Genomic DNA, 144,179 nt, shown 5'->3' with positions numbered 1-144,179 from the left:
CCCCCACCCCGCCATCTACAATGTTGCCAAGACCTGTTGATTTCACCTTTGCAATATCTCTCAAGTACATCCCCTTTCTTCTTCTGACACTGCCACCATCATATCAGGCCCTCATCACCTCATGCTTGGATTACTGCAGTAATTGCTGGTGGGTCTATCTGCCTCAGGTCTCTCCCCACTCCAATCCAGCCTCCATTCAGCCACCCAAGTGATTTTCCTAAAGTACAGGACTGACAACGTTACCCCCTGTCAGACTCCAGTGGCTCCCTATCATTTCCAGAATCAAATACAAAATCCTCTGTTTGGCATTAGAAGCCCTTCATAACCTAGCCCCCTCCTATTGGTCCAGTCTACCCCTCACTCTCTGCTACCTACTCTTTGGTTTGGTGACACTGGCCTCCTGGCTGTTCCGCAAACAAGACATTCCATCCACTCTGGGCATTTCCTTTATATGTCCCCTATGTCTGGAACCCTTCACCTTTCCAGAGTACAATAGATGTGATGGGTTTTCGTTACATGTTTATGTGTGACTGGCTTTTGAAAAGGACCCTTGTGAATGAGGAGAAATATTCAGTCAGCACTGGAGGCTTCTAGTTGATGTAGACTGGGTCAGGCAGCCTTTTTCTTATCCTTCTAGAGGGACCTGAGACTCCCATAAGCTCTGAGCCAGACTGTGAGTGGGGAACTAAGCTGGGTGGTTTTTGAATCGAGAACTGTGGAAGCAGCCACAGCCCAAACCTCTGGTAACTACAGCCATAGGAGCAGCAATGGCATATCCAAGTGGATGAAGAGATTACAAGTCAGTTGGCAGGAGGTTAGAGCCCAAGGCAGCCTCACCACCCCTGCAGGACCACTGCTGACCATGTGGCCAGGATGGGACTGCCAGGTTGTGACATTCTGCATGAGGATACATAGCAGACTGTCAAATACAGTCTCCCTTTCCCTTGGTCTCCTCTCTGCTTAGCTTGGGCAGAAATTATTATGTAAATTTACTTTTATTCCTCATTTAAGTAGTTTGACTTTCTTTTGCAGCTTAGATAAAGCTAACTGCTATTGCTAGAGGTGTCGCCTTTTTTAAAAAAAACAGGGGATTCAACCAGGGCTAAAGGGCTATAAAACTGTGCATAATCTTTGACCCAGCAATACCACTTCTAGGGCTGTATCCCAAAGACATCATACAAGTGGGAAAAGGACCCACATGTACAAAAATATTTATAGCAGCTCTTTTTGTGGTGGCCAAGAATTGGAAATTTAGGGGATGCCCATCAATTGGGGAATGGCCGAATAAGTTGTGGTATATGAATATAATGGAATACTATTATGTGATAAGAAATGATGTAGGGGCAGCTAGGAGGATAGAGCACTGGCCCTGGAGTCAGGAGGACCTGAGTTCAAATTCAACCTAAGACGCTTGACACTTACTAGCTGTGTGACCTTAGGCAAGTCCCTTAACCCCAATTTCCTTGCCTACCCCCTCCAAAAAGAAATAAAGAAATGATGTGCAGGCAGACTTCAGAAAAATCTGGAAAGACTTATATGAACTGATGCTGAGTGAAGTGAGCAGAACCAGGAGAACATTGTACACAGTAACAGCCACAGTGTGTGATGACTGACTTTGATAGACTTAGCTCTTCTCCGCAACACAAGGTTCTAAGACAACTCCAAAAGACTTATGATGGAAAATGCTATCCTCATCCAGAGAAAGAATTACAGGGTCTGAATACAGATTGAAGCACATTATTTGCTCTATTTTTCTGTTTTATTAATTTTTTCTTTCTTGTGGTTCCTCCCATTTGTTCCAATTCTTCTTTACAACATGACTAATGTGAAAATATATTTAATAAGAATAAGAAAGCCCATATCCGATTGCACATCTTGGGAAACAGGGAGGGGAGAGAAGGGAAGAAAATTTAAAACTCAAAAGCTTATGGAAGTAAATGTTGAAAACTAAAAATTGATTATTTAATTTTAAAAAGCAAGGAGTTCAACAGGGAAAAATAGTGTTTGAGTACTGGCATACAGATGTGTTTCAACAAGTCAGCTAGCAGCTGCTGTGGGGGTGAAAAAGCAACACGATCCCAACAACGAGAATGCTGCAAGCCCAGGTTCTTTTGATCTGCTTTACTAAGGAAAGCAATGTTAAGGGTGAGCAATCTTACTTTAATCCAACATACAAATATTCACTCAGCTCAGAGGGAAAAGCCCGCACCCTGAGCTTCAGAGCAAATACGAACAAATTACAAACATGAACAGACAGACCTTGTCTCATTCAAATCTCGATGCTTAGTTACCAGGGTTTAACAAAGTCTGAACATCCAGGTTTACAAGTTGGGGGCCTCTTAACTACAGCTGCCCAGATTCTCCACATCAGCACACTGCCAAGAGTGAGAGCCCCCGGCAAACAGCTCTGTCCTCTCTTTTTATGTACTCTTTAGCCATCATCAAACCTCATCTGAGTGACCAGAGTTTAAGCTCCTACTATTGGCTCTGGTCTTAGCAACTCCCCTTAGGACACTGAGGGCTTCACACTCACATAGGCTTAGCATCTAATAGATAGGGGTTTGGGCCTGGGGCTTGCACTTAATAAGACTCAATCAAAGACACCAACTTAATTGATATTACAAGAGGTATGAGCAGCTAGGTGGTGAGATGGATACAGTGCCAGGCTTGGGGTCACGAAGAGCTGAGTTCAAATGTGGCCTCAGATACTTACTAGCTGTGTGACCTTGGGCAAATCACTTAACCCTGTTTGCCTCAGTTTCCTCACGTGTAAAATGAGCTGAAGAAGGCAATGGCAAACCACTCCAGTATCTTTGCCAAGAAAACCCCAAATGGGGTCATGAAGAGACAGACAAGACTAAAACAGCTTCATGTAAAGAGATCCCCAAAACACTAGTGTTGAAGCCCTGCTCCCAAAGTGTCAAGCTTTTTCCTAGCTGGAGCCAAATTGAGAGAGAGAATCTACTGGTTTGATTTATTAGTCATTTTTAAAAAATAAAACTTCCAAGAGGAAGAATTAATTTGAATCTGGGTTTTTTTTCTTCCTTTGACCTGGACTAAAAAGGAGTCAGAAGGCCAGTTTTTGCTGTCTGCACAAGGCTGGGTGCTGGGACACACACCCTCACTCACTTTTCTCCTCTTTTCCCCCACAAATGTGGAGAGAAAGCCCTGTTCTGGGCTAATCCAGGGCAGTAACAGGGAGCTGGTCAGCAAAGCTCACATTCCAAAGATAGGGGCCAGAAGAGGCAATGAGAGCATTTCACCTTTTTTCCTATCTCAAGACTATGCCCAAACATGCACAGAAGGCTACATATCTGTGGAATGGGGTCAGACACATGTGCAGAAACTATGTTTGCTGAGATGGCATCCATGTGGGAGATGTTAGAGACCTTCAGGAGAATCTAGAGAGGACTGGGACATTTGGGGACATCCTGTGTTGGCCTAAATTGTGTTTGAGAGCAGGTGTTTCCATTGGTTTCATAGCTGGAGTTGCTGGCATCTTGAAAACAGCCTGATTTGGCACCTGCTATGACTTGTTTCATCTGTGTCTAGGGGAAGAGGTGACTCCTTCACTCACACTGTGCAGTAAGCAGGGGCTCCATCTCCAGTCATCCTGATCTATGTCTCCCACTGGACCCAGATGACTCGGAGGAGAGAATGAGGCTGATGACTTTGCACAGCCCTGCCTCACTTAAATCCAATTCTCCGGTGAATCAAGACATCACCCTCCTGTTGTTCCTGGTCCTCTTCAAGAATGAAGAACAAACAATGATTAGCAGTAAGTAGGAAGGACCTTGAAGTCTTATTACAGATGCCCCTAAGGCTGTGTGCCCCCAAGAAATGGGTCTGATTCTGTGGCCTTTTTGTTCATTTTCCTTTCCAGGGGCAGGGCGTGGAGTTTTCTAACAAGTCTGGGATCTCAAGCCACAGGGATTCAGGAATCCTGGAGTTTAGAACCAGATGTTGCAGCCAGCCCAGTATCAAAGGCCCAAAGAACAATGATTCTAGAGCCTAGCCAGGGGAAACCAGCAGCATTGCTAGCTTTGGATGTGAACTTGGTGGGACAAATGCTATGGAAGAACCAAGCTAAGTTGTAAGCATAATTTCCCCTTCCCCTCAGCCTAAGGTGGTATAGGGAGATTGTGCCTCTGAAAATTCAGAGAAATCCTCATTTGGGGGGAAATGTTTGTATGTTGTTCTTGATATCTGTGAAGTAAATATTCCTTTGTAAAATCTACCTAATAGTAAATGGTTAAAAGAAAATGGGGGTGCTATGACCCTAAAACAGGTGAGACAACCAGAAGGAGCTCTAGCCAATGGATGAAAAGACTTTGCCACCACTTCAGAGAGGGGGGAAGAGGCAGTATAAAATGTAACAGTCCTGGCCATGAGACAGTGGGGACCAGAGTCAACCATGTTTTGAATATTTCTGAGTCTTTTAAACCTTTCTTTTGTGGTGGGAGAAATAAAAGAGTTGTCCTATTTCTAATATCTACTTTCTGTAGAAGGGATCCTGTTAGTTCTTTTAGGGACAGTTTTGTGACCCTAAAGACTCAGAAGTCTCTGGTGCTCACTCTCTTATGGCCAGGACTGTTTGTGGGAGGAACTTGAGTGGGATTTAAAGGGAAAGAAGGGGTAAGAACCTGTGTTAAAGAGTGTCAGGAAGCAAAGAGAGTTAAAAAGTATAAGAGAAGAAAATGGAGAGAAATACACAATTAACAATCATAACTAAGTATGTGAATGGAATGAACTCACCCATGAAATGAAAGAGGATAGCAGAATGTATTCAAAAGCGGACTACAACAGTATGTTATTCACAAGAAACACATTTGAAACAGAAAGAGATACACAATTAAAAGGTGTTGGAGCAAAATATATCATGCCGCTTCTGAACTCAAAAAAGTAATCATGATCTCAGACAAAGCAACAACAAGGGTAATCAATTAAATTAGAGAAAGAGGGAAATTACATTTTGTTGAAAGATGCCATAAATAGGAAAATAGTTTTAATATTTAACATATATGCACTGAATCACATAGCATATAAATTCTTAAAGAAAAAGCTAAATGAGTTATGGGGAAAATAGTGAAATTATAATGGTGAGTAACCTCAATCTCCCCTTTCAGAGCTAGATAAATTTAACCAAAAATAAACAAGAAAGAAATTAAGGACCTGGACAGAACTTTAGAAAAGTTATACATGATATCTCTTTCATTAGTGCTGATTGGGAATAAAAAGAAGGATATCTATTTCTCAGCTATGCTTGTCACTGTTACAAAAATTCACCACATATTAAAAAAATTAAAATCTCACCAAAAAAGAGAAAAAAATCTCATAAAAATGCAGGAAGTAGTCTTTGTTGCACACAATGCAATAAAATATATATTTAATAAAGGGCCATGGAAGAAAGGATTAAAAATTATCTGGAGACTATGTGACTTACTTCTAAAGAATTGATTAGTCAAATGACAAATTAAAGAAATTAGAATTTCATTGAAGGTAAGGACAATAATGGGACGACAGGCCAAAACTTTGGGGATGCAGCCAAAGCAGTTCTTAGGGGGAAAATGTATACCTCTAAGCACTTTAATCAACAAAAGAGAGAAAGAACCAATCAACAAGTTGAGAATCAAGCAAACAAAAGCTAGAAAACCAACAAAAAAATTAACTACTTAAATATCAAAAAATAAATCATAACAATCAAAGAAGAAATTAAAAATCTGTAATTAAAAGGTGAATTAATAAATAAACCTAGTTACTAGGTTTTGAAAAATAAATAATTTGATTTTAAAAAGAGGAAAACCAAATTACTAGTATCAAAATTTAAAAAAAAGAATTTACAACAAATGCAAAGATGAAGGATATCATTAGAAACTATTTTGTCCATAATGTAATAATAAAGCCATCAGCATAAATTAAATGGATACTTACAATCATTTAACAACTCAGAATAATAGAACAAGACATAGAGATACATAGGGAGAAAATGGCAGCCAGGACAGAGCCATGGGAGAGGAGGGGTCATCAAGAAGTACACAAGAGAGAAATGAGGAAATGGAGAGGATAATGCGTAGACCGCCTTTTGCTTTGTTTCTAGGTGACTGGACAAGCGACCACAGTAGCTGAGACTTCACAGACAGCTGTCCCATTGGCCCTACATGTTGTAGCGATCATTCCAGGGCTCTGGGTTTTGGAGGAATCCCATCTCTGCCACTTATTATGTTCCTGAACTCAGACAAGTAACTTGACTTCTCTGGGCCTCAGTTTCCCTCTCTGCAAAAGGAAGGGATTGGACTCAGTGACTTCTGAAGGCCCTGCTAGCTCTAGATCTATGAGCCTATGAATATTAGGAGAGGGAAGGAAGAGGATCCACAAGGTCACATATTTTAACCCTGTCTTATTTCACCATGTTATACAGAAAGGGCACAGATTTGGGGCTGAAAGGCACTTCAAAGGTCAGATTTTATTTTACAAAGGAAGAATTGAGGCTCACGGTTAAGAAGGGAAGTAATTTGTCTAAGGTCACATAAGTCACAAGTAGTAGCAGATCTAGGATTCAGACATTTATACAGTGCTCTATAAAGTGCTTTCCAAATGGTGTCTCAATTGACCCATGCATCAACTCTGGGAAGAAGCTGCTGCAGATCAAACCTCTAATATGCCAGAGGCAGGATTGGAACCCAGAACTCTCTTGCCTCCAGGGATGGCCTCAGATACTTTCTAGACTCGGTTTTCTCATCTGCAAAATGAACTGGAGGAGGAAATGGCAAGCCACTCCAGTATCTTTGCTGAGAAAACCCCAAGTGGGGTCACAGAGAGTCAGACGTGACTGAAAAGCAACATAGGGATAGAAATTGTGTCTCTTGTTGAGGTGGAGCTGAAATGGGGAGATCATAGCATCTCTGCCCTGCTTTTAGAGCTGGAATGGAGCCTGCATTTAGGGTTTGTCCATTTATTTAGTCCAACCCATCCATTTTAAAGATGAGGAGACTGAGACCCAGACAGGTTAAATGATTTACCCATTGTCACCTGGATGGTAGGTGGCTGAGTTGGGATTTCCTTTTACTTCTGTGCACTCACTTCTTTCTCTTTCGCTCATTTCCATTTTCCATCCAAAACCACTGTTCTCTTGAGCACGTCCTTCCATTTTAGGCCCTAGGTCTACATACCCTCAGAATGACAGAATCTCAGAGTCAGAAGGCACTCTAAGGCCATGTAACCAACCTCTACCTGGACAAGAATTCCCTCTAAAAATGTCTGCAAAGTGGTCATCAAGCTTTTGTAAAAGCCATGCAAGGAGAGGGAACTCACTGCCTCCCCAGGCAGCTGGCTCCTTATTCTTTTGGACAGTTCTCATGGCTAGGAGTTTTCCCAAAACCAGCTCAGCATCATAACTGCCCTCAACATCTCTCTGTTCTGCCCAGGGAATATCCCTGAATTGGGTTCTGCCCTGTTTGGGTTCCCATAATCTTGGTCAACTCTCCTGAATTACTTTTTTTTTAATTTAACTTTTTGCGGGGTTACATTTGAGTTCCAAGTGCTTCCTTCCTCCCAACCTTGCACTGGCGAAGGCCAACATATGATACAGATGTCTATGAGAAACTACAATATAGGGTGTTCCTAAAGTCTGGACACATAGGCAGAAATGCATATTTTCAAGAAATGAAATGAATGACATTTTCAACAATATTTTATTTAATTGGAATATTAACAAATAACAAATTCAATATGATTTCCATCATTTGTGACACAAAGGTTGATGCGCTTTGCAAGATTCACGTGAACTCGATGCAATAGCTCCACGTTGCCATCAATTTTAGCGAATTCACTCTTTATGCGTTCAATCAGGTGTGTTGCGTCTGTGGTTTTCATTGAGTACACCTTCTCCTTTAGCAGACCCCAGAAAAAGAAGCCAAGGGGGCTAAGGTCTGTTAATATTCCAGATATTTCCAAATATGCATTTTTGCCTCTGTGCCCATGCTTTACATAGTTCTACTTACCAGGTTTTTCTCTGGGGGCAGATAGCATCTTCCTTAGCAGGTTCCTTGGGATTTGACCTGAGTTACTTTTCAGTTGAAAGTCACAGCTTTTCTAAAAAGCCCTAAATTCCTTCCCAGTTCTGCCCTCCTCCTCTCCCCAGCCCCCTCCCCACTGCGGGCTAGCGGGAGCTCTGCACTAGCGTCCACCTTTCTCCGTGTTTCTTTGTTTTCCCAATCACAGGCCAGCACCTGCCATTAGCACATGTATAACCCAATTATATTTTGAATACTCTGGTCCCAGCCAGGCTGGGATTTACTCTTATTCCCTGGTAGTTTCTCCCAATGGAGGGAGGTGGGGGACCTACCAAAACAAGCAGTGCCCCTGATGTGAACGGAAGAGAATTGTGAGAAGCGAAGAGGAAAGGACTGGGTGGGGGATTGGGGAAGAGCCTTGAATTTTCATCTCAGCCCTGTTCTTAGTGTGTCCTTGAGAAAGTCACTTAATGCCTATGAGCCTCCTTATTTCTAAAGTGGGGAGGTCCTTTCCTTCCAGATAGATGGCCAAGGCACCTCAGAAATCAGCCAGCTACAAATCAGAGCTTGACTTACTGTCTTGTCAATTGTCTAATGAAAGTGACAAACCTGATCATGTAAATTAAATTGAAAAGTGTGTCCCGAGTACACGTATTCTTCCTTTGAGAGTCGATGGTTAAACGTTCACTGGTACACTACTGGATGAAGCATTTTATTAAGCGGCCACAATGTGCCAAGCACTGTGCTGAGGGCTGTGCGTCTCTGCCCTGGCGAGGTTTATGTTCTCGTGGAAGAAGAGGCGTCAGGAAGGGGACCCTGGGAGGCAGCCTTGCATAGAGGTGGCCAGGAAGTGTGTAGAGACCTGCTTCTGGGCCAGATAAAATAAAAGCATATCTGCCAGAGCAAGAAAGAGCTCTCCTTTTTCCCTTGGAGGTTCTCCCAAATTACAGAGGTGGATGCTGGGGAGTGGGGCAGGGGGTGGTGGGTCCCAGGGCAGAAATCAGATCATAGCCCCTGACCCGCCCCAGCTCCTCTGCATTGTCAGCCTTCCTATACAACTAATGGGAAGCAATGGGGAGTGTGTGTGTGTGTGTGTGTGTGTGTGTGTGTGTGTGTGTGTGAGTGCGTGCATGGTGTGTGTGGTGTATTTGTGGTATGTGGTGTGTGTGTGTGTGTGTGGTGTGTGAGTGTGTGCATGGTGTGTGTGTGGGGGGCGTGGGTGTGTGTGGGTGTGTGTCGGGGTGTGTGTGTGTCGGGGGTGTGTGTGTGTGAGTGTGTGGTATGTGTGGGTGTGTGTGAGTAAAAAGAATTCTGGCCCCAGGCTTCTCAGGGGCCTTAGCTCCTCTTGCCCAGCACCCTCCTACTAGATGAGGGGCCTGGGGACCAGAGGAGAGCTCTGAGGGTCACAGATCCCATGTTTGAAGCCAGGTTCTCCACTTTCAAAGGCATCTTTCCTGGCATTGCATCACCAGGTGAGAGACCTGGGTTGGAATTCCACTGTGCTGTGTCACCCTCCACCTGTGTGGTCTTGGGTGAGTTACTTATCTTTCCCGGCCTCGGTCTCCTCATCTGTAGGATGAGGAGATTGGACTTCCAAGGTGACTTCCAGATATAATAAAGCGTTTCTCCTAATTTCCTGCATGTCTCCAGTGAGAGCCGCAGGTGCCGCAGTCACACCAGGCTGGCTTTCAGGGGTCCTGGGCCTTCCCTGCTCCCTTCCCTTCCCTCCAACTTGAGCATCAGTGTTTCCCGGGTCCCCTGGAGTTCCTCCTTGGGGCGAGGATGTGATGTGACCCTTTCAGAAGGGCACATCTGTACTCCTGCCTCAGGCGGGGAGGCTGATGGAGCCGAAGCCTCAGGAGCCAAGAGGCATCTGGCAGGAGCGTGTCAGGTGTGAGCCGCCAGCCTGAGCCTCCCTTCGTGTGGGCCCCACGTGTTTGCTGAGCTCGAGGATGCTCTGAATACTGAATGTCTTCCCCAGGCAGGAGGCGTGTGGCGTTTTACTTTTCTCCTCAATGCTGAGCCTTGCTCACCTGAGGCCTGGCATCTACCGTGGTCTAGCCCCGGCTAAGTCTGTGTCTCTAATTGTGACTGTCTCTAGCTGGGGCTGGGGCTGTGGAGGGCAGGTGTGGGGTTGGGCATGCTGGTGCCCAGGCTATGATGCATCTCATACAGGTTGGTAGAATCCCAGAATCTTAGAACTGAAGATTGGAAGGGATGTTAGAGGCCCCCTGCTCAAACTCTCTTGTTCTACAGAAAAGGAGCCGGGGCCCAGAGAGGCTTAGCAACTCGTGTAAGGTGAAGCAGGTAGTAAATGGCAGACCTGAGGTTTGAACCAGAATCCCCTGGCCCAGGTCCAGGGTTCCCCACTGCCCCTCCTGAGAGGCCCCTTTTCAGAGGCCATTCAGTCCAGGCTCCATGACCCTCCCAACATCCTACATTATCTTATGTGCGTTCAGTCATGGCCAACTCCTCGTGACCCCATTTGAGGCTAGCCATCTCTGGGAGTCAGGAAGACTTGTCTTCCTGTGTGACCCTGGGCAAGTCACTTCACCCTGTTTGCCTCAGTTTCCTCATCTGTAAAATGAGCCTGAGAAGGAAATGGCAAACCCCTCCAACATCTCTGCCAAGAAAACCACACATGGGGTCACAAAGAGTTGGATGCGACTGAACAATAACCAGGTGATGCTACCAATGATCTTATATCATGCTCTTCTGTAATGTTTAGCAAATGAGTTTTTACTCTAAAAGTCTGTTGCTATTGGCAGCAAGGACCATAGGATCACAGATTTAAATCTGAAAGGAACGTCGGAGGGGACCTAATCCAACCTCCTCATTGTACATATCAGGGAAACAGAGGCACAGAGATGGAGTGGCTTGCTCAAGTATAAGAGGCAGTGATGGAAGCAGGCTAGATCAGGTATGTCCTGGTTCAGGCATGTTTTGATCCCTTGAAATCTCCTCAATGCAAAAACTATTTTCCTTTGATTAAATTACACCTAAGAAATGATGACAGGTAAGATTTTTTTATTTTCACGCAGATTCCTCAGACAAGCTGGACTGGAGCTTCTATAATGAGAACAGCATTTTCTCATGAGACAGACTTTTCCATTTGGCATTTAAAGCCCTTCACAATCTGGCTCCAACCTCTACTTTCAAATTCATTTCCCATTAATCACACACACACACACACACACACACACACACACACACACACACACACACATGCTCAACCATCTAGCCAAACTGTCCTGCTTGCCATTCTCCATGTAAGATGTAAAATCTCACACCTCCTGGCCTTTGTCCGGCGGGTTGCCCAAGCTCAGAATGCTTCCTAATTCCATTCAAAGTTCAGTTCAAGAGCAACATCCTGTGTGAGGCCTTTTTGAACCACTCCAATTGTTAGCACATCTCCCCATTCCCCACTGCCTCCCCGATTAGTGGGCATTTCCTCTATCTGTATTCCATACTGGTTTATCTGTGTTATCTCCTTCCAATAATGGTTAACTCCTTTTGCTTTTTGTCTCTGCCTCCTGTGCACCTAGCACATAGTAGGCACTTCATAAATAAACATTCATTGTTGTTTTTCTTTTAACCACCCGATGAGCTGACTGCCCAGGGACACTCGCTTTAGAAGCGACTGAATGGGAAATGGTGCGTGGGCACGTGGGACACCGAGAAGGCTGGTCTGGCCATGCTGGCTTTCAGAGCACAAGAAGGTCGGATCCAGTTCAGGTCCGAAAGCCAACCTGACCTTCATCAGTTTCTTCGTAGGATGACTGAACTCCTTCGTCCTTTGTGACGGACAAGTGACACATGATCAGTTTGTTGAGAAGGCATTTTTCATGTTTGGATGTCTATTTTACCATGGAGTGGTGGTGTCTTGTGGAGGTGGAGAAAGGGGCCTATCCCTGGCTGTCAGTCTTGGCCGTGCTCTTTCAAGCCTTTTGTTTTATGACAGTGATACAGTCTTTGTTTGCATCCTAACTTTGCCCAGTGGTCCATGATGATGAGATGCTGCTGCTGCTTCAGACAATTCAGTGGGAGGGAAATTGTCAGGTCAGCCCATATTTCTTAAGCACCTGCTACGTGCCAGGCACTGTGCTAAGCCCTGGGGATGAAAAGAAAGGCAAAAGACAGATCCTTCCCAGTTGGACAGGGAAGACAACATGCAAACAACTATGTACCAACAAAATACACACAGGGTAAATGGAAGGCAATGTCAGAAAAAGGACATTAGCAAAACAATTCCTAGACTTTTCCATGGAGTCACCCAGTCAAGGTTGGTGTGAGGCTCCAGGGAAGGAATACACACAGAAGTAGTTTGCAAACTTGAGAGCAACTGGAAACATGCTATTCTTGCTGTGGCTGCCGGACTGCTTCAGGAGGCCTCCCGTCCAATCGTGGAGCTCGTCACCTACCATCAGTTACTTGTCCTCATAATCCAGGGTAACAGGTGGCCCATCCTTGGCTCTTGGCCTCTCCCTGCTTGTCTGTTCGTTTGCTGCAGGGGATTCTAGCTGTCTTCAGAGCCTGTGGATGTATTTGCTGTCATTGCTGGTGGGAGGGGTTGGGGGAAACCATCTTTGATGGACACATTGGGACGGTCCCGGTAGAGCTCATTAAAGGGAACTTTGGGGTCTCCTGGGTCACCCTAGACCCCACTGTGAAGAACTTAGACCCCAAGACTTGGCTCAGACAGTATCTTGGCACAGATGCTGAGAAATAGGCCATGCCAGCCTTCCCCCTGGATGTGGGTAGTCAGGGATCACAGATGCTTTTGTAGCTAATGATGAGTCTCAGCTGGAGGCAGGAGGCCGCCAGGCCGCTCAGAGGTCCCTAGATTGTTCTGGATTATTCATGAACTCCTGATCTTTCCAACACCGGCTTTCCCTTGTTCTCCCCCAGCCTCCCGCCCCCCAGTTCAGGAGGAAGATGATAGAAGAGCAGAAAGCCTGGTGGGCCTTGACTTCTTATTCTTTTCCTGTTGCAGGAATGGCAACTGCGTTGGAGGGGAGCAGTTCAAGGCCAGGAGCCGGTCCAAGACAGTTCCCTTTCTTTTCTGTCTTGTCATCTGCCTCCCCACCACTTCCTTTCAGAGGATCCTCAATTTTAAGCTGGAAGGGGTGTTAGAGGTCACCGAGTCCAGGCTCGCATTTCACAGATGAGGAAAGTGAGGCCCAGAGAAGTTAAGTCACCTGCTACTAAGGAGCAGAGGATCACAAGCCAAGACTCCTAATTCCAAACCCAGGGCTCTTTCCCCTGCTTTATGCTGCCTCCCGCTCCTTCATCTATCCGTGATGTTACTGACTTCAATGATTCAATTCCAAAAACATTTCTTAAAGACCCTACTATATATACTGTGTGAGGCACGGGGCAGTGATGGTGGTGATGACAGCAGCACAAGTACCGGACAAATGTTTTCTACTCGGATCCTCACAACCCGGTGAAGTAGGGGTTGTTATTATCCCACTTTACACAAGGCCTGAGGCTGAACATTCAGGAGATTGGATCAGACTGTGTCTAATTTCTCGGTCCTAAAATCCTCGGATCTATGAATCGGGATCCAGGGGTTCTAGATTTGAGCTCATGTTGGCCCCAGAGATCCTAGGAGTATAGCAGAGTTAGCAAGGGGCCTCGGAAGTCATCAAAGCCAAGCTCTTCATTTTACAGATGAGGAAACAGAGGCAGAAAGCAGTCAAGTAATTAGTCCGAGGTCACAGAGGTAAAAAGTGGTGAAGTTAAGAGGTGAGCAGAGGCCCCCTGACCCCTGGTGCTCACAGCCACCTCATAAGGGTGGTGCCTGCTCAGTCATTCCCAGTTGTATCTCACTCTATGACCCCACTTGGGGATTTCTTGGCAAAGATACTGAAGTGGTGTGCCATTGCCTTCTCCACGTAAAGATTATAAGGAATATCAAAGATAGTTTTGCAAAGAAAAGAGGTCACGCAGTGGCCAGCAGGGAGCAGGTGCCAGTGGGGGCTGTGAAGGTTAGGAGTCTCAATCACCCCAATACTATGATGGTAGTTTTAGAGCAGTTTCAATGTCATGTTGACCTACTGCCCCCAAGTGGTCATCACCTGTCACTACTTGCTTATTTACAACTGCATCTTTGAGGTCCTCTCCAGTAGACAGAGGCACGGGCCAGTAGATGGAACAAATCAAAGAATTGGGTGGGGGGGGAGGGGTGCAGAGAACAAAACTGCATTAGGCAAGAAACTGAGGCACCGTGGCTTCTTGAATTGGAAAACCAGAACTCAAGGAGGTGGCCTCCACCTGAGGAGGCAGCTGCGATGTGGGGACTTGGAGGCAGGAAAACCTTGGGTTCAAAGCCTTACTTCTGACATTCACTGAGGGACTTGGGACTAAAGCCCTTTTTGAGTGTCTGGTTTTTTTTCTTTTCAAAAGCCTTAATGATCTAATAGATCTGCCTGGAAGCGAGGAAGTCCCATTTCTGATATAGGCGACTGGTCTGTCAATCAGTATTTATTAAACACCTACTAGGCAGCAGAGATACAATAAGGGGCAAAAGACAGTCCCTGCTCTCCAGGAACTTGCAGTCTAATGGGGGGACAATGAGCAAACACACATATACGAACACACTATATACACGATAAATAGGAAATAATCAACAGGGGGAACGCACTGGAATGAAGAGAGGCTGGGGAAAGCTTCCTGCAGGAGGTAGGATTTTAGTTGCAGCTTAAAGCAAGCCAGGGAGGTCAGTAGTCAGAGCAGAGGAGAGAGAGCATCCCAGGCTTGGTGTCGGCCAGAGAGAATGCCCAGAGCCAAGAGATGGAGGGCCTCATTCATGGAACAGCCAGGAGGCCAAGGAAACTGGATCAAAGAGTATGTGTAAGGTGTAAGAAGCCTGGAAAGGGAGGAAGGGGCTGGGTCAGGAAGGGCTTTGAACACCAGAGTATTTTGTACCTTGGTCCTGGGGGTGACAGGAAACCACTGGGGTTTATTGAGTCGGGGGAGGGGAGTGACAGTCCAATCTGCACTTCGGGACAACGATGTGAGTAATTTAGAAATTTAGTAATGAAGGATGGATTGGAGTAGGAGGAGACTTGAGGCAGGCAGCCCCAGCAGCAGCTATTGCAGTAGTCCAGGAGGGAGGTGATGATGGCATGGCCCAGGGCGGGGCAGTGGCAGAGGAGAGAACACACTGCCAAGATGAAATCAACAGGCTTTGGTGACAGATGGGACATGGAGAGGGGAGGTGAGAGATAAGGAGGAGTTGAGGATGACACCTAGATCTCAAGCCTGGGGCACTGGGAGAATGGTGTTGTACTTGACAGTGATGGGAAGTTAGAAGGGCTCAGGAGGGTTTAGGGGGAATGATAGCAGGTTCTCTTCTGGATGTATGGAGTTAAAGATACCTACTGGATATCCAGTTTGAGATATCTGAAGGGTAGTTGGAGATGTGTGAGATTGGAGGTCAGCAGAGAGGTTAGGGTGGGAAAGGTTTGAGAGTCATCAAGATGATCAATAAATCTGTAGGAGCTGAGGAGATCACCGAGTGAAGTGATCTAGTGGGAGAAGAAAGGAGAAGCCGGGATAGAAGCCTGGGGGACACCTGTGATTAGAGGGTGTGATCTGGAGGAGGATCCAGCCCGGGAGAGTTGAGAATGAGTGGTCAGACAGGGAGGAGGAGAACCAGGAGAGAGAGATGTTTCAGAAACCTAGAGAGAAGAGAGCATCAAGGAGAAGAGAGTGACCAGTAGTGTCGAAGGCTGCAGAAGGAGGATTGAGAAAAATATACTGGGCACAGTAATTAAATATCACTGGCGACTTTAGAGAGAGCAGTTTCATTAGAATGATGAAGGTGGAAGGTGGACTATAAGAAGTGAAGAAGAAAGAAAAAGTAAGGGTGGCTAGGTGTCACAGTGAATAGAGCACTGCTCCTGGAGTCAGGGAGACCCAAGTTTGAATCCAGCCTCAGACATTTACTAGATTGTGACCCTGGCCAAGTCACTTAGCCCTGTTTGCCTCAGTTTCCTCATCTGTAAAATGAGCTAGAGAAGCAAATGGCCAACCACTCCTATGTCTTTGCCAAGAAAAGCCCAAATGGGGTCACAAAGAGACATGACTGAACAACAATAATAAAAGAAGAGAAAAAGTAGAGGGACCTATTTAGATGACGTTCAAGTTTAGCCACAATAGGCAGAAGAGATATAGGAAAAAAGCTAATGGGGATGGACCAAGAGAGGGTTTTTTGAGATGGAGGAGATGTGGGTTTGTTTGTAGGGAAGGAGAGATCGGAAATAAGCGATAGAGTCGGGATGACAGAAGGTGATCTGTTGGCAGAGATGGGATGGATGGGATCGCTTGTGTAGGTAGAAGGGCTCATCTTAGTAAGGAATAAGGCCACTTTTTGGCATGAGATGAGGGAGAAGGAGACAGTGAAAGTGGGCATCTGAGTGAGATAAGAGATAAGAAGAAGGAGATAAGAGTTCACAGTGAATGTCCTCGATTTAAAGTTGAGACCTGTAAAATGAGGCAAGGTTCTCAGCTGAGAGAATAGAGGTCCAGGGAGTCATGGGTGGCTTGAGGAGGGATCAGAAGGCTTGGAAGAGCTGCTGCAAAGAGGTGCCAAAGAACTGGCAACAGTGAGGGTCCAGCCGAAGTTATGTGAGATAAACTCATACTGGACCCAGTTGGAGGCGTTGTGTTAGTTAGCACTGGCATGCGTAAAGGAGCAAAGGTGGTAGATGATGGCAGTGATACAAGACTGAAGCTTGGCAGGGCACAACCAGCAATTCAAAAGGGGATTTCAGAAATCTTGAATGTGGGGATAGTGTATTAGTGGTTGATGGCAAGATCAAAGGCATGCCCATCTTTGCATGTAGCTGATGTAGGGTTAAGGAGTACGTTGTGGGAAGTGGGTTGAGGAACTGAGTAATTGGAGTATTTGAGGGAAAGTCATGTATGTTGAAATGTCTTAGTATGAGGGCAGGAGTTGGGGAGGACAGACAGGTGGTGAGCCAGATACTGAGATACTGAATTCCCTGGGGAAGGAAGGGAGAGCAACCTGGTGATTTGTAGGCAACACCTACTAGTATTTTGATAGGGTGGTAGATACAGATTTCATGAACCTCAAAGTAAGAGAGGTCACTGAGTGAGGGAGGTAGAGGGAGAGTTTGCAAGGGGTCATGGGGAACAAAGAGTATTCCAACCCCCCTCCTTGAACAGTGAGTTAAGGGGAACAAAGGAAAATACAGCCAGGACTAAAAGGTTGGCCAGCAAGGCTATGTCCTCAGGAGGCAGTCAGGTTTCAATGACAGCTGGAAGACAGGAGTGGGAGGGGAAAAGATTGAGGATGAAGGAAAGATGGTCACCTATGGAACAAGCATTCTAGAGGGCATAGTGGGAGGGGTGGGTAGTGTTTGGTTGGGACCATGGATTGGGAGGGTTGAGGGGGATGGGGATAATGAATTGGGGGTTGAAAGATGAAGAATGGGTTTGAGCGATGGCCTACAGGGGCTCAGAAACACTGAGATATGTAGGTACGAGCAGATAGGCATTTGTTCATCATTGAGTGGAAGGTGTGAGCCATCTTTTCAGAGGCGGCTAGCAGTAGGAGATGGAAGACACATGATCAGATGGGGATGCGCTCTTTCACTGCAGAGACAGTGCAGAAGGAAGTTGAACCCTCCTATTTCGTACAGTCTTTCTTTTTCTCCAGGGATCAGGGCAGTAGCTGATGGAAGGCTGGAGGTCTGAGGGAAGGTTCCTCCTTTTAGTGCCAGAAGCCCTCCACACCTTGGGCTATGCAGCTAGGTAGTGCAGTGGGTAGAGAACTAGACTGGGAGATCTGAGTTCAAATCCTACCTCAGACTTAAGGTATATGTGACTAGTCACTTAACTTCTCAGCTTCCTCATCGGTAAAGTGAGTGGGGTTGAATTGATGGCTTCCTAGGTCCCTTCCAACTGGTCCCTTCCCGTTCTATTCTCTAGAACTAGAAGTCTGCACTGCTTCTGAAACTTAAACCAGCAATCCTTTCTCTATGCATGTTTCCTTGTTCCTCCAGCTTCTAGGACCCTCCCCCACTCTACCTGTACGGATTGTGTGTGTGTGTGTGTGTCTGCGTGTGTGGACCTGTCTCTATCACCTAGCACAATGTCTGATATAAATTGCTCACCACATGCCTGTTGATGGACTTGCTCAAATCTGAGGCCAGATTTGAACTCAGAAGATGAGTCTTCCTGATCCAATCCAAGCCCCATGTTCTATCTACGGAGCCACCTAGCCACCCTTCATCCCCTAGCACCAATCAATCACTTCCATCACCATAGATCTAGGATTTACTAAAGACCAGCCTAGGGAACTCTACAAACCTAAAAGTCCCTCCCCCCTCCCCCCACCACAGGTGAAAAAGATAAGGACAATTACTGGTTAATCCCCCCCTAACTATGCAGCCTTCTGCATCCATCACCTAAGGATGATTTGGGAAGGGTAGTAGTTAATGTCACTTGAAAGCGAACTCCAGTCTGAATCTGAACACCTACTCCAACCCCCAATTCAGCCCTGTCTGGATCTTTCGTTTTGCTCTTTCCAACCAAGTGATAGGCATTGTGATCTTGGCCAAGTCATCTTTAAAATACGGTTTGTTGGGATCTCTGAAGTCCCTTTAGTCTCCACTGCTCATAGGCCATGGAAGTGGTTAGCTCTCAGTTCATATTGCTAACCTCTGCCTATAATACTAATCCCTGGATTGGATTCCAAACTCCATTTTACTGGCTCCTATGTGTATGACTTGGGCATGTGATTTCCCCTTCTTTCTCTGTTTTCCTTATCTACACTATGAGGTGGTTGAAATAGATGACTTCTAAGCTTTAAAACCAGTGATTACAGAAGCCGTTCCAAGCTGGTCCCTCCCCCAAACTTTCTATCCTTCCCGTTACCCTAGTTTGCAACCCCAAAGTCATCCTTCTCTACTCTTCCCTCTTCCTTAACATCCTATCAGTTGCCAAGTTTTGCTCATTTCGATTTCATGTTTCTAGCGTTCATCTGCTTCTATCCAAATGGGTGCTCATTGCCTCTCACCAGGACCATGGTAATAGCCTCCGAACTGGGCTTCCTGCCTTTTAGTCTCTTCTCCCAACAGCTCCAAATGCAGATGTGACCATGTCAACTCTTCTTAAAAATGTCCAGCAGGTCCCTATCGCTTCTAGGATAAGTACAATCTCATCCTGGAGTATAAAGCCCTCCATAACATGGCTCCCACCTAACTTTCAAGTCTTATCTCATATTAATGCCCTCTCCTTCATGGACTCCTCACTCCATTCAAAGTAGCCTATACAGGACATTCCATCATCTGCCAACACAGAGTCTTTGCTTAGGTAGAATGGAAGCCACTGGGCTGAAGAACCTCTGTACCCCCAAGCTTCTAGACAAAGCCTGGCAATGGAGAAGGTGCTTACTTGGAAGACTCTCCTTCCTCCAGCTCAAAGAATCCCGGCTTTCCTTAAAGCACCCTCAGGCACCACCTCCTATAAAGCATTTCTTGAAACCCCCAATTATCACTGTCTTCCTTTTGAAATACTTTCTGCATTAATTTATACTTATTCCTACTTGTACTTACTTATGTGTGTGTTGTATCTGCCCAGTAGAATATAAGCAAGGGCAGGGCTGGGTTTCTTTTGAGTCTCCCCAGCACCTAGAAGAGTGTCTCGCACATAATAGGCACTTAATAAATGCTGAATTGAACCCACCATCTCATTAAATTGCAAGACTCTGAAGAATAACCCAAGGCCATTGCCCACTCTCTGAACACTGTGCAAGCTGCAGCTACACAGTCCACTCAGGAGCTTCATAAAAATGCACTTTAAAAGAAATGATCCCGAGAAGAGAGTGACTCACAGATCACAGAATCTCAGCGAAGTACCTGAATAGAGATTCTGGGTACAATATAGATGGCAAGTAGTCACCCTTTAAAGCAAACTTTGCTTGCAAAAGAAAATCATCATGACCAACATTTACATAGTACTTTTAGGTTTGCAGAATGCCTTATAGACGTTCTCTCACTTGAGTCAACGAGGTGAACATCTAGTAAAGGGAATTCCTCTCTATGGTATGCTCGACAAGAAACCATTGAGCTTTTGCATGAAGATAGACCTCTGATTCCAGAGAACTCATTGCCCACCAAAGGGGTCCACTTCACTTCTGGACAGGCCCAATTGAAATGTGTTTCCTTACACTAAGCCAAAAATCTGCTTTCCAGAGGCTTCTGCTTAGCCCTGGTTCTCCCTCCTAGGGTAAAGTCTTTGGCTGAAGAACCCTAGGTCTGGATGGTTTAGAAGCTCTTATGATTAATCATAGAAACAGATATTTAGTCATCATCATGATTACAAAAGAAAATACCTAGCCAAACGTTGGGTCTATAGGCAGAGTTTTGGGTTCCTTCCACCAACCTAGCAATGCACCCACAAGGAAGTGGCTTGCACGTAGGAGGAATATGAATGATAGAAAGTAATGCTACTTTCTTAACCAATTGGGGCTGATCGAGTCACTGTCTTGGTTTGGTCTCTGATTCTAAAATGAAAAGTACTTCTTCATCCCGATCCAATACAACAAGTATTTATTTAGTACTGGAGAAGTAAGTCCCAAATGAGACAGTCCCTGCCCTCATGGAGCTTCCATTCTACTGTGTACATACATCTGATAAGTATATACACATTAACTTAAGGAAGGAGGGAACACAATCAGAGAGAGCAGGAGAGATTTGGTTTGAGTTTCTCCAGCTTAGCTTTGAATGGTTTCTAAGTAGAGGTGAGGAGGAAGTACATTCCAGGCATGGGGAACAAGGGTAAGAGGGTGCACAAAAGGCAAGGGCAGTGGTGTGAATCTAGCCCAGAAAGGCAGGCTGGAGCCAGTAGGAAGGCTTTTGAATGCTAGGTCAAGCATACTGTATTTTATCCTAGAGGCGTTAGGGAGCCACCTAAGATTTATGAGCAGACAATGCTTTTGGAAGTTTATTTTGGCAGCCGTGTGGAGGATGATTTGGAGAGGGGAAGAGACTAGAAGCTGGGAGGCCAATTAGTCCAAAGTGATGCCAGAAGTCTGAAGTGAGAAGTAATCAGGTCATATGAGAGGTGGGAATCTATAATTCAGCAACTGATGAGATGTGGGGAGAATGGGAGGAGAACCATACCAATCTAGTGCACAGCTTTTATTTCAGAGTAGAGGAAACTGAAGTCTGTGGTGGGGGAGGGGGGAGTTTCTGGATTTGAGCATACAGTCTCTGCCTCTAGGTTCAATTCTTTTTCCATCAGCCAGCCCCAACCTCACTGCCCTCCAGAAGCACAGGTCCTGGGCTTATGTGCAGAGCGAAGCAACAAATGGGCCCCAGTTCCCTTCATTCATTCTTTGTGAAGAGGACCAAAAGTTCACCATGTTGGATGATTAGGGAGCTGCAAGGCAGGGCTGATTTCCCTGGACTCTATGAGCCATCACGAATGCCAGGTGACCTTAGGAGGCTTAAGCCCAGGGGGCAGGAGGTATGACTACTCCTAGCAGAACTGAACAGTGCCAAGCCTAATGAAGGAGGCAAGGAAGGAAGAGTGGGGTCAGCATAGAAAGCAAAGGACAACAAATGATGGCTTTTCCCAGTAAGGATTAAGGCACGACTACCAGTCGCCTCAGCTGCTGCTGAGGGATCCTGGCACCACGGGTTGTTGAGACTGATCCTGAACATAATTAATATGTTGGTAATAAATAGCAGACTGCCTAGGGAGAGGGGTCAAACATGGGCATCTGGCCCAGAATGCCCAAGCATAGGCAAAACTAGATTAAAATGTAACTGGGAAATATTTAACAAACTAAATAAAAATACAACAAAACATAGATGAGATTACACTTTCAAACTAAGTCAATACGGGGCCCTCAGGGATCCTTATGTATGACGTAGTCATTCCATTTCTAGTTGAGCTTGTTACCCAGAAGCCCTTAGCTTGAGACTTGGAGTCAGCTCTCAACTGCCCCCCAAACTGAAACCAACTGCGATGCGACTAATACAAAATCCCTTTATGCGCATATCCATGAAAGTCAGAACACAAGAAACAAAAACCTTGGGTTGACTCTGTCGTATAAAAAGCTTCTTCCATTTTATAATGAAACTAATTTATTTTGATGTGGTTAAAATTCTGCTCAGAGTTGTGGCCTGCATAAAATGCCTTCAGAAAACTATCTCCCAAAGAACCTTCCCATCGAAGGCAAGTGCGGCATTAGTGGGCATTGCCTGGCTGATTTCAGTGGCCCTAATTGGTTTTCCTGCTTCAACTCTCCCCTCTCCAAGCCATCCTTCACACAGCTGCCAAATGAAAATCCTGAAGCATTCCCCTGAGCAAGAAACTTCAACGGCTCCTGTCACCTCCATTTTGGTGTAAAACAGAGCCATCCACCCCTTCGGGATCTTGTTCCTTCTGGTCCGATTTCACTTACCACCTCCAAGCAGCTGTACTTCAGGCCTGAATTCTCTCCCTCCTCCTCCTCATACAATTCTGGTTCAAGACTTGGCTCAGATGCCACCTCCCGACAGGCCCTTTCTAATCACTCCAATGGTCAGCAGTACTAATGTCTTGGTTATGCTCATGGAGAGTTCTATTGGACATTTTAGGACTGTATAGAGAGGAACGAGACAAAGTTAGGGAAAAACCCAGAAAGGAGGAAATGTAACTGGAGGAAAAAAAGTTTTGATTTCTGGTTTGTGTTGGCTAGTGTAATTTGGAAACTTAGTAAACATCGTGGATACAAAAGTCTCCTAAAAATCCCAGCGGAATTTGTCATTTCTCCTTGTGTAGTATCTTTAAAATATCCTTGAAGGATATGCTCATCTATGAACTTGCTACTTTATCCCAGTAGAATGTAAGCTTTGGAAGGCAAGAAATAATGTTATCTTTGAATCTTCAACCGCTGTCACAGCAGTTACGTATTAAGTTGGTGTTGAATGGAACCACTTTTTTATTGAGGGATGGAGAGGAAGCACTTAAAAAGTCAATAGGCATCATGTCCAAAGATAATCACAGCGAACGTTTATATGGTGCCTACTATGTGTCTGGCACTTTGCTAAGTGCTTTACAATGATTATTTCTTCCTAATCAGAAAGAGAAGGGAAGGGGGGAATCTCCATATGGGGATGGTATTCGGAGGGGAAGCACCAATGCTTTAATAACTGGGTGTTACTCTCTCTTTTGCCTAGGAAAGAGAAAGGCTATCCAAATACAAGGTGATGAAAAGCAAAATTAAGGCAATCCCTTGTGGTGGTAAGTCCTTAGAGAGAACTATTTCAATAAAGCGAAGGCACAAGCATCAAGGAAGCAACTAGAGAGTGGCTTTTTAGACTCGGCTCTATGCATACATGGGTGTGTGTGTGTGTGTGTGTGTGTGTGTGTGTGTGTATGTGCATATGTGTGTGTAATTAGCTTGGAAAGATGAGGAAACCCGGAACCATTCTAATAAAGTTGTACACAGAAGAGGCTGCCAACAGTTAAAGATTAGTAAGAAAGTAATCAAATGGTACCTACTAACTTCTTTACAAACCTTGCTCAGCATTATCTATCCTGGCAACTTAAGTCCATCAGTTTAAAAGATCTGTGGCCTTCGAACAGTTTCCCTTCCAAATTCCAGGTCAAGCATCTACCTTGGGTCATACCAAGTGACCGGCTAACTGGCAGACCTCACTACCAGGGCTAGAGGCAGTATGCTCAAATGGGTACCTCAATTCCTCTTCCTATCCACCGTTCCTTGTCTCCCCCAGTTGAATCTGTAAGGTCAAGAAGCGACAGCAAATGTTACACCTTCATATAAGGGCTGCCACTGGGTTGCGGGAATGATGAGCTTCCCTGGTCTCTTTATAAATCACTTGTTAATTGACAGTGAAACCCTTGGAATCAGGTCCCAGAAGACCAATTAGAAAGGAAGTTAAGGCCAATTCGGAATTATAATGGAAGTCTTGGGAAAAGATGATAAAGTTTAGGGAGTCATCTAAAAAAAAAGACATATCACTAATTAGTTTTAGACTAGGGCCTCTTACAAACGCAGATGTGCCTAATTCTTCAGACCACATTGGTGGGAACAAGGAAACACGACTATGAAGAACTGATTCGAGAGGTAGACAAGTATTCCTCTCCTCTACCTGCACCCTCGCCCCTCACTCGTCTCTGGGCTCATTAGCTACAGCATTTAGTTCTCGATTAGTGCAAAGCACCCAGCGGAATGAGCCACAATTACATTTGAGGACAGGTAATTAAGTGGTTTGGCTCAAAAGGCTCCCAGGTAGGCTTCAGAAAAGGAAAAGTGAAAGTCAGAGACATTAAAAGGCCAGAGGAGACAGCCTGCCTAACGAAGACTTAGCAGACCCAACAACAGACTCTCGTTTGGATCCTCTTTAAAAGGTGAGAATTTTCCTACTTCCAGTCCTGTTCTTAAGGCAGATGATTAGACCACTGTTGCATGCTCCTTCAAGGATATTTTAAAGATACTACACAAGGAGAAATGACAAATTCCTCTGGGATTTTTAGGAGACTTTTGTATCCACGATGTTTACTAAGTTTCCAAATTACACTAGCCAACACAAACCAGAAATCAAAACTTTTTTCCTCCAGTTACATTTCCTCCTTTCTGGGTTTTTCCCTAACTTTGTCTCGTTCCTCTCTATACAGTCCTAAAATGTCCAATAGAACTCTCCATAGGTTGTGTGGGAAGTGGACGGTTTCCAGGGCTCTGCTTTTCTGCTGCTCTAGAAAGCCTTGAGAACAAATCTGGTTCCTGTCAGGAGCTTCTCGAAGATCCCCTCCCCCTTCTATGGGTCAATTTTGTCTCACAGCACAGGTAACGTATGACTTCTCAAGACTGGGTGGCTCTGGAGCTTCACTTATTCGTAGGAATAAGAAGGCAATTTCACTCACCAGGATGCTTTTTTGGGAGGGGGAGGGGAAGAAGAAGAAAAGTTGAGGTCATACAGACTTCAAGCTACAAGGGACCTTAGAGGTCATCTACTCCAACCCTCTCATTGAACAGATTAGGAATCTGAGAATGGGAGAGGGGACTCGTCCAAAGTCACTGGGCAGAAGGCTATGATTCATCCACAGGTCCAAACTCACGAGGTACAGCTGTGCTTTAGGATTTGTCTCGATTATTGCTTCCATTTCAGTATAAGATTTGGTAAGGAAATACTTGGAAGAAAAACAACCACCCCCAAAAGTTAAGTTTAAAAAAAATTACTCTGTTGGTAATTAAAAAAAAAATCTCAGCTCTAATTCTGCTGTTTCTTTAAATCAATCCAATGCAATGAAAATGCAATTTGGGATTTTATTGTTATTACTCATACAATTTCTATTTCAAGACCCTGCTGCTCCTTGGGGGAGCTTTGCTATTTTTGAAAAAATGAAATCCTCTGGTACTTCTTCAGATGCATTGAGTATAGTGGTATATCTGAAAAATCCCTGATATAATTATACTTTACTATTGGCTTTTGGGGATACCAGAACTCACTGTGTATACAATGAAACAGATTACAAAGGGGCAGAGACAGTCAAGGAAGGTTCATTCACCCTGAACAGTCAATCTCCGTTCCCACCTCAGTTTCACTGGGAAACATTGGGCGCTGAACTGCTTCCAGTGCAAATGGAACCAGATACCCCTTTACTGATATGCTAACAGAAAGCAAATGAAAAATGTCAGAAAATATCCCAAGATTATAGCTAAGACAGTCATCTCCCAAACCAAGTCAGGACTAGACCAGAGTGATATGAAAATGTGGCTAAAACACATGCCAAGGTATATCCAACTTGCTTGGTTTTTCCCATCAGTCTTTGCAGCGTATTTTCACTCAACAGTATGAGAGAAATGAGACAGTGTGACGATACTAATTTAAAAAACCAAAGCAAAAAGAAGTGAGGATGCAAGAGTCGGAAGAACGTGATGAAAAGAAAGCTACTTTTCTTTATATGTGCACCTAAATCCAGACACACACACATGCACGCATACAGACATGCACGCACACACACTGAGTTTTTCTATCTTAAACATATTCCATTTATCCTGGATAGACAGGGGATGAAATATTTGTAAAATCTTTCATCGTGTCACCTTTGGATATTCTGAAATGTTAAACCAGCATCGAGACTGTCCTCAACAGATCTGCGCATTGGCCTCCAATGTGCAAAAAGAATATTTTCCAAGAAATTCTGAGGAAAAGGAGCGAGTGTTACTCATTTCTCCTTTGCACCCCCCCCCCCCCCAAGGAGTGAATTCACACAAAACCAAGATTGCTCCGTTTAGGATGAAGGGGCTGAGAGTCCCAATTTGAAATCCTAGAGTGGAGCAGTCAGGATACTTCACCAACACCAAAGAAATCCAACTGAACAACAGTCTTGAAAATGCTTTATTGAACTGTGTGTCTTATCGTAATGTGCAGAAGATGTGTTTGAAAAGACTACAGCTTGAAAATTGGTTTTGAAAATCCTCAACAATCAATAAAAAAATCCCTACTGGGGTTAACTGCTCGGAGAACCAGAAGCCTAGTGTAAAATTTTTCCCTTAAAACATTTCTCAATGCAGAGACTAAAGAAAACAAACCTATTATTATGTGGAAACCATTGGAATCTGAAGCTTCTTTAGGAAGATGAAAAGGAAACCAATCTTTTTTTTTTTTGACACGTGGGATGACCTTTTTTTGGTTACGTTAGATTAACATACACGTCACAGTTCTCTTAAGAACACCAGTGGGTATTCAAGTCTGTAATTTAATTCTAAAATGTTTGAGTCATTACAGAAATGGAAGGACACAGAAAAAGAAGGCAAGTAAAGAACGCCGAGAGAAGGAGAGCAAGGGAGAGAGAAAAGGGCACTGAAAAGACATGATTGTGGGGAAGCCTAGTTGGAAATTTCTCAGAAGCTGTGCGAACTCTGTTTAATGTCCTAAAGTTACATCCAAAACAATTCCCTCCCCATCCCAGCCAAGCCCACCACCCCATCCCAGCTGCTGTCCCTGCCTCTGGTAAATTATGAAAGTCTATGAACAAAAAAATCCCAGCTGTACATTTTTCCTTTTTTTTTTTTTTTACATAGAGGATTAATAATATAGGCATGTAGGTGGCATGATTCAATTAAAAGGCTTTTACTTTTTATGCCAGAAAACCCCAATAAATAAAAGGTGCTAAAGTGAGCATTAAGAATTCAGTTGTAATATACTGACAAAGTCTGGGGAAGTCACATCCTCAAGCTCCCCTGGTACTGACAAGTCTTCGCAAACTAGAAGCAAATACATAAATAACTAAAAATATGATTGAGAAGGTGAGGCTGTTAAAAAACTAAGACAATATAATCCAGGTTAACTTTGTTGAACAGTGAATAAATGAATTCATCTACACCTGAATAAAACATGTTTAACAATTGAAAAATTTGAAACCACAAAAAAGTAAAAACTTTAAACAGATATGAACAGGATTTGATTTGGAGGGCACACAGACGCCCCTGCAGCAGATTTCGACAGTAGCTCTACTGTGGTGTCTTCTCGGATGCATTAAAGAGGCTGAACTCCACATGGGCAGCCAAGGAGCGCAGTCCCCCAGGGCAAGGGGCTTCGCCCTGCAAAGGGCCCACTCCGCTGCACAGCTGGCGTCACGTGCTCGAGGCACAGAAAGGAAGGGGGTGATTCAGTCAGATGTTAGGACATTATTCAAAAGCTACTTCATGGCTACAAACAGCTAGCGCACACTCACTCTTGGGTCATGTAACCTTTGAATAATGTTGGGGAAAGCTTTGGGTCTCATATAGTTTTACTCCTTGTATTTAAGTTTTTAAATGACAAGGTCACTAAAACTCATGCACGCTGCAAAAAACCTCATGCAGTAGTTAAGGTAAACCATCCAAGCAGTTTTTATTCATTAATATTCATAAATACACACAGCAGCTTCATTAGAGATTTCAATTTTCCTCTTCAGTTTGAATGTGGAGTATTAGGAGCCTTTTGCATGTCAAGGTACAGGAAGCAGGATCACCCCTGCACTGCTACCTACATTTACCTGCTAGAAGTCAAAATTAGTTAAGTGGAAATGATTATCATATATATTTTTTCTCTCTTCCTTTTGAATGTACACAATGTAACAAGAGTGACAGACCTGAAATTACAATCACCAAAACAAACCCAAGATAGTTGTTGTCCACTTTCATTGGCAAATACAGCACAGAGGACACTGTCTGCGAATTGGGGTGTCATCAAAGAGGAGGTGGTGGAGGCTCATTCCCTTTATTACTCTCTTTTAAATTTAGGTTTTCTAAAGCAACATCTAAAGGCATAATATCTACACAGCCCATAGCACCAAAATCGGCAATTTCCCCCCGTTCATCCTCATCTGAGGAGGAACTTTCTTCACGCATCAAAGTGGACAGTAGAAGCTCTTGGACAAACAGGCTACGGTCTGCCCGCTCACTTTCCATCGACTGACGCTCTGTTTCGGACATCTTAGGATCATTTAACCTGGAGGACAGCAAAGAAAACAGAATCAGTCAAAGTTGGCTGATGATGGGCTATGCACAAAGGCCCTAAGAGGGAGGCCAGGAGGCAGCGCTACGCCTGTGTCCCTCTGCCAAAAGCTGGTGATGTCGGTGCAGCTCAGGGGCATTTGTAAAAAGAAACGATTCTCTGCCAAATTTGTTCTGGCATGGGCAGATGGTTCTTTTCTTTGGTATGATGGAGATCTGTGCTATACTAAGGTAAAACTTGGTTTAAAAGCAGGGTTCACATGATAAAAGAATAGACAGCCTGAAGCTGAAACGTATGGCCTGTTCCGATTTCCAGCCATGAGAACCCCCCCATACCCCATGTGTTGGACAGGTCCTCAGAGGCCAGACTGAGGACAAGCTGCTCGAGCAGCTCCTCCCAAGCGCACAAGCTTCTTCCAGGAAGGCTGGACGCCTGCTGTCTGAGGACAAGACTAGAGAAGGTCAGAGGCCCCTCAGAAGGCTGACCACAGGTCGATGGTGTTCTTAACCACAGCAACTTTTAGAAACCACCCTCCTCCAACTGTGCCCTTGTCAGGAGTGCCCACACACTGAGAAACCTTAGGACTCATAAGTACTACAAAGAAACACTCCCTGGATCTTGCTTCTTCATTGTCAAACAGAAAGTATAAATTAACTTACTTCCCTCCTATGCTGAGAAAGACGTACATGTACTTAGCATGGCTCCATAAGAAATTAGGCCATGAAAAAGCAAACATGTTTTTATAGAAAGCTGGATTTGCAGGAATAGCACCTGGCGATTGAAAGGCTAGTGAGAAATATCCTCCATGAGACGTGATTTAAATGTAATTAAATATCTGGGGAAAAGAGGCTTAGTGGAGTCATATTCCCCACAAACATCTTTTTTCTGACCCGTTTGTTTCCTCAATCCGGCTAGCAGCTTCTGTGGGGGTGTAAGATCCACCCACAGCCAGCACCCAGAAAGCTGCTGGCATGCTGGGAAAGCACAGGTTCTTTTGATCTGCTTTAATAAGGAAAGCAAGGTTAAAGGGGTTGACAGGCTCACTTTAATTCAGAATACAAATATCAGTCACTTAGTACAGGGGAGAAGGCCAGCACCCTGAACTTCAGAGCAACATACAAACAAATTACAAATATCAACAGACAGACCCAATACAATTCATAGTTACCAACATCTAGGTTCAGCCTGGGAGCTCAGAACAACTGGCCCAGAGTCACGAGTGCCACCACTGCTGTGGGTAAGAGAGCTCCAAAGAACAAACAGCCAACCCCTGGTTTTTATATCTTTTTCAGCATCAGGGGTGAGTCACACATGCGACTCGCCCACGTGACCTAGAATCGTCACAGACTTAAACCCATGTGGTCTAAAAGCCTCTGCTCTCCCGGACATGTAAACTAGGCACTCCCTGGAGTTAGCCCCACCTTAGTTGCCAATCCACACCCACTAAGGTTTTACACCTAACAGGGGTTTGGACCTGGGGCTTAGCACCTAGTAAGGCTCAATAAATTACTCAAAGAGAATAAAAGCCAAACTATTCAAGGGCACTTGTTGAACTAAGTGCTAATGAGCCCATTTTGATTACCAACACACTCCAACACACCCGTTTCACCCATTTCTTTTCTCTGCCACTAAAAAACCAACTTTAAATATTTGAAGACGCCTCTTTCCTCACAGGTGGAGCGGGGCAAGCCAAAGGTTGCCTCTCCCAGGTTTCTTGCTAGGAGCTGAGAGCCGCCACCTCTTAGTCTGGGACCAGACTTCAGTTTTGGCTCCAAAGAAACAAAGGGAAAGATGTGGAATGGGGACTGGAAATGGGCCCAATGGGGAAAGTGCAGCGGGGAAACAGGGAGGAAGCGGCAGGACAGAGATTTTCCCACCAAACAATCCTGATGTATCCCCGGAAGAACAAAGAGCAGCTTTTGTTTCCAAGGTTCTTTTAGCAACTGAAAGCAATTGGTGCACAGACCCAGGAGAACAGAGCCGGGCAGCTGGGGCAGCAGGACACTGGGCTCCTGGAGTCAGAGCAGAGAAGAACTCCTCATCTTGTCTGGAATGAGAAAGCCAGGTAAGATAAGGCTCTAGAGAATGGACTTCAGGGGGCCCAGAGATTCTGCAGGTAATTTCTTTGTGATAAGAATGCAAATCAGAAGGAACTGATAGAAGTGATGAATCATATGATGGCAAGATGGTGCCTAGTGAGGTGAGCTGTAAATTTTCACTAAAAAACAAAAAAAGTGTCCAAAGCCTAAATAAAGCTGAGATCTTTAGCCTGAAGAAAAAGATTTTCCCTGTCCCTCTTGGGACAAGAGTGAAATGGCTAGTAGGGTAGGTGAAGGTGTACTAAATTTACTTTCTTAGTAAAAGGCCAATCTGAATTAACCGGGGTAGGCTGGCCTTTCTTCGGAAAACTGTCCAGGGTTTGCTGAATCTATGGACAAAGCTAGTGCCTGGAAAGGCTGTTCCTAGGAACAGGCCTGGGAAAGGGCTTGCCATAGTCCACAGCCATGCTACATTTGGAATGTGGAGCTAACTGCACGCTCCCTGACAGGATCAGCAAAACCCCTGCCCCTGTGAAGGCCAGGAGTGAAGAAGTGAGGTCAGAAAAACCACACTACATCTGAGGCCTGACCCACCAAATGGCCAGTGTCTATTCTGACGCCTGAAGACGTGCTTGCCCTGGCAGTTTTGGTTTCCCTTGTCCTCGTGGTGAAGGAGGTGAAGGAACAAATGTGGTATTATTTGTGGGCACCTGACTAAAAGGCCAAGCCCTATCTAAGCCTGAGGCCCATGTTCCCAATGTTGTTCTGGGTAATTTCTATCATCTCTCCTAGATAGTGGCAAAAGCCTGTGGTAAACCATATACTAAAGGTGATTAATAATGAGCCCAATTAAAAAACTTTTTAAGTAGTGGAAATCATAGTAGGAATACTATTAAGGCACACTGGATCTTAAGAATATGCGCTCACCTCCTTGGGCAAAGTAATTCCATATTTCAGAGGATACCAAATCTGCTGCTGGGCAGGAGAGTGAAGTCAAGGACCCTGGTGAAGAAGCTCCATCTTTAGACCAGAGCATCCCAGGTGAACACACACCTGAGGGAGGAACCCTGAGACAGGGTCCCAAAAGGCACAATGAGCTCTGTCTTGGGAGATAACAAGCCTACCATGTGAAGAAATGCAGCCATGTCTGAGGAGTGGCAGCTGTCACTTGGGACCCTCCATAAACTGAGGGTTTATCTGAGAAAAGAAATCTAAGCAGAGCTTCAGGTTTGGTGAATGAACCAAGGTCTACTGCTTCCCTTTAGAGGAGAACAGGACACATGGAATAAGCTGACACTATTACTGGGAAGATGACCCAAGCTTTAAGCTCATGACAGATGTTCTTACTTTCCCGATTCACTTTCCCAATTTATATTCTGCCTTTCTCCATTTTCTGAAGAGGCTCAGTTTTCTGTGGGTTTAAGCTCTGTTAAAACAAAATAAACCCACAGCTCATCATTTCATTTTCTTCCCTTTTCTGTATCCTTCTGAAAGTCACATACTCCAATGGTTGTGTGACTTGAGTCCAGAAGGGAGGCCATTCCCTAGCGGCCATGCAAAACTAGCTTCAGCTGCAGGTGAGACTGGCTGGGTTTTTGGCCAGCACTTGCACATACTGACCCTGTAGCCAGTTATTTAACCATGCTGACATGCTAAGGCCCAGCTGTGCAGGACCTACATTCTAAGTGTCTTTGATAGCAGAGAAGGTCTGTAACATCCATGTCCCTTTTAATAACTTCTTAGCAGTATGAAAGCGATTTGAATTCTGTCCACAACTTTGCCTAATATGACCTGTATATGTACTATCATGAAAGGCAAGCTTTTTGGACAATAAAATTACACCCAGATTAGATGAAGTGACACAGAAAAATGCTTTCAAAATAAGTACCTGGCCAACCCTACTTTAAGGGCGCAGCATGGAACGGTAAAAGGGACACTGGGTTGGTAAGGTAGAAGATCTCGATCAGTGAAATCTGCAACAACCCCTCAGAGCCTCGCCTCTAAAATGGGACCATAATACGCATACAATCTACTCGGGTATTTGAAGGAATCAGTGTGATCATTATAATAATGGTAATGACTACGGTGTACATGAAGGGCTTTGGAAACTCCGCAGCATTTCTGAAAGGGAAGTTCCATTCACCATCAGAGTGGTCCAATCCACAGGGAACGGGTCCTAACTGTCGAAGACAACTGAGCAAAACATCAGACATGGAACTCAGCCTTAGGAGCTGTGGGCTTCCCAACTGATATGAACATAAGGCTTTAACATTCAGATGGAGGGGGAAGGCAAAGTTGACTTAAGATGAATTCTCCAATACTCAATGTCTAAACCAAGCCCCAGGAGAACAGCAAAGAGCCAGCTACCTCGTAAGCAGGAACTGGGAGTTCTGCATGGTCTGCTGACTGTTCTCCGTGTTTGTCGTGTTGGTTGTTGCTGTCGACTGTGTGATTGTAGTGGTGACGCTGCTGGCGTTGGTGCGCCGGGTCGCGTTCCGGGCGGTCTCCAGCTGTTGCCGTGCTGCCTGTGCGTGCTGTCGTTCTAGCTGCAGCTGCATCTGCAGCTGCTGTAACTGAGAAGCTGAGGGGCCAGAAGAATTGAGCTGTCCTCCTGCAGAACGTCTCACTCCCGATAACTGAGATAAGAGCTCTGCCAACAGAAATGGAGAAAGGCTGTAATCCAGTCGGCCTAAATAGGCACAAAGTAAATGCACCATAACTGGGAGAAAAATCACCATAAAACATGTCAGCACCAAACCCAAAGATGCCTGAATAAAGGCCCCCTGGTAATTCGAAGCCAAGGATGCCCTGTGTCAATGACTCATCGCTCTGATTATTCAGGGCAGACATTACATTGAACAGAGGCTTCCTCTCATTACTCAGCACTTCTGGGCTGTTATCCCATACCTCTAAGTGATCTAGACTCAGGGGATATTTAAGAAGAATGGTTTAGAACAGCAGCTCTCAGTCTGTGGATCACAGTCCCACAGTTCCAGTCTGTGGAACACCTAATAGGGCATGGCTCTGGAGTTAGCACCTCCCCTTAGCCAGCCCCACCTTGGGCCCCACCCCAGTCACCAATCCACACCCACATAGGTTCCACACCTAATAGGGGTTTGGGCCTGGGGCTTAGCACCTAGTAAGGATTACTCAAAGAAAACAAAGGCCATTTTGCTTACCAACACACTCCACCCCTTGTTATAGGATACATAATCTAATCAGCCATGTATCCTAGAACATACATTGACCCATTGTACATTGTGATCCAATTACGCAGGAAACTAAAACATCATTCACAACAAACCAAAACATATCATTCAGTGACATTCCCAAATATTTGTTTACAACACAAACATGACCCACCCCTAGGTTCCAGCAAGACAATCTCTTCAATCGATCATCCCTAAAACACTTGTTTCACAATTCAAATGTCCACCCCTAGATCTTTGTATCCATTACATAGGAAAGGGGTGTCAATAATACCATAATAATAAAACAATACAGCAAGGATAATACAAAATAAGTACACAGAACAGTATCATCATTCACCCCCAACTCGAACGACTGGGGCGCAAAATCTTGGGGTAAGGGATGAAGATCTCATTTTCCATAGCTTCTTCTTGCTGAAATTGGACGTAGAGCTGTCCCTGCCCCAAGAGTCCCATTCCAGAGGTCAATTTTTTAGCAAGCTGGCAGGAATTCCAAGAATTCTACATGCTTAGGCAGTCACCTGAAAGAGTAGGGTGCTTAAGCCTAAAGGAGACAGAACTAGCAACAAGGTTGACCAAGACAAAGAACAAAAGAATAAGCAAGTGTGGGCTATTATACTTCAAATAAAATCACCCCCATTCTGGTTGAGATTCCAATTATTCAAAAATTTGATCCCATAGCCTAACTCAGGTAGGAAATGTTTCTTTTCCAAGGGTACACAATAAGGAAACTAAGCTAGAAGGGTCCCATCCTAGATGGAGACTAGGACTGCCCTCCAGGCCTTTTTCCCCAGGTACAAACTTTCACCTGTTAATCACAGAAGATCACCTTCCCTCTGAGTGGCTTGTGGCATTTATCAGCATCAGCCATACTTCTGGAGTCCATGAATCTATTATAGTCCTATTCATGGTAAAATATATGGTTCAGGGGTACGATTTGGTAATTATCTTCCCCTGAATAGACAACTGTTACAATGTTGTCCTTCCCATGGGCTATGACTTCTGCAGCCTTTGGAATATCATCTAGCTTCCGTTTTACCCATACTTTGGCTCCCCATTTTATTCTATCAATGGAGCAAGACCCTTTTGCTCCTCTAGTAGTTATTTTGGGAGGAGGGTCAGTTTTTACAAAGGGTATTTTTTCACAGGGGATAATAATCACTTGAACTATCCTATCATTTCTACAAAATTGTACAGGTTTTTCACCCAAATTCTGGAGTGTCACAACAATTTCTCTTTGATAATTAGAATCCATCACTCCAGCCAATACATGTACTCCTTGAGCTGCTAATCCTGGTTTAGGTAATATCCATCCAAAATGATTCTTGGGGATTCTCATACATACCCCAGTAGGGGTTTTTCTTATCTCTTTCCTATTCAACCTAAAATTCTCTATACAATGTAAATCATATCCTGCTGAACCAGGTGTTCCTGGACATGGTAGTGGGACATCTTCCCTCACAGTCCAAAATTCAATATTTTGGATCTCACGTGTTTGCTGTTCTCTGATCTGCAGATTTGGGGTCATCATTCTGGCTAGAGGTGTACTCCCTCCTAAGGGCCTATTATTCAAGTTACGTAAGGCAATAGACAAATTATTCTTCCAATGTCGATATGAATTATTAGAGCTTAATTTTTCTCAGCTGTTCTTTCAACAATCCATCCATTCTTTCAATTAGCCCAGATGCTTGTGGGTAATATGGAATATGATATACCCATTCTATATTATTCAACACACAATATCTTTTCACTTCTTTGCCCTTGAAATGTGACCCATTGTCACTCTGAATCTGCATTGGGGTTCCACAGTATAAACTTACAATATCTAGGGTTTTACAGGTGTTTTTATGAGTTGCGTCCTCATAAGGACAAGCCACTAGTACACCTGAATAGGTGTCCACACACGTACATACATATTTACATCCTTTATCCTGGAGTAGTGGGCCAATATAATCTATCTGCCAAATTTGGGCTGGAACTTTTCCCCTCGCTATTTCTCCAGTTACTAACCTAGGAAGAGTTCGTTCTTTTTCTAATTGGCATATACAACACTCCTCTGTTATTTTTTTTAACAATGCATGATACTGATACCTCGATCCTGTGCCCAATGATGGGTGGCCTGGACCCCTAGATGGCCGATGGTCTGGTGGACCAATCTTGCCAAGGCTGGGTCATCAGTTGGAGTCGGAGTAGGGACAATACATTCAGTAGCAATCTTTGCTAGTCGATCCGCATGTACATTGTACTCACATTCTGGTGTGGTCAGGGTCACGTGAGCATCAACATGAAAAACTGACAGATCTGTAACCAAAGACATATCCCATATATTTTCCCATAACTGTTTACCCCAAACTTGTTTGCCATGAATCTCCCAATTCTGATTCCTCCGTATAGGCATCCACGTAGCTAATACATTAGTTACCACCCATGAGTCAGTAAATACATGACACTGTCCTCCTTTCTCTGTTTTGATGGCCTGATGCACTGTCATCAGTTCAGCATATTGGCTAGTTCCACCTACCCCAGAACTTTCCAGAGTTTGCCTAGTACAGGGGTTATAGGCTACTGCTTTCCAATGTCTCTTCTGTACCAAATATTTTGCTGCCCCATCAGTAAACCAAGCATGTTTCTTCTGTTCTTCATTTAGTCCATCATATCCATTATTCCATTTCACTAAGGATGGTACCATCTGTTGCTTAGATTCAAGGGGTTTTTCGTTCCTCTCAGTGTCAATGTTCGCCACAGATTCACGTAGAGCAGAAACTCCACTTTTGCCTGCTCTGGACCTATTCTGAATATACCACTTCCATTTGATTATGCTCGCCTCTTGCGCATGTCCAATTCTGTGAGAAGCTGGGGTACTCATTACCCAAGTCATAATTGGAATTCCAGGCCTTAATACCACTTCATGACCCAGAATTAGTTGCTCAGTCTCTACTAAAGTCCAATATGCAGCTAACAGCTGCTTCTCAAAAGGTGTACATTGCATTCCAGATGAGGGCAGTTTCCTTGACCAAAAGCCTAAAGGTACACTTCGGCTCTGTTGTTTTTGCCACAGACTCCAATTCGCATAGTCATCTTGTACAGTCACTTGTAACTCCACTGGCCCATTTTGCATAGGCCATAAATCCAGAGCTAATTGTATAGCAGCCTTTGCTTCCTCAAAAGCTCTACTTTGTTCAAGTGCCCAATCGAATTCATATTTCTTTCTGGTGACTTTATACAAGGGTTTTAAAATCTGTCCCAAATGTGGGATGTGGTGTCTCCAATAACCAAACAGCCCTATGAACTTTTGGGCCTCTTTCTTATTAGTAGGGGTGGGAAAATCCTGGATTTTTTTGTCAAGCTTGTGGGAGAATTTCTCGCAGTCCTCTATTCCACTGTATCCCCAAGAATTTTACAGTTTGAGCTGGCCCTTGAACCTTTGCGGGGTTGATTTCCCATCCTTTGCTTTTCATATGGTCAATTAATAGTGCCAAACTCTCCTCTACTTCTTTTATATTCTTTTCCTGTATCATGATGTCATCTATGTAATGTGTAAGCTCTACACCAGGTAACTTTAATTCATCCAAATGCTCAGCTACAATCCTGTGGCAAATAGTTGGGCTATGAATATATCCTCGTGGCAGGCATGTAAATGTATACTGTCAGCCTTGCCAAGTAAAAGCAAACTGGTTCCATTGTTTGGGGTCTATTGGGATCGTAAAGAAGGCATTGGCCAAATCAATAACTGCATACCACGCCCCTTCACGTTTTTGTATTCTCGCTATTAAAGTAACCGTGTCTGGAACAGCGGTATACAAGGGAGGAGTCACTTTGTTCAGCTGTCTATAATCTACTGTCATCCTCCATATTCCATCTGACTTTCAGACTGGCCAGACAGGGTTGTTCCATTGAGTAGTCGTAGGGACTAACACTCCTGCTTCAACACATTCTCTTATAGTGTTGGCAATTTCATCTTGCCCACCTGGCACACGATATTGCCTCAAAGTAATTACTTCAGAAGGTTCAGGCAAAGTGATTGGATCCATCTTTATTTTTCCCACTAAGACTGCATTAATGCCTATTTTCCTCACAGCAACTTGGTATTTCCCTTCAGGTAAATTTAAGGTCATACCCTTCAATATGTCTATTCCAATGATGTATTCAGGAATAGGCACAATAACCACACTATATTCTTTCTTGGGCAACTGTCCAATTTTCATCATCAATTTAACTTGTCTGGCTGATATTTCAGCCCCTCCTAATCTTGTGATGGTAATAGGAGTTCCATGGCTGAACTTGTCTGGATTTCCATAGATAAGGGTGGCCTCCACCCCAGTATCTATTAATGCCTTAGATACCGTACTTGACCCATTTTTCCAATATATGGTCAAGTTAATGTGAGGTCTGCAATCCAGCCTGTGTATTTCCTTACTTTGGGCTGGAGCTTGGCCTGTTTCCTAGTATTCCCTAACACGTGACTCACTTGGGTTTGAAGGTTCAACGTCTGTAGTATCTGCAGGAGTTCTTATTTCCCTATTTCTTCTGTTATCGAGTCCTTTATCTTGGTACATTCTGTACAGTTCATTAGTTGGAATGCCATCTATCACTTCAAAGCCTACCCCTGCTCTCAATAGAGCAGTGAACATTTCTTTTCTTGTCACTCTATTTTGGCGCCAAATTTGCTGGCTGTTCACCCTTCTCTCTCAAGGAGATCTATCCCTTCCCCAGTCTCCTAAGTCATGTAACTGTAAAATCTTATCTATCACTACTGTAAGACAGCTCCCTACTTCCCCAAGTAACAGATTCAAAATTAGGTGTTTATAAGCAGGGAGAGCTGTCCTAATTACTTAATTCCTATGAGGGATTCCCATGGGATCATCGTAATATCTATCTGCAGTTCCTGTCATGACAGCAGTCTTCATTACCTCCTCCTTTAGTCTCATGATACAATCTCTAAGTGAATACCAGGGTCTATGTTCAGTGGGCCACGTAGAATCACCAGTATATCTCTTATTGCATCCCTCAGCGGCTAACGCCAACAGAGTAGTCCTGCTAGCACCATCTTCTTGCTGATGATATTCCCTAAAACCTTGCTTAACTAGAGGATTGTGGCTGATACCTACGAATCTCATACAATCCATCCTATCTACTAATATTCCACTGGCCCCTTCATCACTGAGTCTTACCATCCAAGATATTAATGGTTCTCCTATTCTTTGGCTGAATCTACTCAAAATGTCCGTGACCTCTTGCTGTGAAAAATCTTCCTGAATTTCCCTCGTAACTGAATTGTCATCTTGGGTTTCTATCTTCCTCCTTTGTATGGGACGAACGTCTGTCTGAGTATTTAACCATCTCATTCTCTATGTGAGGGACATCCTGAACCCTAGTAGCGTTTGTGCCTCAGCCCCTGACATTGTCTCATTTTCTCTCCGCTCCCTTCCCCTGCCACCATGGCAAGGACAAAACAGGCAGTCAGGCTCAGTCTGGGCTGAGTTGGAATGCACTCTTGGCTTATTTGGCCTCCCGTTGCTCCTAGCCACAATAGAAAAATTCTCATTTGAGTCAGTAGATTCTTGAGCAGCAGTTTGTTCTCCTGCTATCTGAGATTCCCCTTCTTGCTGTGGGGTAGGAGTGTCCCCATCTCTTTCACTTAATCTCAATCTTTCATATACTAGCCAGTAGGCTGATAACACTATCCAGCTTTGCCTAGATAGTGATGCCCCTGACTGAATTCCAACCTCTTGTAAACACCTTTCCAAATCCCTAGGATCTCCTCTCTGTAGCCTTGGTTCCCAGTTTTCACAGGGTCCAGCTCTTTTAGCCAATCCCTTTGCTAGGGAGGAATAAAATGGATCCTCCCACCCTGGGATATTCATCTCTTCCTCTGAAGTTGTTCTGCTTCTAAATAGAGATCTTATACCTAGCGATCCCATCCACGTCGTCATCAGATGTATTACGAAGGCAGAATTTATGATTTCAAAGAGAATCATATATATGTCTGAACGGTTCAGAACCGCAGGATATAAGGAATTCTCTAAGTAGAAGGAAGAAGAATTAAAGCATTTATTCAAGCTCCAAAGTAACAGACCCACGAACCAGTGTCCCCATTTTGATATTTTGATCAAAAGCTTCCAGGCCTCACAAGAGTAACCAGAAGGCCACAGAAAAACATGATGGTATTAAACCAAATCATATTCATGCTTCCCCTCTCTGGTAAGAAGATTACCCACTGGCCTCAAGTCCTTGCTCAGCACTCCTCGGTCCGCACGAGGGTCCAGTTGGCTCTGCTACCGACAGTTCCTGCTTTGGCTTTATCTTCAGCTTCGGCTGTAGCTATCTCTGGCTCCAACAAAACTCAATCTTCAAGCTGTCTTCTCTCCTTTTACAGAGTTTTTGACGTCATCAAGCATTTCTGAATGACTAGAGCTTAGGCTCTGGTGATTGGTTCTTGAGTTGGCCCCTCCCCTTAGGACCCTGGGAGGTTCACATCCACATAGATTAAGTTAACACCTAATAGGGCATGGCTCTGGAGTTAGCACCTCCCCTTAGCCAGCCCCACCTTGGGCCCCACCTTAGCCGCCAATCCACACCCACATAGGTTCCACACCTAATAGGGGTTTGGGCCTGGGGCTTAGCACCTAGTAAGGATTACTCAAAGAAAACAAAGGCCATTCTGCTTACCAACAACCAGTTACCCCAAGAGGTCCTCAAACCCACCTGCACACACCCTAGTCATTTTTCACTTTGTTTTTCAGCTTAAACAGAATCTCCGGTGTGACTTAAATATATTCAATAAGCTAACAGACTTTCTGTTGACTGTCTCATACAAATATCTACTGCTTCTTCAAATGTATATGCACACTACTGTTATCAACAGAAACAATTCATCTAAGAACATTTCTGAAATGACAGTAGTTTTTTTAATCAGCTATTCGATTCTCAATAAATGGATACTAAGAGTACAATTATTATTAAGCAGAGGTCCCAAAAAAATCTATTGATGTTAAAAAAAAAACCTTTTTTAGCTTGGAAACCTCTGAATTAAAGATTGCTTTGTTAAAGCAACAGACCCATCACAAATCTTTTTCTCATTCTCCACTATTTTGGTCTGTGGATGTTACTGATTTTCTCCTGCAGAGAAACAAATAAGTTCAGCACCTAAAAACAATGCTAGATTTTTTAAGAGTTTTAAAAAATGTACTGATATCTTTTGTCTTTACATCACTTACACCCAGAGCTCAGTACAGTGCCTGGCAAGTGACTCGACTTTCATTTCTGAGTATTTCTTGGTCTCCCTTCCTACCTGGTGAGTCATCCCCTTGCAAGGAAGAATAAAGAGGAGGAAAAAACCCCAGTTCAACAAAACTAATCAACATATCAAATGAATCTGAGAGTGCATGCATTGAGAAGCTCAGACTTGAAAGTCTAATCCCTGCTCTGCTGGGAAGCTCCATGTGACTGTGGGTAAGTCACTTCACAGCGCGGCTTCCAAGCTGAGCCCCGCTGGGCTCTCTGGTGGTGCAGGAGGCTCTGCTGGAGTACTGTCCTGAGGAACAGGCACCAGCCACAAAAAGGTGGCTACTACAAGGAAGAGGGACTTAGAAAGCCTGTCATGGGAGGACAGACTGAAGAAACTCCAACTATTCAAAACTAGAGAACAGAGATCAGAATGTACCCTAACGGTGCTCAGCTCTCAGCTGGACAAGCAATCAGCAAACTATACAAATCATGGCTTGAGGTAAACTTAAAGTGATGGAGGAAATGTTCATATTCCAAATTAACCATGAAAGTATGTTTTGCAGACATTTTGTTTTCTGGAGAGCTGGCTATTAACCTTCATTAGCTCACCACTGACTGTTCTTTTCAGTTATCCAGGACTCCAGGGAGACAAATTCTGGCTCAACATAAGCAGATTTTTCTTTTCTGGTTTTGTTTCTTCTTTCTCATGGTTCATTCCATTGGTTATAATTCTTCTTTACAATCTGACTATTGTGAAAATATGTTTAGTGTGAAGGTATATATAGAACCTATATCAGACTACATGCTGTCTTGGGCGGGAGGGAGAGAAAATTTGGAACTCAAAAGCTTGTGGAAGTGAGTATTGTAAATTAAAAATAAAAAAGAAATTTAAAAAGAAAAAAAAAGATAAATTGTTCTAACAACTAGAAGGGCTCCAAACTAAAACGGGCTGTCTAGGAGGAAGGAAACACCCCACAGGGGTTGGAGGTCATTGGAGGGCACTTGAGAGTGTGTCTAGTCTAACTCTTTCCTAAATAGAAGGTCGCCAGCTTGGTCAAGTCCCCCTGACTACCTGCCAGGTCCAGCTTCACATCTGCCTGGCCTTTTCAACCTGACAGATCCCAGATGTCCATACAGCCGCCTTGAATTCCTAGACGTGACCTTCCTGCTGGGACAGAGAAGACTCCTGCTTCCCTCCCTGAGCCCCTCACATTGACCCCATTCTTCACTCCTGCCCTGCTGCCTGATTTGTCTTGCCCACATCTTCCTGGTTTACACTTACTCTGACGCACATATGGACTTGCCATGTTGTTTGTCTGGCCTTGGCCTCAGGGCACATGTGGTACTCCAAGCTCCATGGAGTGACCAGCAAACCTCTAGACCACAGAACCCCAGAGTTAGAAAGAACCCTTCAGAAGGCCACCTAATGAAGCCTTGCCAAATAGCCTGGTCCTGAATTCACAGTCAGGTGGAAATGCTTCAAAATCAGGGCAAGAGAAATGTGTGCTGAACCATTCTTGTATTCCTAGGGCCATCCATCCCAGAGGGAGCTTCTTTACTTGAGAAGGGCCTCCTCTAACTATAACAGAATTCTGCAGGGAGAGGAGGGAATTTACTACCACCACATAATTCTGATAGGTAGCAACAAAAAATCATCTGCATCAGCTAATCCAACTCCTTTTTAAGTTTTCGAAGTGAAAGGAGACAGAAGTATTTATCAAATTTGCTGCTTGCCCAAGGCAAAAGAACCCAATACTGTGAGATCCAGGTAAAAGGGGGATCAGGCAGGTTTTGTTCCTCCCTAGGGGTCCCTGGGCACAACACGGTTAGTTTCCTCTTGGTTGTTCTCACTCCTCTTCCTTCATCGTGCCCAACGGGGTCTTTGTTCCCCAACACAGGACCAGTCCTGTGGTAACCCCCACTTCAGCCCTAGCCTGACAGGCTACTGCAAGTTCCAATAGGACTATGGATGGCCAGAGCTCTGTGGCCCTTAAAGTGATTCATGTCAGCTCTTTCATCAGAAGCCGCCTTGGCTGGGATGGTTCACCTCTCAGTCATCTGTTCGTCACTCAAGCAGACTAGGGAAGGAGAGTGTATTCGAGAGTCATTCACTGGGAAGCTAGATGAGTGGTGGAACTGGACCCAGCTGCTGCCTCGGACACATACTAGCTGTGAGACCCTGGACCTGTAAAATGGGGACAATAGTAACGGCACCTGTATCCCAGCCTGGATGTCTTGCTGTTGGCATCATAAATTAAATGGGTCCAAGATAGAGCTGACCTTGCTCTCAAACTCTATCCTCTCCTCCAAATGCCTCACTGTCCTCCTACTTAACCAATTCCTGCCTCTTCTTTCTCCCTCCCCTGCATTGCACCCTCTCTCCCGCTCACATTAATTCTACCTCTGGAATGCATTCTGTATCAAGGCCCTCATGTCCACTCACAGAGGGAGCCACATCCCATGGCTAGACACTCCAATATCCTCCCAATCATTCTCCTTTTAGCAATGTTTCCCTCCTTCAATTAATCAATCAATTACAAAGCCACCACATAACTTGCGTGAAAGGCAGGCCTTAGGATGTCCTTGCCCTGCTCAAAAATCCCCAGTGACTCCTGCTCTTTTCGGACCAAGTACAAGCTCCTTAGCCTCCCATCCAAGGCCTTCCACACTGTGGCTTCTCTCTACTCACACGCCTCTACTTTCCATACCTTACGTTCCAGTTAGATGGGGCCATCAGCTGCTGTGCCACCTCCAGTCTCGAACCCCACCTCTGCTCCCCCTCAGAGGACCCTCGGGTCCCTTCAAGTCTCCGTTTAGAGGTTCCACTGCTCCCAGCCGTTAAAGCTCTCCTTCCCCCTCAAATTATGTTGTACTGATGTACACATTTCTATTTACCTCTTTGTTGTCTAGTAGGACGGAAGCTCTTTGAGAGCAGGGGCTATGTTTTTAAAAATTAAAACATTTTTAATTGGCTTACAAAGGAGTCACAGACTACAAACGACATTAGCAGGGAAGAGGTCTGAGCATGCAGACATTTCCAGTGTGCTGAAACAAGCTTTCACTCTTACCCAAGCCTCCTGCTTCAACAGGACAGTCCCGTTTTAAACAAAAAGTATTTACGATCATTGCTAATTGCATTTGGAGTTCAGAGCAGGATTATAGGCTCCTGGTTTCTGCAGTGGTGAGCAAGGAGGATGAGTTAGGAACTTTGTGGCCCAATAGTTTTTCCATATATCTTCACAAGCTATTAGAAGATACATTTTCCAGGATCTTGCCTTTATATTCTTGTTTTCACAAGACCCTCCTGTGATTTTACACAAAGACAAACATGTTCTTGTTTGACTTTTGTATAAGAAAAGATTAATTTTTAAAGATTTTTTTCTTTAGGGCACAAAAACATAAGAGAAAATGTCACCAAAAGAGTTACTTATTTCTTCCATTATTTACTCAGTGCTTGGGAAAAAACCAAAAAACTACAGTAAAGCAAAATGATTCACGTTCTATATTACCACCATTTAACATTTTAAGGATTTTTTTCTTTTAGATGAAAATATAACCAAAACTGGTAGCTGTCTGATGGTCAGGGAACGAAAACATACATATCAGAATCAAAATTTAAAAGGGAAAAAGCCAAAGCAATTTTCTTTAAGAGGCAAATACAAAAAGGTCTTACCAGCGATAGGATCCATGGCTTCCCTATTGCTTGGAGAATATGAACTCTGCGAAGAGGAAAGCCCACCAGTAGAACTGCTAGTAAAGTGCATGTTTGATCTACGGGCCCGGGGACCTCCTAGCCCCCGGCCAGGGTGAAACATTCTACGTACATGTCGAACACCACTCGATTCATCGTAACCCATGAGTTAAGAAAATAAGCCAAATGGCTTGTGGAAATAAATACAAGCTTAACCTCTGCTAGGTAGGCAAACAGATTCTTCTAAAATGGCTTTTGGCACTTGAGAGAAATGTCTTGTTTTGTCTTTCAGTTACAATTCAAATAGAGAACAAGCCATGTGGTTGCATTCTGCTTGAAACCAATAAAGAATGAAATGTTGGCATTTCAATACAGGACCACTTCACTCATTCTGGACAGATTTCTAGCAGTCTCCCAGAAGGAAGACAAGAACGTGGCTGGCCAGCAGACAGTGGGCATCAGGTTCAGATACCTTCTTTCATAAGAAATGTCTAACTCTCACCTCTACTCCCAGCCAATGGCATGAAAAATAAAGCAGTGGATGGTAGCATCAGAATACACAGCCAGAAGTGAGGAATGAGAGCTGGGAGTAGAAGAGAACTCTGCTTACTAAAACCAGCTTCAAAGTTCCTTAGCCTGTTTTCTCATTCTTTGGTTGAGATGTAGGGGATACTTTTGTCCAGGAGCAGATAACCGCAGCCCCAGCTTGGCTTCCCGAGGGCATAATTGGTAAGAAAGATTGCCTGGCAAGTCAGAGTCTTCAAACTCTTCATGAATTTCTGCAAACCCCTAGACTTTCCTGGGCCCAAAGGCTTTCATCTATCGAAGGAGAGAGGTGGAATGCATCACCTCAAGGGTCCCTTTTCATGCTAAACTCCTATCGCTCATATTCATGATGATGACTCAAGACAGCAGAGGGCTTTTAGAAATATTTCAATCAAAAAATGTAAAAACTTAAAGCCAATAAAAATCACGCATTCACTCACAAGAAAGGCCTTCTCCCTAGACCCAGGGCCATGCCGAGGTGGATGGGCCCTTGTAATACCTGAGTTTACAAGCAAGGAAAACTAGATTTAATCAGTAAGCTTATGTATGGGAAGAATGGTTTTTTACATTTGAAAACTTTTATTTTAAAATGTAAAAAGCACTCTTAGCTCACAGGCTAAACAGACACAGGAGGCGTGACCAAATCAACCATGCACTTTGAATCTTTTTTTGTGCCATGGACCCCTTTGACAGCCCAGCAAAGCTCATGAACCCTTCTCAGAATAATGCTTTAAAATGCATAAAACAAAATACATAATATTAAGAAAGAAACCAATTACAAGGAAATACAATTATCAGGTTCAGAACTCCTGCCCTAGGCAATGCTGGTTAAATGCAATTGTGCTATAATTAAGACATATGGTTACAACTTGGTTTTTCAAAGGAAATGAATCATTTTGGGTAAATTAAGTTTTCTGGTAAAGTGTTAACCCTTTAAATTCCCCTCGGTTGTTTATATTTGGTCATCTGTTTCTTTCTCAAAATAGAAGCATCTCCTGAGCTTATTTCCCTACAAGATTAATGAATCAAAGTCTTAAAGTTTGTTCTGTCTACCCGAATCTTCGTGTTCATTGTTGCCATCAGATTCTTGGACTCATGAAAATCATTTAAAACACTACATCTGCCTGATGATCACAACAAACCATAGGGTACCTTCCCTCGTCGGCCTGCATCTACTTTTCTAATTTATGAGCACAAAATTCATTCACTGATTGTAATCTCATTATCGCATGAATTTGGGCTAGGAGGTTTTAGACAAGGCTTACAAATTCATTCTCATCCTCCAGTCACACTCTGTGGACATAAAACTGTGATCCAACTTTCTCTATTACTCCTTAAGTTAAGGGAAAACTCCAGGGGTGAGCAAAGTTAAAACTGTAACCTAACAGAACAGGACAAGATCACAGGATTACAGAGTTGGACCTGGACAAAGGATCCAGAAGCCAAGTATTCCAACTCTTACATTTTACAGATGAGGAAACTGAGGCACACTGAGGTCATGTGACTTTTTTAAGGTTGCTAAAGGTCACACAGGCATTAAGTGGCAAAGCCAAGGTTTATATTCAGCTCTGCTGAACCCCAAAGCGCTGCTGTTTGTTGAAGGAGCTGGATTTAGAACCTGAGGGCCTGGGTTCAAGTTTTAGCACTGCTGATCAGGAACTTAGTCTTACGAGGCCTCAGTCTCTTTACTTGTTAAAAGGAAGGTGAGAGAGTTGGAGGACATGATCTCTAAGGTCCTTTCCAGCTCTAAATCCACAGTGCCAAGATCAACTTTCCCATGACATTTTTTCTGTAATGACATCTCATATTCTGAACTGGTTCCCAGGTTTAGTGAGGTCTACTAGGTAGAAGAGAGGCAGTATAACAAGCTTATGGCACTTACTTCCTCCGGAGCGAGTTTTGTAACTACAGAAAAAACTTTTGCTGTATTCGTTTCAGAACTATGGGTTGTATTCCTGAGTAGAATGTATGCTCCTTGAGGGCAGGGACTCTTTTGCATTTTTTTTTGTATCTCCAGTGCCACCCACAAAGTAGGCACTTACTAAATCATTTTGGTTTCGGTTATCACTATAAGCTTATCTTTCAATGAACATAAAATTTAATCACAGAGCTAGTCAGAAAAAACACTTTTCTACCCATGAATTACCTAATGTTTGGAGGGGATGCTGAGCTGTTCTAGGAGTCTGAGGTTTGATTTGGGAGCACTACGAATCATTACTAGGAAATGACAAAACAGTTGACCTTTCTTTAACTGGGCTCAAACTCAGAGGGAGGAGTATTTGATTCACTAGGAGACATCACTAAAATAGACTGGCCCCACTGGCATCTTTTGGGACAGTTCTGCCCCGTCAGGTGCCCTTTTTTTACTACCTGTATCCAGTTTTCTAAAGTCTCGGCAGACTTTCAAACGAACACATGATGACCATGGTTCAATTCATTGCCTTTGCTCAGAAAAATCTTTTTTGCTTTCTGATTAACCTTGGGTTGGAGTTAGAGGGCACTCTCTGATTTTTTTTTTTTTTGCTAAGAAACAATTAAATAAAACCCAGTCCAGGTACTTTGAAGCTCCCCATTTCAAGTTGTGGATAGACTGCCATTTTCTAAGGTAAGCATAACTTTCTGACACTTGCATCTTTCACCAGTTAAGTTAGAATTCCTACCTATCGAGGGAGGGCTTCATATTCTAACTCTGTGTATATCCAGCACCCCATCTGTATCAGTTTTTTCTGCCTCATCTATATGCAAGTGCCAGATACTCACCCACCCTGTGGTTTGGTTTTCTCATTTCAAAATGGGAATAGTAATGTTTTGACTAAGCCCCTGGCAAACCTCAAGAGCTTCACCTTCCCCTCTCTCTCCCTTGATCTATGCCGTTCTTGTCATATGCATATCCACTGCAGGCACTCCTCTGCTTCTGGGTCAGGAACTGTTCTCTGCCACTGCTCCTTGGGTCTCCACTGCACTCCCACTTTTCTTCTTCCTGGTCTTATCTGTAACTGCTTTTTCACAGACATCATCAACATGAATTCTGAGTGCCTCTTCCCTCCTGCTCAAAGAGCTAAGCCCCAAGAGTGTGCTGGGTAATCCTTAGCTCCGCCATCTTCCTCGACAGTAGATTCTCAGCTTATGCTGCTTAGTCTCATTCCTCCCCACCCTATACTTACTTCCCTTCCCCCTTGCCATATTTAGGTTGGCCCCTTTCTGCATGCTTGGGATTCCTGAAAGTCTGGTTTCCAGGGCCACAGGCTAACTGAGGTGTTACTGCAGCACACTGGTCAGCTACAATCAGAGAGGAGACTTTGGTTTTAATAAAATGTACCGGCTATAACAGTTGTTCTTTATCATATAGAGAAGATCCATTTTCAAAGAGCTGAAATGTTCACAGTCTTGGTTCTATGCAAGGAGGTTATCCCAGGCATCCCATCACATACGCCATATAGAATGCCCGGGTGATTAAAAATCTACCTGTGTATGACACTCCACTGGGGTTTTGAATAATACTGAAAGTAAGAGAACCAATATGCACAAGAGGTCCATCTTTAAATGAATTTTGTTTTTTTCTTTCCATTGTGAATAAACAGTTTGAAAATCTGCTCTTCTCTCTGATTTGCTTTTTAGATAATCAAGCACATGTTAATAGCTAGAGCCCAGAGTGACCCATGCAATTTCTTCCTTTCTTTTTATTGCTGGTACATAAAAGGATATTAAATCTCTAGGGGCTCTGTGTTCAAGTGTGAGATGAGCTGCAAAGTCATCTGTGACATGATTAGGGTCTCCGCCAGGTAACGCTGCACAGATTGGACAAATCTGCAATGAAAGCCAGAACAACAGGTTTAGTAAACATCTATTTAACAACAGACACACGCACCAATGAGAACCAAAATGTGAATCTAAGAAAATACCAGTTAGTTGCCAATAATCACATTACAACTTAGCAAACACACATCCAACAAAGAGTCCAACAAACACATTCCAAGAAAGTGTCTGAGGTCTCTGCTGTCAGTGCTGGCTTCAGATGAGTGGGGATGAAGGCTTAAGTCCCTGTGCAGACCCATGAGAAAATGGCAAAAATGGACGAATGTTCCTTAGGTTGTCCTCAGTCTTAGAGAATTGGTGCTGGACGTACCTGCCTACATGGCCATTTGCAGATCCCGGAAAGTATCTGCTCAGATTTACCCATTCACATCTGATGGTTTCCATCCCAGCAAGGCCAGAGCTAGAACCAGAGCCCCCTTCCTACAGAGTAACTGTATAGGCCTGGACAAGAGGCCAGGCCAGTATTAAAATGTGAACATGGGGTCTGAAGTAATTTAAATGGAGGGAGGCAAAATAAGTAAGGTTTTCCCAAAGGAAAGGAACACAAATGTGCAAATACATACTGTAAACTCCTATAGGATAATTAATATGAACTGAACTGACATAAATGATAGCAGCTGTTAAGAAAATGGTCTTCAAAGAGGAAGACACATAGAGGGAGGTGAGAATAAAAATACAGGAGCTTAAGAGTCCAAATCTCTCTGACTCAGAGTGCAGGGAGCTGGCAGAAGAAGCTTCACATAAAGCCAAAGAATAAGGGTCTGAGGCGAAAGTCAGAGAAGCAAAAAGGGTCTAAAAGGCAGAGCCTGAGGGAATACACAGAGTTGGGAGGAGAGGGACTGAAGCAGAAAGGAGCTCACCCCTTCAGAAACCCAAAGGGGTGTTGAGGGTTTGGAGCAACAATACAGCCTTTAAAAAAGGTGGGAAAACCAGGATGACTAACTACAAAGAGCTTGGAGTCTTGCTGACTTTTCTATGGCTGGGCAGGGCCTTCAGGTGAGGATGGCTGGGGAGGGCCTTCAGGTGAGGCTCCTGATCATTACAACAAGCCCCAGAATATTACAATGCCTTCTCAATGAGAGCCACTCTCCAAAGAGTTCTGTTCAACAATCCAAACAGGAAAACCACGTGGGTGAAGAATTTCTATCATCCAGACACAGAGTGGGATGGACAGCCCATTGAGTACCATCAGTATGAAGCAAGAGGCAGAGAACTGGCTGGACTGTATTTGGGAAAATGAATGGCTATTTTAGCAACCTCAAGCTGCTTCCCTGAACAAAACCCCATCTTTTACACACCAATAGTCTTCTAGTGATGCTTGATTGCTCTGAATCACAGAACACCACAATCTCCAAAGAATTTAAATTGTAGGTGACACCAAGGACAATGGAAAGACATGATGGGCAGAGGCCCACGGAAATTATCAAAGATATCCTCCAGATCAGTCATGTATCTGCAGCCCCAGTGCCACAGTGGTGCCCACAAAGTAAGGTTTGTTGGGAAGATCCCCCAAGAAGAATTTTTGGAAGAACACAAATAAAAGTCCCAGATGATTCCCATGGATGACCTGCAAACAGGACTGCGACAGCTGACATTTTCAAAGGCCCGCCTTTCTCCCTTCCTACCAATCAGGTGACATTTTATAGCAGGCTGTCATCTTATTTGATCCTCAGAATCACCTTGTGAGAGAGGTACTTAGTAAAATAGTGCAGTGCAGTATGAAAGAGGTGTCAGATGCGCAACCCACAAGTACAGCTGAACCAGATGAAAATGTAATTGGGAAAGAGTTAACAAAATAAATAAAATAAAATAAAATGCGGATAAGACGACATTTCAAAACTAAGTCAACGGGTGGCCCACAGGGCTCCTTCCACATGGTTCGGTGGCCATGGTTCTATCAAAATTGCAGCTGTCCTATTTAGTACCTGGGGGACCATGGGCAAGTCACTTAACCCTTCTCTTGGCCTCAGATTCCTCTCAGGTAAATTGAGAGGGATGAGCCTCCTTCAGTTTTAAATCTCTAATCCTATGAGTTAATCCTATTTACAAATGAAGAAACTGAGGTTCCAAGAAGGTTAGGCAGAAGCTCTGAAGTACTGGAGGCAGGGTCAGAGGGATAACCGCTACTGATTTGATCAGGGCCAAGCAGAGTCAACAGGGAAGAGTCAGAGAGGACATTAAGGTTTGGGTTGATAGAAGGATAGAGGCATCTTCTCTGGTTGTGTCCCCTGTGTCTCCTTCCTTCCTCATCACCACCTCCCGACTAATATTATTATTATTTATTTAAATATTTCCTTCCTTCCTCATCACCACCTCCCGACTTCCCCAGCTTCAAGTACCAGATACCGACCTTCTACAAAAAGCCTTTCCCAATTTTTTGATAATTTGTACTGCCTTCCTTCTGCCGATTATTTAGCTATAAATAAACCCTGGCCATAGAGGGCATATTCTTAAAGGTATGGGATGGATCACAAGGCCACTGAGGTCTCTCAGGGCTTCAAAATTCTATGCTTTTGTGATATGGCCTTCAACTATCAAAATCACAGGATCACAGATTCAGCCCTGAAAGAGACTTGAGAGAATACGTCAGTCATTTTACAGATGGGGAAGCTCAGGGCTGGAGAGGTTAATAGTCTGCCCAAGTCCTCCCAGGTGGTTCAGTAGCAGGGTTGGGGCAGGAATTCTCACAGACTGTGAGAAGGTGGGTCTGACTGAAAGGGGCAGGGGAGAGCGGACACACACAGAAAGATACTACTGTGGTCCGTGCTCCTAAAGTGAGGAGAGAAGTGTGTGGTGGCAGTGAGAGGTTTGGAGATTCAGTATTCCAATCTACTGATTGGGGAATTTTTTGAAGTCGACCATGCAATTAGTTCAGAGCAACCCCTCAAAACTAAAAGTGGTGCCTTTAATGTCCTCTACTTGTCAAGAGGCACTCAAGTTCACCTCTTGGGGAAAGAGAGTTAGAAGAAGTCGTAGGCGTGTTTGCTCATTAATCAAAACACTTTAACACGTCCTGTGAAACTATCTCTCCATCGAGGAAAAATGCGCATGTGTAGCAATTATAAAAATGCTAAAACCTTTCCTCTGAACTCTGGGCTTATTGCCTTTGCTCTTCATTTGGGACCTAATCACATACTGCCTTGTGACTTACTGCTGTCCAGCATTAAGTGTCACCTCTTCAACTAGCCTGTAATAACAAGTTTCTTGAGGGCGGAGAAGAGTTCATACTTCTCTGTATCTTCCACAATGCTTAACACAGAGATAAGGACACGACAGGTGAGTAGGGTTTGTCAGGGAATAAAAAGTTAAGTGCCTGGAGTCTCAGCTTCCTTATAACTCTGATCTAAAAAACTTACATAACTTCTCAATTTCCACTAACTTTTTGATTGACAAAATCACTTTGGGAGGTCCATCCATTTTCAAAAACTGCTGTTATTCCTCTCCTTCTAAACTGCCCTCTGTGTTCTCCATCACCCCAGGTCAGCAGCAGAGGTCACACTTGGCATCTTCCTCCCACTCGTCTCATCCCTTCCCTGCCTTCCCCCTTTGGAAATGGTTTGTCATTGTACACAATTGCAGACTCATGGTATGTATCTGTGATGACTAACTTTGATAGACTCTCCAAAAGACTCATGAAGGAAAAGGCTATCCACACCCAGAGAAAAAATGACGGAGTCTGATGCAGACTGAAGCAAACCATTTCCTTTCTCTCTCTCTTTTTTTGTTTCTTCTTTCTCATGGTTCATTCCATTGGTTATAATTCTTCTTTACATGACTAATATGAAAATATGTTTAATATGAAGGTATATGTAGAGCCTATATTGGATTGCATGTCATCTTAGGGAGGAGGGGAGAGGAGAGGGAGGGGAAGAAAATTTGGATATCAAAAGCTTGTGGAACTGAATGTTGTAAACTACAAATAAATAAATTGAAATTTTCAAAAAAGGAAATTATTGTTCATGAGGTGTCTTAAGGAAGTACCTGATAATCCATGTTATGTTCTAAGAGCGGCAAATAGGGTTAAGTAACTTGCCCAGGGTCACACAGCTTTACTAGCTTACTTATTGTCTGAAGCCAGATTTGAAAAAAAGGAACCTTTGAGATCATCAGCTCAATGGGACAATGTAGAGTCACTGTAAGGGGTCCATCTCATTAAATGACTCTGTATAACAAATACGTGAATCTGCTTATTCCTTATCGCTATTGTGATTCATAAAAAATAAATTCATTGGCCATTGCGCACTTCCTCAATCAGCAGATATTAATAAAATAACTATCCTTTGACTTTATATACTGTGTCTGATGCCAGATTTGAATTCAAGTCTTCATGATTCCAAGCTCAGCTCTCTATCCATTATTCCACCTAGCCATGATATATGCAGACCAATAAATAATATTATACAATTACTACTGTGGAAAGTAGGGTATAATAAACATAAAAGAGGCGCAAAGTGTTAGCTAAGATCAGAGGAAGAAAAGATCATTTCTGAGGGGAAAGCCCTTTCATGAGAGCTGCATGGAGGAGATGGCATGTAAGTTGGGTCTTGAAGGATAAGCAAGATTTCCAAATCTGTAGACAGGGCATTCCAGGAATAGGGAAGTGTAAGCAAAAGCAGAGAGGTGAAAACTACTCAACATGCACAGCAGTCACGAGACACACAACGGGCAGTAGGCTGGGATCAAGGAGATCCCTAGAAAGAGGGATCATGGTAAGCTAAGGCTGGGAAGGTTTATTTCTACTACTAAGCTTAATCATTTGCTTGGTTTAAATTGCTTTGCCTTCATTAATGGCACAAATATATATTAGTACATGAAATTGTTTGAATCGGGAGATTCTTTGAGAGTCAAACTATGATAACACTTTCCTATCTGGTCACCTATAATCAAGAAACAGATTGCTGCAGTTCTGTTGGTTTCCACCTAACAAAGGAATGCCTTTCACAGAAGCAGAAGGCTGACAAATAAACCGCTGCCTCGGCTGGATTCTCGTAGGGCCTTTATAAATGCAGTGCCAAAACAGCTCTGGATTGGCACATGTACTGTGACCTCACTTTGGTGGCTGGCGTGCTGCCCCTCTGCTCATCCTTTGACGTTCCTGACAAAGGCCTAACTGTACTTCTTCACACTTCACTCACTCAGTTCAAAGTTCCTACTAAGAACCCCCTAAAACATGGTAATGGGCGCTGATGTCAGCATTTTGTTGTGTTGACACTCATGTGCCACAAATCAAATGAAACAACGTTCTTGCCTGGTGGATTCAAAAACACGCCAGAATGCGAGGGACAGACGCAGTTGCTTATCTATCAGAGGGTACTGCATTATAAGGGATGGAGCCATATACGTACAAGCTTTGCCTCTGGGGGTGGGAAGGTAAGCAGAAACGGCTAGGCCAAGTGCAGTGATCAGAGGAACACTATCAATAACAGATCATATTTGGTGGTGTTCTTTGTCTCCCCTCATCCCCAGAGAGGGGAGGTCAGCTGCCTACCACAACCCAGCCGCTAAGAGGGAGGGCCAGGACATGAAGGCAGCAGCTCCCTCCCCTCTGGGTTGAGGAGGTGATTCTCCACAATCGTGTGTTTGAGTCCACTCCTAAATCGGGAGAAGAGAGCATTTCTATAAAATCCAGCAACAATAGGGAGGAAAGGCAGGGTAGACTTCCCAGGGTTCTGATTGAGGACAGCAAAAAGAAGAATTTAGAATGATGGGGGTGAAGCAGGTTGCCAGTTGCTGCAGTGGAGAAGCCAGAGCTTCTGGGAAAGCCTGGCCTGCTACCAGAGGTAAGCACTCTATCAGGATCCTGTCTAGTGAATGTCAAAGAAAAAGCACAACTATGAGATCATGACAAAATACAAACCTATTTCAAAGATGAATACAGTTTAACTTCTAATGACAGTACATTTCTTTCACTATCTTACTTGTCCTTTGGATCTCTGCCAAAAAAAAAAAAACCAAGACAATAAAAGAGGAATGCTGTAATATGTTGTATAAGGACTGTTGCAGAACTTAAATTTAAGAAGATGAAAGCGATAAATTCTGTTGTTAAAATGATTGTGAAAGGGACAGGAAGAAAGATGGCCAGCGGTCACCAAGAGAGTGCTTCAACGATGGCAGCCACCACAATGCTATGAGGAGTGGTGGTCGGGAAGAGGATTTATTGCTTACTATCCTCATCAATGGAAAATAAAGCTCTCTATCCGTTGTAGCCATGGTTTGGTCTGCCATGACTCTACATCCTGGCAACAACGGCCTGTCTAATAATTTCTAAGGCTAGGGGACAATACTAAGAATCGCTGATTCTTCCCTGGTACAGAAGAGTGAGCTGGAACCCAACATATCTAAATTCTAATTCCAGAAATTTTCCCTTCTGCAAAATGAGTCACCTGTGGATTTTAATTTAAACCACAAGTGTTTGACTTTCACTGATCTCCTCATCCGTGAGGATGCTCTTCATAGCTCTACGTCCTCCTTGGTTAAACTGATCTCCCCCTAGAACTCTCCAATTTTATACAATTCAACACAAAGCCATGTAATGGTCTAATTTCACTGGCTCACCAAGGTACCATTCCCACTTTCATGCCTTTAGTCATTACCCTCATGACTCCTTTCCAATTAGTCAAAGCCTACCCATGCTTCAAGGCCCAGCCCAGGTCCCACCTTCCCATGCAAAGTCTCCTGACTACTCACGTCCATGAGGATATCACCATTCCACAGAATTCACTAATTGAATAGCCTTGTTTTGCTAGCTGGCTACCCCATCCATTTTAGTTTTGTCTCCACAGTACTCTAAATTCCTTGTGAGCAGAAAACTTATTAAATTTATTTTTACTTTCCTCCTTTAGCCCGTGGCACACTGCCATACAAAGGAGGCGCTCAGAAAATGCCCATTGAATTGAACTCTGCATATGATACATCTGGATCTGTTGGATAGCCAAAGCATTTTGTTTTGTTTCGGGTTACTTGCTAAAGCTTCTATAGAAAGTTCTTTAAGCTCACAAGGCCACCTGTCTAAAGCGAGAAGGGTCCCCATCACATCTAACTCTCTCATTTTGCAGGCGAGGAGACTGAGGCCTAGAAAAGGTAAGTGATTCGCCATGGCTTTACTTCAACAGGCATTTCATAGATGCCACCGTGTGAACGCTGAAATCAACACTTTGGAACTTTAAATGTGAAGCGTGTGTGGCCCTTGTCCCTGCCTGAGAAACTTACACATTTAGAGCTGACAGGAACCTTTGAGATCATCAGCTCCATGGGACACTGGAGAGTCAGTGGCAGGGGTCCATCTCATTAAATGGCTCTGTATAAGAGAAGCAAATCTACATTTGGAAGATTAATGTCTCACTGCTGTTGTGAGTCCTAAAGCATAAATTCATTTGTCATTATGTACTTCCTCAATCAACAGCTATTAATAGTACACCTATTCCTTTACAAAACCAAGATCTAATATAACGCACTTTCATCAGAGACCCGGAACCACTTGCCCAACGTCTTTCAGAGTCAGTGACAAACTGGGCCCAAAAACCATGTTTTCTGATCCTGAGACTCCTAGTCTTAGTCAATTAAGCAATCAACTAGCATTTATTAGGCACAGACTATACACCAGGCCCTGTGGAGGCCTATGAATGAATACTAGAAATTTCAAATGCCTTTGTTCTGAAAACCCCACAAGGCTGATTGTAGCTTTCATCAATAAACTGTGTTCATGGTTATACAAGCCGGCCAGCTATGGGCCATCCAACAGGTCCCCTTCCTGCAGCCTTGCCCACCATGCCCTCTACACTTTGGGCCATCATACCAAAGCCTTTTGCTTCAACGTACCGGCTTACCTGGATAATGAATGGACTTCAGGTCATCAGAGCTAAAGTTATACCTGAGCCAGGCTAGGTGTCGGCCACCTTACTTCTATTTTTCATCTAATTAGTGCGTGTTTTTATGCCTCTTATTGCCAATAGTACTACTTATCTGACCGATTTTCCTCTTCAGTTCCATCTATCAGCTATAGGACCTCTCTCCCAGAGTTGGTGTGAGGACCAGATGAGACATTTGTAAAGTAAAGTGTTCTCAGCACAGTGCCTGGCACATGGGAAGTGAGATGCACAAATTTAGAGAGTCCAGCCCAAATGTTCACACGGACTATTTGTGCCCGACCTGTGGTAGAGCATTCTGAGCTTATATTGGTTTGATCAGCCATGGTCAGACACACTGTAACTTGACTCTAACACAGTGATGTCATTTTGGTCGTCTTCGAGAACGAAGGACAACAACCAACCAACCAACCGTTACTAGTACTACTACTAGCTCAACAATGCTTCTGGAATCCTCATTTCTTTCCATACGTAGCCTTAGAATATCTTAAAGTTTTGTTCATATAGCAAGATAGTTTATGCTTTCCTACATCTTCTACATCCCCAAATAATTCCGTTTTGACTCTGAGTCCTGTTTTAGACTTACAACTGAAATATGGGTGTGTCTTGTGTTCTGGGAATTCAAACTTCAAACAAAAAGATGAAGCTACTATGTGAAATACTGACTCATAACAAGATGGGAAGGAAGTTGGTCAGCTTCCTAAATCTGCCTACTGCTTCTCATTCTATGCTCCCTCTCTCAGTCTGAATATAAGCACTGAGCTAAATGGCTATACTCTTATAATTATCATCACTGTTCTTCTAATTTTGAGGGTTTGGGAGAAGTCATTAAGCATTCATTCAGGCTGCATGAAGGAGTGAGATCTCCTGACAAATAACCTACCCTATTTTACCACAGCACTAAGATCTCTAACTAAGGCACTGGAACATCACCCTCAGAGCCACATCTGGAGACTCTGGGCCAGCCATGGTCAGGCCCCACCCACCTCTTTTAGTTTCAGTTTCCTCACCTGTCAAAAAAAAAAAGTAACACTTACAGTGTCTAATACTCATCTCACAGGGATGTTGTAAGCAACAAATGAGATGAAATATATAGCTCCCTGAAATCTAAAGGGTACATGAGACCTGGGTTCCAAGCCTACTGTCTCTTTTGTCTCCTGGTTTTTGAACCTACCTTCCCTATGAAAAGTATTCAAATAAAAATCTGGTGCTAACAGAATTCCTCTCAGTTGACAATTTCCCTTATCTCAGGATGAAAATGATCAACAGTCTGTCTACGTACAAGATCCCACAAGCCTCTTGTGGAAACGCTGGGGATCAGACATGCCACAATCTGTATTCTCTCCAACAGTTTCTTCCTTTTGCTGCCTGTGATCTCCTGCCACACTTAACCTCACTTCTTCCAAACACTTCCTTCATGAGGACAAGGCATGGAAAATGTTTCCATGTGGTTTTCTTGAAATTAGCGCCATATGTGGCCGGGCAAACCAGAAACCATCACCCAAAGAAAAAGCAAGGTGAAAGGAAGTAAGAGTCTAGACCTGATTCCTGCTGCTGCTTTTTAGACGCACATCTTTTCAGAGCCACTGTTTTCAGTTGTGATCACTGTCATTCTGGAGCAAACAAATCTATCACATTAGAAGCAGTGATAATGGTAATTATTCAGGGACACTGTCCTCCAGAACTCTGGGTGAGGAGCTAGGGAGGTGGAGACTGACAAACACTGCTATTTGAAGAGCCCTTTAAAGTTTCTAAAGCGGCTCCACAGGGAGAGCAGACAAAGTGCTGGTCTGGAAGTCAGAAGACTAGTGGGATCTGAATCCCATCTCTGCCACGTCCTAGCCTTCTGAGTCACACTGAGGGAGAGTAATATCTATAGCACCCACCCCACAGGGTTGATGGGACGCCTACACAAGACAGTGTCTGCAGGAGCTTTTCAAACACTGCAGTACTAGAGAAAAGCCACTCACTCTTACTAGGACCATGCTACTTTAGAGAAGAAGAAAAGGAAAAGGCAAAAAGGAGGAAAAATGACTTTCCCGGGGTCTCACGGCTAACATATCTTCCTGTGCCTTATTTGCAGGCCTGACTCAGCACAGCGTCTGCAGGGCACATAATTCTGAAGAAATCTTGGTGACCGACTACAAGTCCAAGTGTAGCACTCTAGATAAACAGGATATGACACCTTAGAATAAGCTCATCTAACTTACAGTGTAGGGAATACAGCAAATACAAACTGGTGGCATCATAAATCAAATATGCAAAAATTGTCTATTAACTACAGCGCAGAGCCATTTGAGGTCGCACTTGTCCGGACTTGTAAACACAGGCTTTCACACAGCTCCTGGCAAACCCTATGTTCTTCCTTAATAAATGCTTGGTGAGCACACTAAAGGTGGGAAAAGTGGTTTCTAAAAAGATGACTAAGGTGCTACATCAAATGCTGCAGTCGTGCCTAGTAAAATAAATGAAATGAAGGTTAACTGAATTAACCCAGCAAAACTGTTATTTGCCTTAGGCTAATCACCCAAGGGGACAGGTTTGGGTGGCTCCCATTTCAATTAATCTATCTTGTCCACAGGAGCCAGGCCTTCCTACCTTCTTTCTCCACAATCTTCCTAGCTGCATATAGCTGAATAGCCAGGGAAAAAAATGGGCCTGCCATTGGCAATGGGAGAGTCCAGCTCCTGTTTGGAGTATTTAAAGTATGCTGTTAGTTCACAAGCACAACAAGATTATCAATTTGCTTTCCTCAGATACATTGTTAGTGAAAACTAAAGCGGTATTTTCTGCTGCTCATTCAGCCTAACTTTCCTTGACTGATGGTATAGACAGTGCATTGTGAGGTAGGCAATTTGTGCATATCAAGGAACTAGAAAATTACAGAGAAAAAGGGGATTATTCAAACAAAGATTTGCAGACGCTGGGGCCCCCAGAAGCCGCCACCTCTTCTAACACAAGGGAATGCTCAGACAAAAAAGTTTTAAAAACCCCAGATTTAATGATTCTATACTAAAAGCGGAGAAAGTCAAAGTTGATAATCCATTCCTTTCTTTCTCCTTTTTAAAAATTGCATTTAATTGGTAGAATCAGGGTACAAATAAATCCAGTACTGTCTTTATTTACAGGATGAAAATGAATCCATCACAAACTCTCTTATCTCCTTAGTCTATCCCTGAACAATTCAGTTTGCCTGTAAATTGTGGATTGTGCCAAGTGTATCTATAAGTTACCGAGCTATCTCTTTCTGCCACAAGCACCGAACATACTACAAGCCAAGCATGGTAGGAAGCAAAAAGAGGAAAAAAAAAACCCAATCCTCTACGGAGTGGAAGCAAACTGCCATTAGTCAACAAAAGACAGTTCAGGCAGCCAACAAAACGTGTTGCAGAACAGGTTTCTACAATGCGATCGTCTGGAGACCCTCATATGGCACAACGAACAGGAATGGTAAAGACGAGTCAATAAGTCAGTGTTTGGTCGTCCTTTTTTCAACAAATTGTTCTTTCTACAAACAGCAAGGATTCATTACCAAACCAAAGGGGAATGGAAGGACATATTACATACACAGGCTAAGTGAGCTCATGTATATTTGAGGCAAAAATTATTTTATTTCAAGGAAGCCACTCTCAACTTCAGGGGGGAGTGAAGACACAAAGTGGCGCTTTTCCTCTCTCCTTGCTCTTCTCTTTGTACGTTCCTGATTCCAGTGCAGAGAGCAGGCACTTTATAAATGATTGAAGCACCTGGGTGGCACAGTGGATAGAGCACTGGGCCTAGAGTCAGGAAGTCCTGAGTTCAAGTCTGGCTGCAGACAGTCCCTTCAAACAGCTTAACCTCTGCCTGCCTCAGTTTCCTTGTCTGTGAAATGGAGAAAATGACAGCTCTAATGAGACAACGTTTGCAAAGCGCTCTGCACAGGGCCTGGGCACATAACTGGTGCTACAGAAATGCCAGCTCTTTTTATTATTGCTGCTTGACTGATGGTCACACTAGTCCCTGAGGCTCCTGAAAGCCTAGTCCACTGCCGCACTGGCACTGCCACCTTCCTCTGACCTTCACCCACATGTTCCCACTGTGCTCCCAGCCTAAGGGTGAGAGATCTTCAGAGGGATGTTTTAAGTCTGTGTCTTTCTATGAGATTTATTTCTTTTGAATAAAAACAGCAGCTGATATTTGCATGTTAGTTCAAAGTTTGCCTTGAAACAAAACTACGAGTTCCTGTTATCCCTAGTTTATGGTGGAGGAAACTAAGGTTTCAAAGGACCAAACTGTTTCTACATTGTCGCACATCTGGTTAAGTGCCTGGATGGCTCAGAGCTGGGTCTTCCTCTCTCCCAGACACTAGACGTCACAGATAAAATAGGAAGGGACCACAGCGGTCATCTAGTCCAACCCTCTCCTTTTTCAGATAAGGAAAAGGGGACACAGAGAGTTAAGTTGCCCAAGGTTCGCAGGTAAGAAGTAGAAAGGCTATAATTCAAACCCAGGGCAACAGACTCCAAGCCCTGCCCTCTTCCCAGCCCACCCTGTTGCTCTCCATCAGCACAACTGCCTAGGTAGGTGCTATCTCCGATCCCACAGTTTCCCTTCGGCCTTTCCACTCCCAAATTCAGCTTATAGGTTCTTGAACAAGGCAGACTCCTTCATGTGTCCATCCAGTCAGTGCACAGCAGCACGAGGGATCCAAGAAAAGGGGGGTTCCTGCTGTGAAGTAACCCGTGCCAGAGCCAGGCAGGAGAACAGAAAGAAACCTAAGGCTTCAGTGCAATAAAAGCAAGGAGACAGGACACACACAGAGCAACAAGCAGAAAATACAAACCAGTGAGAGCAGAAAACACACTTCCGTGCTAAGGAAGCAAGGAGTATGAGTTAAGGTTAACTGAAGCATCTTGAGTCAGGGTCCTGAAGGAAATGATGGATATCGATGAGCAAAGTAGAGCAAGAAATGATTGAAATGGCTACACATCTATTTAAATCTTTAACCATCAGAAGAAATCAGCTTCTTGCTGCCTGTGTAAACTATGGTGGGTGTCATGGTGAGGCTGTAGGCAAACATTCATTAGTAATGACTCAGACTCCTTTGGGGAGGGTGGGGGGCAGGAAGAAGAGTATGTTTCACCAGATTCTATCTCTACCACCCAATGCTTGCTTAGGCATATGCACAGACAGGATACTCCCCACCCATGGCACCCCACTAGAGACTGTTCCAAAGAGATGCAGGCTAGAACAAAGACATCCTGGCATTCCGCAGGGAGACACAGAAATACACTCTGGAAAAGGGAAACACAGCAAAGACATATGAGTTCAGAACATAGAAAAAAGAGAAAGAGATAGGGAAATCTCATTCATTCTCACAGCAAAAGACAAAGATTTATTAGCAAGAACGAAGTGAGTCTTTTCGGGCACCACAGTTCTCAAATTCCTTTAATTATCTTTGGAAGCAAGTGGTCCAGGAAAACAGAATAAGGTCAGGAATATGCTGTAACTATGGGACAGAACAGTCTATTATTTTTCACTTTTTGTTGGTTATCATTTTGAAACAGATTTAAAATTTTTTTGGTGAAATTTATTTTTTAGAACAAAAACTGCTCCAACAGGTAGCGTAATTTATTGGCTTAACAAAGAGAACTCAACTCAAGGTACAACAGAACCTTTAGGCTAATTCAATACTCAATGTCTAAGCTCCTTTGTTTTTTAGAATGAATTAGAAACTTGTAACATTTAACATCGCTAGGCAACAGAAAAACATGCTGCCTTCAGATACATTTACAAGAAAGGCAATTTACTGTGTGACAAGAGCATAACTTTTGACACGGGCATCTGAGAGGCATTCTCTTGCACTAATGAAGATGGCTTCCAACACGAGTAATATATACATAAATATTACTTCAATACAACATTGCTTCTGCTTACCACTTCTGTTGATGTTTCTGCATGTTCAGAAGTAACATGTTCTTGAAGAGATGTCTCCGTATAACCCATTTTTCCACAATAGGGACAAGTAAAAGACTGCGGCTGCTCTACTGAGAAAGCTTCTCCACCATAGTACAAATCTGGAAAAATATGGTTGAGTGTCATTGAAAAACAGTAATTAAACAGAAAAACTGATTATGTAGTGGAATGACAGAGAAAAAAAGCTGTTTCCATTGTCTCCGCCTAACCCTAGCTGGTTATGGTGGAGCCTCTTCAGTCCTCCTTCAATATTCCCATGCCTGACAGTGCCTAGATCTGATCACCTTGTCTACCAACAAGCTCTTTGCTATCCCTATGAAGCTTTAGATAGACCCCAAAACCCCACAGCATGTGCAGCCCTTCCACTTAAGGAGAAGCAATGTTTCTATTTCTCCTCTGACTTCAGTTTCCTCATCTGTAAGACGAGGAGGCTGTCCAGCTGTTAGCTCCAGATCTATGATCTTGTGCATAGAAGAGAAGTATTTTGGGCACAAGCCCGCCAGATACAATTTATTAATGAAATGATTATAATTCTAAGTATCCCTGTTTTGAGCAAGAGTTCTGGTGAAGCCTATGGACCCCTTTTCAATAATAACATTTTGAAATGTATAAAATACATAAAATTAGAAAGGAAACCCAATATACTGAAATACATTTATCAAAATGTATTAAAACAAACAAGTCTGAATTTCCCATATTAAGAACCCCAGCCTTAGAAAAAATCCCAAAAGGGACTGGAATCAAGCCTGCCTATGAAAATCTCTTCCCTCACCAGGCATTTTGGAGTTAGACTTTATATGTAGGTAAAATAGTTGGATTTGATTCTTCAGGAAGGAAGGGAAGGGAGGGAATATTCATTTCCGTAGAGCCCCCACAACTTGCCGTCACTGTGCTAAACACTTTACAATTATTACGTCACTTGATTCTCACAAAAATCCTATGAGCTAAGTGCTACTGCTATCCTCTGAGGAAACTGAGGCAAACATGTTAAGTGACTTGCCCAGAGTCACACGGCTGGTCAGTGTCTGAGGCCACATAGTTTTCACAGGGCATCACTTCGCTGCCTCAACAGTGTAACAATCACTTAAAACATAGGGCTCTCTAAAGAATAATCTTCCTAAAACATTCAATCCTTCTTTGAACATCCCCTCTAAGGATTCTTCTTTTTATTTTAATGAAAGGTGAACTCAAGAGATACTTCTACAAACTTCAAACTGCCCTTCAGGCTAACTGACTAGGCCTTTAAAAAGATTTCAACGAAGCCCACTTTTTTTGGAATTGATATTTAAAAGACTGACTAGAGTTTCTCATCCAGGTGGGACCAAGGACTTATTAGGACCAAAGTATTGTCCTAATATTATTTTGTAATAAGCAGCTTCCAAATGGGAGAGGGGCTCAGTTCGCTTCTGTATATGGAAGCACAGATTGCTGAAATTTCCAAAAATAAACAATCCACACTCCTATGAAGCCAACTGCTGAACAAATACCTCATACACTAAAGACCTCAATCATAAGACATCAACATTTCTTTTTACCTTTTCACTACAACACTGTCCTATTAGTTAATGTAGATTTGTTAATATATAGCTGCTTAAGGGAAAATACCAGAACAAGTGACTTCACTATTTTGAATTAGACCTGAGGACCCTGGGATAAAGTAATTTTGTCCTGGTTCCTCCACACAGGAAGTGCTGCTTGGACCAGTCCTTACACAATTATCTCCGAGAGGATAAGGAGGAAAAAAAAAGAACTCAGTGTAAAGTATAGAAGTGGTTAAGCAAAGAGAGCTGAGAGAGCAGGTCTAGGGGTCTGAACATCTAGTGTAGACATCCCTAAGTCAAAACAGTATCAGACGTAATTAAATATGAGCAGTACAAAAGGAGACTTTTCATGGGAAAGAACTAGCCATTAATAGTACAAGATAGAGTTAACCAAATGTGGGAAGATCCAATTGCTTTTGTGGTCAATTTAATAAAAGGGCAGTATACTTTATTTTATTCTGATGAAATAGTAATCTCACATCCATTTCATTAGCAAAATTTACATGGTGGGAACAGTGATTAAAATTTTAAAATAACTATAATTTAAATAGATATTAAAGCTTTTCTAATTCAAAATTATTTGACCAATCAACAAGCACTTATTATGTCTAATACTTGACATATGGGAAGTATAAGATCTTTTCCTAGACCTTAAAAAGTTTTATAGTCTAGTCCCACTGGGAACTCACAGGGAGGAAAACAAGACCTTATACAACCAGATGGTAAGATGAAAGCATGCACTTTACTAAGCGGTGATCAAGCTTGGGTAGTGGTGGTGTTCAGCTGTTTCTGCCTCTTGGTGACCCTGTAGACCACAGTACGCCAGGTCCCTCTGTTCTCCACTATCTAGACCACAGGTTTTTCTTGGCAAAGCTACGGAGTGGTTTTGCCATTTCTTTCTCCAGTGGATTAAGGCAAACTAAGGCCAGTGCCCAGGGTCACACAAAGCTAGTAATGTCTGAGGCCAGATTTGAATTCAGGTCTTGCTGGGTACCCTCCTCAAATGAAAGTTCTGGAAAGAGCCATTGGATGGGAATGGGAGGCGTAGAAGGGGCTGAGGGTACTCCTAAGGTGTGAATTCCAGGGATGAAGTAATCTTCCAAGATGAAGTTGTCAGGATTACCATCGTGAAGGCACGATGAAGTCCTGAGGGTGGCCATTTGGCCCAAGTGGCCTTTCATCTGCTGCAGTCTATTCTAGATCATACCTATGTTGCGTTTTGTAGTAGCAGGGATGGTGTTGTCAGTCAATAAACATTAAGTACCTACAGGTGCTAGGCACTGTGTTAAATAATGGGGATTCAAAGAAGGGCAAAATCTTGTCCCTGCTCTCACGGAGCAAATAAGATACATATAAATTTTAGATAGTCATCAGAGAGTAAAGGGAATCAGGAATGGCTTCTTGTAGAAGGTGGGATTTGGCTGGAACAGCCAGGTGTTGTCATTCCAGGACGTCACTGCCGTCTCAGGCTGTATACCCGTGAGCTTTCAGTGTTCTCCGAGCACTAAATCTGATTGTTGCCCACCTGGTCTGAGTTCTGCAGGTTCCTGATCTAGGTCTGGGTCTGCCTAACACCCCCGTTGGCTCAGCCCTGGTTGGAAGTTCCAGTAGACTGCTGCTAGACTCAGCTGCTATCAGGCAGCTGAGAGTTCTGCTGGTTCAGAATGGCAGAACCACAGGCTCTCCACTCTGGTTGTTCTGCTTGAAGGCTCCAGACTGTGCTGAGCTCCTGGGGTCAGAGCCATGGAGCCACCATTTGCTTCTGAACTTACTCCTCACTCAGTACACAATCTAAGGTCCCCAACTGCTCCTCATCCCGGAATGCCATGGCTAGACACAGGCCCCCTCCTCAGTCTGTCCTAGATCTGTGACCCAGAACTGTGAAACGAAGGACAAAGCTGCCAGGTGGCACCTGTCCCCGCAGCTTCCACAAGGTCAGCATCCCCCTCTCTGGGTCCACAAGCTTTTCTTGTCCTGATGCAATCTCAGGCTTCCTTCAGTTCCTATGTGCTGGGTTAACCCACGGGCACGTCTCTGGCACCTCTCTGTCTGTCCTCCTATGCTGACCTTGGCTAGAAATGTCATTGTGGTTTTTCCCCTTGGATTTCCTGCTCAGGACGCTACCTAGTGCATTTTCTAGCATGTGTCAGAGTGGAAGAGCTCAATTGCACTTCCTCCTGTTACTCCATCGTGGCTCTACCTCCCTCCTTGTCTCTTTAATGCCACTTCCTACTTGGGATATAACTGAGCATTTCCCAGATGAGAATGGGCATTTGGGTTACACCGGTGTTTTCAATGATCATCGTTTGATACCAATGTTCCCCCATTGCAAACAGCCCAACATTCCCTCTCACTCACACTCATCCCTCACCTTGTCATTTTTACCATCACACATGTCCCCTCTCTCCACTCACACAGCCACCACGCTGGTGCACAGTCCTCATCAACTAGTATCCCTCTCACTCACACTCATCCCTCACCTTGTCATTTTTACCATCACACATGTCCCCTCTCTCCACTCACACAGCCACCACGCTGGTGCACAGTCCTCATCAACTAGTATCCGGACTTTTGCAACAGCCTCCAAACTGGACTCCCTGCTTCTGGTCTCTCCAAACTCCAATCCAATCTATCTTCTGCCGAGCAGCCAGAACCAGAAGAATGACTTATATGACAACAACAACACTATAAAGACTAACAACTTTGAAAGACTTAAGAACTTTGATCAATGCAATGAGGAACCAGGATTCCAGAGGACCCATGGGAAAACATGCGACCCACTTCCTGAGAGAGGAGTGGACTTGAGGTGCAGGAGGAGGCATGCTTTTGGGATCTGGCAAATGTATGGATTTGTTTTGCTTGACTAAGTTTATTTGTTACAAGAGTTTTCCCTACTACATGGGGAAGAAGAGAGGAGGAGAAAAAAATGCTTATTAATTTTTTTAAAATGCAGCTCAAATCTTAATGTCTGTAGGTCTTTCCCAGTCCCTCCCATTGTTAATACCAGCCCCCTAAGCCTACTTTCCATCTGCTCTCCCTCTGCTAAGTCTGTAGCTTTTGGCTGTTGTCTCTAGGACACCGCCACCCTCCCAATCACACAGGCTGGCAAGCTCAGCATTGTCTTCAACTCCTCCCTTACATGTACCTCACATATCCATTGTGGCGGTAAGTTCTATCCGTCCTGCCTTCATATCCCTTCTCTCTACTGACCCAGCCACCACCCCAGCACCTGGTACTATTAAAATGGCAATAGTATTCTGGTCAGCCTCAAGCCTATCCCATCTCCAATCTGGATTTCCCTCAGCTGCCAAAGTCATTCTCTGGACTATGTAACTCCTATAAACTCTGGTAGATCCCTTTACCTCCAGGACTGAATTGTCGAATGCTCTGTTTGGCATAAGGTTTTGAGGCCAGGAACTTGTTTTTGGTTTGTTTTTTTCTGCCTTACTTTAAATTCCTAGTACTTGGCAAAGTACCTGGCACATAGTTGGTGCCTAATAAAAGCCTGATGATCAGAAAAATCACCACTATAATGACCGAAATAATAATGAAAAGATATGCTCAAAAAGTGACAGAAAAGACATCAAAATGCATGTGGCTGGAAAAGGACAGGCTGGCCATATATCAAGAAGGAGTGATGAAAGACAGAGAACATAATGTGGTATTCATAAGATAGTAAAGAGCCAGAGGAAGTCCTCCGATACCCAAAGCAGATCTACTATAAGAACACACTTGCCCTCCTTAAGGGCAAGTAAAGCATCTTAAACCAGAAAAACCAAAGTTCTTTTGCATAGAACTATCATGCCTAGCACATAAAACATATTCAACAAGGCATAGTTGAATATTTTGTTAATATCAACTTCCATGGTACCCACATGCCCAGTGTTTGAGTCACTCCTTAGAGGGAAAGGTGCGCAGTACAAACAACTTGTTAAAACGCAAGTCTCTTTCCTGAGGACCCTAATCCTATCCATTCAAATGTACTGACTCTATCAGTACAGATTAGTTTATCTCCTGGACCTCAAAAATATCTACGGTGCCATATCTAGAGGGTTAGTGTGATTCCAGCTTGGCCATGTAGCCTAGGAGTCATTATATTCCCATGCAGGGTAGGCTAATTTTTCCTAAAAAGGGATTAAAGCTAGAACCACTGATATAGCTTCCTACTGGCCTGAGTAGAAAAGCCAGACCAGAAGAAGCAAGGACACACATAGCCCTACCAAGGCAAATGCACATAGAATGCTTGTTGAATATCCTTTCCATGCTATAGCTAAGTAAACTTCCTTTTATTGACTGTTGATCTATGAGTGTCTCATACGTTCAATCCAAACTTGAACCACTGAAGCAGCCTAATTCGGGCCTGGCATATAATAGCATATTACAGCTGCTACAAAATTCAACTTTGGACTTTTGTTCTAGTAACTGATATGTTATGAATTTTTTTTAATACCAAAAATTAGGGGATTTTAAGAATAGCTATGCGGAAAATATGGAACTACATGCTCATACATTCAAATATGTAGTCAAATCCAAGAATGGATTTAGTCAATCTGAAGAGAGAAGGGCAAGAATTCCAGAAACGAAAAGTAATTGTGCTTTGCAGAGATATTCACATATTCAAGCTACAAAGATAATACCGAGTTTAGCTCAAGCATATGTTCTCGTATTACTACTTATCTCATCAAGACATGTAAAGCCCTGGCCAAAACCTGAAGAAATGTGCAATAAAAGTCTGTGCCAATTTTTGGAGGGCTCTGTCATCTCTCCTTCTACCTTCACCCCTAAATATGTGTGTGAAGGGATGGTTTTTAGAAGGATAACTACAGTGTTTTAAGAATGTTCATGTTTTGAGTCTTAGGTCTGTACTCACCCACCAAACATTTCTAAAAACTCTATAGTAGGGACAGACTCTAGATATTTAGATGGTCCCTCCACAAGAGTATAGTAGAGACAGGTGATTCCCCTATTTGCTGGTTTTGATGCTGCCCAACAAAAATGGATGCTCCACTTCTCACCGATCTCACTCACTTACACACCCACTTTGTGGCTCCTGCCAGCATTTTCACAGCCATGAAGTAGGCCATATGCAGCCAGGATTTCACCTTACAAAGATCTGCATTAAGGCATGATTCCTACAAAGCCTGCGTGAACCTCTCATAAATAAGAGAGCAAATTAGATTTTAGATTTCTTCCCCAAGAGGGCAATGGTATTTTCACATGAAAAGGAATTTTCTTGTTTCTTACAAAGTGGAAACTAAGAAATGCTGGACACTTTAAAGCTTGGCAGCTTATAACTCCATTTGTAATAAAAATTAAAAACATCTGAAATTAATATTAATTAGTAAATTTAATATTATTGCCTAAATAAACTACACTTTTAAACTTTTAAATGATTACTTTGGGAGTAAATCAAGTTATACACTTATATAAACTATAAACTAACAATGTTACTATACGTATGATGGGTATTTTAGAAGTATTATCTATGTTTTAATCCCCACCCCCAGCATAATTTTTCTCTCCAAGTATTTTTTCATGACTTCAAAATTTCTGGGAAGTCTCTGTCTCTAATGCTACCTCATCCACTCTGATTCTAATCTAGGAGCTCTTTGTCTGTTGAGAACTTCCCGTACTAGCCCATATGTAAAAATAAAACATTCAGAAGCCCCTAAACAATTCTGCTTCTTTCTTGTGGGCTGTAGGAGAAGAAAATGGAGAACCTGACTTAGAGTTGGAAAGGCTCAAGTTCAAGTCCCACATCAGACACAACCTGGCTATAGTACCCCAGGAACCCCAGGTAATCTTCTAAAACTAAATTGCAGAATAACTGTTTATCTACATTGGTAGAAGGGGTTTCTTCCCCTGGAGCCCACACACTGCTAAAAGGACAAGGCCAGAGCCCTCCTCTCCAAAAGGAGTAAGATTCTGGTTGGTTACTGGTCAATAAGATGCCCTCAACTGCCATTTGCATCTGCAAAGAAGAGATTCAAGGGTTCTAGAGCATGGCCAACTTTAGCACTTGGCTTTTGAATTCAAATTCTTTCTAAAAAAGTGAAAAGGCTGGACTAGGTGACCTCTTAGAACCCTTCCAAGCCCCTCATTTTACATCTGAGGAAACTAAGGTATTAAGCAGCAGAGTCAGGATTTGAACCCAGGTCCCTTGAAGACCTATTCTTCATTCTCCCTAAGACCTCCAACACCTAGCATATTCTCTCTCTCCTGAAAGACTGGCAATTCCTTATATATTATAGAACAGAAGACTGCACATGTAACTGCAACTCTCTATCATGCTAATCTTTAAATACATAATAAATTCAACATGTAACTTTCTGAGCCATCTTGCTTGTCTGTGAATGTCAGTAGTAACTGTTTCTCTTCTGACCAGCAACCATGAGGATCTTCCTCTCCCAGTTTTGATTTTTTTTTTTCTAATTAAGGGGGCCATCCCTTGACTCACTTTTTAAAGAGACCTATTCACTGAATGGGCATTACCTCGCTCAAAGCGAGAACCTGAAAAAGCCTTAGCCTGAAAGGGCCAGGGTCTCCCACTGCATCCTGGGCCATCTCTAGTCATCCTAGTGAATATCAGGCCACTGGACCCAGTTGGCTCTGGAGGAGAAAGCCAGGCTAGTGACCTTACAAAGCCCTCTCTCACTCAAATCAAAGTCACTGCGAGTCACGTGGTCATTTCCCTGATGTCACGGTCCTCTTCGAGAACGAAGGACAAACACAACATGACCTGCCTGTTGGTGGTTTGTTCTAGCATTCCCTGTGCTCTCTTCTATGCATTTTTAAAAATGCTTCAATGCCCCTCTTAGTCTTCCTCTTTTGGGGAGGGAAACCCTCTTCCTAGTCCCCTCTTCCTCCCACTTCTCCCTTCTGTCTGCAAATTTAAAAGAAAAAAAGAAAACAAATTCCTTGAAACAAATGTGTAGCTGAGCAAAACAAATTCTCACACTGGCCACATCCAATAAGGTATGTTTTCTACACCTGAAGTCTGTCACCTCTCTGTCAGGAGGGGGACATAAGGCTTTATTATCTGTCCCTTGGAACTGTGGCTGATCATTGCATTGGTCAGAGCTCTTAAGTCTTTCAAAGTTGTTTTTGTACAGCACTGCTGTAACTGTATAAATTCTTCTAATCATTTCGGATCAGTTTATGTAAGCCTTTCTAGATTTTTTTAGAAACCAATCTTTGTCATTTCTTATAAAAAAATAATATTCCATTACATTCACATACCATAACTTATCTGGCTAATCCCCATTTCATGGGTACTCTCTTAAGTTTTGGTTCTTTGCTATAAAAGAATTATGAATGAATGACAATGCATTTATTACGCACTCACTGTGTGTAAAGCATTGTCATTGCCCTGAGAGGGCTCATTCTAATGACGGAGTCACCTTTAGAAGGCTCCAACTACAAGTCAAATCAAAAGGGTCCGTGACTTGGGGCAGCTAGGTGGTGAAGTGAGTAGATCACCGGCCCTGGAGTCAGGAGAACCTGAGTTCGAATTCAGCCTCAGACACTTGACACACAACACACTTAACTAGCTGTGTGACCTTGGGCAAGTCACTTAACCCCAACTGCCCTGCCTTTCCCCTCAAAAAAAAAAAAAAAGGGTCCATGGCCCTTTGGGTACAGTGTCAAAGCAGGCCTCTTCTTTCAGGTCCTTTCCATGACAAAATCCTAGGAGTTTTTTCTATAGAACTCTTGGACAGACCAAGACGAGATGGCCAGAACTTTGTTTTCTGGATCTTTAGTAAATATAGCTACAGCACCCACAGAAGTCCCATGGGCACTGGCACCCCAGGCTATGAGGGCTGTACTGGGAGCAGAAGCACATTTCTATCTACGCCTATAGCTACATCTACAGAGATAGATAGATAGAGAGGTAGATGGTGACCTTTGCACATTGATTAACTTGCCTCCCCCTTCCCAATCTTGACCCAGTTCAATGTTACTCCAGCCTCTCTTTTTAAATCCTTTGGCCCTGTCTTACAGCTGTTCACCTTGACAACTCCAACCCTGGTTGTCACGATGGTCCTCCTCCTGCTGTCTCCTCTGCTCCTACGCGTGTGCTGCTAATGGTGCTAGAAGAAGCCCTGCGATCATACTGACTGACCTCTAACGTCATTTCACCTTCGCAATCCTTCTCATTCCTGCCTAACTGATTCTCTCCATTCACCAGAGGCCATTCCAAACTTGACCTTCTCTTCTCAAGTCTCTGATAACTTATACCTCACTCTCTCAACAAAAGACCTTGAACATCAACTTTGGTGAGAAAAGAGGCTTGGGTCTCCTCCTTCTTCCTGCTCTACATCTTAAAACCTTCTGACCTCTTCTGTCATTCTTCACTCCAGTGTCTGGTTGAAGAGACAGACCTCAACAAGGCCAACCCTCTCCATGGACCCATTCCTGGCCCCTCCAGCAGATGGCCCCCACCCTCCCCGAATCCTCAATCTCTTGTCATTTGTCATTATTTGCTACCTACAAATGCAGTCGGGTGCCCCCCAGCCTTAAAAAAATTCTCACTTAATCTGACCATCATCTCCAGCCATCATTCTCTCTTTCAGCCTCACAGCAAAAGTCGTCTCTAATCTACCATCACCACGTCCTCTTCTCTCTGTCCCTCCCTCACTTCTCAATCCCTTGAATGGTGGCCTCATCACTCACCCTAAGTGCTTTCTCCAAAGTTACCAATGGTCTCTTAACTGCCAAATCTGATGGCTAAGTTGAAACACTCCCTGTTCCTGGTCTCCTGTGCAGAGGTGGGTAGTGCCGACACTCACATCTCCTGGACACACCCTCCTCTCTGAGTTTTTGTTGGGCACTCTTGGTTCTGCACCTGCCTATCCGACTATTTTCTTCCAGCATCCTCCACCTTCCCCCTAGCCTACCCCCTAACTACAAGCATGGCCCAAGGCTTCTCTCTCAGTAACCTCAGCAGTTCCTTTAGGCTGAATCACTTCTACACAGATGACACCTACATTTACACACCCAATCACAGTCTCTCTCCTGGACTGCAGCCTCACAGTTCAGACAATAAGTCTCCCCATACTTCCTGAACCAGATGTCTCATAGGCAGCTTTCACCCAGCACGTCCAGAACAGAACTCATTAACTGTTCTCCTGGGTCCTCCTCTCTCCCTAACTTTCCTATTACTGTGGGGGCGCCATCCTCTGCCCAGTCATTCAGGTTCACAACGGAGGTGCCACCCTTGACTCTCCACTCTCTCTATCTTCATATCTAATATGCTGGCCCAGGTCACGGCAATTAGACCTCTGCGATCGTCACCCTAGTACCAGCACACATCAGCCGAGCTGCACGAGCTGGCCGGCTGGTCTCCCTACTCCAGTCCATTCTTCATTCAGGTACTGAAACAACATCCCTAACATGCAGGTGTGACAATGTTCCCCTCCCTTCCCACTCGATAAACTCCACTATCAAACAGAAAGTCCTGTTTGACTTTTAGCGTCCTTTCCTAACTTTCTAGTCTTCTCCTCACCTCCTCCATGCATTCTGCCACGCAGCCTTGTTGCTGTCCCCGAAGAAGACATGCCACCTCCCAAATGGGCATCTACACTAGCCGTCCCCCATGCACGGAATCTCCGGCCCCTCATCTCGGCCTTCTGGCTTGTCTAACTTCCTTCAGGTCCCAACTACAACACCCCTTTCTACAAGCAGCCTTTCCCAATCCTCCTTAATACGACTACCTTCCCTCTGTTGATTATCTCCAATTTGTTTTACACATATGTGTCTGTCTATATATGTATGTATACACATGTACACACACACACACACACGTATAGTTTGCGTCTTGTCTCCTCACTAAATTGTGCGCTTCTTGGGCTTAGTAGGGACTTTGTGCCGGGCACACACCAGGCACTTATAAAATACTTGTTGATCTGACTCAACTATAGACATCTCAAACCCAACATGCCTGAGACAGATGAATTCTCTTCCCTCCCCAAACTCAGGCCTCTTCCTCACTTCCCTGCTTCTGTCAAGTAGATATTAAGCTTCCAGTCACACAGACTCATGGCTTGAAGCAGCTAGGAAGTGCATAGATAGAGAAGAGGACTTGGAGGCCTGAGTTCAAATTCTACCTCGGACTTCTGTGAGCTGTGTGACCCTGGCCAAGTTCTTCAACCTCTCTGTTCAATGATTAAACTGGAATAAAAACAGAACTTACTTCCCCATCCATCACTTTGTCTTTATTTTGCAGTAATTTCACATGTACTAATTTTTTATATTCTGATAGGTGTAAAGATTATCTCCCACAGGAGACTGTAAGTTCCTTGAGGGCAAGGAACGTTTTGCTTTTGTATTTGTATCCCCTTCTCCCAGAACAATGTTTAGCTCAGCATAGGCACTTCATAGTTGCTGCATGATGGATTGAGGATATTAAAATAAAATAACTTATTTCAGAAAAGATAGGAAACTGAGCTGTGGGAATGGAAAGAAGGTGAGGATGGGAATGGGGAAGTATGACCAACAGAATTTGGCACATCACTGAACAGTAGAGGAAAGGAGTGAGCAGAGCCAGCTAGAACTAGAGTTGTGAGCCTAATGACCAGCAGGATTGGTGGTGCTATTGACGTGGAGGAATTGGGAGGCAGAAAAGATGAATTCAATACGGGACAGGTTAAAAGTTTGAGGTTCTGCCAAAATATCCAGTGGGATGTCGAAGAGACAGTTTGAGATACAGGTCTGTAATTATCCATGCCACTTGGTTTTCAGAGAAAATGAAGCCTGGCTGAAGGGAATCAAACCCTAAATAAAGCATAAAATGTTCGCCACTCAGCGTCAGGCATTCAATCAACAAGGCCTTAATTGTTGGCATGCTACGTGATGGAGAACACAGAACGGTGAAAATGGTCTCACATTCTAACGAGGACGATAACACGCAAACTACCATGTATATATACAAGACCTCGACAGGCTGAACTGCAGGTAAGCGAGAGAGAAGACCCCGGGGCAGGGGAGAGCAGAGAGAGGCCTGGGAGACAGTCGGTCAGGAGATGCATGAACCAAGTCACAGGCCTCCTCCTAAAACCCCCAAAGGGTCATCGGTCTACTTACCGAAATCTACCCTGGTTAGTATACACTGCATTGGATGGTCAGTTGTATGCCTGGTTGTCGTCGCACCACTTTCATAACAAGATGCACAAAGATCGTAATCGTAGCAAATTAAACACTTGTATCTTCGACCTCGAAAATTTCCTTTTAAACATGCATCACAGCTGACACCTGTAAAAGAGAACACAGAGAAGGTATAGAGAAAAGGAGCTCTTGTTTTTCCCTAAAAAATATTCAGGAGACATTTAAATCATTCTCATGCCTACTTATTTGCCTTTCTAAAATGTTCAAGCAGTGGAGATCTCCAAGAACAGAATCTAGAGACTTTGGTCCTCATTCTCTTGGGCTCTATTAGTAACTAATGCTACTGTTTGCTCAGCTACTGAATGGGAATGCTGCCTACCTTGGGGCACACCAAAGCGTGCTACACAAACGGAAGGCCCAGCCAGGAATTACTACAGTCGGATCAATCTTTTCTATTTTTATGTAAAAGCTTTTTCACTAGTCTGAGTTAGAAAACACAGCACTGACTAACAAGCACCATCCTAACAAAGCAGCATGATTTTCTCCTTGTGATGTCCAGCATTACATGTAATGAAATTATTTTAGCACATTATCCTACTAGAAAATGTGTATGGTCAAGCAGTCAATTAATCAATAAACATTAAGTGGCCTCTAAGTGCTAGGCACAGGGGATGCAAAAAGAGGCAAAAGACAATCTGGCTCTCAAGGAGTTTCTAATCTAATGGGGAGACAACAAGCAAACAAATGTATACAAAGTGAGCTCTAATCAGGATAAATAGGAAATAATTAACATAGGCAAGGCACTAGAATTAAGGGGAGGGGGGAGAGGCTGTGTAAGGCTTCCAGTAAAAGAAAGGATTTTAATCGGGCATAATTTAACTTCTCCCGTAAACCTACTAACGTCTACACATTTTCTCTTAGAACACTGATTTTTTCAAGTTACATAAAGACCCTATCAAATTACAACAAATATCCAATAGATGGAAGCAAAGATCATGGAGAAATCTGATACACTTTCCAAGCAGAGTGATAAGAGCTCCTCACTGAAAGGCCTCATCCATTCATAGATGGAGAAAGCTTCGGAGGATTCTGGGTCTAAGAACTGTCATCATGGTGTAAGCTATACAACTTGAAGGGGCAGGCACTCTCTGGGCTTGGGTTCCATTTGGCAGCCATGCTACAGGACTACTTTTCCCTTCTCATCAAGTAAAGGTGAGAGTGGTGTTTGTGACCTAAAATCCCAACATTCATGTTCCCCTCAGCCTTGCTCACCTCAAGCCAGCCATAAAACCTTAAGTGCCACTGTCTGTGAGTTCATAGTCTATCCTATGGGGGAGAAAGGGGGTCCTGGATAGCTTGTTATATGGCAAATTCAAACTCAAGAATTGGTCCTTCCTAATTATGTGCCAGAAGATGAATAGCCAGGGCCTGAACTAGCAGTCAGTATCATCAAGAGAGAGGACTCACACAAAGCCACGATAAAATCAGGACTGGGACAGATGCAGACAATGTTTGGACACTGCTAGAAATGAGGAGCCAACTGTTTAAAAAAGTCCACATTAGCTGTTAAGAAGTTTTTAAATTTTTTTTTTATCTAAAGCCTTCCTCCTTGTCACTGTCTCCAATCGGTCCTGGTACTGGGCTCAGGAGTAACACAGAATGCATTTACTGAAGATAATCACTCAAATTTTGGAAGACACGTATTCCAACCAAGTAATCTCTCCCCTAAGATCTCCATCCATGCCCCTCATTTACACAGTTCCCTCAGTACACAGTAATCCAAGGTATGATTGCCTTCCTGGATATGAACATTACTTCTATGAAGTCTGCTTTTAACTGCATTAACCTTAAGGCAGCTGCCTTGGGGCACTGAGAAGCTGTCTTCAGTAGTAAGAGTTCAGCAGGGCAGTTCTAAGGAAGGTCTGGGTAGGATAAGAAACAATCTGATAAAAAAGATTCCAAAGTTAATTATGAAAGAATGAGAATAAAGAAAAGGATTAGGAAATTGGGTTTTGGGGAAATGATTTTCATAAAATACTCGGAGAAGCCAGAACTTTTGGCTCCCTTGTCAAGCTTTTGACTTTGCACCATTCTGGGAAATGATAAAAGATCACATTTCGCCATTCCCCAATTCATCATCCTACTCTCAACGGCCAATGCCTAGAGTCACACCTGAGCTGTGTGGAAGTCACAGGATCTGGGTATCTGGGTAATTTCAAAGACAGAATTATCTCTGAGAGTAAGAGCCTTTTACAATATTAGATGGTAAAAATATTACTACTTACAAACGACTGTCAGCTTGGCTCCTAACTAGGAATTTGCAAAGAACATAATCATGTTGCCCTAGTTCTGCCACACCTCTACAGTAAGGGAAGGTTAATTAGAAAATCTCTAAGGTTCTATTCCAAACCTATTAGCCCTAAATAGAAACTGCTAGCACCAAAATATTATTATACATAAAACATACAGATGCACATATGGATATGTAAACACACACACAGAGACAGGAACAACCGATACAAAGTTGGTGATTAGAAACTATTTTAATTTTACAATAACACAGCACTATTTTTTCTGATGCTATCAAGGAATCACAAAGTACATTTTTCTCATAACAAGTTTATCCTTTCAAAGACTATTTCATGAACTTAAATTACAAAGTATAATAAAGACTTTAAAATTAACCACTTGTTCACACACACTGTTACAGGACCCTTGGTACTGCCCTCAGGGTCAGGCCGGGCCTCTCTCTATGTAACGGCCAGCTGCTCTGCTGCCTTGGCTATTCTTCCATCCCATCTCTAGCGAAGGTTCCTTTTTTTTTTTTCTGTCCCACATAACTTGGCTATCTGAGGAAGCCTACGGGCCCTTTTGCTGAACTTCTTCTAAACAAATTAATAATAGAGGAAAACGTGAAATTTCAGTTAGAGGTTTGTGAAAAAGGAAATTCAGGGAGCCCTGCTCTAGCAGCTGCCATCCTAATTTGCTGCTCTCGGCTCATCAGTGATTCACTTTTACTTCAAGGGAAATTCCAAGTCTCATTTTGAATGAGAAAGCCCTTCAAATATGAAGATGGCTGGAAGTCAGCCTCTGGAGAAGCGAGGTTTTATTGCACCACATTAAAAGTGAGCTACCAGCTGAGGTAATTACAGAAAGCTAAACAGGACAGCGTGTGCATTGGGGAGCGAGGGGGCAAAGCGGATCCCAATGTCCTGTGGGGCAGCTTACCCGATAGGGACCCAAAATAAAATGATGGAAAGATGAAGAAGGCAGGTTGGCTTCCAAGTGAGGTGGCCTGGGAGGAAAGGGAGGGGAGTCCCTCCCAAATAAGTGCTGATTTCAAGGTAAGGGAAATTCAAGGTCAACGTTTCTTTTTCCTGTCCGATCTAGGGTCTCCCTCCTTCTCACTGTCAACAAGCATAGACTCTTCTGGGATGTCCTTCCTTCCCTCGCTTTGCTCTACTGGGGCTGCCCACTGCTCCCTGGAAGGGAAAAGCCAGTTGGGAAGCTCCCCGCTTCTGAGCCGGCCCTTCCGTAAGCCAGACTGCTTCCAAGGCACATCGATGGCTCTGGGACATGCAGGAAAGCTTGGAGCCCACAGAGAACTAGAGTAGTCTCCCTGGGCTTGTGCCTGGTTTTATCAGACTGTAACAACAGCTTAGGGAATAGATCTCTAGGTACACAAATGCGCACTGAAAAAAGAATTGGTTCTTTGCAGAAATGAAAAAAAATACAGCAGTAAGTCCTAGGAAGATGATGTTGATGTTGAAAATCTTCTGGAACATTTTCTGTACAGAGTTCGGAAGAAGTCTACTTTTCAGCCTTTCTTTGGAGATTGTATGGCCTGCACACAAAACTCTGTGAATGGCTACAGGACAGCACACGACAGGTTCAGCTGTTACACGAGACACCTGTTGGAGGACCATGATGCACATTTAGAAAGCTAATGGCCATGTTGCCTAAGACTTAAAGCAAGTAAGTGAGGAAGGGGAGGCACAGCTTTCTACTCTCAGAAAATACCGCAGCTTCATATTGCTTTAGAAATAGTTTTAATGAGCCAAAATATGCAATTGGAGAACCACATGGCTATCCTTCCCTCTGGCCCCCTCGAACTTGATGTTTATTACCTTTCCCTCTAAACTTGTCTTCCTTCTGCTTTCACTAATTCCAGTAATGGTCACAATCATTCACTCAGATTCCATGTCCTGAACCTTTTCATGATAAAATCCAAAGGCCTGGGCTTACGCCCAAACTCTATGACCTACGTAATATCACAGTGTTCATAAAGCATTTAAGGTTTACGAAGCGCTTTACAAGTATTATTTCATTTGATCATCACAACAGCCATGGGAAATAGGTACTGTTATTATTCCCATTTCTCAGAAGGGGAAACCAAGGTAGCAGAGCTTAAGTGATTTGCCCAGGGTCACACAGCTAATACGTGTGCTCTACCCACTGCACCACCTAGTTGGGCCAACCACTTCAGTTCTCTGGGTCTGTTTCCTCATTAGCAAAATGAGGGGAGAAGACTAAAGAATCTCAATTAAAGAGGAATCTAGGAACCACTTTAAATTGGCAAAACTGCTTTCTATTTAAAAACGTTATGTTTTGTTTCCTATTAACTTTATTTCCAAATATGTCTCTTCCTCCCCCCCACCCAATAAAGTATCCATTGTAACAAAGAATAAAAAAGAGAAAACACAAACAGTTCAGCAAAACCAACACTTCTGCCTTGTCTGAAAGCACATGCAATGTTGTAGGTAGGCGTACATTTTCTCAATTTTGTCCTCACGCTTGGTCATTACATTTACACAGCAAAAGCTATGTATTTTTAAAAACTAATGGAAATATTATAATCTTTAAACTTATATTAAATTCATTTTAAGTCATGAATGTTAAAACAACCTGACCATGACAACTTTTGCCTAAGCATTAAGTGCTATCCGCAGGTCCACAGGGCTTATGCATGAAGCCAATAAAAAAATATTTACTGAGCACCTCCTGATATAAGTAAGGCACTGTATTATGGAATGGACCGCAAAGTGCTTTTAAATGTGAGTTATTGTTATTGAAGATGAGGTAAGAAATGATATGTTGTAACCATTAATCTCTTCTGAGCTCTGGTTCTAGCCCCAATGACCAATACAGGCCATAAAGTAAAGAAATGGATTCTGGGAATTGTTACACAATTTCCACACTTTCAAAAACATGATGGAAAGAATAGTTCAACTTTAAAAATAAAGAAAATAGGGTATGAAATGGAAATGTTCAGGTCCTTGAGCACAGTAATAAAAACAGTACTACACTGTGTTGCTATCAAATGCCATAGAGTACCTTAGCCAGAATACCATTTCTACCTGAAGAAGATCCTTGCATTCATTCCCTCTAAGGTGAATAAAGAGCTGTTCGCTTCACCCTGTGTTCAGGTGACCACTTTACTGTGAACGCTACTAACAATACACTTGGAGAAGTGTCCAGATCACTCCAAACACTCTTATTGTGCTTTCCGTTCAGTTTTTCACTGTCCACATTCCTCTGCGTCTGACCCTGTCACCCCTCTCACGTGTGCCTATTTTTCCTACATTTGGTCAACCCTATACAGTGTGGTACAGGATGGTAGCTTGAGGACAGGCTGGTCCTGGAGTCAGGAAAGCCTCAGTTCAAGCCCTGCTCTAGACACAACTTAATTCTGTGACTATGGACAAACCCCTTATGAGGACTCGGTGCTCCTGATAAGTCTCTAATGTTATCAATTACCTAACATTGTTCATGTACATAGGCTGAAGAAATTTCTGCACTAGGAGTTATTCTTCCAGACCCATGAAATTGGAGTCACAGATTGCATAAAAAGGGGTATGGGACACCACCTCCCACAGCCTTCCATAAAATGTTCTGCGCACCAATTTTCCCAGAGAATAAAGTCCCTTTGGAACTCACCTGAGAGTATTTGCCTAAAACACAAGCTTCGAGATTATATCACAACATAACACCTATTGCTCAACTGTTAGGAGCCAGGCTGACAGTCATTTTTAAGTAGTAAGATTTTTACCAGCTAAGATTGTAAAAGAGATAATACTGTCTTTGATATTATACAAATCTTCTGACTTCCACGCAGCTCAGGTGTGACCACAGGCATTGGCTGACAGTCTTTGGCCAGTCAGACTAGGATAATGAATCGGAGAATGGGGAAGAGCATGATATTTTATAATTAATTCCAAGAATGGTGCATAAATCTAAAGCCTAAGAAGGAAACCTCAAGTTCTGACTGCTCCAAGTATTCTATAAACATCATTTCTCCAAAACCCACTTTCCTAATCCTTCTTTTTTTATTCTTTCATAATTTTTTATTCTTTCATAATTTTACTATGCTTTGGAATATTAAACATTTTTTAAAATTTATTTTGTTAAATATTTACCAATTACATGTAAAAAAAATTTAACAATCATTCTTTAAAATTTTGAGTTCCAAATTCTCTCCCTTCTCCCTCTCTGAGAAGGCAAGCACTTTGATCTCAATTATACACGTGAGGTCATGCCAAACATATTTCCATATTAGTCACACTGCAAAAGAAAACACAAACAAAATAAAGTTTTTAAAAGTGTGCTTCAATCTGCACTCAAGAGTATATAAGTTCTCTTTCCCTGGAGGTATAGCATTTTTCATCATGGCTCTTTTGAAACTGTCTTGGATCAATGTCTTGATCAAAGTAGCCAAGTCACACAGTAAGGATGATTACAATGTTGCTGTTACTGTGTGCTATGTTCTTCTGGTTCTGCTCACTTCACTTCGCATCAGTTCATATAAGTCTTCTCAGGTTTTTCTGAATCCATCCTGCTCGTCATTTCTTATAGTACAATAGAATTCCATCACAATCACATACCACAACTTGTTCAGCCATTCCCCCATTGGTAGACATCGCCTCGATTTCTAATTCTTTGCTAAAACAAGGAGAGCTGCTATAAATATTTTTGTATAAATAGGCCCCTTTCCCTTTTCTTTGATGGAATCATTTTATCAGAGTGTTTCTTAACAGACTCTTCATTCACACTCTTACCCAGACCTTCCTTAGAACCACACTGATGAATTCTGACTACTGAAGACAGCCTTCTAAGTGCCCCAAGGTAGCTGCTAAAAAAGTCAATGCAGTCATAAGCAGATTTCATAAAACAGCAATGTTCACATCCAAGAAGGCAACAGTGCCATCATACCATCAGCCTACACCTGGATTACTATGTACTGAGGCAACCGTGGGAACCTGGGAACACTTGTATGAACCGATGCAGCGTGAAGTGAGCTGAAGGAAGACAACTGATACAATACTGACAACTGCAAAGACAACTCTCAAAGAACTATTACAAACTTCCTCTTTTCCCCAATATTATTTAAAAACCGTAACAAAGCCAAGTTGTCTTTATAGTCTTTGCCAAGTTCAGATAATTCTGAGAGTAAGAATTCCTGATATTACTCTTACATTACCAAGCCACACTTCTGAATTCATCCTATTTTCTGTACGTATCTTTATAAAAAAGAAAACAAAAAAACCCCTAAGTTGTTTGGGGAATTCCCTATGTATCCACATTAGTCTCTATTCAAACCCTGTTGTCCTCCTCATAAGAACAGTTTACTTTCCTCTGTTCAAATGTTATTCTTGAGAACTTCCCATCCCTGATGAACTGACTTCCTCTATAGAGTTTTAGGTCATCGAATGCCATCTGTAACCCTTTAAAATCTGCTCTTCCAAATCTCAGGTTCATTTCAGATGTTCTCCCCTGACCTTCCCATTGTTCCCATCCCAGAACTCAGCTCCTTTTTTTCCAATGTGAATCTGATCCAGAATAAAATTCCCTTTCATCTTTTAAAGAATGGAAATATCACAAAGAGAAACCAGGAAATTAAAGAGAGAGGAAACTTAAGTTTAAACCACTACAAGCCATGGGACCGAGCCAATCCAGCAATCCACTTACTCCCTGAAGTCAACTCCTTGCTCTTCCTATCCAGGTGGTCTATAGCATATGACGACATCACTTCTGCTTCAGTGTGCATTGATCCTCACTCCAATGCTGCTTCTCTCCTTCTAATTTCTGGATTTCTTCACCTGAGCACATCTTAACTTACAACGCTATCTAGCCCCCTTTAACCCATCCTCTTTCTTCTGAATAAGACATATCCCTCCAGCGTCATATTCCAGTCATGGATTTCAACTGTCAGTTAAAACCCATTAAGTCTCTGTGATATCTATAAGGTCAAATTTAATTCTTTTACATAGTTCATCTTGCATGGACACAAGCATGAATCTGAAGCCAAGGTCATGGTTTCTGTCACTGGTTCTTTTTTCCTATGGTGGTGGGGAGGGGAGGGAGATAGCTTGAGGTATGAGGGCAAAGGGCTTGGGGCAGGCAAGCAGTTGCAAAGAACATCTGGAGGGGTGTCCCATGCCACTGAACGAGCACAGATATCGGAGCGCCAAGACCTACTGGTAATTCTCCTGGTGCTGATGGGCAGTCATTTTATCCCTCCAACATCATTCCCTCTTCTATAAAATGGAAGCAGATAGTATCTGCACTATACCTAACTAGCTCAGAGAGTTACTGAAACTCATTTGACAAAAGAAAAAAGCTTCTCTGAATGACTTTTGAAGTCTGTGAACCCTTTAACTGCAACGATGCAGAGACAGGAATAGTTCTGAAATGACACGCTTGTTTAAGGTGTTTATCCTTAGACATAAAAAAAAAAACTTATAACCAAAATTCTTTAAGAGGCAAAACCAGGCCTTGACAAAACTATACCTCAAAGGGCTACCCCAAATCATCACTGAGTACACTGTATCTCTTTGCTAACGTCCCATATAATGTTGGGTCATCATCTGAGTAGGCGGAGCCTGCCGCAGAACTGCACAGTAGTCTCCAGAGTTGGAGAACTCTTTTTTTGTTGAACACTAAAAGGGATAAGAGCTAATTAATTTACTCGATGTTAATCATTTAAAAGAATAAATCTGAAGAAAAAATTCAAGCCTGTAGATGTTTTTATGGTTAACACTGCCAGGACTGCATAGTTACGTTGTAAGTGTCCTCAGAGATGTGCAAAATAAAGTGCTATATACTCTGAGGGAGTATAAATCTGTTTCCAACTAAGCAGATCTGAGAGGGCTTCCTGGAGAAAGTGGCATTTGAGCTGGATTTTAGAGGATGGGCAGAAATTCAATAGCTGACAAGGGAAAGAAGGCCAAAAAAATCTTTGCATCCACTACCTCTGATAATAAAGGTCTGATACCCAACATCAGTACGCTTACAAAGTGTTTTCAGTTAGCAAACTGCTTTTACGCGATGGGCCTGGCACATAGGAAATAGGTGCTTAATAAATGTTGTTTCCTTTCTTCCTCCCTGCCGAAGAGTGCTAATAAGTACTCAGGTTGTGACTTATCTTAAGGCAACTACTGAAATTTACTGCCTCATCCTTTGGCCTTCTCACAGCTGCTTCTGATGGGATGGTCCGGACCCAGTGCCCACACTGCCAGAATCTGGGTGAGAGGCACTTATTTAAGTGCACCCTACTCCTACTTCTTGCAAAAACCACTTCTACTTCCTCCTGAAGTGGGGAACTATCGTGATTTTTCTTCTGACCCATGACCTTCCTCCCCTCAACATTCTCTCACTCATGTATGAAAGAAAAAATGAAGTACGTTACTTCAGAAAGGATGCCAATTCCTGTTCTAACATCATAAGCATTCAATGAAGCTCTGTTTAAAGAGTAAACTTAGAAATGAATACTTACATTATTAAGTATGCTCCTAAGTCAAAACTATTAAATGAAACCCCATGTCTGCTAGATTGATGTTATTCCCAATTGTACCTAATGAGGCTCCAGTGAGAAGGGATTATGGAGGACAGAAGTAGAAAATAACAGCGAGAGGATGCTAGAAATAAGAGAGGTGGGGAAAGGCATTTGGATGAGTGAACATAGAACCATCTTCACATCGCTAATGAAACAACAAGGTCAGCACCATCCTGACATCCAAGTAAAAGCACAAGAGCGCATGGACTGTGCTTCTTTGGACCCCAGAGCAGTGGTGCTAAGGGCGAAGCAGGAGCCTGATGCATCTAAGGAGCCCAGACTACAGTCAAAGTGAATCTGCATTACAACTGCCACTTACTAACTGTGACAAATGCCAGGAAATTCTGAAGCCTAGTTTCTTTATCTGTAAAATTAGGATTATCTACTTCACAGGGTAGTTGCGAGAAAAATGCTCTGTAAAGTACTGTGTGAACCATTATTTTTTTTTTTAACATTTTTATTTAAAGTTAAGTTCCAAATTCTATCCCTCCCTGAGATGGTAAATAATCAGATACAGGTTTACATGTGCAATTATGTAAAACATTTCCATGTCGGTCATTTCGTACAAGAAAACTTGAATAAAAGAAAAAAAAATGAAAGAAAGTGAAAAATCGCATGCTTCAGTCTGTATTCAATCAATATCAGCTCTTTCTCTGGAGCCAGATAGTATGCTTTATCATTAGTCCTTTGGGATTGTCTTGGATCACTGCATGGCTGAGAATAGCTAAGTCATTCACAGTTCTCCATCAAATAATACTGCTGTTACTATATACAACGTTCTTCTGGTTCTGTTCTATGTGAACCATAATTAATGATCATCATAATGGATAAAAGAAAATAAAGCCAATTACTCCCTCTTCCACAAACCCCTAAACTCCACAAACAGCAAATCTGCCCTGCATATGAATTTAAATGTCCTAAAACTCCAACCTTTATATATTCAGGAAGGACAATATTCATAAGCCAAAAAGAGTTCAGAGAAAGAACTATGAAGATGGAAGAAACATTCAAGATGATGCTGTAGAAGGATCAGCTGAAAAAGTCAGGGAAGAAAAGACCTAAGTAACCCACAGTGATTTCCTTCAAGTATCTGAAGGGCTCTTCCATGGAAAAGGCACTGGATTTCTTTTGCTTGGCTCTCAGTATAGAATTTGCAACCAATAAACTTAGGGTTTATGGAAAGAAAAGCTAGGACAGCTAGGTGGTACAGTGGACAGAGTGCTAGCCCTGAAGTCAGGAACAAATCCAGCCCCAGACAATTACTAGTTGTGTGAACCTGGGCAAGTCACTTCACCCTGTTTACCTCAGTTTCCTCACCTGGAAAATGAGCTGGAAAAGGAAATGGCAAACTACTCCAGTATCTTTGCCAAGAAAACCCCAAATGGGGTCACGGAGAGTCGGAAAAAGAAAAACTTTCTAAAAAATTAAAGTTCTCCAAAAGTAGGCTGAGCTGCCTCGGGTAGAAGTGGGTCATCTTTTGACACTGGCAGCTCAAGCACCTTCTTGTGTGTGAAGACTTTCCTAATTCTCCCCAACTGCTAATGCCCTCCCTCTTAACTATACTGTTTCTACTAGCTGGTATAGATGTGTAGGTAATTAACTTTCTATTTCTGCTGTCTACATTTTCATCACATGTACTTGTGGTCTCCCCGCTCACCGAAAGCAGGGTGGCTTATTCTTTGCACTGATATCCCCAGGTCTTAGCACAGTGCCTGACACACAGTAGGTGGCTAATATACACTTGTTGATCTACTGTCAGTCTTGTAATGGGGATTCATTTGGGGGCAGGGGTAGAAATAAATTAAATGGTCACTGAAGTCCCTTCCAACTGTGAGAATCTCTGTGTGTTCAACTGCACGGTCAGGACCATGAGTCAGGAATTTCTGCCGAGAAAAAGCCAATAACCAAGGAAGAACTCTACAAGGAATTCTGCTGTCTTTCAGCACTGCATTCTGGAAGCCTGCTTCCCCAAGAACGAGAAGTTGAATGTTTTTAGTTATTCTTAAATAATAGATAACAAGTACTAGGAAACTTATTTCCTTTTACACGCACAGAAATCTTAAATCAAAACTAGGTCTCTCCTGAGACAGGCTCTCCTCTCCAGCTCATCTCTGATTAATTCTAAGGCTCCCTTCCTTTTAGGCTCACTCAATTTCCTATCACTTTCTGCACTCTTTTCATGCCCAAGATACCTTCAATTAAGAAATTAGCGATAAGAAAATTTTTATTTGGCCAAAATTAAATCCTAATACAAGAAAACACAGGAAGCCAATACTACAAGAAAAAATGTCAGACTCAAAATAGCCCACACTTGATACTAAACAGAAAATGATTTTTTGAGTCCTATGGTTATATTCCAGATATTCTTGTAATGTTGTTTATAAAACCGAACATACAAATCCCAAACAACAAGCCATATACACAGTAACTGCGAGGCTTGGGGCATTTGGACAAATCACTTTTCCAACTGTTTAACTCTGACCCAGTCTTTAAAGTGCAACCCCAAAGCCTTCCAACCTGCTTTCGTGCTAGACTCCCCTCCCAACCCCGCCCTCCCCCGACCCCCAACACTCGGCTTGGACATCTTTTAAACACCTTTATTTCTGTACAGTTGAGGCATATACCACACCCAGTCAGTCTGAGTAGGAACTCTGCTCTACATACAATAAACACAAAATATAATGTTGTTTGAATTAAACTAACAGCTTTTCTGAAGCCGAAACACTCAATTCAATTATCATTACTTAAGCATCTGTTCAATGGGAGGTGCCTATGCTGACTGACCCACAGCTAACAACAGCTAACACTCATGTAGTTCAAAGTGCTTTACAATTCTTATCTCATTTGGTCCTCAGAACAACCCTGGAAAGCGGCACTGTTTTACCCATTTTTCAGATGGGAAACTGAGGCAAACAGAAGTTAAGTGACTCTCCATCCATTCTCCTGGGTGAGTACAACCCACACAAAGACAGGTATGTCAGAGCAGGCAGAATCTGACCTGAGTCAGGAAGGATGACTGTTTGCACAAATGTGCAGACTGAAGACAGAGCTAACAGCCAGCCTAGTTTGACAACACTTCACAAGTCAGAAATAATCCTGCCAATGTACATTAGAGCCAGACTGTGGAAGGTCTTAAACGCCACCACTCAGCATTTGTATTTTATCCTAGAGGCAGCATGTGTGAGACAGTGACCTCCTCAGACCTATGAGCCTGGCAGCTGTGTGGGGGGCAGCTGGATAAGGGAAGGCCCAGCAAAAAGAGACCCTGATCAACAAAGTATTGCAGTGAAGGCCATGAGGGCCTGAGCTATGGAGGTGGCCTAGGGAGTAGAAAAAAAAACTGTGAGATTCAGAACTTAAAGGTCATCTGGACAATCCGTTTGTTTTACAAATGAGACAACTTGAGACTCAAAGAAGTGAGTGACTCCCCCAAAGCTGAAGAAGTTTAATTAAATGGCTCCTTGAATCAGAATCCCTTCTCGGGACCACAGAGTTACTATCCCCAACGGACAAGTTGGAAAGGCATTATCAATAGGACTCAGCACCTGGACGCATGGGGGGGAGAGGGGGGTTTGAAGGAAATAATGAAACCGCAACCGCAGAGTTTATAAACCCAATGTCTTCATCAGTTTAGAGAAATTATAAATTCATTCCATCAGGGTCCTATTTCTACTTCTGCTGTCAAATTTAATCAGTTTCCCTTGTTTGAATGGAAACCCCATTATATTACCATTCTCAGCATTTTCCAAAGCATAACATGGGTTCAATTTCCCCAGATGGTTAGAATTTTACCCTTCCAAATGCCTAGTCTTCCAAAATCAGCAAATATTTTTTCATACTTAGTCATAATGATCGTGCTCAAGCTAGGACTTGCTTTAGGTATGTATGAGGTCACTTCATCAAGTCTATCCCCTGCTTAAGCAGGATTCCCCAGCCAGTGGTCACTTAGGTCTCAACCATCTCCAGAGATGGCACTTCTTGGTTTTTTGCCCAGTTCTAATTGATGGGAAGTTTTTTCTTATATTCAGCTGAACTCTACCCATTTCTTCGAAAACCTGCTCCCTGAGTGCAAGGCTGCTCCCACATGACAACCCTCCAAACACCTGCATTCAGATCCCCTGTGTCACTTTCCTTCTCTACCTTCTCTTCTACACGCTAAGCTAAGCTTCGATGAGGTGGTTTTCTGGTCCTGCACTGGTCCAACCTGAACAATAAATATACTGCATGTGTGTTGAAACGAGGGCAGGGCCCAGCAGATTCTCATTCTGGCTACTCTATGGTTACTGCACCCAAGACTGCATTGATTTTTCTGCCTGCCCTCTTACCTTGACTTTTCAGGCCACTAAAAACTAAAAAAGTCTTTTCACATAAGCTTAGGCATTCTTATGCCCTACTGTACTTGGAAGTGAGAGTATCAGGAGGAGTACTGAACCTCACTGTGTTGGTAAGCAGAATGGCCTTTGTTTTCTTTGAGTAATCCTTACTAGGTACCAAGCCCCAGGCCCAAACCCCTATTAGGTGTGGAACCTATGTGGGTGTGGATTGGTGACTGGGGTGGGGCCCAAGGTGGGGCTGGCTAAGGGGAGGTGCTAACTCCAGAGCCATGCCCTATTAGGTGTTAACCTAATCTATGTGGATGTGAAACTCCCAGGGTCCTAAGGGGAGGGGCCAACTCAAGAACCAATCACCAGAGCCTAAGCTCTGGTCATTCAGCCGACGTTTGATGACGTCTGAACCTCTATAAGAAGGGAGGACAGAGCCATTTGTGCAGGGCTCTCACATGCAGTGGTGATGATGCGGAGACTCTGGGCAGCTGTAGTTAAGGAGCCCTCCAGCTTGTAACCTGGATGCTGAGACTTTGCTGAACTCTGGTAACTACGTATTGGGGTTTGAATCAGACAAGGTCTGTCTGTTGATGTTTGTAATTTGTTTGTATTTTGTTCCGAAGTTCAGGATGCTGGATTTTTCCTCTGAACTAAGTGAATGATATTTGTATGCTGAATTAAAGTAAGCCTGTCAACCCCTTCACCTTGCTTTCCTTAGTTAAGCAGATCAAAAGAACCTGTGCTGTTGGCACCCTTCTGGGTGCTGGCTGTGGGTGGATCTTACACCCCCACAGAAGCTGCTAGCCGGAGTGCTGAAACACTCATTTTCCCAAATCCTGGGCCTGCCTAGGCTTTAGTTTACTCGCATACTATATAAGATAAGGGGCTTGGTCTAAACGAGAGAACCACAGATCATCCAAGCTAGAAGCGACTCAGTTCACACTGTAACTGAACATCGCCCTAAACATCATGATTAACGAATAATTATTCAGTCCTCATCCGAATTCAATTCAACAACTAATTCTTATGTGCCAGGAGCTGTTTGAGGCTGTGGGTATAGAGAAAAAAAAATCCGAACCGCCCCTTTTCTTGAGAAGACAACACTGTACCGGGAAGAAGCAACATGAATATATAAGAGCAGGAAGTCTAACAGAGAAAAGACAAAGTAATTTCCATGGGCAGTGCGCTAGGAGATAGAAGAATAAGGATAGCTCCCTATAAGACATGGGCCTGAGGAAGCTCTGGATCCTAAGAAGCAGAACACAGGAAGAAGTACATGAGGGCAAAAAGGCCCAACGATGTGAGAACATACTGTAGGTAGAATCACAGTTAGGCCTGCCTGGCGAGAATGGAGAGTGTGTGAAGCGGAGTTAAGTGCAGGAAGCCCGCAAAGGGCTCTAAATAACAACTATAGGAATTTGTATTTTATCCAGAGGCCTGTGGGAGCTACATGGCCAGTGCTGTGCTTTAGAAACACCATTGTGGCAGCTGTGTGGAGAGTATGTTAGAGAAGGTGAAAGGTGAGAGCCTGAACTAGGGTGGTAGCTGCTTACGTGGACAGATGGGCTGGAGAGGTGGATATGAGGGGCAAGTGAAGGGAAAGCAGGGCATGACTCCAAACCTGTGGGTAGCTGCAAAGGTGGTGGCAGACTCAACAGAAATAGATGACAAGGAAGTAGTTTTATTTTGTTTGGGGGAGGGGGTGGAGGAGCCAGATGGTCAAAAACATTTATTAAGCACCGAAAACACACGAGGCACTGTGCTAAGTGCTGGGGATACAAACATGAGAACAAAAGGACAGTCATTGCCCCCAAGGAGCTTACAATCTAATGGGACAAGACAAAATACAAAAGGAAGCTGAAAAGGGGCAGGGAAGGTACCCCCCCACTGGGGGTCATAGCCAAGGAGTAAGGCAGAGAAGTCCCAAAGAAGTACACCAGGTGAAGAATGAGGAGATGTCTGAGCAGAACTCTCTTAAATGGAGGTTTGGAGTTCATGGACTCACCATACAATCAGAGAGGCAGATGGTAATGAGGAGGTGGAGTACCAAGACTGATGTGATCTTACAGGATGAGGTCATCCCAACAATGAGCTTCGGGAGGCCCAGGGGAGAAGAGCTGTAAATAAGAAGCTGGCTTTTGCACAAGTTGAATTTGAGATGCCTACATATCTTTTGATATTCGGTAGGCAATTAATGATGTGGAACTGTAGCTCAAAAGACCATGGCTGGACACGCACTGTTTCAACAATCTGGCTAGCAGCTGTTGTGGGGGTGAAAGACCAACACAAGCCCAACAACAAGAATGCTTGCTACCAGCATGCTGCAAAAGCATAGGTTCTTTTGATCTGCTTTAGTAAGGAAAGCAACATTAAGGGGTTGACAAGCTTATTTTAATTCAGCATACAAATATCATTCACTTAGTTCAAGGGAAAAAACCATCACCATGAACTTCAGAGCAAAATACAAACGAAGTACAAACATCGACAGACAGACCTTGTCTGATTCAAATCCCAATACATAGTTACCAGAGTTTAACAAAGTCTCAGCATCCAGGTTACAAGTTGGAGGGCTCCTTAACTACAGCTGCCCAGAGTCTCTGCATCATCGCCACCGCATGTGAGAGCCCGGCACAAATGGCTCTGTCTTCTCTTCTTAAAGCATTTCAGACATCATCAAACGTCATCTGAATGACCAGAACATAGGCTCCTATGATTGGCTCTGGAGTGAGGACCTCCCCTCAGTTAGCCCCACCTTGGGCCCCACCCCAGTTACCAATCCACACCCACATAGATTTTACACCTAATAGGAGTTTGGGCCTGGGGCTTAGCAAATAGTAAGACTCAACGAAATACACTGAATTACTCAAAGGAAACAAAAGCCAAACTCTTCAAGGGCACTTGGTTGAACTAAGTGCTAAGAGCCCATTTTGCTTACCAACACACACATAAAGAGACAAAGCAGAGAGAATTAAGGGCCCAGGGCAGAGACCTGCAATATGTCCATAGACAGAGGGATTGTGAATCAGTTAGAAAGAGGGAATGGCCAAGAGATGTTATCTAGGAGAGAGAGAGGGCAGCTAACAGTGTCAAGGGCTAGGGAGAAGTCAAGACAGAAGAGGACTAAGAAGGGGCCATGGAACAGGCAATTAACAGATCACCGATCATCTTGGAGAAAGCAATGTCAGTTTAATAATGAGGGGAGAAGCCAAGTTAAAGGTGTTGGAAATTGAGAGTACAGGAAGTGGAGATGAGGGCAGACAATATTTTCTAGGAGTTTGGCTCCGAAGAAGAGAAGCCATCTGACTGATCTTACCTGGATGCAGGGCTGATCATGCCACCCTTCTAACCAGTAGATCCCATTGGCTCCCTATTACTTCCAGAACCAAAAAGAAATTTTTGTTTGGCTTTTAAAGTCCTTTGTAATTTCCCTTCCTTTCCAGTCTTCTTACACCTTTGTCTCCTCCCTACTCTGTGATCAAGCGACACTGACATCCTTGCTATTTCTTGAACAAGATACTCAATCTCGTAACTCCAAGCACTTTCACTGACTGTTCCCCATGCCTGGACCTTTCTCCCTCCAGGCTTCCTTCAAGTCTCACCTAAGGTCCCACTATCTGAAAGAAGCCTTTATGGGGCCTCCTTGACCTCAGTGCCTTCTCTCTAAGTTTTTGCCATCCACTCTACACTGCTGACACATAGAGACACACACAATCCTCTCTCTCTCTCTCTCTCTCGGCCCCAGATATTGTCCTGGGAATTTTCTTCCTAGTATAATGAAGTCACTGCTGGATTTGGAGTCAAAAAAACTTGGGTTCAAATTTTACCTCTTCCACTTTTTTCTGGAGTAACCATGGAAAAGTCACTTATCCCTTCTGAGCTCAGGTTTCCTTACCTGTAAATAGGAATAATGATCCCTACCTCATATGGTGGTGTTTCAACAATCCGGCTAGCAGCTGCTGTGGGGGTGAAAAACCAACAACAACCAGCTCACAGAACGCTGCAAGCCCAGGTTCTTTCGATCTGCTTTACCAAGGAATGCAATGTTAAGGGGTTGACAATCTTACTTTAATCCAGCATACAAATATCATTCACTTAGTTCAGGGGGAAAAGCCAGCACCTTGAACTTCAGAGCAAATACAAACAAATTACAAACATCGACAGACAGACCAAATACAATTCATAGTTACCAACATCTAGGTTCAGCCAGGGAGCTCATAACAACGGCTGGTCCAGAGTCACGCGCGTCACCACTGCTATGGGTCAGAGCTCCGGAAAAAGAGAAAGCCAACCTCTGGTTTCATATCTTTCTCAGGGTCAAGGGTGAGTCACACATGCGACTCACCCACGTGACTAAAATCGTCACAAAAATGTGACTTAAACCCACGTGGTCTAAAAGCCTCTGATGTCACAAACATGTCACTCAAACCATGTAAACTAGGCTTTCCCTTGAGGCAAGGAGGTCATCAAGGACTCCTAATTTAATCAAGGAAATAAAGGCCAAACTCTTCAAGGGCATTTGGTTGACTTACATGCTAAGAGTCCATTTTGACTGCCAATACAGGTGGTTGTGAGGCTCAAATAAGATTGTGTATGTAAACTGCTTTGAAAGCCTTAAAGTACCACAAAAAGTCTATTACTGTTAATAACACGACAATATTTCTCTTTCTTGGAGATAATCCTACTGAAGAGATGATGTGTTTTCTATTAAAATATAAAAGCTATCTTATTTACTTAAATGGATCTGTGATTTCATGGATGTGAGTATTTCATGGATGTGATCTCCATTGGGGAGATCACAAGACCTTCTTAACTCTTTGCTCTTCTTGTTAATGTTCTCCAATAGTTTCTCCACAAAGGATTAACTCAAGGATTCTTCCCCTTGGTCTTGTCTTACTTTTGGCTTTGTATCTTCAGTGGCTAGCTAAGTGCCTGGCGTATCATGGGAACTTAATAAATGCTCCCTGACTGATTTCTTAGGCACTAGAGAAGCACTCAGACATACTCACCACAGACTATCTCTCATTTTCATCATGTGACCACCCCACCTCCTCTTCTATCATACATTTTTTTTTCCTGAGATAGGTTCTACGTCACTTGCAGTATATAGGTGCCACCCAGGAAATATGTAGCAATCTACTTTTTTTCCATTAAGTAGCTTATCATTGTCCTGTGGATAATCTACAATGTTGGTTCCTTGGAGCCTGGTGTTCTAAGATTTGTAACCATACAGCATCATAAGAGAGACATTTATATTGAAAAGATGGGTCTTTTTTTCACTGTGAATCACTGAGATAGTTTAATGGTACTATAATTAGGTACTATGAAAATATATGTGCTATCATGTTGTTGGGAAGGAACTTCTGAAAAGGGGGTTTGATTGCCAGATGTCTTCCAGAGTCAACACCTTTTGAAAAGGTATATTAAGTATAAGGCAGAGAAATAGAGACAATGCCAACAAACCTTTATTAATCCCATACGGTGTGCCAGGCATTGTGCTAAGCAGCAGGGACAAAAAGCAAAACACTGTCCCAACCATGAAAAGGGGGGGGAAACACAATAAAAGCGGGACAAGGAGAGAGCAGGAACAGGTAGGAGAGGGAACAGAGAGGCAAGAACTTCTGGTGGCTGAAAAGGAAAAAAAGGCAGGTTAAAGCATAGTGGATTCAGAGATGGGATTCCAGGGAGAGAGAGCACCAGAACAGCTCTGCCAGAAATGGCACAGGAAGAGAAGGCAAGGAGGAGTGCCATCTGCAATTGCTGGGGGGGGGCGGGGGCGGTGTGCTGGTCAATACTCACACTGAAAGCACCTATCCTTCAAAAGATCAAAGCATACTAGGTTAGAAGAAAAGTTCCTAAGTCTGAATTTCATGAGAACCAAAATCAGGCTGTGTGGAGGGAAGCAGCAGTTTGTTAAGACAATTTCAAACAGAAAGCCAAGTGGTAGATCTAGAGTCCACGGAAGAAGGAAAGTAATCTCCCTATAGGAAATCAAATGAGAAGCTAAAAGGGAAGGAAACTCAACCTCGGATATTAAAGGCAGATGAAAGGCAGCCTCAGTAAAGCCAGGTTACACTTAAGATAGATAAGAACCTGAATGAGAGAAATTTATAAAGATTTGTTTGAACCCACACATTGCAAAAGTAAGCAGAACTAGGAGAATAATTTCTACCATGACCACAAAAATGTGGAATGAAACACTAATGACTTCACACTTCTTGGCAGATCAACAGGTTCAGAATAAAGCAGACATTTTTAGATGTGACCAATGTGGAGATTCATCTTGCTTGACTGTACTTACTTTTAAAAGGGAGGGTTCCATTGGGAAGGAAGAATCATGGGGAATTTCCAAAAGCGTATTTTTTTTAAAAAGGAAAGAGTAATCAATAAAAGATTTAAAAAGCAAAAACCAAACAAATTAATATTCCTTAGCTGAAGATATTCTATACCTTAAATTCCTTCGTTACTCATAGTAGTTTTTTATGAACTACAGACAACTGACCTTAAATCAGACAACATCAAGCAACAATTATTCACTAAGTACCTGCTATATGCAGACATGACATTATTTGAAACGGAATCTGCTGATTTCTGTAATGCCTAATCACGGAAAAGGCTCAGAAAAGATTAGCCCTCAGGGGGCAGCATCACACTAGAGCCAGAGCCAGTGAGGAAACCTCCGTGCCCCTTCTATTTTCTCACAGAAGCACGTATCATTTGGCTTTCTAGGATCCCATGAAGAAGTCCATACTGGCCTTGTTTCCGGCTTCTCATCACCACTAATTCTACTTTCCTGCGTGCCTGGGACTTTCCTTAGGCACATCTTTTTTCAGGATGGCAATCACTGAACTGCCTCTGGCTTCCAATTTCAATGCCTTAAGCTCTCCAAGCCGCCTGGTCATGTTGCCTGTTTGTTCCCAACCTAGCTTTACAGTTCTACAGTGAAGTCTGTGGGCTACGAGGCCTATGTCATGTTCCCCTGGTACGGAGGAGCATGGGCAGATGATGAGAAGGGTGCATGGCTCCATCATACAGTGGCTCCTCCTCCCCCTAATCCTGGCCTATGTTATTGTGCAAGATCATCATATATAAGGATTGCATTTGGATTTTCAAGCTCCATCATTTGTTCATGTCTGGTTAACCCAACAGCACTGCCAATTCTTGATTATCCACTTCTTTGGGGTCTTCTTCTGGACCACAGTATCAAGTCCAATGCTATCTATGTAAATTCCAAAGACAGGTCAGTAAGTGTAACCCCCTTAAGACATGTTGGCCAAGTTCGTTCAACAGTCTGTGTTTTCAGTAAATGATTACAATGATCCTGATGGGAAGGCGCCCCCCTTCTCAGAAAAGAAACTGAAAACACTTCAAACCAGTTATTTCACAGGCTCCCCAAAGAGTTTCGAACACTACAGCAGTTACTACCTAGGCTAATACTCGAAGATATTATATTTAAAGTGAGCCCATGTGATTTAACACTACCACATCCTATAGGAAGGTCTTTTAAAAGAGAAATGGGTGTGTGTATGTGTGTGGAGACTATGGTGGGTGAAACAAGGTTGGCAGAAATAGGGACACTGCCATCGTGTCGGTTTTAGGATTTATTTGGGTATTTTTTGCTTAGTTATACCTTGTTGTTACAAGGAAGAGTTCTTGGGGGCAATGGAGGTATTGGGAGTGACAGCAAAAAATTTTAAAAACCCATCAATAAAACATTAAAAACCAAAAATCTCCAAAACTATAACGGATTAAAAAGGTGGCATTAGAATGCAAACTCTTTGAAGGCAGGGGCTGGTCAAGTTTTCTAATTGCTCCTTCACAAAATCTTTATGAAATATGCTTGTATACTGAATTTTAAAAACAATCACTCTCATGAAGAACCAAATGTTATTCAAGTCTCCTGATGAGGTGAGGGACACTCATCAAAGATAACCGCAAATTTCAGAAGGTGGGAAATGAAGTCCAGTCTACCTCCTTAACATGTCCAGCCTATGTCTCCCTTCTCTCCACTCAATGACCATCCCTGGTCAGCCTTGCATCTCCCAGACTATTCCAAGAGCTTCTTAACTAGTCTCCCTGTTTCTACTCAATCACCTTTGCAGTCGACCTTCCACGAAGTTGCTGAAATAGTCTCCCTAAGGTAAGCTCTAGCCACGTCACTTGCCTATTCCAAAGAACTTAGGATAAAACAGAAACCTCTCAGTCTAAGAACTTTTAAGGCCCTCCACAATCTGGTTCTGACCCACTCTCAGCCTTATTTCTCATTACTCTCCTTCACAAACTTTTACACCCAGCACAGTGCCTGGCGCACAGTGTGGATCCTTAATAAATTCTCAACAACTCCCATCTTTGCTTTGCAGTATCCTTATCTTCAGTCAAGGCTCGGCTCAGCTGCCCCCACCTTCCCTGACAATCCTCCTCCTCCAACTACCTTCTGTTTACTTACTGTTATACATGTCGGGTCACCTCCAATAGAACAGAAGTTCCCTGGGAGCAAGAACGGTTTCATTTTTATCTTTGTATTTCTGGAATCTGGCACACTGTCCTACACACACGGTTGGCAGCTCATATGGCTTTTGAAAAAAAAAAAACGGCTAAATAGTGGCAGCACAGAGACACAGTGAAAAAGACAGACAGACAAGACAGAAGGCAGCAGCCCAAGTTTCAGGTGAAAGATGAGCACGGTTTTGGCTATACTGAGTTTGGTGCGATAGTAAAGTTGGAGAAGGCCTGAGTCAGAATCCATGCAGCTGGAGATGACTGTTTTAACTTTAGAAGGGATACTGGGGATGAAAACATAGATCTGAGAGTCATCTACAAAGGAGTGGTAAAATGCGAATGAGAAAGTACTCTCTCTTCTCAATAGGGGTACTAGCTACAGCAGCCATAGAGGCACACAGGTAGAGTAGCCATATCTAGCCACTACCAATATCTTTTCCTGCGTGAAAAAATATCAAGAGTTTTCCTAAGCCAGTGGAAAGGTGATGTGGCACAGTGTTAGGTCAGGAGTCAGAGAACCTGAGTTGTAATTTTGATTTTGTCACTTACTCTGTGACCATTGGCAATTTACAACTTCTCCGGATTTCATCAATAAAACGAAAGTTAAAGCAGATCACCTCTAAAGGCCCTTTTAGCTCAAAAACTATAATCTCACAATCTGCAACAAGTAATTCAGTGTCAGAGGTGGGATATGAACCCATGTCTACCTGATTCCAAACCCGACACAGCCTCACACTGCCCTGTATTACTTCTAATGTAGTCCAAAAAGCTGTATCAAGATGGACTTAAATAATAACCAGAGTTGACTCAAAAACAGATTTTAGTTTGTGGCTGGCTCTCAGATCTTTTTGTTTTTTGTTCTACTTCTATCAATTCCGTATCTGCGTTTGCTTTTTGTTCCTAATATGTCGTACTTGGTTCCTATGAAATTCTATCAGTTCTGGTATACCTATCTTCCCCAATTTTTCAAGCTAAAATATTATTCCTATGTTCCAGAGTATCAGCATTCAAGCAGAACTGAGAAGTATCTACAAATCTGATGAGCACAGTTAATCCTAGGATAGCTTGCTTTCCAATTTTATACTCAAGTATATACTTGTTTTATCAATAACTTATAATTCAGCAGTTCAGTGAGTTTTAGAGCTGAAAGGGATCTTTGCTATTATCTACTTCAATTCCCTCATTTTATAGGTTTGGAATACTTGAGGCCCTAAGGGGAAGTGATTTTCCTGCCATTATCACACAGTTAAGAAGATGAGAAAGCATTCAAACTCAGGCTCCTTGAAACCAATCAATCAATAAACATTTATTAAGTGCCTACTATGTGCCAATCACTGTGTTAAGAGCTAGGGGTACAAAAAGTGGTAAAACATAGTTCCTGACCTCAAGGAACTTATAATCTAATGGAGGAGACATGCAAACAAATATAGAGAGAGCAAATTACATACAAGAAAAATAGGAAATAATTCACAAAGGGAAGGCACTGGAATTAAGACAGGTTGGGGAAGGCTTCCTATAGAAAGGAAGCCAGGTAGGTCAGTAGTCAGAGCACAGAAAGGAGCCATTCCAGGCATGGGGAATAGCATGGGGCTGGAATGTCTTGTCCATGAATGGTCAAAAGGCCAGTGTTGTAGGATGAAAGAGTACATGTTGAGGAGTGAGGTGTAAGAAGACTGGAAGGTAGGAGGGGGCTAGGTGATGAAGGGTTTGGAATGCCAAACAGAACATTTCGTATTAGCTCCTGGAGGACACAGAAAGCACCACTAGTGTTTACTGAGTGGGGGAGGTAACATGATCGGATCTGCATTTTAGTGGTTGAATGGAGGATGGATTGGAATGAGGAGAGACTTGAGGCAGGCAAGCCCTACCAGCAGGCTCTTGGAATAATCTAGGTGTAAGGTGATGAGGGCCTGAACCAGAGAGATAGCAGTGTCAGAGGAGAGACAGAGGCATATTGAAGAGATGTTGCAAAGGGAAAACTGATACAATTTAGCAACAACTTGGATATGAGGGGTTAATAGTGAGGAATCCAGAATGACTCCTAGATTGAGTCTATGGGCCTAGAATAGTGTTACTCTCTACAGTAATAGGGAAGGTAGGAGTGGGGAGGGTTCAGGGGGAAAAACAATAAAATTCTGTTTCAGACATATTTAATATAAGATGTCTGCTGGACATCCAGTTTGAGATGTCTGAAAGACAGTTGAAGATGCAAGACTGGAGGTCACCAGAAAGATTAGGGTAGGAAAGGCAGATTTAAGAATCATCCATACAGAGATGGCAATTAAATCCATGGGAGCTGATGAGATTACCAAATGAAGTAGTAGTATAGAGGGAGACGAGAAGAGGACCCAGGACAGAACCCTGAGGGACACCGATTTTTTTCCTTGTTCAGTTGTTTCAGTCATGTCTGACTCTTCATGACCCCATTTGGAGTTTTCTTGGCAAAGATACTGGAGTGGTTTGCCATTTCCTTCTCCAGGTCATTTGACAGATGAAGAAACTGAGGCAAACAGGGTTAAGTGACTTGCCCAGAGTCACACAGCTTGTAAGCACCTGGTACCATATATGAACTCGGGTTTTCCTGACTCCAGGCCTGGCATTCTATCCACTTCACCACCTAACTGCCCTTCACCTATGGTTAGAGGACCTGATCTGGAGGAGGATCCAGCAAAGAAGACAGAAAAAGGGCAGTCAGAAGATAGAAAGTGAATCAGGAGAAAGTGGTGTTCTGAAAACCCAGAAAGATGAGAGAATCAAAAGAGGAGTGTCAAAAGTTGCAGAGAGGTCAAGGAGAATGAGGTCTGAGAAAAGACCACTGGATTTGGCCAGTTAGGGATCATGAGTAACTGAGAGAGCAGCTTCAGTGGAAGCCAGACTGGGAGGGGTTAAGAAGAAAACGAGGAGAGAAAGTAGAGGTACTGATTGTAGAGGAGCTTTTCCAGTTTAGCCACAAAGAGTGGAAGATATACAGGATAACAGAGAGGCACAGACTGAAAATAAGCGAAAGAAAGGGGATGACAGAGTAGGCAGGATGGAACGGAACAGCATGGACAAATACAGGGCTTAGCCTTGGTAGGGAGTAAGGTCACTTCATCATAGGAGATGGGGTGAAGGAGACAACAGATAGGAAATGAGGGAGAGGGAGTTCGCAGAGAATGGCCTCAATTTTTTCTGTAAAATACAGGGCAAGGTTCTCAGCTGAAAGAGTTTGGAGGTGAGGGAAGAGTCAAGCGAGGTTTGAGGAGGGATAAAAAGATTTAGAAGAGTTGCTCTGAGAAGTAGGATAGTGAGTTGATAAGGGAGGTATAGTAAGATTGCCTAGCTGGAGTGAGGGCATGTGACCTAGTCAAAATCAAAGGTTCTTTTCATTGTAGCAGTATGCTAACAGCAATAAGTCATGTAAAACAACGTGTACTGCATGTTTATGTATGTTTTCCATTAGGTTATTATAATAAATTCAAAGGAAGTTTAATTGCTTGTGACTATCCAATGGGGATAGGGACAGGCTACTTGTGGCATCAGTGACCATCAGTTATATTATACCATTCAGATTTATTCTCATCCCTTTACTCTTCCCTCTGTCCTTCTTACTGAATCTGGAGTCAGACCCATCTCTGGTGCTTACTACCAGCATAACCTTGGGGAAATTCCTAGGCCTAAGTATTCTCATGTGTAAAATAAAGGTTTTGGACCACATGGCCTCCAATTATGATCCTATGAAGTTTTTTCTTCTGTTATATTTTGTGCCATCCAATGGCAACCAGAGCCTAGTCCTTACGTACTGCTGATGGCACTGAGGACTAAAGAGGTTTCTAAATCTTAGATCAAACTAGTAAATGTTCCAGAAAACTCATAGCTGAGTTGTAAGTTCACTAGTATAAAAGGGTATTAGGCTCCAAGGCAGTAGTATGTGATCAGACGCCCATCATTCATCTTGGCAAGAGGAAACCTCCAACAGATGAGGTTCCACCTCTGCTGACACCATACATTCCTTCGTAAACGCCACCACCTACACCAACTGTCCACAGTAGAACACTGGAAGACTGCTGGGCATTTGGAGACTATGGCACAGAGTTCCTAAAACAGGAACCTAGCACTACAAGAAGGTTAGCGTATAGTGATCTCAGAGAATGGATAAACTTCGTCATCATTTCACATACAGAACAATCCAAAGAGATGTTCAATCCACTTCAAAGAATAATTGCTAGCCAACAATTTCTGGAAATAGCTACGATCAATAAAAAAGTTAAAGTAAGTACTGCTAAGATGCTTTAACAGTAAAGAAAAATCACATTTCAAATACATTTTTTTTAGAAAGAGTCCAATTAATTACACTCAAATTTGAAGCCATGGGGGCTCGTAACAGTTCTCATATATACAGCTGCCAGGTGGGAAACAAACTATTTGCAGTTTATCATTCTCTTTGCCTTTGTTTACCTTTATTGATGTAGAAAAGTTGTACTGGGCCACAAATTTTCTTTTAGACTTTTTGCATACTACTATCTGATCTAAGCAGTGTGCTGTACTATTGCCCAACTCTATATATAGAGCAATAGGAACCAGAATGGAAAGTATTGGGGGGCACTCCGTACTATTTCTGGCAACCAATCCATTGAGTTTTTCTGATTTCTCATTTTCTATTTCTTTTGTACAGAAAGGCCCTTTGAATAGTTAATCAATAACCAAATATTTACTGAGCACCTAGGAAGGCTAGGAAGGAGAAAATAAGGAGACAGAAAACAGTATAGAACTTAGTTCTTGTCTCAAGAAGCGATCTGTTTAAACAAGGCACCTCTACACAATCAAGATAACTAAGGATAGGAGGAAGTCTGTAAGTATCAAACAACAGTAAAAGCAAAGCATGCCCCATTGGCCCATGGCCCCACTGGTATTCTCAGGAGATGAATGTCAGTTAACAGAGCAGAAGACTTCACAGAAGAGGTAGAAGGCAAATTGTCTCTGAAGGAGAGGCTGGGTAGGGACAGTGAGTATCAGCTTGTCTAGAGCAGAAAGTTCATATTAGGGAGCAGAGGCTCCTAAGACCAGTTGTAAGGGTAAACTGGGGCCAGTTTTTATACGAACTCAAACGCCAGTCGAAGGATTTTCTTCTGTAGGCAATAAGTATTCACTCAAGTTTTCTTGCACGGAGTTACCTCTTTTGACCCTTCCTTGCCACTCAAATAGCCACCACCCTAAATCAAGGCCTTCACCATCCCACACCAGGACTATTACAATAGTCTCCTAATGGTCTCCAAAGCCTCAAGGCTCTCCAGACTCCAAACCACAGAACTCCCAAAGTGATTTTCCCAAAGCACAGTTCTGATAATGTTACTTCCCTACTCAATAAATTCTAAGTGCTCCCATCACCTCTAGGATCAAATAGAAATTCCTTGGAATTTAAATCTCTTTACCACCCAGTCTAAACTTACCTTTCCAGACTTACTACACACTGTTCCCCTTCCTGCCTGCTAGGGTCCAGCCTAGCTCTCTGAACACAGCATTCACCTCTGGCCTTTGCCATGGCAGTCTGGCATGATGAAATACAGTTTCCTCAATTATAACTCTTGGAAAGAATCCCTCTTTTTCTTAAGGATGCAGCTCCAGAATCATCTACAGGAAACTTTTCTTCATCCTGGCTGCTAGTGTTTTATGTTCCCCCCTTCCCCCAACCTATTTATTCTATATATACTTATACATGGACATGTCTCCACAATCAAATGTCAGCTCCTCGAGAGAAGGGATTGTTATCTCCCCAGCACCCCACACAGTACCTAACACACTTATAGAAAGGGCTGAATGACTGACCCAAGATACTTCCCCTTTCTTGGAATGCACTTCCTTCTCACCTCCACCTCCTTCAAGGTTGTTTCACAGAGGGTTTGTAAGAAGGTAAGTCACAATGATACTGACTATTCCTGGACTGGAGTGAGCTGCAGGAAGGAGTCTGATGAAGAGGATGAGATGGGGAATCTGGGCAACTTTCTTACCCCCAAGTCATGGACTTCAATATGTACTGTGATGAGGATGCTGAGTATATCTATTTAAATGTATGCATAAAAATATGCATGCCCCAAACAAATATATACATTCTAATAATTAGCCATGTCTCTGCTACCCTCTCCTTGTGACATTACTGAGGCATGGCTATTTCCTCACTTCTAACAAAGAATGGACCTAAGAAGAGGCAGTGTTGGAAAGGGGAGTGGGGGACCTAGGACCCATTCCATATCTGAAGGGGGATGGATTAGATGATCACTAAGGTCCCTCCTGGTTCAGCTTCTAAGTACTGGTTTCTGTTGAACAACCATCAGTTCAGGCCACCAGGGTGACAGGCCTCACTGTCAAGAAAGTCTTCATCCTTCTATTTGTAACACAGAGAAAATTCCAGTCTGCAAAGTTAATCGCAAGCCTTCAATACTTCAGGTAATTTGACAAAAAATGTAATTCTCTATTCTATCAATCTCCTTTAGTCATGCTAATGAAAGTTAAAGAGTCATGGGCTGGAGTTAGGAGACCAAACCCTTAATTCTGTTATGGCCACTAATGAGCTGGGGCACCATGAGCAGGTTTTATCTTTCAAATGAGGATGACATACAACAACACAGTTGTGGTAAAAATGAAATAAAACAACAGAAGGAAAAACACTTTGAAAAACTGTCACAGATATGTGGTTTTGACCTTTCAGCCATACATCTATGAGCCAATGAATACAGTAAGCCTATACATATATGTAATATCTCACTAATGTTCAAACTATTACTTCACAACTTTGTACAGGAATCAATCAAAATAAGTAGGGTACAAGAAAGAATTCCTGTCTCATATCTGCAGTGTAACAACTTTGATATCATTAATTCATTTCCATGCATGGACCCATTATATGTCTGTAATAATTCTGATCCTCCAAATAAGGCCAAAGTATTTTTCATCTTGAAGAAAAGTCCTAACACCACCATCAATCTAGGTCAGTGGTGTCAAAGGCTAATAGAACCAGGGTCATTAATCCATATATAAGAATCCCTGAGGGTCTTTACAATGTTCATATTATCCATGTTTTATTGTATTTTTGTTTATTTTGTAAATATCTTCCAATTACATTTTAATCTGATTCCAGAGCACTTGACAATGTTGAGGGCTCCATGTTTGATACCTCTTACTTAGGTTATTAAGCATCTTTTCTCTCTCTCTCTCTCTCTCTCTCTCTCTCTCTCTCTCTCTCTCTCTCTCTCTCTCTCTCTCTCTCTCCTTTACTCCAAGTGATTTGTACCAACACTGGCATGAGAGAATTTTGAGCTGGGTGGACTTCTAAGATCATCCTAGCTAACCTCCTTAATCTGCAGATGAGGAAATGAAAGATTACATCATTTGACTAAACTTACCTGGTAGAGAACCCCAGTCAGAGGACCAAAGTCTTCTGAACTCCCAAATCAGTTCTCTTTCCATTGTACCACATTTCCTAACACAAAAATCTATAATTTTACATTAGCATAAATTTTGAGAAATAGCTCATCAAAGTGAATGGACAACTAGTTCATTTCTTATCACCAAGACTAGGTACAACGAACTCACAATAGTATATACAGCTCGCAGTATCAAGGTTTTCCCCCAATCTATTCTAAAATCCATTCTGCTAATGAGGACATAGAAAAGTTTAAGGAGAAATTTTGCATAAAAGGTATTTTGACAAGTCTGTCCTTCTACTGCTAAAATCTCTAATAAAAATGTCATTTTAAATAGAGGTACAAAATATAGCTATGTAGCAATTATATTTGAATGTGTATATAATGTGAAATGTTAGTAACATTTAAAAGGCTTCTCTGGCTCAGGTCCAGCCAGGTCACTCCCTGGCTCCCCAGTCCTCAGTGGTTGTTCCCTAGTGACTCCGGGATAAAACTGTGCAGTTTGGCTTTTACAGCCCCTCCATGATCTGGCTCCCTTCCAACCTGATTTCACTTTGCTTCCTTGTGTGTACTCCGTCTTCCATTCAAACTAGTCTAGCTGTTACCACAAATGAACTTGGCGTATGCACCCTTCAGCACAGAGGGGCATTCCATCTTTCCAGTATGGAATGTGCTCCTTCCTCATCTGCCCCTCTCAGAATCCTTATACTTATCTTCCTTGGAAACTCAGCACAAGTGCCACATTTTTGCTATCTTAACACCCTCCCCTCCAGCTCCAGCCCAAGCTCTTTCTCCCTCCGGGAGAACAGGGGCTGTTTCTTTTGTGTTTTTGTATTCCCCACTGTCCTGAGGCTTGAAGTAGGCATTTCCTGCCTACTTGCTGAATTCTTGAAACATAAGTTTCAATTGGGATGATCATACATACATATTAAGAGTACTGGGGTGAATAAGGGTAGAGGTATAAGCACCCCCAAACTTCAGGAGATCTTGGCTATATGTGTGAAAAAGGCAAGGCAGCCTCAATTTCCTACCCATTATGTTGTACCAGAAGCGAGCGAGACACACCACAGAGTGTAAGTTTTAAGTGGAGAATTTATTAGCCGGAGGCCATTGGGGTACTGCACCACAAATCAATGGCCATGTGTTGGGGTGATGGCTTGGCTTATATAGGATATGTGGGGGTACAGGGTGGGGGGGACAGGAACAAAGGTCCTGGCTGATCAAAAGATTCAGTCAGGTTATTGTACTAGTGGGATAATCTCATTTACATTCCTTGAGGGATATCTGCTAGAAATGGTCTGCCAGGTTATCCTTCAGTGGGATGGTCCTATCTATTGACATTCCTTGGTGGAGTCATGGAGTCCCATGGGGTTTGCTAAATGCCAAAGATATCTGAGTCCATTCTTTCTGGGGCTGCTTGTCAGTAGCTAGGGGTTTCTTAGGGGTTCCTAATTTTCCTTGTATTACAATTAATCAGAGCCTGATTGATGCGGGGGAAAATGAGGCAAACTGTTCCATCCCTTCATTTCCTCTATGTCAGGTCTTAAAACACCTGAACAGTGCTTTCCTTCTTTCCTCCAGGTGACCCCTTCTTCTGTCAATGCCAACACCAACTTCTTTACTTGTGTCCTTGATCTATTCTCTCCCTTCACTTCAGGAAGCCTACCTGAATCATCCTCTCCTGTTCACACCTTCCAGCTTCACTTTTCTGTTGGTTCTTTCCCTGACAAACATGAACATGCCCAGGTCTCTCTCCTCTTTAGAAAGCTCTTGGCCTCGCCATCCAGTCAAACTACGGTACTTTACACGGCTGCTTCCTTTCAGCACCAAGCTCCTACAAAGAGCTGTTTACTCTCCTGGCCTCTTCTTCTTCACTCCTACTCACTTGTCAGAGCTCACCACACCATTAAAACTGCTCTCTCGAGGCTGCCAACAATCTCTTAACTGCTGGATCCTAAGGTCTTCTCTCAGTTCCCAATCTGTCCTTGATTGCTCTCTAGCTTTGGAAACTACTGCAGGGTCACCAAATCACAGAATTTTAGAACAGATGAGGAAACTGAGGCACTAAGAGGTTAAGTGACTTGCCCAAGATCAAAATGCCAGCAAATGGCAGGGGCAAAATTCAGACCGAAGACCCCTGACTATTCCGGTGCTTTTCTGTTAAATGACACTGCCAATCTCTCTCAGATACGTTCTCATTCACTGACTTTGCTGACACTGCTCTGTTCTGGTTGGAATGCAATCTAAACCCACCTTTTCCACAGAATTTTAGAACCTGAAATGACCTGAATGGCCACCTAGGATCAGAAATCATCCATTTAGAGATGGAGGAGACCTTAGACCACTTCAAATCACGCCCCACCTCCCCCCCCTGCCCCCGCCCCACACACTTTAGAGAGAAACAGCATGAACTGCGAGGCCAGAGTCAGAGCCAATGATGGTCTCGGACTGGGTCTGAATCAGGTCTGACTCCAAGTACAGCAGATTAAATCACTATTTCATGCTACCTCATCTAGTCTAACCCCAATCTTGGAAAAAAAAAAAAAAACCCTCCACAACACACCTGATGAGCCGAGCCCCAGCTCGACCTCCTCTAATACAGGGTTCGGAACCCTACCACCTCCAATGCAGCCCACGTAGCCCATCCTACTTTTCGGAGAGCATCTTCCCCCAGCAGTAAGCCTAAATTTACTTCTCTACAACTTCTACTCATTAATAGTAGCTCAGCCCCCCAGGACCAAATAGAATAAATCTAATCTCTTACATATGACAGCCTGTCAGATATTTGAAGACAGCTATCACTTCCCCCTAGGTCTTCTCTTCTCTAGGCTAAACACGGCCAGTTTTTTCAATCAATCCTCAAATGTGGGATTTGAGGCCCTTCATCACACTGGTTTCCCCTCTGTCACTGTCGGAAGATGATCATTTTCCACATTCTGAATGCCCTTCCTAAACTGCGGTGCCCAGAAGCTATCTGACTAGGACAGACTACAGAATTGCAGACTGACGTGGGACGTCCAACCTCCTTTACTCCTGGAAGCTTAAAGTAGCCCAAGATAGTACTAGCCTTTTTGACTGCCGCACCTCACTAATGGTTCACATTGAACTTGTAATACCCTAAAAACCTGAGCTCTGATGCATTCTGTACTTACGTAGCTTTTTTTTTAACCCAAGTGTTAATAGTTTACATTCATCCTTATTAAATTTCAGCATATTAATCAGTCCAAGGTTAAGATCTTGTTAAGATCCTTTCGAGATCCTGACTGTCATATAGTATCCCTCTGGGCTGTGTGCTACCTTCAGCATACCATCTATGCCATGGTCATCGATTGGTAAAATTGTTAAACAGCATACAGACAACCAACCGCAGATCCCTGGGGGTCCTCCACTTGAGAACTCCTCCCAAGCTGACATGCAATGATTAACAACTACTCTGGGTCTGTCCATCCAACTGGTTCCAAATCCATCTAATTATACCATCATCTAGGCCACATCCATCCCTCTCACAAGAGTTTTGAGAGACTTTATCAAACGCTTTCCTAAAATCTAAGTAAACTACCTACTTCACTTCTCTGACCTACTATTCAGTATTCCTGTCAAAAAAAAGTTATTCTGACAGGTCTTGTCCTTGATAAAGCCATACAGGCTTTTTTGCGATCTCTTCCTTTTCTAGATGTTCATTATCTCTCTAACAATATATCAGGGTGGTGCTAATGATCAAAGTCAAATCTACTAGTCTGTAATGTTAACTCTATCATCTTTCCTTCTTTGAAAAGAAGAATATTTGCCTTTCTCCACTCTTGCATCCCCTCTCCTATTCTCCATGACTATTCAAATCTCATTGACAGTGGCCCAATCATCACAGCAGTGTTCTTCCAGTACCCAAGGTGACTTGAATTCATCTAGGCAGCAAAATGTTCTTTTACTATTTATTTGTCTTAGGTATTGACTCCCTAGTATCCATTTTTGTTCTGTTCCTTTCCAATGCAAAAGTCATTCTCTTTGGCCGAGAAATCAGACGCAAAATTAGAGGTGGGCCGTTCTGCCTTCTTTCTCTCTGTCATCTGTTATCACTGTTCCATCCACTCTGAGCAACAGGCCTTGTCCTTTCTTTGATCCTCCTCTCTTCCCCATATATCTAATTTGCCCCTCCCCTTCTGTTTTCTTAGCTTTTCTCACTGGCTCAGTTCATTCTGAACTATAGCACCTGACATAATTCTTAGGGTTGTGTGGAATTTTTTTTAATAACTTCTGTCTTCTGCAGATATATTTTAAACATCTAAGTGGTTAGCTTATTCTACATTCATAGCTGTCTCTTCAGGTAACTCATTTTTTTGTTCTCATTGGGACTAATCCCCTTTGGGTATTCAAAATTTTAAGTTTCCCATTCCTCTTGGACTCTTCCTCTACAGTATTTTACACCATGGGATCCTACCTACCTTTCCTCCAAACCCTCTGAAATCTTTCCCAGAATGTCTTTTACTGGTTCACCATCCATTTTTCATCCCCCGCCCCCAATCTACCCCTCTTTTATTGGTAGAATACAATAAACTTTTATTAATCACCTACTATATTCCTGTTAACAGACCCACCATCCTTCCAGTTATCGAGGTGCAATATCTAACCGCCATCTGTGATTCTTCTCTATCACTCACCTCACGTATCCAATCAGTTACCAAGTCTTGTTGTTTCTCTCTCCATAACATCTCTCATGTTGATCCCCCTTCTCTCCACTTATACAGCCACACCCCAGTTCTGATCCACATAAGCATTAAGCTTGATTATTCCAGCAGCCTTCTAATTGGTCTCCATGCCTCTCCTTCACGCCCTACTTCAATCTATCCTCCACTCAGCTGCCAAAGTGATTTTTCCTAAAGTGCAGATTTGTGCAAATTAAAGCAACTATGAGGTTCCAATTCATACCCACTAGCCTGGCAAAGATGCAAAAGAGAAAAATGACAAATGTTGGAGGGGCTACAGGAAAACAGGCCCCTTCATGCACTGCTGGAGAACTGTGTAGCCATTGTGGAACGCAATCTGGAAGGGTCCTGTATTTATGTTCCCTTCACTATGTCCAAAGAGTTACTCCACTGGGCAAACGCCTGGACCCAGCTACCCCCCAGAGATCTAAGAAAGGGGAGAAAAACCTACAAAGAGAAAAATATTTATTGTGGTTCTTTTTGTAACAGCCCCAAACTGGAAACAGGGTGGCGGTGGAAGCCTTCCTATTGAATGATGGCATATGAACACAATGGAATATTATTGTTTCATAAGAAATGAAGAAAGAGATTGTTTCGGAAGAAGCTGTGAAGATGTCTATGAACAGATATAAAGAGAAGTATAAAAACCAGAACAACTTTTATAACATCAGAGAGAAAAACTTGAAAAGACTTGAGAACTCTAATTAATGCAACAATGAACCACTAGTCTAGACGCAGCACACTACTCACTTCCTTGCTAGAGAGGTGATATCACAAATCTAAAATGCGTGGACATATATTTTCCAGCATGATTAAGGTACGAATTGTTTGCCATATTACACATACATGTTTACGATGAGGTTTTTGTTTCTCAGGCTTTGTGGTTATTATTATTGTTACTGTCTGTTGGTATTGTTTAAGGCAGGAAGAGAGGCTGTGGGAGGGACAGATTATGAAGGCGTGCAAAAATAAACAGACTGAGAGAGTACAGGTTGGACTGGCCCCGTCACTGTAGCCCACTAAAATGCCAGGGAACTCCTATTATCTCCAAGACCAAATATAACCTGCTCTCTTTGCAATTCTTTGCCTATTTCTTCTCCAGTCTTCTTCTACACAGGTTCTCTTCAAATACTCTAAAGTTCCACCAAACTGGCCTACTCATGGTTCCTCATGCAACAGTAACCCCAATTTCCATCCCTTTCCACTGGCTGTTCCCAATACTCTTCCTCACCTCTGCCTCTCAGAAGGTCAGATTTTTACTTCAAGATTCAATTCAAGTGCCCCAGGCTTTGTCAATCCTTTCTAGGGCTCTTATCTTGCATCTAACTTATGTATACATATGCCGGCTCCAGCATTAGAAAGTCAACTCCTTAACACCAAGGGCTTTTTCTCTGTAACCAGAGTGCCCAGCAAAATAGTAAATGCTCTGTAGCAAAAAGCCTAATACAAAGTAAATACTAATAAATAAATGCTTTGATTAACACGGGAATGTGTGTTGTAACTACACATTTGCAATGGCTTTGTTTTTCCAGCCTTCTCAATGAGTAGAGAGGGGGCAGAGGGAGAGAATTTGGACCTAAAAAGAAAACTGAACTTCAAATAACTAAACAAACAAACAAATGGACAGATCGGCTGCTTCAGCAGGGCTGTCCAGCCAGGTTCTTCCCAGAACTCCCATACACTGTCTCTCCCACACCCTGATTATCTCAGTTCCAATACCACAGCTCCATAAGCAGAATTTCTTTCCCAAACTATAGTCTCGTACCCCAAACTGCCTTTGGGACATTTCTCAGTAATTGTTCCAGTGGCACAGCAAACTTAAGAAATCCCCAAGAGAACTCATTTCTCCTCCTAAATTCACCCTTCTCTAAACTTCCCAACTTCTGTTGATCATGGAATCAAAGATCTAGAGCTGGAAGGGGCCTCAGAGGCTTCTAGTCTGCCCACTCACTCCCTTTTAGAGATGAAGGAACCAAAGCCCAGAGACATCAATTATCTTGCCCAAGGACACAGAGCTAAGTGTCAGGGGCAGAATCCCAGCCTACAGCCTCTGCCTCTACTATATACCATATTACCATCTGCACTGCCACCTACTACCTGTGAAACAGTGGGCAAATGATTTTACCTTTTTGGGCCATGGTTTGTTTATGTGAAAAACAAAGCTATGCATTCGACACCCTCTCCCACTCAGAACCCATGGTTCTAGGATATGCCCAATCTCCTCCCCCCACCTTGTAACCTTGACTTTCCTCTCATTCTCCACTTTACATACAATTAGTTACCAAGTCTTGGCAATTCTACCACATCTCTTTCATCTGTTTCCTTCTCTCCATTTATGCACCCTAGGCCTCTCTTTGCCTCTCTTCTGACTATTATAATCATCTCCTAATAACTGATCTCCTAGCATTCAATATCTCCTTTCTCAATCCCAACCTCCCTACAGCTGTCAAAATAACTTGTAATCCTCTATCACTTTCTTACACAAAAACCCTGAAATAGTTTGTTAGGTTCCTCAGCTAAAATAAAAACTCCTAAGCCTGGCTTTTCACATCTACCTGGTCCAGGCTGATTTCACACATTAATCCCCTTCACATACTCTGCATTCCAAACATGAATGGCTCTTCCCTAAATTCAACACTCTCTCCCTCTGTGCATTCGCATAAGCCTTGCCCATGCTGGCAGCTTACTCTCTCCTGACCTCTTCTCCCCAGTGACATGGGCCTTTCTGCTGCTCCTCACACAAAATACCCCATCTCCTAACTGATTTATTCCCCATCCCTGGAATTCTGTCTCTCCAGATCTCCACTTCCTGAAGCCTTTTTCAGTCATTCTTAATCTTAGTGCCTCACCTCCGATTCATCCTGTACATATTTTGTTTGCACATTGTCTCCCCCATTAAACTGTGAGCTCTTTTGGAGTACTTTTTTTTGGGGAGGGGTGCTTTTTGTGTATCAACAATGCTTAGCCCAGCGCCTGACACATAGTAGATGCTTAATAACTCCTTAGTGACTGACCTCCAACACTAAGAATCCTTGATTCCCTCAGCCAGGATGCCTTTCTTTATTCCCCTGGCTTTTAATGGTCTCTCAATGAAGCTGTATTTACAACTTCATGTACATGCTACATTTCCCAATAGAAGGGATGGATGTTCCTTGAAGGGAAGATATTCTTCTTTGTACTCCCTATCGCAGTATATGCAATCTAACCAAATATCTGTCAAATAGGATTGAATATTTACTGAAGCAACAATCTAATTCCCGTACCATACGTGAAAACATTCAATAATTACCTAAAAGATTCCTGTCTTATACAATGGAGAGATCCTGAGCGCCTGGGCTCAAAGCCCTGCCACCCAGTTTCTTCATCTGTAAAACGGAGGGGTTGGAACTGATGGCCTCTCAAGCCCCTTTCAGCTCCACACCTAGGATCCCAGGATCTATCATCAGGCAGCTGGGTGGTCCAATGGACAGAACACTGGAGCTGAATTCAAATCCAACTTCAGGTACTTAGCCAGCTATGTGACACTTCTCTCAGCCCCGATTTCTTCATCTTTAAAATGGAGGTAATAACAGAACCTACCGTACAAGGTTCCTTCGAAGACAAAGGCGATGACACGTGCAAAGTGCTTTGCAAACCTTAAATCAGCCTCTACCGTCTCTTCCAGCTCCATAACCCAATAATGTAGCACGTTTCCTCTCTCTCTCCCAAGGGAGAAGACCTCGGAAGTATCTGAACAAACAGACCTCACCCCATCCAAAACATTTTCAAGAACATCATTTGGTTTTTGTTTTCTGGGGCCCACAATGTTTCAAGGTACAGTAAACAAGCAGCGATAGAAGTGATGACAGGAACATGAATTTACTAGGGAGACCCAGAAAAAAGGCCACCTCCCCAACCTCCCTTAAAAAGCATGCTCCAGCCACCAAGAGTCAAGACAGCTTTGCACCTTCCTGCAATCTCCCAAAGGTCCCAGGAAAGGTTTATTCTCCTCTGTATCCTGAGGCTATCATTCCTCCAGTAGCTTAGTGGATTCTGTCCCCAAAATCAGGAAGTCCCAGGTTGCAGTACAATTTCTGACACACCCACCACCCAACTGAGCCGGACTTTGCCTCCAACTACCCTCTAAGAGGAAGTACTGATTTGCATGGTCAGAGGGAGTTTCCTCCAGGAGTCCCAGACACCAAGGAATTTACACAATCTCTACCCTGTGCACCCTTTCCCCTCCGCTCCTGTGCCCAGGACCTGAAAATGGGAATTCCATCCCAGCCCAGAGTCCTCCATTCCCCTACCTATGTTACACTAGAACCCTGAAGACAAACAGGGAGACACTTAGCAGCTCTGAGGCCGAGAATCGGGTACAGCCACTCTTTTAACACAACGCTCTACCACCCACCTCATTGATTATTTTTTCAAATTGATGCCCACTATAAACAAACAAATTAAGCTATGGACACAAAATTGTAACCTGGAGGCTGAAAATCATTATAAAACGATTTACTTTCAAGCAGGTACTTAAATATTTCTGTGATAAATCCACACAACCATACGGTAATTTCTCCTCCTAATGGTAAAAAATGATAACAACGTGTACACAAACAACGTACTTCTACCATTTGATCAAGAAAGGAAACTTGGGCCCAGTTTTCTTAAGAACTCAAAATGCTAAAAAAAAAAAAAAAAAGACAATTTTCCTTTACTAATCTATTTATGTAACGATATCCCAATTAAATTACTAAAAAATTATCTTGCTGAGTCAGAAAAATAATAACAGGGTTCATTTGAAGGGCAGAGGGTCAGGAACTTCAAAGAAACTAGATTCAGTAGTATCAGACCTTAAGCCATATTATAAGGCAAGCAATGGTGAAGTGTGAAACTGAATAATTCTGATTATTTTAAATTAAAATTTTCCTGTATAAATAAAAATTGGGAGAAAAACACGTAGACAATCTCTCAAGACAGAATGTGGTTGGGTCAAAATATTGTTGTGGTCTAGGAAATGCTGAGCTGGTGGATTTAGAAAAATATGGATTTGGCTTTAAGAAGGAAGATGCCCTCCACCTTCAGAAAAACAGATGAAAAAAGGAAATTGGCATAATGCGGTCTTACACATAAGTGTTTGAGTGTATATGGATATCTGTTCATATTTACACGAGTGTGTGCATGAATATATGTGTGGATCCCTTTGCTTAATTATAGCCTTATTTGGGGGAGGGAAGGGAAAAAAATAAAGTAAAAAGTACACAGCAGAAGACAAAAGGAAACATACAAGAAAGCAAAGCAAAGATGGCCAGCTTTGAAGATAATGTACGGTATTTATTATATAGGTTTTCTTGAAATGGAAATTTATTCCTTTATATAGAATCCTCTCTTACGTTCTGCTGTATACATGGCAATTTTTTTTCTTTTCTTATTTTGTATTTAAGTTTAAAATAATTTTAAAAACTCAAAAATAAAAAGAACTCAAAATACTCTTTCAAGAACAGCTCTTCCTGTGTGTGTGTGTGCATGTGTGTGTATCTATATCTATCTATCTATCTATCTATCTATCTAAGCTTAATTGCAGCCTTGGGGGGGAAGGGGAAAAAAAAAAACACAGTAAAAAGTGCACAGCTGAGAACAAAACCAAACCTACAAGGGAGCAAAGAAAAGCCAGACAGCTCTGAACACAATCTGTAGTATTTATCGTATAGGCTTTCTTGAAATGGAAATTTATTACTTTATATATTGAATCCTCTCATGTTCTGCTATACACATGGAAATGTTTTTTTTTTCTTTTCTTATTCTGTATTTAAGTTTCTTTCTTTTTTTCTTATTTGGTATTTAAGTTTAAAATAAAAAAATTTATACCCCACCCCCCCCAAAAAACCCAGCTCTTCCCCTAGTCATAGTGCTTACTGTGATCACAGAATCTTAAAGCTCGAAGGGCACTCAAAGTTTCACTCCATCAACATTTATTAAATACCTGCTGTACAAAACTTGATCTCAACAGCCCAGAATCAGGAATGACAAGGACACAAATACCTACAGTGTGAGGAAGAAAGAAAAAAGTACAAGGGAGAAATCACTTTTTCTGGGGGGAAAGGAAGAAAAGAGGTAAAGGCATGGGGAAACCCCCTGAACGAGTATGTCAGAAAGAGAGGACGTGCCAAGAGCAGGAGGCAGAGAGCAGCCCAGCTTTTCTAGAAAGCTGAATACATGAAGAAGCAGTAACATGAGAAAAGGCTGAAAAGGTAGGTGGAAGCCAGGATGGTAGGAGACCCTAAATGCTAGAATCAATCATTTATACTTTATTCAGGAAGCAATGAGAAGCATTCTGAGAGGACCACATCAGCCAAAATTCAGGCTTCTCATTTGAAAGATGAGGAAACCAACCTCCAGACACATGGCTTCACTTGCCCAAATGCATACAGCTAATTAGCTACAGCTGCCGTATTAGAACTCAGTTCTCCTGACAGTTGGGTGCTGTTTCCGTTATCTGACTGCTAATCTCAGAAGAATAAAAACCAGATAAATGAAAAATAATGCCTTGAGAAATTCAGAAATTAAAAACCTATGTGTGGGAAAATTCATTCTTTGTGAAAAAAAAATGGAATGTATCTCAAACTCTAGAAACTGCCAGTGCTAGTCATAAAAAGGCATAACATAAGTGAGCTTCATGAAAATCCATTGAATCCATGAAAATTCATGATTAGAACATTTTCCCCCATTTTCTTTTTAGTTATATAACCAAGGCCAGGTAGAAGGACCTGGGGATGTTTAGCTTGGAGATGAGAATACTTAGGACCACATGGTAACTCTCATGCGGAAGAAGGGTTAGACTTGTTTTGTGTACAATACACAAAATTAGAAGAAAAACAGATTTCTGCTTGAAGTAAGGAAAATAAAAACTTCATTAGTAATTAGAGGCACTCCAAATTGAAGGAGGCTGTCTTGAGAGAGAATAAGCTGTTTCTCCCTAGACCCCCTAATGATATAGCCAGCAGTGGCGGTTAGACAGCATTCCTGTTCAGGTAGGAAATGAAGCAGGTGGCTGCCAAGTTTCCCTGCAATTCTTCCTTTTTTTTTTTCGGCAGGGGGGAAGGTGGCGCAATTGGGGTTAAGTGACTTACCCAAGGTCACACAGCTAATAAGTGTGACGAATGTCTGAGGCCAGATTTGAACTCAGGTCCTCCTGACTCCAGAGCCGGTGCTCCACTCACTGTGCCACCTAGCTGCCCCTGCAATTCTTGATATTCCAGGATATGTTTCTGTCTGTCGGTCAGTCTTTCTAGCTATCTGGGCCTAAGCAGGCTGAAAAGACAGAGGAGGAGCAGAAGTACACTGCGCCATCAAATACTTGTGGGTAAGAGCTCACAGGCAGCCGCCCAGGGTGTCAGGAGGCCTCTCACCTCCAGCACATGTTTGGGAGGACATGGACCAGAGGATTGGCAAGCATGGATGGTTTGCAATCTGTTTTGCTGGAGGGAACTCCCAAATTGATGAGATCCCAGATCCATCTGAGTAGGAGATCTATCTAGGAAGGCTTCTTGAGCTTTGGCTCGTGGCACAGGATTTTTCTTTGGCATGAGGAACCCTGGCTCACTAAGTCAAGTTCCATATAAAATGTTTAGTTCCATACATTTTTTGGCATACCGAACAGGAACTTATGCTGCAGTATGTATCCTATTTAATGCTTTTACCAAACAACTTCAAATGAAGACAGAGAGGGAATGCTTATCAAGGTAGATCATGACAGAAAACTAGCCAGTTCTGATAGCTCTTATAACTAACAGCTAGAGGCAACAAGATGGCTCAGTGGATAGAGCACTGGGCCTGGAGTCAGGGAGGCATGAGTTCAAATCTGGCCTCTGTCACTTATTAGCTCTGTGACCTTGGGCAGGTCACTTAACCCTGTTTGCCTCAATCCACTGGAAAATAAAATGAAAAACTATTCCAGTATCTCTGCCCAAAAAAACCATATTAGACAGCACTGTACAGGCAGCAGTGGCATGCTGTGGCTCACAGGGTCACGCAGAGTCGGACACGACTGAATGACAATAACTAATGGATAATGAGAGAACCAGGCTTAAACTCAAGTTGACAGCTATTTCTGTTACCTCTCATCTTGTTAGCTGTGGTCCAGCAATCCAGCCTGTCCAGATCTTTAAATTAATCTAAATTCTGCTATTCAACATATCAGTTCAGTTTTGTGTCATCATCAAATCTGTGTGTGTGTGTGTGTGTGTGTGTGTGTGTGTGTGTGTGATCAGCAAACTGGAAATACAGGTTCAAAAACCTAAGTATGAATCAGAAAGGTGTGACCTTAACTTCCTGTGAAAGATTTGGGAATTTTATTTTGCTACAAGCTCAATGAAACCACAATTTGACTTCACTGCTAACAAATCTCCTCACAAACTAATGACAGGTACAGTTTCCAAATCAAAATAATAGTCCCAATATAAACTGCATTGGCCAAACTACGCTAAGGACACAACTACTGTTTGGGGATGCCACATTAGAGGATGTTTATAAACTTAACAGGAAACAACCAGGATGGTGAAGGGTCTGAAAATCAGGTGTCATGAGAAAAAGCTGAAAGAACTAAGAATGTTCTGCCTAGAGAAGGGAAGGTCAAATGTGGTAGTTATCTTTAAAATACTCGCTGGGCTTTCACCATGAAATGAGATTAGATTCTGGAGGGCAAGGACCTTGGGAGCAGATTTCGGCTAAATAGAAGGAAGAGCCCATGAATAATGAGAGCTGTCCAGCAACAGAATGAGTGGTTCATGCAGATGTTGAAGTGACACACAGCTAACAGTCACACATTGTATTTGTTCATTTTTGCAATGAAAATTCAGAACCTTTAAAGACTGCATGCATTCGGAGAGAAAATAGGGCACACTGAACAGAACGCTGGACTTGGGGGTTAGAAAGGATCTAAATACAAATCTTGCCCATAACACTTTCAGGCCCTGTGCGCCTGGGCAAATCCAGAGCCTGATCTGTCATCCAAAAATGGAGGTAACAATGTCTGCAAGTAACTACAAAATCCAGAACTCAAGCCCATGGCCAGTGGCTCCTCCCAGCACACTACATTACTGCCCAGTCAACATGAATTTAAGAAAACACACTTATTTCCAAAACCACGTTCCCCTGCAATCTCTTAGCACATCCTGTTATTTTAATACAGTAATGAATAGATTAAAGTAAAGTGGAGTGCTAGATTTATTATAGAGCTTACAATTGGAAAATCCTCTCCCTGGGAGAGACTTCCAACCCTGGGACTTTGCATATAGTAGGCACCTCATAAATGTTTGCTGAAAAGAATTGACTTATCTACAGAACACTAAAGAAAGCACTGATTTGGGATCAGAGGAGCTTAGTTAAACACTAGAAGGCCCAGGTACATCAAGTGACTTTGAAATCAAAACTTTCCTCCTCCTAGTTTTCTTTGCCTTAAAGATTACAAAACAAAAACCAAACCAACAAAAACCAAACCCTGAATGCTCTGAAATTATCCTAACCAAGCTTGGCCCCAAAAGACATCTTTCCCTGCTTCTTTTACAGAAGTGGAAGATCATGGCTGTGGAACAATATATACAGCCTCAGACTTTTTGTCCTTGGTTGCTTAGTTTGGATGAATTTTGTTTTCATCTTGTTTTTATTCTTTATGAGAAATGGCTCTTTTGGTAGGAGGTGTGAGAAACACAGAGCAGGAAATCTAGGTGAAGTAAAAACCAAACCCAGCAATGCAAACGCATACTTTTTTCTCCTTAAAAGGCTGGATCAAATATAACCTCTATGGTTCCTCCTCTAACTGCATCTAAAATCAACTTGGGTATAAAGAACAATAGCCCAGTTCTAACTATAGACACTTCCTCAAGTAAGAATGGACTCAGACCAGCTTTAGCTCTTGTGCATAGTTCTGACAAGTACAGTAGCAAGAAATGAATCTGCCCATTATAAATGACTGCGGTGCTCATGGTGTCACACACGGGCAATCTAGAAAACTGGCAGCAGCTGGCTTTAGGAGAGACTAGAGCAAAATGCAGCCAGCTCCCTCTATAGAAAGCACCCTGCCCAGACTGCGAAGGGGCCTGAGGAGTTTCATCCAAGGTTCTGGTTTTTGAGAGGTTTGGGCTGCATCCTTTTTAACTCGGTTTAATTCCCCAGACTTTGCTTATTGCACTTAGCTTGCCTGGTCTAAAAGCTGTAAGAAACTTGATCAAAAGGCCAAGAGATCTTCTGTCTCTTTCACATTCCCTGTGACACCTGGCACAAAGCTTAGCTTAATGAATGGTTGTTGAACACTCAACAAGATAGAGACAGTGCAGTTCAAAACCACAATGGAAGTCAAGGGAAGAAAACAGAATTCAACATACAGAAGTATCTATAACAAAAGTTATGCATTTACCAAGATATTAGGAAACAATACACGGTACCTATTTCCAAATTCCACAAAAACATTGCCTATGGATTTAAACTTTTACTTCAGGGTATAACGCCATTTCTGTAAGGAAGTTATATTATCCACAAGGGGGAAAAAATCAATAAAGGCCAGAGGATGTAAATAAACAATATTTTTTGTTTTCCCATAAATTCTCCATTGACAACCTACTACTGGGCAGTCTCTAGACCCACTGAAACTACCCTGACAGCAAGGTCCTGACTGCATGGAATCCTCTGGGAACCTAAGCCTAGCTTTTGTACAGAGGGTCCTCACTGATCCTTGGACTGGTTTCCTTCCTTGTACCGGTTTAAATCACCAGACAGCCTGCTCTTCCTGGGTCCTAGTCCTTTTCAAGGCGCTCCTCAGGGTTCTCTTAGACCTCCATACAGCTTAGTCCTGCCTGCCAAGATGGATGCCTCCTCTGATCTCTCTTGGGCTACCTTGCAGTTAAGAGACATTTTCTTAATTGATACAACAAAAAAGCACTTATCAAACTCTTGGTGTAGCCCAGGCACCATGCTAAACTCATAGGGCACAGAGAAAGGCAAAACAGCAGCCTCCCCCAGGCTGACGTTCTAATGAGGGAGAGACACGTACTGGGATCCAGACCAAGGAAATGACCGAGGAAATGAGGTTTCATAGCCTTAGTGACACATACCCCTTTGGTAACCTGGTGAAGTCTACAGATGCCATCTCGCAAGGTTTTTAAATACATAAAATAAAATAAATAGGAGTATAAGGGAAATGAAATATGCTGAAATATAGTTATCAAAATATGCAAAATGGGCTAGCATTGTTGGATTATAGGGAGTGAAGTATAAAAAGGCTGGAAAGGTAGGAAGGGCCTAGATTGTGAGGAGCTTTAAATGTCAAACAAAGGACTTTATATCTGATCCTGGAAGTAATGCTACTGGAGTGTATTAAATAGGAGGGAGAAGGTAATGTGGTCAGATTAATGCTTTAGTTAAATCGCTTTGGTAGGTGATTGGGCAAGGCGAGGAAACTGGTTAGAAATTTACTGAACTAGTCCAAGCTAGAGATGATAAGAGCTAAACAGGGTGGCTGTGTAAGTGGGAGAAGGGCCTTCTTATACGAGACATGTTGTGAAGGCAGAAATGATAAGATTCAGAAGTTAAGCTAAAAATGGCATTCAAAAAATACTTTGCACATATTTATCCTGGCCTTCCAATATTGTATTTTAAAACAAAGGTTTACAACCTATGGTCCATGAACTTTTTTAAAAAACTGACAACTACATTTCAAAATAATTGGTTTCCTTTTTAATCCTTTCAATTTTCTGCATTAAAAACATTCTGGGAAAGGGTCCAGAGACTTCACCAGACTGCCAACTAGGCCCATAACACAAAAAAGGTGAAATGCCTCTGCTTCCAACTGGTTTCAAAGTGTCCTATGGGTCACCAGCTTTAACTGGACCTCCAACAATGACATTTTGCTTTTGCCAATCACAAATGCTGAATGGAGCTCACTGACTTCTGTCTTCCACCAGGACGTTGGATTTAATGATGCTGTGATCACTGCTACGCAGCAGCTTAACAGGAGGTAAAGGACTCCTTTTTATAAAGTAACACTTGCTTCTCCTCTGATTTGACAGTCTCACTAAAACAGATGCAAATGAATTGTAACAGCAGAAAAGGGGGTAACGATAAAGCTAATTAGCAAATTGGTCATCGCTCAGGTAAAATTAAGATAAATGCCAAACCATACCGGGGTTTCACTGAGCAAGAGATCAATGGACCGAAGCTTTGAGAAAAATAACTTACCCAAGGTAAGGGCAAAGTCAAGGGAATAAAAACAATGAAGTGCCCAAGTACCAAACTGTGACTAGGAAAAGATCTGACGGCCTCAGTGACTTCCAGGCTCAGGAGCAGATAAAGTGTGACTGACAGCACAGCTAAAGATGCTGGACTGGTAGAGAAGCCTGGGGTCTGGTTGGTGCAGGTCTGGGGGCTACTAGATTATCTAAAGGTCACTGGAAGGAGATGACACTGCTTAGCCAGGAGAAGCAAAGATCCAAGGGGGATAAAAGAGCTGTCTTCGAGTACCTGAAAGTCTGCCAGGGAGAAGAGGGGCATAACTACAAGTAATGAGCTGCAAAGAAACAGACTTCAGCTCATCTACCAAAACCCAAATCAAACAAAACCGCCCAAAAAATTCTTTGAGAATCAGAGAAATGTGGACTCCCACTGGAGAGAATGCGCTCTGCACACTTTGACTGTTTACTTGTCAAGAACGTTAAATTTTGTTTCAGGTATGGCTTAGTGATTTCTGACATCCCTCTTCCTGCTGAGACACTGTCGATATGAATAGCAGGAGCAGCAGCAGCAGCAGCAGCAGCAGTTCTTCTTCCTTAAAGTGAATTGCTATCCCCATAATAATATTCAACTCAATTCAAGAGCCTGGTACAGCACTCGGAACATAATGTAAATCTATTCACTTTTCCACATGAAAGTCCATCAAATATAACACAGCTAAAATGCATTCCACATTCATCCCCTCTTAGAAGAAAACAGACATCCCCAATACCCTTAAGAGTTCCTCAGACATCAGTCCCGGGGCCTTCCTCCTCTCTAGTTTGTCACTACTTTGATCCTCCCATGAGCTAGGACTGCATCCATGTGAGCAGTCTCAGCAGCCAACACAGAAAACAACTTTTCTGTGACATAACGAGTCTTTAAAGAACGGCTGTGGAGAAAAAAAAAATTCCTAATCCTGTGACCAATCTCATGACAAGCCTGGAGCCTCCAGCACTGCGCATAATGCTCCAGATGAGGACTCCCAAAGAACACAGTACTGGTCCCTTCCCACCACACACTAATCTCTACCGTAAAAGCCCTTTCTCAAAGCAGCCGGTTTTTACCACCTTCAAATGACTGCTCATTCACATCAAGCTCAAATCCCTAAGTCTTCTGCACTAAATGCTAAGCCAGGGCCCCCTTCATCAATTTCAGTAATTGATGTTTCAAAGTGAAATACTAGCGTTTCATCCAGGCTAAGATCATTTATGATTCTGATTCTTCCATCTGACCTATTAGTGAGCATACTCAAGTTGGTGTTGTCTGAAAATGCAGTCACAGACTGATCCAATGGATTCTGGAGAGCAATTTGGAACTATGCCCAAGGGCTATAAAACTGTATATATACCCTTTGATCCAGCAATACCACTGCTAGGTCTATATCCCAAAGACATCCAAAAAAAGAGGGAAAAAACATTTTGTACAAAAATATAGCAGCTCTTTTTGTGGTGGCAAAGAATCAGAAATTAAGGAAATGCCCGTCAATTGGGGAATGGCTAAACAAGCTGTGGTATATGATTGTGATGGAACGTTATTGTGCTCTAAGAAATGACAAGCAGGATGATTTCAAAAAACCTGGAAAGACTTCCATGAATCGATGCATAGTGAAGTGAACAGAACCAGAAGAATGTTGTACACAGTAACAGCAATACTGTTCAATGAAGAACTGGGAATGACTTTAGCTATTCTCAGCAATACAATGAACTAAGTAAGATAATCCCAAAGGACTCATGATGAAGCATACTATCTGCACCTCCAGATATTGACTGAATACAGACTAAAGCATGCCATTTTTCACTTTCTTTCATTTTTTCCTTTTATTTGAGTCTTCTTGTACAAAATGACTAATATGGAAATGTTTTACATAATTGCACTTGTTTAACCTATAAGCCTTACTGTCTCAGGGAGGGGGGAAGAGAGGGAGGGATAGAATTTGGAACTCAAAACTTTAAATAAAAATGTTTTAAAAATTTTTAAAAAGAAAGAAAATGCAATCACAGGCCCCTTTGTCACTTCAATTTTTTTCAATTCAGGAAATAACTATCCAGAATTAACCATTTGCAGAGCACTTTAAAGGGGGCAGGAAAACGAAGATGAAAAATGGGACCCCTACTTTCAAAGAGCCTGAAAATTGAGAAGAAAATAAAGTGATATTCTAGCAAGTATAACCCAAGTAGGAACACCCACAGGAATGCAGAGGAAATGTCAAACAGAAAAGAACCATAAATTTAGGGAGGGATTCAGTTTTAGCTCAGAGGTTTCATGAACAGGTGACACACGAATTAGAGGAAGACAAGATGCCTTTGACTAAGTTGCTAGTTTGAAAAAAATGTTGGACAGGGCAGGACTCAGGACAGAATGACAAGAGTCATACAAATGAGCCATCAAAGCTCTCTCTCTCTCCAGGTTAACATAATTTGTTCATTAATGAATATTCTGGATACAGTTGTTCAACCATGGGTCTTCATAAGTAAACTAACATCTACCCCTCATTTCTTCATCTCATCTATATTCTTATAATATATCATTATACTAAAAGACAAGTCAAATGATGTGCTGAAAATAGCATATACTATAAGGTATTCCTCTATTCCATCGCATGTCAGTCCAATTTTTTAAAAAGGCGATAAAGTTAATTTGGAAAAATTTGTTCTTACAAAAACCCAATGAATCCCAATGAATGACTCTTTCCTAAACACCCCCCAAATATTGGTCAGTAATCTATCCTAGAATTTTGTCTAGCATTCTAGATCTCCTAAAACTTTTCTCTCACTACTCCCTTTCACTTCAGTCTAATAAATTCTTCTCTCTAATAAAACTCGCCTGACTCAGTATTCCATGAAATCTTCTGATTTCCAATTTCCATGCCAATGTTCATCCCATTCCTCCAGCCCGGAATGCTCATACTTTGTCTCTGAATCCACAAATCAGAGTCAGCCTTCAAAGGCTCATTAAGTCTCATTCCCTCCCTAATGCCTTCTCCCTCCTCACCATGCTCTGAACACCTGTTTGTCCCACTTATTTAGTCTTATCCTAATAGTTAATATTTAATATATGGACATCTTACTGCCTCAACAATACTATAAGCATCTGGAGGGCAAGGCCCATGACAGAGTTCCTCCTCCTTCATAATGCCTAGCAAGCATGATGACTCTCATATTGGAGATGCTCAATAAGGCAGCTAAAGACAGATTAAGCATTTCAGAATAATAACTGACATTTAGGGGGAGGGAACAAGCATTTATTTATTGACCTCCTACCATGTTCCAGGCACTGTGCTAAGTTCTTTATAAATATTACCTCACACAATCCTCACAACAACCGCGTGAAGGAGTGCCATTATTATATTCGATTTATAGCAAACTGAGGCAGACAGTGGTGAAGTGTCACACAGCTAATAAGCATCCAAGGCACAATTTGAACTCAAGTCTTCCTGACTCCAGGGCCAATGTTCTCTCCACTGTGCCACCTGGCTGCCTCTTATTTACTGATGAGTCACACTGCATTAAATATTTTATCTCATTCTGGCCTCAAGCCACCCTGTAAGAAAAGTACTAAAGTTATCAATCCTATTTTACAGATAAAGAAACTGAGGTTCATAGCAATAAAACAGCCTGCCCAAGAGCATCCAGCTATTATCAGTAATGGGATTTTAATCTGGGGAAGCAGGTTCTGAGCCCACACCAAGCATTTCATCCATTCTGCCACATGTCTTCTCAAAGTCTCTATCCTTCAGGACTTAAAATGTGGTTGGGAGAAAACTAAGTTACATAAGATAAAGACACTGTAGATATACTGAGGAAAGCCAGGCAGAAGAGTGGGTAGCACAGAATAGCCTCAGTGAGGTAACTTTTCACAGCAGATAAATCTTTGAGCCAAGTGTTTTGGAATCTATCATTTCATAGCTACGTTCCAAGGAAGGCCCCAATTTTTTCCATGGGAGAATTTATTTTTCACTTCCCCAAAGTGAAAAAATCCTACATATCCCACCCCAAATGAGAAGAAGGCACTGCCAGATACTCAGTAAGCCACCACTAACTTGATTGTCACAAGCAAATGGGCATGTTGGCATCTCCTAGCTTCTCTCCAAAAGAAATAACAAAAGCTCTATGGAAAAGGTGGTATGACAGTGCCAACACTGTAATAAAAAACATTGACCTTGGCTCTGAAGATCAGCATTAATCACAACTGGCCCTTTGGGGATCCTTGCCTCAGCCTAAATATTAAAAGTAGCTTTGATTCCCAGATACATATCAAGTCTACAGAAACATGCTACAAGATAAAGAGGACATACATTTATTAAAAAGTTTACTAGAGATAATCAAGAGTTAATTATATAACCAACTCTCCCTATGACAGTCATGGAAACCAGGGACAGATGACATTCACTTAAAATTCCAAAGCTTTTTTTTAAAAAGGACATGTGCTAAGGGAGGGCAAAAAATCACAGAGTAAAAAGAAAAGGATACAAAAGACCATCCCAATTGAAGAGCAAATTGTATAATCTCCCATTAAAAAAAAAAAAAAAAAGCAGGGGTGAAACTATTGTTCCTGAGCAACAGATAAATGATCAAAGGATAGGAACCAACAGTTTTCAAAAGAAGAATTACAAATTATTAGCAACCATATGAAAAAATGCTCCAAATCCCAAATAATAAGAGAAATGAAAATCTAAACAGTCCCTCATAGACTGCAAACTGGCAATGAAGAGACATGAGGAGAACAGTCAACACTGGAGGGGTTGTGGAAGACAGGCATGTTGATGGACTGTTAGTGAGGCTGCGAATGAGTACAACCATTTCAGAGAGCAATTTGGAATGATGCAAAAAAGTGACTAAAATGTCCACACCCTCTGACCCAGAGAGATGCCACCACTATGCTTCCACACTAAGGAAGTCCTCACAGTCACCTAAATATTTATAGCAGTACTTTTTTGTGATGGCAAAAAAAAGCGGAAACAAAGTAGATGCCCATCAACTGGCACATGAATAGAATGGAATATTATTGTCCTGTAAGAAATGATGGATGTGATGAATGAAGCATGGAAAGAGCTACATGAACTGATGAAGAGGTCACAAGGCAGAGCCAAGAAAACAACATTTGCAACAATGTAAACAGAGAGAACCCCCCCCCCCCCACACACACACACAAAACAAAAGAAAATGTTAAAAAGTTACAAAGAACAAGCAGGCTCCAAAGAAATAGGAGAAGACATCCTACTTCATCCTTCTGCAGAGGTGCGAGTCCATAAGTGGGATACACTGTACGTATTTCAGCCTTTTTGGATGGATTGATCAACTATGTTAATTTTTAGTTTCCTTTTTCTGTCTTTAAAAAATATTGTCATATGGGATGGCTCTCTGGGGTGGGGGGAAGTACTGAGCTAAAATTATGGTGATGCTAAAAAAAATACATCAGTAAAAACCTATTCTATGCTGTCTCTATCTCTTCCTCTGTCTGAGCTTACAGCATTTCACTAGTGAGGCCAAGGTTCCATGGGTAAGGTTAGTGCTATATGAATAAAAATTGCCCCTCAGGCAAGGAATGCATCCCTAATCCCAATCATCTCAAAAATACATGGCATTTCTAACAAGGAGTAATAAGAAAGGAGTGTATCAATTGGTCAGTCTACACCCAGCAGCATCTACGGGGAGAAAGCGGAAAAATTGGAAAAATTCTTAAAAGTACATGTCATGCTAGCAGGGTGGCATCCTTATATGCAAAAGGTAACAAATTCATATGGTCTCCATTAGGTCTTTGAAGGGCCATATTAGGGTGTGTGTGTGTGTGTGTGTGTGTGTGTATGTAAACAAGAAGTACTCATTCATTTATATACCTTTAATATTAATTGCATATAATTTGTACATGATCTCTGGTGATTTTCAAATTTTATTATCTAAAAGGTATCATTTTTATTGATTTGTCTTTTATATTTCCTTTCATGTGCTATCACTGAGCCTTATCTTTTCATAAGAAAAGTAGGGTAGACACACTTTACCAGAGGAAATGGACAGATGAGGGTTGCTAGGAAGTTTCCTCGGCCTTGATTTTAAGAACTCCATTTTAAGTATTACGGTTTGAAAAGCCAAAGAGAACGGCATATCAAAAAAGGTTAGATTTCTAAATCTGATTAACATTTTTCCATAACAGGAAAAAAAGTCCTACAAAATACTTAGGCAAAGGTATAGGATGAGATCATAGAGCTGGAAGGGATCTTAAGAGATGCAATTCAATCCAATTCAGTTTTTTAAAAAATCAAATTCTTGTTGAAATTAGTACAACACCTGCTAATTTTAGGGATGAGGAAATGGACCCAGAAAGTCACCCAATCAAGTGGCAGAACCAGGACCATGTCTGAAGCTCCAGCTAGAATGTTGTTTGTTTTGGAGGAAAGGAAGGTGAAGGGAAATCCAAATTGATAATTCAACCAACATGTGCTTGTAGAAGTGAAGAAAATATTATACTTTGTATTTTTAAAGCCCCGCCTTTCCAAGGTTCAAATGTCTCAAAGAATTCATTGTGAATCTAATTCAAACTGGTTACAGAGCATAACAAGGCCACTGGGTAAAAGAAAAGAGTCCCCGGTAAGGAACTTAGGTTGTTGACAGTCTGGCCTAAGCTGATCTACAATGTTTCCCCAGGCTTCCTAAAACTACTTTCAGTCCCAGAGTTTGCCACATCATCAGTCAATCTGACTTCCTTCAGTGAGAAGCCATGTTTATCACAGTAGGATAAATACTAGAGACACTGTGATCTTAAAATTAAACCATATTTCAAACTTCTTCATCTTCAATTTATTTATTTCAAGTAACCAAAATTCGAATATGACCAGAGATGATGAACTGTCCCTTGGGGCTTCACCATTTATAGCCATTCATAAACAATTTAATTAAGGGTCTACTGTGCACAGAGTGGCAGCTCGGTGGCTTGGAGTGCTGACCCTGGAAAGGAGAAGGCCTGAGTTCAAATTCTGCCTCTGATACAGTTCCATGACCCCAGAAGACAATTTTAGGCCTCAGTTCCCCATATACAAAATGAGGGTAATTACAGCACCTACTTGGTGGGATTGTGGATTATTAATGAGGATCAAAGGAGAGCACAGGTAAAGCGCTCTGCCAAATCCCCCGCGCTCTATACATGCCAGCTATTATTTCAGTACTGAAGACAGAAATGTAGAAAGGGTTTTTTGCCTTCATGGAGCTTACAGTCTGGTATACAGACAAGATACAAATGTAACTATAATGCACACATTATATAGTAAGTACATTTTGGGGAAGAGATATCTAAGTGGTCCGATACATACAGCGTTCAAATCCTGACTTTATCACTATATCCTGTAACTCTTCCTCCTGCACAATCATATCAGCTGTGAAAATCCCTAGGGATAAGAGCACCCAGAGCTGTTCTGAGGTTAAAATGAGATATTTGTAAAGTGTGCTACAAACTGTCCATTTGTAACTTTACATGATAGGCTATCAGCTCTCTAGACCCATGACTTCATCTGCACAGGGAATGCAAATGTCCTAAAACTTACAGGGTTTGTTTGTTTGTTTGGGGCGGGGGGGAGGGGGGGGGGTGGCGCAATCAGAAGACTCAGTGGTTTAGTAACTTGTCTGCTATCATAATGCTATTTACTCAGAGGCCGGACAAGCACCCAGGGGCTATGGCCCTGTTCATTGCCCACTCTGCCTCTCACAGTCAATAACAGCAAACAGAAACTGGGCGGGGGGGGGGGGGGGGGGGGGGGGGGGGGGGGGGGAATGCCTGCCAAGAGAATCATTTCAGTAGCTCAAAATTGGAAGGTAGCTCAGAGACTATTTAGTTCAATCTGGATCTGAACAAGAACTGCAAAGAGGCACAACCCACTAATCCCTGAGGCAGTGCATTATGAGGACATTTCTCCTTACAGTAAGCCTAAATTTGCCTCTCTGAAACTCACACCCACTGCCCCAACTCTACCATGGGAGGCCAAGCACAAGCCTAATTCTTACTCCAGGCTTTAAGAAAGATATCAGGGCTCCCCTGAGTCTTGCCTCCTCCAAGACAAGCATTCCCAGGCAGTCATCTTGATCCTGAGATGGTTTTTCCCCATCCTGGCTGCCTTCTCTAGAAATTCTACAGCTTAGGGGCAGCTAGGTGGCACAGTGGGTAGAGCACCGGCCCTGGAGTCAAGAGGACCTGAGTTCAAATGCGGCCTCAGACACTTGACACCCTTACTAGCTATGTGACCTTGGGCAAGTCACTTAACCCCAATTTCCCTGCCTTCCCCCCTCCAAAAACAAACAAACAAAAAAGAAATTCTACAGCTTATCAATGTCATTCCTAAATGTTGGGACCACAATCTGAAGATGGCACTCTCCATGTGGTCTGAGCAAGGCAGAGTACAGGGGGCCCTAGGAATGACCAGCCATGTCTCAACCAAGGCTGAGTTTGAGGTATTAGTGAGAACATTCAGATGGAAATGCCCAGAAGGATCTGAAAATGTGGGTCTGGAAAGCAGGAGAGGTCAGCAGTGGAGACAGATCACAAAAGCATTTGCCTAGGGGTGATAATTAAAGCGATGGGAATGAGCCACACACAGTATGATATGAAGGCAACATGGCCCAGTAGAGGGGGCTGAGCTTGGAGTCAGAGACATCTTGGCTCAAATCCTGTCTGTGACACAGATCAGCTGTATGTCCATGGATAAGCCACTCTCTGTTCCCTCACTGTCCTCATCTATAGAATGGAGATGATACGTAACAACATCTTTAATACCTCACAGGGTTGTTGAGAGGCTAAAAGAGAAGATCTATGTATAATATTTTGCAAACCTTAAAACACTATATAAATACCAGCTATTATTTACAGCAGGGAATATAAAGAAAGAAGGGAATCAGATGAAGGAGAAGTAGGAATGACAATCATAGAAAGGAGAAGACACAGGGTAAACTGCACTGCTCTCTTCAAGTGTTTGGCTTGGGAAGGGGGCAAGGAGAAGAAGAAATAAAGGAACATCAGGAGTTCGAGAACCAGAAAGAGCTGAGTTTCTGAAGCCAAGGAAGGTCAGAACAGTAGCAGGGATCAGCAATAGCAACGAGGTCAAGGAAAAGACAGAAAAAACCTGGCAAGATTTGATGAAGAAGAGGTCAACAGTGACTTTTGAAAGAACAGCTTTAGGAACAGGCAGGGTAGGTGTTAGGAGACTGTAGGCATTAGGTACAGACAATGCTGTTGTTCCTGTAGCTTTTTCCAAAAGCTTTACAGATGAGGAGAGGAGCAACAGTTAAAGTAAGAGGATCATGGGAAGGCTTTCTGAATATTCTAGATACTTGGGCAGGTTTGGAAGAAGATGGGAAGGACCCAGGAGAAAAGAAAAGAGAGAAAAGCAGGAGAAAGGTAACTTGCAAAGTCTTAGGAGAAGCAGGCAGGAATGAAAATAAGGTTCAATTTTCCTGTGTGATCAGAAGGGAGAACGGCTGATTATACTGATTTGAAATAAGACATATATATTCTCTACAAGTCCCACTTCCCTGAGGAAGCAGGGAATTCAGGGACTTTTTAAGTATAAAACACACATAAGTAAGTAGGGAACTTAGGGACTTTTAAGATTTAGGGAAGACAAACCCAAACTCACCTCAAAAATCTTTCAGTCACACGGGCTGCTAGTCACTACATTTTTATTAAGGAAGTAGGAACACATAGATTGATGGCTATTTGCATGGTTAGATTTTGTTTTGTCAAAGTAAAAGTAAAGTTGCCCAAATAACTTTGCGGAAAATAGCATAAAAGTTCGATCCTAGGTCCTAAGAAGGAAAAACTCAAGAAGACATTTTAAGACAGGGAGTGGTGACCAGCAAGTTAAACACATGTACAAGGCACAACAACAACATTAGTCAAGCATATAGATACAAACAGGGACAAAAGTGAGCAGCTAGAGCTTTTCACAACCCTGGAAGTGCAGACCAATCTCAATGCTGAGATTAGGATGCGTAAAGAGCAAAAAAGGATACAAAGACTCCAACCAAGCACCCTTTTCACCATGCCACCTCCCACCTCCATCAAAGAATAGTACAGTTAATGGAATGGGACAGAACTTGGTAGGAAAGACCAAGAAGATCTATTTATCAGAATAAATTTGTTAAAAAAAAAAATGAAATTTAGGTGACCTAAAATTGACCTGTATCTGATGATTCTGTTTTGTATACCTCCATTCCCAAAGACAACAGCCAAGTGTCTAAAAAGGTGGCTCAGATATGCCCATCGGTTTGAAATGCAGATTTCTGATGCCTCCTTGTCTCTGGTAGCTTCCAACCAGCTTGTAGAAAATGCCTTAGAAAAATGGAAGAACATTTCATTTCTTTCTATACCTCTGGTTAAATACAAAAATACCCCAAAAATTCTCACATATGCTCTCATGACATTTTATTTTTTCCTTTAAAAAGGCACACAGGACTACTGGTCTAGGTGAATAGCAAATCAACCAGTTAAGACTAAAATTAACGCTAGAGCTATGTAAATATGATTAACATTAAACAGAGGAGAAGAATAATCTGACGAGTATTTCCACACAAGAATAGAAAGGATCATAGAGCTAGAAGAACATTAAGAGATGTGATTCTATTCACTCTCTGTGAAACTGAACTGTTCTTTAATTAGAAGCACCCACTCGTTTTCCACAGGAGCAAAAACAGAGACCCAGAAAGGTCTCGCCCCTCACATAAAGAAACAAAGGCAGTAACTGGAGGGTATGCTGATCTCTAATTTAACTTCAGCATACCCCAATAAAAAGTCAGACCGGGAGTTGGGTGTTCACTGCTACTGATACGGTTCTGATTGCCATTTTCTCTCATGAAAAATGAAAATTATTCCCATCTCCACATATATATAAAACTTATTTCATATGTCACATATACCTCAGAATTAATATTACTGTTAATAATACTTAAATGTTAAAATGATTGGGGTAAGGGAGATTAAAAATTTACTGCCTTACTAAAACAGCAAATCAAGTCATGGTTCCTTTTTAACAGTCATCCTTAGCTTTCCAAGACTGGATCATGTCAATCTTCCAGAGAAAGTATGATTGCAACAAACCTGCCTCTCCATTGCTGCTGTTTAACTTGCCTCTCTATTACTCACACCTAGTTTAAAAGTGGCAAGAATATAAGCAGGTAAATGAATTTTTATACAAATACTTAGACTAATCCACACATTACAAAAGTATTAGTGGAACACGGCAGGAGAACTTTTATATAAACTTTTCCATATTAACAATAGGCATAGCTAGCTAACCACAGAAAAGGAAGCAAGGTGGAGCAGTGGAGATGGAGCTCTGGGCCTGGCATCACGAAGACTCACCTTCCTGAGTTCAAATCCAGCCTCAGACACTTACTAGCTGTGTGACCCTGGATAGGTCACTTAACCTTGTTTGCCTCAGTTTCCTCATCTGTAAAATGAGCTGGAGAAGGAAATGGCCAACCACTCCAGTATCTTTGCCAAGAAAACCCCAAATGGGGCCACGACGAGTCTACAACTGAAAAACAACTAAACAACAAAATAAACACTAAAATTGCTCTTTTTTTCTCCCTAAGCACCAATAAAGACCACATAAATAAGACCCAAAATGTTCTGCCACAGACAGCAGAAGAGCCAATATCTGGGTTCCAGCTCTACCTTGTTACTAAGGAGGTAGGGGATTCGGGGCCTCAGTTTCCTCTTCTGTAACAACGGATGAGATCATCTCTAAGGTCCAACCCATAATGAAAAACCCCAGAATTCTGTATGCATAAGTGCTCTGAGAGTTCAGATGACAGAACTAAGAGTCTAAGATATTATTTAAAGCAAAAAATGTATAAGTAGGCAGAACACTAAGTAGAGTAAATGAGAAACACTAAAGATAATAAGCACTCTTTATACTGGATATGTAGCAAGTGTGTATGTATGTGCACATATGTGTGTATATAGACATACACACATATGGAGTTGACTTATGTGTCCCAAATGTTAGCGTAATTGATTAGTTTAAGTCTGAAGTTTAAAATCTTGCTTTAAAAATATATAGAGACATATATTTTATATGTATATTTCAATATAATTGATTTCCTTTGTAAGCCTACAATAGAAGACGCAGCAGCTCAGGAGTCAAAAGGCCTAAATTCTAACGTGGAGCCACCTGACTTGATGTGGGTGACCCTGGCCAAGTAACTCCCTTCTTTCTCTGTAAAACAATGGGCTTGAAACAGATGGTCTCTGAGGTCTTTTCCTGCTCTAGACCTAGGATCTTATGGTAGTAAAAGTACTGAAGAAAGAAATGTACATGCCAGTTCATGGGAAAGTGGAGCCCCAAAGAGAGAAGGCTGCATTCTGCTCAGTTCTAAAAGAGGAGGTTTTCTTTCCGGCATCTCCTCCACATTCAGCTAACATAAAATGCTCTTGCTTTTTCTCCCCTCCTGAACCCACAGTTTTTCTAAAAGCTCTCCTAACAAACCCTCTCCTTCACTTCCCAGACCCACCCGAGTCACAAAAGGCAAGATTTTACTGTTGTCTTTGGCAAAAATTAAATATGAGTGTATCTAAATGACACTTCAACTCACCTGTCCTTCCAGGCAGTTATCTGGGAGTTATAGGGAGCTTATTAATTCAAAAAGGATTTTAAAAAGTTATTACTAGCATGTAAAACTTTAAAACAGAGAAGAAAGGAAGCTCTGAATGTCACTTAGGAAAGGTTGCTGATCTCGAGCTTAGAATTATAGTAAGATAAAAATAGATCCAAACAAGAAATTTTAGTAGAAAACACCTGTCAAAGACTGCCCTAAGAGCTCTCCCATTAGCTCAGCATTTGACTGCCTTCTAATTAAAGTTCTCTTACTATATCTTGTTATACAATAGTTCACCTACTCGGAGCAGATGCAAATGAAAAAAAAAAGCCCACAATTCAGGCAAATTATAATGTGAAAACCTTGGATTCCCACCCCCCTCACCAAAATTCTATCTAGCACACCCAGGAAAGCCCTCCTAAGCATTCCTTCCCCCTTCTCCACACCCTTACTACCTCGATCTGGCAAAACTGCAATAGGCTCCTGAGTGCCTTCATTCCAATGTACCCTACAAACTGGTAGTGTCTGAGTAATCTTAAATTACACCTTCAATGAGAACCTGCCACTCAAAACTCTTGAAGAGTCCCTAATGTCCACAACTAAAGTCCAGATTCTTTAGTGTCCCCATCTACCTTTCCAGCGTCCCTTCTGGCACTTTCTTGTAAATTGGTTTGTTTACTCTGTATTATCTTCTTCCAAATGTTCCTTGGGCCTGGAATGCCCTCTCTTCCCCTCTCCCAGGCTACATTTGTCCCACTGCTGTGCTTCTAGGCTCCAGTAAAGACCATAAACTTCTAGAAGACCGGGCCTCTCTTCGGCTGCTCTCTCCCCTACCACAAGAGGGTGCCTTAAAAGCAGTGAGTATATCCTACTCATATTTGTCTTCTTTCTAGCACTAAGTAGATGCTAAATAAATATTCTGTTGAATGATGCCCCTTGAGCTTCTGTCCTGTCAGAAAATGATACTACTGCCTGCATTGGTAACTAAGGTGGGGCTCCAAGTGGGGCCAATGAAGGGAGATCTGATTATATCTTCCTCCCAAGTAGGCCCAAAACCCCTAGCTACTAGGTGCTAAGCCTATGTGGGCGTGAAGCCCTCAGGGTCCTAAACGGAGTTGCCAAGACCAGAGCCAATAGTAAGAGCTTAAGTTCTGGTCGCTCAGATGAAGTTTGATGATGGTTAAAGTGCAAAAGACAAGAAAGAGCTATTTGCTTAGGGCTCTCACTCTTGGCAGAGTGCTGATGTGGACACTCTGGGCAGCTGTAGTTAAGAGCCCTTCAGCTTGTAAACCCAGGTGTTTGGACTTTGTTAAACTCTGCTAACTATGCATTGAGATTTGAATCAGACAAGGTCTGTCTGTTGGATGTTTGTGATTTGCTTTTATTTGCTCTGAAGTTCAGGTTGCTGGCTTTTCCTCCTGAACTAATTGAGTTATATTTGTATGTTGGATTAAAGTAAGATTGTTAACCCTTTAACATTGCTTTCCTTAGTAAAGCAGATCAAAAGAGCCTGGGTTTGCAGCATCCCCGTTGTTGGGCTTGTGTTCGTTTTTTCACCCCCACAGCAGCTGCCAGCCAAATTGTTGAAACACTGACCTGCAATCATCAGGAGATGTTGCTTTTTCTAATAAAAATGATAAAGCGGTGCTAGTCCACTCATATCTTCCCTCCTAATTTACCTTAAGACGAATGGCATGCATTTGTTAGGATGGCTGGCTGGGGTTAGGGTTCTAGTTTGCAGCCATGGAACAGTGAAATCAGCTGATCTCAAATATAAGACTGTACCCACAACTCTGGCTTCCTTATATATTGCTCACTGACACAATACCTAAGGCAAATACCATGGTCCTTATTTTATGCACACACATGGCACATCCTCCAAATGCAATCTTATGTGCCACAGGGGCAGAGACCCATAAGATCTAAGATCAGAGAGGTTCCCAGATGGAAACTTCTAAGACAATAAAGATGTGGAAACTGAGGCCTACAGAGGGAAAGCGATGAATGAGCTCAGATCTGAACTCAAATTCTGATTCCAATATACCACCTCTTTATATTTTCCTAAGTTCCTATCGTAGCGTTTTTGCAAATAATATGTATTTAGTTGCTAAAATGAAATCAAAATTGTCAGAACCGACTACGGCAGAGTAGTAAACAAGATGGCCCTGAAGTCAGGAAAACGTGGATTTAAGTATTGCCTTTGACATATACTAAATAGATGCTCACCGGCCAGCCAAGAGAGCAACTTTAAGAACAGAAGGAATTTCATCAGGAGTTTCCAAACTAATTAAATCATAGTTCAGGACCACTCCCTTAATAACCCCTCCCAAAGAAGCCAGAGCAGCTAGCATATATGCAGAAAATGGCTAGACCCTGGGCATTCAAAGACATTATTAAAACAATGAAACATCATTTCCGATCTGCCGTATTTTAGCTAGAAGGGAACTTAGCTATCTTATTCGACCACCTTCCTTTTAGAGATACGAAAAATAGCTCACCTACGGCCACAAGGCAAAAGAGGGACTATGGAGCAAAGCGGAGCAGGCCAGTCTCCTCAATGCCAAGCATCCTCTCAGCAATACCTCAACAGCTTCCACAGGGGTTCTTTACTTGGGCTCCCTGAAGGTTTATTTTAATATTTTGATAACAGTATTACAATATAATTGGGTTTCTTTGTAATTCTATGCATTTTCTTTTATGTATTTCAAAACGTTCTCCAAAGGGGTCCGTCCACAGGCTTCACTAGTCTGCCAAAGGGCTCTGGGACCCAAAAAAGTTTAAGGATCCTGCCTTAAGGGGTGTTAGAAGTGCTTCTATCTCAGATAATCTCCCCTCCACCCCCCCCCCAAAAAAAACAAACCCTTGAGTCACATTTCCACTCCAGAACATGGTCCAGAACGGCTGCTCCTAAGAAACTCATCCCCACAATACTCCACCAAACCTCTGCATCTCCAATTTCTACTGACCTGCATCTACAATTAATTCACATGGCGGGGAGGAGGGGGGAATTGGCCCTCTCTACTTCTCCATTCCTCCCACCTCATCTCTAACACTAGAATCTGAACACCTCCTTCAGAATACCCTGCCATATTCACTCCCTTGCCATCTGCATACATTCCCTTGGGAGACTGCTCTTGGTAATCCCTCATTCTACAGAGGAATTCCAGGTTATGGCCAGCTGCTGGACCTGATAATCACTACATTAACTCTAAGTGTCCCTGAAATTATAAAAACAATTGTGACAAATATTCATGATTGTGACCCTTAAGAAAGACTGCCCTTGCTTTCCCATTTCATATTCTAAGTAAATCTGAAGACTAAGGGGTATATGGTTACGTATTTAAGAAATAAAATCACGTCCTCTAGCAAAACACTGAAATACACAATTCACTTCTTAAAGAGCAGAGGAATTTTATTTAGGGTCTAGCATTCCAAAACCTGCCTTTTGTAAATAGTATGAGAACTGATATCTATAAGAGCTGAAGTTCACATGACCGGCTTTTCTGTGACACTAATATTCCCAGTAGAAACAGGACATTTATTGCTACAGGAATCAGAATAGATTCAACGTCCAGACCACTTAAACATCCATTCAAAACAGTTGTGGGAATTTAGCCCCTCAAATGGGGCAAATCTGTACTACCAATTTAATAACACTCTAAAAAATTAAGGAATCATTTGCCTTGCTTTAATAACGGTGCAGTGCCGACGTGAAGGTTCTTGAAGACCCTTCCAAAGCAGAAGCTACACTGCTGAGCTTCTAGATTGTGAAATTGGTGGCTATCTCCAAATAAAGTTCTGAGTACGTCCTGACTTTCCCTCTAAAGACATAGAACAATTGTTTTTCCTCTCAAAGTTGAGCCCTGACTTGTTTGAAAGCTGGAGCTTCCTCTCCTTGAGTTCAGTTGCTAAGTAAGACTTGGGAAGTCAGGAGTCAAAGCTCTGCCAGCCACACTCAGGGTGACACACACAGGGCTGTCGATTCAACAGGAGGCTTCTAGTCCCCAGACTAATCCTGAAGCAGCACAAAATCAGAAGCTCTGATGTTTCTTCCCTGCAGTCGTATTTAAGACAATCCAACTGTCAGCCTAAGTCTGAGCCACAATCTAATAATCGTCAGTATCCTAAGTACAAATACATCATCAGTCACTGAGCTTAGAGTTTGGGACAACGTTTTTTTAAGTTGGGGACTCTGTTGAGGTGGAAACAATGCTTTAATACAAAGTTAATACTTTTTAAATGTTAAGTATACACTTAAACACTTGTTACTTCTAGCTGGAAAAACTTTTGTGGGAGTGCCAATTTACAATGCTAAAAGAAGGAAGACAGGAATCATCAGAAGAAACTGATTTCTAAGCTTGGTCTTGCAACACCTAAGTTTTCAAAACAAAATTTATCTTAATTAGTTTAACATAAATTTGAAGCAGTGTGACACAGTGGACTGGCCAGAGGCCAAGAAGTCCTGGGTCCAAGTCCACCTGTGACACACACACACTGGCTCTGAGACCCTGGGCCAAATCACTTAAACTCTCTCAAGACTATAAAGAGTCAACCTGGTAGAGGCGTTTTCTCACCTGAGAGTTCTTGTAACATTGAAATTATAGGTCTAGTCTCTATCCCTAATTTGTGTGAGCACATGTATATGGGTGGGGTGTACACATGAGTGAAAGAAAAAAGGATCTGGAGGGAGGAGAGAGCATCTATTGTCTCCCCACAGAAGGAGGAGGGAAGAGAATGTAGTAGATACAGTGTTGGATTTGGAATCCAGAAGGGCTGAGTTCAAATCCCACCTCTTACACTTAAAGACTACATGACGCTGGATAAGCCATTTAACCTCTCTATGGCCTCAAAGTTTCATGCCAGGTCTAATCTATAAAATGAAAAAAGTAACCAAAGAGAGCATCATAATTTCAAAAACATTGGGAATCAGTGGCACAATGAACAACCTGTTTATTTTTATATCCTAAAAGTGCTTCAGACCAGATACTTCTGAATAGTCTATTACCACTAAATGTCTAGTTATGATAACGATGATGCTAATCCAAGTATGACACAATATCATTTCATTCTGCCTAGTAAAAAAATTTAAATGATTTTTAAAAAATTCTTTCATTTACCAAACTACACTGAAATGAGATTCATGTGAAATGTGAAAAATGTCCTTCCTCCCATCTATTTCAAATCCAACAGAGGGTTTAATAGTGATAAATACAAAAAGAAGAGAGAAAATTGACTTGCTTGAGAGGCAGGGTAGTGCAGTGGGAGGGGGACCAGCTTAGAATCCTGGCTTCCTCTGACTTGCAACAGAGGTGACTTGGCAAGTTACTTCACCCTTCTGGGCCTCAGTTTCCTCATCAGGGACTAGGACAAGATAATCTGGACAGCCCCTTCCAACTCTAAATCAATAGTTCTAGGATCGATGATACTCAGTATACAGATTACAGGCAAAGTCTCAGGTCAACTTCAAAGAAAATGCATTCTGCCACTGTTGGCGCCTAATTTGGGAAGAGCGACAAGAGCATCCTCACTCTTCTCCCAAGCTCTGCAGATTGCGGAAGTCACATGTCTCTGTAATGACAGCTCTGCTCAGGTCAGAGCTTTCTCAGGCTCACAGATTTGGAGCTGGAAGGGGCTCAGAGGTCAGTCATCCAGGCCAGCCCTCTCATTTTACAGACCAGGAGGATGAGAAGGTAAACTGCACTTCAGGAGTCTCCCTGAAGGAAAAGGAATGGGCTGGGAAATACTGGTGGGGACAGAGCTCCTGTCCCAACTCGTCCAAAGCATCTGTGAACTGAATTAGCAACTCCTGTCCTCCAGAATCAGGCTGGAGACTCAGCCTCTCCTCATTCAAAGGAAATGGTTCACCCTTCAGCAGCACTGAAGAGCTTCCACTTTCCATGCTCCCTAGTCAATGACACCCTAGCAGGGGACTGAGCAACAACAGCCTAAACAGGAGTTTCACCTGCTCCACCAAGCTCACCTTCACATGCCCATGGAGTTCTAGATCTAGTCTCACTAGCTGTTCAAAGGTCATTCCTGCAACAGTGAACTCTCTCTCCTTTGTTGTTTCACCAAAGAGAACACACTACTTTAGGGGTATGGTACGTAGACAGACTTGACAAGTAGAGAGGTCTTAGTACTCCAAACTTCCTTGTTTACCAAAGGTAAATGGTTTCACTGTAAAGTATCACATTCAGCAAAATGTTTATAGAATGGGCATTAGAACAAATGGTCAGTATGATGTCAGTGAATGCATACAGTCACACAAGCCAAAAAGGAAGCAGAGAGACCTAAGTGGAAATTAAGCTTAACAAACTCATTACAATCAGCAATGTTCAGATCTTTATATCCAGCTGAGCTGCACAACTTTACAGGAACAGGAGAGTCAGAAAGAATTCAAATAACAGCGATGGAGATGATCAGTAGTTGAAAAATTATGGCAGTGAGAAACAAATGAAAGAAAATGGATTTGATCTAAAGAACTGTGAGAGGAGGCGACTTTATGAATCTGCATTAGAGTGGGAGCATCATCCTCAAATTTACTAATGGACTAAAACTCTTAGGAGAATACTGGCTCAGGCTGAATATTTCACAAAACGTAAATCCACAAACTGAATGATGATTTTTAATGAGTGTCAAGTTTAAAAGTATTTTGTAGCTATCTGCTTAACACTCAGACTTTGGGACATGAATAAGATCCAGAGAAGCAGGAAGGTATTTTTCTATTATAATGTACCCATGGACAAAATTAATGGGGATGTTATCTTTTTTAAGAGTATGTGGTATTAACTAGTTTTGAAACATAAGCTGCCAGAATAATCAGTTTCAGTCTTTTAAGGTGCCAGGTTATTAAAGTAACTCAAAAGTTACTATAGACTTTTATACTAGTTCTCTAGGAAAAGACCAAATGTTGGAAAATGGATTTAAGTTGCAGATCTCAAAGCATTTAGTGTAGGCATGCGGAAAAAAAGTCTAACAGTCTAACTCTTCAGCAGTAAGAAAAGGTTACTGGGAGATCTGAAATCAATCTTCTCTTGAAATATCTTTAAAAATAGTTCTGCCTGAAGCAAGGGGAATGGACTATTTGACCTCTCAAGGTCCCTTCCAAGGCTATGATTATGTGATTTTAACTCACAGGCCTGCTGTGTGAGGAGCATGTCATGCTGTCACTATCTCCCTGGCATAGCTAGGATACACCTAAAATGTGCAGTCTGAATGAAGCTTAACATGACACCTAAAATTTGATTACAAACCCAATGCTTTATTATAGCCCATCTTTAAATTACTAAGACCTAAGAGGCGAAATTTCATGAAGTTGAAGTAAGTGTAACTTGTAAATGTCACTTTGTTGCAATGGCTCGACCTCCTAAACGTCTTAGTGATGTTACTATTGTTCCGCGCCCCTTGGGAGGCTGTGAGGTGCAGTGGACAGCGGCTGGCCTCCAGACCAGCTGGACTCCGGCTGGGTCACTCCGGGAAATCCCTTGGCCTCTCGGGGCTCCAGACACCTCTCTAAAACAAGTGGCGGAGAAGGTTCAACCTGCTGGAGTCCGGGGAGTCTGCCAGCCCAGGAGTCAGCCCCGGCGGGCCCTGTCCCCATCCTCCCCGCACCGTGCACACAGCAGGCGCTTCATAAGTGTGGACCGGTGTACTGCAGGGAGTGTCTTCCCCAGCTTCTCTCCCTGCTTTAATTTAAACTTTCCCAGAGCGCGGCCCCGAGTCCGAAGCGCTGCGGGGCCAGTCTACACCCGGCCCGGGGCCTGGTTATTCCTGGAAACTTACTAGGGATAAGTTCAAACTGACCCGCAATGATCGAGCTGACTTTCAAAGGGAAGGCGCTCCCCCAATCGCAGAGCCCCCGGAGGCCAAGGCCGCGGCGCCCCCCCGCCCGCCCGGGGCTTCGGGCCCCGGCTCCCAAGACGCCGCAGAGTGGCGAAACAAAGACGGCCCGGGCGCCCCGCTCACCCGGCCAGACCATATGGCCCCGAATTCGGCTGGGCCGGGCCTGGGGGCCGGCCGGATCCCCCTGTGGCTCGGGCGGCGCAGGGCCGCGGCGGGCCCGAGTCCCCCGGGGGAGCTAGTTACCCGAGCGCCAGGACGCGGCGCGGCCTAAGCCAGGAGGGCCGCGTCGGGGTTTCCAGGGCCCTCCCAGAGACCAGGCGAAGCCGGCGGCGCCTCCCCAGCTCCCAGCGCGGCGCCCGGGCCTGGCCCCCAGGGGCGGGGGCTTGGGCTCCGGCCTGGACCGACCCGCCCGGTCCCGCGGGCCCCGCACGGCGCTAGGCCGCGCCCGCCAGGCCCAAGCCGCCGCGTCCGTCCGGTATCGGCCGCCGGGCCCGGGCCCGCCGCTAACGGGCCCCGCCGCGGCCTCCCCCCACCAGCCCATGACGGTGCAAAGACTCGGGCCGGGCCCGCCCGGCCTCCCCCTCTCGGGCGCCGGCAGGCCGGCCTCTCACCTTCATGTCGGGACATCCTAGTTCAGACGGCGGCGGCGCGGCCCCTCCCGGGCTCCGGCTGCACGCAGAGTCCCCGCGGGGGCCCCGGCGCTGCCCGCACCGACCGAGCGGCCCGGCCCCGCAGCGGCCGGCGGCGGCGGGCAGGCGGGCGGGCGCCCTGCCTCCGGCTCGGGCGGCTCGGGCTCCGGCGGCTCCGGGCCGGCCGCGGGGGCGGGGTGGGCTCGGCGGCAGCGGCAGCGGCGGGGGCAGCGCAGGCTCAGCCGCGGCGGCGAGGAGGAGGAGGAGGAGGAGGAGGAGGAGGAAGGAGAGAGGGAGGGGGAGGAGGAGGAGGAGGAGGAGGAGGAGGAGGGCTGGGGCCGGGCCGGGCCGGGCCGCGCTCGGCTGCGCGGCTCCTCCAGGAGGCGGGGCCGACGCCGCAGCTCCGCGCCGCTCGCTCGCTCAGCCGGCTCCCGTCACCGTGACACGGTCCCTGTGCGCTGGGCGGCGGGTCCGGCGGCGCTCGGCTGCTGTGGCGGTGGCGGCTCCGGCTCCCGCTCCTCCCCCTCCCTCCTCCCCCTCCCCTCCCCTCCCCTCCCCCTTCCGCCGCCGCCGCCGCCCCGCCTCCCGCTCCCGCCTCGGGCCCCGCAGCTGCCGCCGGAGGAGGAGGAGGCGGCGGC

General features: G+C 43.0%; 1 protein-coding gene and 1 non-coding gene across 2 annotated transcripts; both read right to left on the bottom strand.

Moving 5' to 3' along the window:
• Positions 1–27,349: 27,349 nt before the first annotated feature.
• On the bottom strand, positions 27,350–143,642 carry KCMF1 (potassium channel modulatory factor 1). The gene is made up of 7 exons (XM_036750965.1): positions 143,524–143,642; positions 75,476–75,643; positions 62,814–62,953; positions 48,922–49,023; positions 44,653–44,827; positions 32,911–33,193; positions 27,350–28,498 (listed from the first exon to the last, which is right to left on the bottom strand). The coding sequence occupies exons 1-7, from the start codon at positions 143,537–143,539 to the stop codon at positions 28,237–28,239; spliced, it is 1,146 nt and encodes a 381-aa protein (XP_036606860.1). The 5' UTR covers positions 143,540–143,642; the 3' UTR covers positions 27,350–28,236.
• Positions 102,060–102,305, bottom strand: LOC118845194. The gene has a single exon (XR_005010059.1). It is a non-coding gene; the product is annotated as a small nucleolar RNA SNORD17 (small nucleolar RNA).
• Positions 143,643–144,179: the final 537 nt, after the last annotated feature.

This window comes from Trichosurus vulpecula, chromosome 3 (assembly GCF_011100635.1).
Source record: "Trichosurus vulpecula isolate mTriVul1 chromosome 3, mTriVul1.pri, whole genome shotgun sequence".
Lineage (NCBI taxonomy): Eukaryota > Metazoa > Chordata > Mammalia > Diprotodontia > Phalangeridae > Trichosurus > Trichosurus vulpecula.
The sequence above is the reverse complement of the archived record's forward strand: the minus strand, read 5'-3'. Positions and strand labels throughout refer to the sequence as shown.

Bases quoted from the DNA above. Each gene is read 5' to 3' on its own strand.
- KCMF1 (XM_036750965.1), bottom strand. The intron at 62,954-75,475 runs GTAAGTAGACCG...ATATTTTTCCAG, and splicing joins ACTAACCAGGGTAGATTTCG to ATTTGTACTATGGTGGAGAA. The intron at 49,024-62,813 runs GTAAGCAGAAGC...CTTTCATTGCAG, and splicing joins CAGAAACATCAACAGAAGTG to ATTTGTCCAATCTGTGCAGC.